The sequence below is a fragment of the Petromyzon marinus genome, chromosome 59 (assembly GCF_048934315.1).
Source record: "Petromyzon marinus isolate PM22_M1 ecotype Great Lakes invasive population chromosome 59, UKy_Petmar_22M1.pri1.0, whole genome shotgun sequence".
Lineage (NCBI taxonomy): Eukaryota > Metazoa > Chordata > Hyperoartia > Petromyzontiformes > Petromyzontidae > Petromyzon > Petromyzon marinus.
Window position 1 is genome coordinate 5,359,225 of NC_133725.1, and position 141,932 is coordinate 5,501,156.

Consider the following 141,932-nt stretch of genomic DNA (forward strand, 5'->3'; position numbering starts at 1 on the left):
GGGGTTAGATGGGGTAAATGTGTCGTCGCTAAACCCGCCACCACCACCACCACCCGACACAGCTCCAATTATTAAGGGTTTGTGCCACGTAAACAAAACGTGCCAATTCGTTACTTGCTCAGCACTAACCGGTTGCGTGTTGGAGAGTCGCTGGGAGCCAGGGAGGTGGAGTGGGGGGGGGGGAGGTAAATCATCATCAGTCGTCCCGCTCCACGTGTTGCGGGTTAGCTCCTGCGCTGTGCACCCAAGCCGCCTGAGTTCAACTCTCAGCCACGGCTGAAGTCAGCGGCGAATTAAAACCGGTCGGGACGTAGGTCTCGGACCCGGCCTTACACGAGCACTTGCCCCAATTGGTCTATGAAGGCTCTACGGGGGATCTTTGTCTGTGTGTGTGTGTGTAGGGCACGCGGCGGGAAGCAACGCGCTGGCCGCGTGCCAAGACCACGGTCGTCACCACCAGGCTGGGCTCCACAACAGCCCGGGCTCAGCGGGGCCCCGCCTGGCCTCTCCGTGCCACCGCCTCGGCGGCTTCCTTTCCCTCCTCTGCTGGCTGCTCCTGGCCTGTCTCTGAACACCACCGGGACGTCTCCGGAGCGCGCTGCAAGCCAACTCCCTCGATAAGCCCGACAGCACGCGCACGTGTGCACACCTCAACGTCCCTCACCCCCCCGCCCCCCCCCCCCGATCGCCAGTCCCTTCTTTTTTGCTTTTCGTGTTGACCCGCCACAATGGATCGCCGAGGGGCCAAGTGGCCCGTCGCTCGGTGACAAGAGGGCGATCCATTTATAGATCATCAGCAGCCGGGGGATCTTTCCACCGCTGGATGAAGGCCGCCGCCACCGCCGCCACTTCTCACGGCTCCGCAATGTCGCGATCCGATGAGCAGCGCCTGCAACGTGGAATTTTCATCGCTCCATCTCCTACCGCCCCCACCCCCCCCCCCCCCCCACGTGATGGGCGTCATCCCGCCCGCCACTCCGCACCAGCCACTCCACACCCGTTATTGAGCATCAGCCCGTTGGCCGTCCTGCCCGATCCGATACTCGCTCGCTCGCTTTCCTTCACACTTTTGAGTGCTGCCATTGAACCTGCGTGTGTGCTCTTAAAATCCGCGTGGCTCCCCATTTGCCGTCTCGCCCAAGCGTAAAACTCGAAAGGCATGCGGCGTCTCTCTCGCTCTCTCTGCAAAACCTTCCAGTTTCATTGTCGTTGGGCGATGACCACGTTTCTGATCCACGTCACCGGCCAAGGATGAATTATAGATATCAAAATTATAGATACCAAAATTATAGATGCCACACGCAAAATGGGTTAAAAAATATAAAAGGTCAGTTGCGATCGAGGGCTATTAACGGGATCACCTGCACACATCTCTCTTCGGTTATTCTCCCCGCAGTCTTCCTTCAAACCCCTTTGAATTTTCCCCAAAATGTAACCGCCACTGCCTCCGTCGCGGCCGCAGCATCACGAGACGGAGAGACCGGAAAATCTCGCTGAGCAGAAGCGGCGACCATCCCCCCCCCCACCCCCCGTGTCATGACGAGACAAACGGCCCGCGGAAGCGGATGTCAAGGAGCTACCTCCCGAGATCCCTTCTTATTCTTGCAGCGAGACTCTGGTCCACGCAGGCAGTCGCGGGCGGAACTTTCCCCGACGCGCTCTGCCACCAGAGTAAAATAAGCAACAGCGTCGACAGCATTTCCAACCCCTCGTAGCCAATTAGCGCGACCGAGATGCGTGCGGCGATCGATGCGATTTGAAAAGGGTTGGACCCCCGTGTGGGTTCATCTGAAACAAAGCAGCGGGTTGCACCGGGCACGTGGGCTGTCCCGTTCCGCCCCCTCGCCACATCGTGACGACGCCGGTGATGATTTTCCAAACATATTCTTGGTTTCTTTCGGTAAAGTCACGTAAATAGAAAACAAAAGATACTAAATAGAAAAATAAAATAAATAGAAAATAATAAAAGCTAAAAAAAACCGTATTCTATTCTTTTTTATTTTCATTTTTTTGTTTGCTATTTACGTTACTTTACTGAAAGAAACCAAGAATATGATTTCCTGCAGCCACAGAAGTTAAGTCAACATTTTCCAACCACTTTAAATCGCGATGCGGCACGCCGCTGCCACCGTCAAGACTCCACCACACACAATATTTAAACATGCGTTTATTTTCCCATTACTGTCCTGCCACTGCTGATTTGTATAAACTCGCTTTTGAAATACACAAATCGCGTTTTTGTGGAATGAATACAAATATTAAACACGACAATAAAGATCCACCCCCCACCCCCCCCCCACCTCCATCATGGCCTGTAACAAACTGTTGGGGCAAGTGCTGTTAGAGAGCAGCAGGACCTATGAAGGCCGGCACAGCACACGAGGGGGTGGGTGGCCAGCACTACGCACGGCCGCCTTTGTCTCCCCCAGTGGCGTTTTTTTTTTTACACCGCACCAGGTGCTCAATTGAGGCCCACGACCGGTTCAGAAAATCGTCACCGGCGGCGTCGGTGGCCGCGAGCGGGAATCGAACTCGCCACCGCTCCCCACAAAACGTGCCAGACACCTACCCCCCTCCCCCCCATCCCTTGCACGGACGTCACGGCTCACGACGCCTCAAACAAGCTCCGCAAGGCGGCGCCGCAGTAACACCGGAGCCTCACAGCAGGAAGCGCCTGGGTTCGAGTTCCCACTCGGGTGCCTGTGGCTGTGTGTGTGGGGAGCGGTGGTGTAGCGGTTAGCGCTACGCTGCGCTACGAACCCGGCGACCCGGGTTCGATTCCCGCTCACGGCCAACACCAGTGACGATTATCTGAACCGGTCCTGGGCCTCCCCTAGGTCGACTCGGCCTCAAATGAGTACCTGGTGCGGTGTGTAAACATCGCCACTGGGGAGACAAAGGCGGTCGGGCGTGGTGCTGGCCACCCACCCCCTCGTGTACTGTTCCGGCCTTCATAGGTGCTCGCTAACAGCACTTGCCCCTACAGTCTGTTAAGGCTTATACGGGGGATCTTTGTCTTTTATCTTTGTGGAGTTTGTATCATCTCAGCCGGATCGAGGGGGCTAAACGAGTGCGGCATGGGCTAGAGAAGAGATGGAGTGATGCGGTATGGGAGGACGTGGAGCTGAGTGGACCTTGCCGATGACTGATACCAGCGGTGTCAAGATCGGCCTCTGTGGAGGAGGCTCGTGAAGGACGCTGCTACTGGGCAGTTGGAGGGAGTCGCCCTCCAACAACAACGGGCGGAGGAGCGACGCTCACAACGAGCGGAGCGCCGGGTGGCTAAAGCACAGTAGGTTGGCACAGTATGGGGGGGGGCACAGGTGGTGCATCGGCCAGTCATCTCAGTCAACGCATGGCACCTGGGTCTTCACCGTGACCTCCTGCGAGCGGGCGTCCGACACTTCACGTGGCCTCAAGGTGCACCTAGCCTGGCACAAGCGTCGTGGCGACGTCACCGCCACTTAGTGGCGAATGGCGGTTGTTGTATCATCTCCCTCTGTTGTTCTGCAGAGTGGGGAGTGGAAGCACAGCGGTTAGCGCACCGCGCTATGAGAATGCGGCCGACCTGAGTTTCATTTGCCGCTCACGGCTGACACCAGGACGAGTCCTGAGCCTCCTCTAGGTCGACTCGGCGTCAAACGAGTAGCTGGTCCGACATAAACATCGCTACGAGGGAGACAAAGGCAGCCTCAACAGTCTGTTACAGGGTGCACTGGAATACTTTGTCTCTGTGTAAATGTGTGTAATTTATACCATCTCCCCCTGTTCTACATAATAATTGTTTTTCTCCCTGGGTTTTCTGGTTCCCTCCCATAAGCTAGAAGAGACACAGTGTGACAGCTATTGGCCAAAGCATCTCAATGCTGAAGAATTACCTTCGAATCACCAAACCAGGATCACGTATACAGCAACATCGCCACACCTCACCGACCCCCAGTTGCGAAAATTTGGCAAGGACCCTCTTGAAAGAGAGCCTTGAGAATGGATGAGGCTTTCCCAGTCTCAAAACCACGGATCGCTCGGTAACACCATCAACCGCCCGCTTTGATCAGTCTCCAGCAGCGTTGCGGATTATTCACCATTGAGCCACTCCTCCAGCCGTCCCGCGGCCCGCCCACCAACCTTCACGTGAGCATAGACACGTGGCCGACCTCAAACTCCCCGGCTAAATACCTAATTAGTCTCCCACGTTCGACGGGATAAGTGGAGATCGTCTCAAAAGATCCCTTGCCTGGTGTAACAAATTAGGCTGCACTGCACAGAGGCGGGCTAACCTTGCAGACGGTGGCTAGGAGATGTTAACTACCTCAACTGGTACACAGGAGGTCGTGGGTTCGATCCCGACCCCGACGCCTGCTGCTGTATATTTGGAGTTTGCGTGTCTCTCTCTCATCATCATCACGGTGGCTAGGAGATGTTAACTCCCTCACCTGGTACACAGGAGGTCGTGGGTTCGATCCCGACCCTGACGCCTGCTGCTGTATATTTGGAGTTTGCGTGTCTCTCTCTCATCATCATCACGGTGGCTAGGAGATGTTAACTACCTCGCTAGGTGTACATGGGGTCGTGGGTTCGACCTCGACCCTGACGCCTGTTGCTGTATATTTGGAGTTTGCGTGTCTCTCTCTCTCTCTCCCCGTGGACTTTTTTCTCCGGTTGTTCCCTCCACATTCAACGTGTCTTTAGGGTATTTGGCTGTGCCAATACATTTCCACATGATTATCAGCTACTCCGTTAAGCTATCAATTGTGGCCAGGTCGCTTCTGAAAAAGAGCTTTATAGCTCAGTGGGCCTTACCTGGTAAAATTAAAAGTCTCCAGGACCCGGGGAAAAAAAAATCCACGCAACCACGGGGAGATCATGCAAACTCCGTATACACAGGCGTCATAAGGGTCGGGATTAAACCCACGACCTCCTGCATACCAGGCAAGGTAGTTAACATCTCGCCAGTCACGTCGCTCTGTTGCACCACATGCCACCCCCCCCCCCATTCCAGCGTGCGGTCACCGGGTTCTGGGCCAGCTGACCGACGCTTCAACGACCGCATGTCGAGCCAGCGGGCGCAAGTGAGAGGATGAGGAGGAGGGGGGTGGAAGTGGGACAGCGTGCCGTCGCGGCGATCGCTCGCGACTATAAACATCTCAGGACTATGGTGGGGATCATCAGACTCCACGCCCATCAAGAGTCGCACGGACACCGGGGATGCCGGGGCCGCGAGGTGACGGCGGCCCGGTGAACTTCGGGTCGCGGAGACAATCGGAGGTGCAGGGGGCGCGACCGGCAGGGACCGCGACGGCGCAACGGGAACGCGCGCAGACACGCGACCCCCGTGCGGACCGGCCACGCCACGGCCGGCAAGGCGCCGGCGAATCACCGCCTCCGCTAGACTATGTCCAGGACGCAGTCGTCGCCGAAGGCGGTCGCGGCGGCGGCGGCGGCGGCGGCGGTCCCCGCGACGGAGCGCCGGCGGCCCGAGCCGTCCGATCCCGCCCCGCCGGCGCCGTCGCCGGCGCCGTCGCCGTCGCCGTCCCTCTCGGGCAGGAGGCCGTGCTCGCCCAGGAAGCCCTCGAGGTCGTCGGCGAAGAAGTCGTCGCCCAGCTGGTCCGAGAGGCGCACGAAGTTGCCCACCAGCTCGCCGCCGCGGTACACCAGCAGCGCCGGCAGCGCGCGGCTCGCGAACGCCGCGCTCAGGCCCGCCACGGCGGCGGCTCGCACGCGGCACACGCGCGCCGACGGGTAGCGCGGCGCCAGGCAGCGCAGGCAGCCGTCGAGGGCGGCGCAGGCGGGCACGGCGCCGTCGTACACGTGCACGAGCACCGGCGTGCGCGGGGGGGACTCGTCGACGGCGCGCAGCAGCGCCTCGCCGCCCGGCAGCTCCGTCACGGCGCCGTAGCGGGGGCCCGACGAGAGGCGCCGGCGGAGCTCGGCCATGCGCCGCTCGCGGTACTCGCTCAGGAAGGCCGCGTCGTCGTCGTCGGCGTCGTCGTCCGCGTCCGCGTCGTCGTCGTCCTTCAGGGTCAGCTGAGGAGGGGAGGGGGTGGGGTGGGCGGCACACACGTCACGTGGGAGTGCCGAGATGTTGACGACCTCGCCTGGTGTGCAGGAGGTCGTGTGTTCGATCCCGACCCTGACGCCTGTTGCTGCTGTATATTTGGAGTTTGCTTCTCTCTCTTACCTGGTAAAGTAACAAGTTTTGAGTGACAAATTACGTCTTTATTTACACGCACAGCGGTGTTAACATGTCCACATGTCCAACATGTCCACATGTCCAACATGTCCACATGTTCAACATGTCCACATGTTAACATGTCCACATGTTCAACATGTCCACATGTCCAACATGTTAACATGTCCACATGTTAACATGTCCACATGTTATACATGTCCACATGTTAACATGTCCACATGTTAACATGTCCACATGTTAACATGTCCACATGTTAACATGTCCACATGTTAACATGTCCACATGTTAACATGTCCACATGTTAACATGTCCACATGTATGTTCCCTTCAGGCAACGCCTCGTCACGAGGACGACGGGCTAGGAGATGTGAACTACCTCGCCGTCTGGAACCCTCTTCCTTCCCATAGTAGGAAGCCACTTGACCTGTTCAAATCATCGTCGAGATTGACAAACTCATTTACTTCAAACTGTTTTGCGTTTAGTTTGTTGTCGTTCCCCCCCGCCCCCCCGCGCACCACCAATTGGTGCGATTGGCTACGTGCGGTGCTAAAGACGTTCAACACACAAAGACAAAAAAGGATCCCCATTTTTAGCCTCAACAGACTGTTGGGACAAGTGCTGTTAGCGAGCGGCACCTGTGAAGGCCGGCACGGCACAGGAGGGGGTGGGTGGCCAGCACCACGCCCGGCCGCCTTTGTCTCCCCGGTGGCGGCGTTTACCCACCGCACACAGGTACTCATTCGAGACCGAGCCAACCCTAGGCGAGGCCCAGGACCCGTTCAGACGATCGTCACCGGCGTTGGCCGCGAGCGGGACTCGAACCCGGGTCGCCGGGTTCAAAGCGCAGCGTAGCGCTCACCGCTACACCCACCACCGCCCCCCACCTCCACACACACACACACACAGCCTCACAGATACGCGCACGCACGCACGCACGCACGCACGCACGCGCACACACACAAACACGTGGCACCACCCTTTCAACACCTTCTTGGCGAAGCGCTCCTGCAGCTGGTGCTCGCGGTCGCGCCGCTCGTCGCCGTACGACTGGCAGGTGAAGGCGAGGGAGCGGTGGAGGCGCTCGCGCTCGCGGCGCGCCTCCTCGCGCCCCTCCGCCTCCAGCTGCTTGTAGCGGCGCCAGTCCGCCAGCACGCCCTTGGGGCCTGCGGGCCGAGGGGGGGAGGTGGTGGTGGAGCCACGTCCACGTCATCCGGACCGAATCGCGGCAAATGCGGACGCCTGACGCACCGGTTGGCTACGTGCGGTGCAAAAGAAGTTCAACATACATACGTACGTACTGCGCAAACACACTTACACACACTTACACACAGCACATACACACTTACACACTAACACTGCACATAGACTAACACTGCACATAGACTCAACACTGCCCGTAAACTCAACACTGCCCATAGACTCAACACTGCCCATAGACTCAACACTGCCCATAGACTCAACACTGCACATAGACTCAACACTGCACATAGACTCAACACTGCCCGTAGACTCAACACTGCCCGTAGACTCAACACTGCCCGTAGACTCAACACTGCCCGTAGACTCAACACTGCCCGTAGACTCAACACTGCCCGTAGACTCAACACTGCCCGTAGACTCAACACTGCCCGTAGACTCAACACTGCCCGTAGACTCAACACTGCCCGTAAACTCAACACTGCCCATAGACTCAACACTGCCCGTAGACTCAACACTGCCCATAGACTCAACACTGCCCGTAAACTCAACACTGCCCATAGACTCAACACTGCCCGTAGACTCAACACTGTCCGTAGACTCAACACTGCCCGTAAACTCAACACACACACTTGCACACACACGTACAACAACAACCGCCTTTCGCCACTAAGTGGCAGTGACGTCACCACGACGCTTGTGCCAGGCCATGTGCACCTTGAGGCCACGTGAAGTGTCAAACGCCCGCTGGCAGGAGGTCAAGGGGCAGACCCAGCAGGTGCCATGGGTCGACTGACTGAGATGACCGAGACGACTGGCTGATGCACCACCTGTGCACCCTACTGTGCCAACTTGCTGTGCTTTAGCCACCCGGCGCTCCGCTCGTTGTTGTGAGCGTCGCTCCTCCGCCCTCCGTTGTTGTTGGCGGGCGACTGCCTCCAACTGCCCAGTAGTAGCGTCCTTCACGAGCCTCCTCCACAGAGGCCGATCTTGACACCGCTGGTACCAGTCATCGGCAAGTCCACTCAGCTCCACGTCCTCCTGTACTGCATCACTCCATCTCTTCTCTAGCCCGTGCCACGCCCGTTTAGCCCCCTCGATCCGGCCGAACAAAAGCTGTTTCGGCATGCGGTGGCTGGGCATGCGGGCTACATGACCCAACCAATGCAGCCTTGCCTGCCGGAGGAGCTCACCGATGGGAACTTGTCCAGATCTTTCGAGGATTTGAGCTCCTCACACAATCCAGCCTGGTTAAACCCAGGATCGATCGTAGGCAGGCCAGCCTAAATGTTTCTAACCGGCGAAGATGTTCCATTAGGGGGGGGGGTCCACGTTTCGCAAGCGTAGAGAAGGGAGGCAATGACTGTGTACACACGTACACACACGCGTGTACACAAGCTCACCAGTGTTGCTTGCGGGACCCTGGCAGGAGACGTTGGGGCCCACGCCCTGGGGCCCGTCAGCCGGCCCGGTCCCCGCACTGTCCTCCTCCTCCTCCTCCCCCTCGCTGCCGCTGCTGCTGCTGCAGTAGTACTGCGTCTTCTCTCCCAGCAGCTTATCGTCCAGTGTCGCCATGGCGCTAGCGCTGTGCACCAAAGAGACGTGGCAACGGGGGGGGGGGGGGGGGGGGGGCAGTGAATTAGTATTGGCGCTATCGCTCTTATAGTGCCACGGTGACTTGGAGATGTTAACTACCTCGCCTGGTATACAGGAGGCCGTGGGTTGGATCCTGACTCTGACACCTGCTGCTGTATATTTGGAGTTTGCGTGTCTCTCTCTCTCTCATCACCATCACGGTGGCTAGGAGATGTTGACTACCTCGCCTGGTATGCAGGAGGTTGCGGGTTCGATCCCAACCCCGACGTCTGATGAATAATTGGAGTGTATACGTCTCTCTGTCTCTCCCCGTGGTGGCGTGGCAAGGACAACCCCGATCTCAGGCTGTCCCGGTCTCTCCCTGAAGCTTTGTGTGATAAATGTAGTTTTTTCCTCTGTTTACAATTTAATTAAACCCGCCCATAAATGTTGTAGCTATACAATAATTCAAATTATAAACTGCTGCCTTAGCAACCGAGTCAGCAATGATTGACACAGAAACACATTCACATTCACGCGACCACTGATAGATACACCCATAGACTTTCACAGATCAATAGACTCATACAGGACTCACGGAGTGGAACTGGCTTAGCTTTAGAGAGTAAGGATCTATTACAATTTCTCAATGTAATTATTTGACTTCTGACATGATGCTAAACGCACAATGAAGCAATGATAAATTAAGGGGCAAAATTATACGGAAATTACATTTTTAATCACGATACATATATTCTTGGTTCTTTCGGTAAAGTTACGTAGAAGGGAAACAATAAAATAATGAAAATAAAACAATAAAATTCTCACGACGTTTCGATTACAACACAAGCAATCATCATCAGATGATGCAGAATATGAATCCCTGCAGTCACGAAAGCTTTAAATGACTATATGTATGTTTAGTCTTTATACCTACACTCTGTATGCATTATAAGGTTGCACTAATTACACACAAAGCACTTGCCACAAATGAACCACAATAGCTTGCTGATCTCGTCAAAGAACATGGGTCCTCCGGTTTTTACCCCCCACATTAAGAATCACCATCACGCGTTCAGAGTATTTGGAGGCTGCGATACATTTCCACGTGATGGTAAGCCACTTCGTTGAGCAATCGTTTGTGACCAGGTCGCTTCTGAAAAAGAGCTACATAGCTCAGTGGGTTGATCAAATAAAAAATTTGTTTTAGTTTAACACATGGCTACCGCCAAAGAAAGCACGTACGTACGTACGTTGAACTTCTTTTGCACCGTACGTAGCCAACCATGCTAATCGGAGGTGCGGGGGAAGGACGACAAACTAAACACGAAAAGCAATGCTAAACGAATGAGCTTTCAATCTAGACCATTTAAAAGTGCATAGTTCCCAGTGGCTTCCTAATATCGGAAGGAAGAGCGTTCCAGACGGCTGTACAAGCGCGTATGAAAGCGCGCGATGAGGTGACCGTCTTTGTTCAACGGCCGAGCCAAAAGTGCGCTGCTACTGCGAGGATGAGCGGAGTTCACGTGACGGTTTATGCTTCTTGATGACCGGAGTAAGACATTGCACACGAGCACACACCAACAACAAACACAAAGATCCCCTCCACTACAGCCTTTAACAGGCTGCTTAGGAGTCGCCCGTGAGCGTTTAACGGACGCAGTCGGCGGTAATCGTCGCGGCGAGGGGGCGATGCTGTTGCTGCTGCTGCTGCTGCCGTACGCCCAGTCGCAACCGAGACATTCGCGGGGGGCGATTTGGACCGTGGCACGCCGTGGCACAACCACCGACTCGTTCCGGGGAGGATCTTGAACGCCCGCCGTGAAGCAGACGCGGCGCCAAGTGTGACGCTTAATCGCAGCCACCGCGGTGGCGATCACGCGGGCCTGCCGGAATCGAACCACGGGCGCCTGCAACAAGCGGCCGAGCGCGCGACCGCAGGGCCAAGAGTGTGACAACGATACCGCACCTCGCGCCCGATACCAGCACACACTCACACGCTCACAACGCTCACAACGCTCACAACGCTCACAACGCTCATACCGCTCACAATGCTCACAACGCTCACACGCTCACGACGCTCACGACGCTCACAACGCTCACAACGCTCACAACGCTCACAACGCTCACAACGCTCACAACGCTCACACCGCTCACACGCTCACAACGCTCACGACGCTCACGACGCTCACACGCTCACACGCTCACACGCTCACACCGCTCACAACGCTCACAACGCTCACAACGCTCACAACGCTCACAACGCTCACAACGCTCACAACGCTCACATGCTCACGACGCTCACACGCTCACGACGCTCACGACGCTCACAACGCTCACACGCTCACACGCTCACACGCTCACAACGCTCACGACGCTCACAACGCTCACAACGCTCACAACGCTCACACGCTCACAACGCTCACACCGCTCACACGCTCACACGCTCATGACCCTCACGACGCTCACAACGCTCACACGCTCACAACGCTCACACGCTCACAACGCTCACAACGCTCACACCGCTCACACGCTCACACGCTCACACCGCTCACACGCTCACACGCTCATGACCCTCACGACGCTCACAACGCTCACAACGCTCACAACGCTCACACGCTCACACGCTCACACGCTCACAACGCTCACACGCTCACAACGCTCACACGCTCACAACGCTCACAACGCTCACACCGCTCACAACGCTCACACCGCTCACACGCTCACACGCTCATGACCCTCACGACGCTCACAACGCTCACACGCTCACAACGCTCACAACGCTCACAACGCTCACACGCTCACACGCTCACAACGCTCACAACGCTCACACCGCTCACACGCTCACACGCTCACGACGCTCACAACGCTCACACGCTCACAACGACGCTCACAACGCTCACAACGCTCACAACGCTCACAACGCTCACAACGCTCACACCGCTCACACGCTCATAACACTCACGACGCTCACGACGCTCACGACGCTCACAACGCTCACAACGCTCACAACTCTCACAACGCTCACAACGCTCACAACGCTCACACGCTCACGACGCTCACAACGCTCACAACGCTCACACGCTCACGACGCTCACGACGCTCACAACGCTCACACGCTCACACGCTCACAACGCTCACACGCTCACAACGCTCACGACGCTCACACGCTCACAACACTCACAACGCTCACAACGCTCACAACGCTCACACGCTCACAACGCTCACAACTCTCACAACGCTCACACCGCTCACACGCTCACAACGCTCACACGCTCACAACGCTCACAACGCTCACACCGCTCACACGCTCACACGCTCACAACGCTCACACCGCTCACAACGCTCACAACGCTCACAACGCTCACAACACTCACACGCTCACAACTCTCACAACGCTCACAACGCTCACAACGCTCACAACTCTCACAACGCTCACAACTCTCACACCGCTCACACGCTCACAACGCTCACAACGACGCTCACACGCTCACGACGCTCACGACGCTCACAACGACGCTCACAACGACGCTCACAACGACGCTCACAACGACGCTCACACGCAGCACGAGGACGACGCAGCACTCGCGTGGGTACGGCGCTGCACAGGCGTGGGTACGGCGCTGCACAGGCGTGGGTACGGCGCTGCACAGGCGTGGGTACGGCGCTGCACAGGCGTGGGTACGGCGCTGCACAGGCGTGGGTACGGCGCTGCACAGGCGTGGGTACGGCGCTGCACAGGCGTGGGTACGGCGCTGCACAGGCGTGGGTACGGCGCTGCACAGGCGTGGGTACGGCGCTGCACAGGCGTGGGTACGGCGCTGCACAGGCGTGGGTACGGCGCTGCACAGGCGTGGGTACGGCGCTGCACAGGCGTGGGTACGGCGCTGCACAGGCGTGGGTACGGCGCTGCACAGGCGTGGGTACGGCGCTGCACAGGCGTGGGTACGGCGCTGCACAGGCGTGGGTACGGCGCTGCACAGGCGTGGGTACGGCGCTGCACAGGCGTGGGTACGGCGCTGCCAAACACTTGCACGGAACGACGAGAGAAGCGCACGTGCACGGTCGCGGTACCGCACGGAGAGAGCACGGCACAGGGCGCGCGTGAACGCAGAATGGCGTGTCAGGGTGCACACGTGGGGCACTGCAGACTATTGCAAACGTACACACGGCACGGTACGCTACACGCACACATGCACGGTGCAACGCAGCGTGGTGCACGCGGTAACACACACAGCAAAAAATAACAGCGCAATGCAGTGCACACACAAACCATACAATAGAGCAATGACAAAGATCCCCCATGTAACCTTAATAGACTGGAGGGGCAAGTGCTCTTCGCGAGCACCTATGAAGGCCGGCACGGCACACGAGGGGGGGGGGGGGGGGGGGTGGGTGGGTGGGTGGCCAGCACCACGCCCGGCCGCCTTCGTCTCCACCCGTTGCACCAGGGCCTCATTTAAGGCCGAGTCGACCTAGGCGAGGCCCATGAACGGGTTTAGATAATCGACACCGGTGTTGGCCGCGAGCGGGAATCGAACCCAGGTCGCTGCGCCACCGCTCCAATATCACCGCGGCTCGAACACAGAGGCCACTCACCAACGCGCACCGTCACACCCACTCTCTCCCGACTCTCTCCCGACTCTCTCCCGACTCTCTCCCGACTCTCTCCCGACTCTCTCCCGACTCTCTCCCGACTCTCTCCCGACACGCTCGTCTCGTTCGACCGACGAGGGCCGTCTCTCACCGTGGCGGCGTCCCACGGTGCTCGCGGTGAACGTGGAGAGGCGGCTCGGAGGGAGCGACGGGGAGAGAGAGAGCGATCGCGCGGAGGCGCCCGCCGCGTCGTCCGTCACGTCGTCCGTCACGTCGTCCCGGACAGCGGCGTCTGCGGCAGATGGCGAGGGATCAACGGTGGCGTTGGCCCCCCGGATTACCGAAGCGCAATCCTGTGGGGGGGGGGGGCGGGGAGAAGGGGAGAGAGGATCCATTAACGTTAAGAGCGGCTGTGTGATCTGTACAGTGCGTGGAGGAGCGGTGGTGTAGCGGATAGCGCGCCGAGCTACAGAGCTGGCGACCCAAATTCAATTCTGTCTGGAACGCTCTTCCTTCCGAGATTAGGACGCCGCTTTTTAAATCTAGACGTACAACACACATACGTACATTCCCACTAAAGACTAACACCAGTGAGGATATCGGAATCGATCCTGGGTCTCCCGCCTAGGTCGACCGGCCCTCAAATGAGCACCTTGTGCGGTGTGCAGAAACATCGCCACCGGGGAGACAAAGGCGGCCGGGCATGGTGCTGCCGACCCACCACCCTCGTGTGCCGTGACGGCCTTCATAGGTGCTCGCTAACAGCCCTAGCAGTCTGTGCAAGGCTATACGGGTTGGTTCTTTGTCTTTGGTGTGTGCTCATTGCACAAGTCTGCTGCCCTAAAGCACAAATTAAAAAAGCAATCGCCACGTTCGTCTTTTTTGCCAATTTTTCCCCCCCCGCCCCCCCAAAGGTCACCGCCGTTGGGGTACCCTGCGTCACGTCACGAGGTGAAGCATCCATTCGAATCCCTCGTACAGCAAGCAGTGCCAGCGAGCCGTAACGTTGCATACAGGCCGCTGATCGTATACCACAGAGCTGCCTCTGAGGTCCCGCGGGTCCAGTGACCCTCTGGTCCACACACCCCGTACGGTGAGTAATGGTCCTCGCATGACAATAAATGCAACACAGTTTGATCGTCGATTATCCGGCACCCCGCGATTATGCGGCTGCTTCCAACATCATTTGGCGGTCCCGGGCCGATCCGGGCAAAACCACTCCAAAGGCTGTAGCCCAGTCCGGCAATCGGCACCGCGCGAGCGACGGAAAAAGTAGCTACGCTTGATTTCAGTGTCAAATATTATATACGGTACATTATACACTGCATACCACGTAGCCAATGAAAATACTGCACGTGTTTACATCACCCCATGGTGCAGAGTATATTTATGTTTGTCCAATAGTGTGCTTATTTATGCCAATCTGACTCCATGAACACATTTCAAACACATATAACAACACCGAAAAACATAACGTCATGCAAGAATGTGCAAAAATAAGCTATTTTAAATCATTAGGATTTGGTGATTATCCGGCGTTTTAAAAAAACCCGGCGCCGCCCCCCGTCTCCCAAAAGCCACGGGATAATCGATGATCTAGGGTTGCTTTCGATCAGAGAACCGCAACCATTTTCATTGTACTTTATGCAGCGAATTGGTAACCAGGGCTGGCCGAGACGGTCAACTCACTTACAATTGAGAACCCGGTTTTCAATCGCAGACGGGCTACCACACGGTCGTCTTTAACAATGCCTCGCGACAGAAACACACGTGGCACCTAACGTTTCGGGGGCGTTCGCCCCTTTTACAGCGGGCCTGGCTCTACCGGCGTTAACGCCTGCACAACAATTTTTCTTATTCATCCACAAGAGCCGGACTGAGTGTTAGGAATCTTTTATTTTTGATAAGTGTCTTGTATTTGGTTATTTTTATATTCCAAGATGTTTTTAATTAGCCAATTTTACGATTAGTGTTCTTATACACCCGGAGCGATCGGAGAATACCCTCGTGTGCAAGGGGGCAATGCTCTATCCCCATATAAATGAAAACAGATGGCGATTATAGTCCACTCAGTGTGTTGCCATCTGGTATACAGTAGGTCATGGGTTCGATCCCGACCCTGACGCCTGTTGTATATTTGGAGTTTGCGTGTCTCTCTCTCATCATCATCACAGTGGCTAGGAGATGTTAACTACCTTGCCTGCTATACAGGAGGTCGTGGGTTCGATCCCGACCCTGACGCCTGCTGTTGTATATTTGGAGTCTGTCTGTTTCTCTCTCTGCGGTCGCGTGGATTTTTCTCCGGGTAACTCCGGTTTCTCCCTCCACATTTAGAGTATTCGTCCGCTATACATTTCCACACGATGGTGATAAGCCACTTCGTTGAGCTATCACTTCTGGTCAGGTGACTTCTGAAAAAGAGCTAGACAGCTCAGGTGGTCCTTACCTGGTTATAAAATATCTTCTTCTTTAAGTGCTGAGTTTAAGTTTCCCATATTGCACCTCCATTTGTACGATCCGCCAATAAAGATTATTCACGATTAGCAGTAATGAGGACAAGATAGCTCACCCACACGAGCACCATCCACAGTACCTCACCCTGCTGTTTGCCCGCTCGCTTTGCCCGACTATTCACGCACCCCACACCTCACCTGTTCACCCAGCTACCTACCAACTCACCCGGCCTGTCTGCTTACCCTTAATTAAAATTGGGAATATCTTATTTTCTTCTCGGGGAGAGTAAATATGAAACTCCGTAAACATTGCTTTGTTTTTACATTCCAGTATATGGCGGCATCCTGGGCAGACCTTAATCCAGCAGTGAATTGACCACGGCACCTCCGATTAGTACGGTTAGCTGCGTACGGTGTGAAAGAAGTTCAACATAATGTACATACATACTGCCCATAGACTCAACACTGCCCATAGACTCAACACTGCCCATGACTCAACACTGCCCATAGACTCAACACTGCCCATAGACACAACACTGCCCATAGACTCAACACTGCCCATAGACTCAGCACTGCCCATAGACTAACACTGCCCATAGACTCAACACTGCCCATAGACTCAACACTACCCATAGACTCAACACTGCACCATAGACTCAACACAGCCCATAGACTCAACACAGCCCATAGACTCAACACTGCACCATAGACTCAGCACTACCCATAGACTCAACACTGCACCATAGACTCAACACTGCACCATAGACTCAACACTGCACCATAGACTCAACACTGCACCATAGACTCAACACAGTCCATAGACTCAACACTACCCATAGACTCAACACTGCACCATAGACTCAACACTGCACCATAGACTCAACACTACCCATAGACTCAGCACTGCCCATAGACTCAACACTGCACCATAGACTCAACACCGCACCTCCGATTAGCACGGTCGGCTACGTGCGGTGCGAAAGAAGTTCAACGTACTGAAACTGCACGTACAGTACTAGAACCATGACATCGTTCGTGACTAAGCCTCTTCTGCTGATGCCGAGCCATGGACGCGAATTCAGTGCAAGGCCGTCAGTCTCTCTCTCTCGTGTGCTCGGCCGCACGTGTCTCTCTCCTCGTGCCTCGTTGTCTCTCGGCCTGCCCTCACCCGTCTCTCGTGTCCACCTCCATGTCTCTCCGCGGTGTTGACACGACCGGGAATATGCAACGAAACTTTTTTTTTTTAAAAGAGCTTTATAGCTCATCGGATTTCTCCGGGCTTAACATTGTTTTGTTGTTGTTAGAATCTCCCGATTCTGTATAAATCTCCCGATTCTGTATAAATCTCTGCCGTCTCTTTGAGTGTGCAGGGCCCGGCCACGCAAATCCGCCCGCCTGGCCACCCTCCAGGTAAGCGCCGGGCACGACGAAGACCTCGCGATGACCGACGGGGGAGCTCCGATCCACGCCGCCGCCGCCGCCGCCGCCCCTCAACACCGGCCCGGCAGGAAGCCGCTAGGAAAATCGGGAGGCTCCGACGGGGTTTAGGCCCAGGCCAGGCCCCCGCGGCCGCCGCGATGGGCGATAATTTATTTTAAAATAAAAATTGTTATTATTATTAGTAACAGAACGAGACACACAACAACACACACAGCAACACAACCAACGGAAGCGTAGAGAGAGAAAAGATAAATTTTAAAAAAAATACCTCCTCACAGTTTGAAGGGCGGATCGATAAGGGTGGAGAGGAAGGAGAGAGGGGCGGGGCTGTGAGGCTCGCGAGGTGGGGGGGAGGGGGGAGGCTGCCGCTCAGCGCCCACGTCAGTGGTGGGGGGGAGGTGGGGGGGGAGGGGGGGTGGGGGGGAGGGGGAGGTGGGGGGGGTAGGTTTGGGGGAGGGAGGGGGTGAGGAGGTGGGGGGAGAGGGGGTGGGCTGACAGGAGATGGTGGGGAGGAGGTGGTGGGGGGAGAGGAGGTGGGCTGAGAGGTGGGGGAGAGGAGGTGGGGCGAGGAGGGGGGAGGAAGAGGTGGGGGGGGGATGAGGTCGGCTGAGAGGAGGTGGGGGGGTAGGTTTGGGGGAGGGAGGGGGTGAGGAAGTGGGGGGGAGGAGGTGGGGGGAGAGGAGGTGGGCTGACAGGAGATGGTGGGGAGGAGGAGGTGGGGGGGGAGGTTTTGGGGAGGGGGGAGGGAGGGATGAGGTGGGGGGAGAGGAGGGAGGGAGGAGGTGGGGGGAGAGGAGGTGGGCTGACAGGAGATGGTGGGGAGGAGGTGGGGGGAGGAGGTGGTGGGGGGGAGAGGAGGTGGGCTGATAGGAGATGGTGGGGAGGAGGAGGTGGGGGGGAGGAGGAGGTGGGGGGAGAGGAGGTGGGCTGATAGGTGGGGGGGAGGAGGGGGGAGGAAGAGGTGGGGGGGGTAGGTTTGGGGAAGGGAGGAGGTGGGGGGGAAGGTTTTGGGGAGGGAGGGAGCAGGTGGGGGGAGAGGAGGTGGGCTGACAGGAGATGGTGGGGAGGTGGGGGGAGGAGGGGGTGGAGAGGTGGAGGAGGTAGCGAGGAGGAGGTGGGGGGAGCCTCTTCCTCCTCGCGGGCAAGCGCGCTGCGCGAGACATGGCGACCGCCAATTCCCATCAACGCGGCCACCGAAATGTTGACAGTCGATCTCCCTGGTCTCCAGGGCAACAACAACAACAACACGAGGGGGCGAGGCACGGTGGCTAGGAGATGTTAACTACCTCGCCTGGTATACAGGAGGTCATGGGATCCACCCCGACCCTGACGATGCCTGTTGTATATTTAGAGTTTGCGTGTCTCTCTCTCATCATCATCACGGTGGCTAGGAGATGTTAACTACCTCGCCTGGTATACAGGAGGTCGTGGGATCCACCCCGACCCTGACGATGCCTGTTGTTTATTTAGAGTTTGCGTGTCTCTCTCTTTCCCCGTGGCCGCGTTGACTTTTTCTCTCTGGGTCCTGCGTTTTTTTCCCCCCTCCACATTTACAATCAATATCACCACGCGTTCAGAGCATTTGGCTGCTGAAAATGTCCCACACGATCATAGGCCACTTCGTTGGGCCATCATTTGTGGCCAGATCGTCCTCGTTACCCGGTGAAAATCTAAGTAATTCGCTGACAGAAGATCCCCCCTGGGTTTGAACTTTCGGGAGGCTGCTCGTTGTCCACCCCCAGAACCGCATCACCCACTGCACAAATCGTGACAACAACAGCAGCAGTAGCAGATGATACCTCGATGCACAAGTTGACAATGCTATGCAACACGATGTTTGTTCCTGGGGTAGTAAGTGTTATTGTCCAATTGCCTATGCGTCAAAAGTACGGAAAATGGCTCTTATTATTCCCCGCAAACTTTGCTTTTGTGACCAGGACTTTACTTGAAGGAATGACACAAATTCGCCCGTTTTCTCATTGACAATAGGTGGATTTCAAAATATCACTGTCCTGGTCACAAAAGCAATATTTGTGGGGAATAATAATAGCAGCCAATTTTCCGTACTTTTGCGGCATGAGCAATTGGGAAAATAACACTTAATACCCAGGAACAAAAAAATAAAAAATATATATAGTTACACAGTGAAATTAAAAAATCTCCATCGTGCGACTGTGGTCATCCAGAACAGAGGCCGAACAACGCGGAACGACGCAGGCCCCGGGTCCACAGACACGAAGGAGGAGACATCGCAGCGACGACGACGACGATGATGATGATGATGATGACACAACAACTCCGCTGTCTCCTGACGCGATTGTCTGCTGGTTTCACCGCCTGAATGTGACTTTGTAAGCTGCTGCCTCTACATCAGCAGTCGTACGACAGAAGAAGAGACTCATAGAGACCCATAGAAATCCAGACTGATAGAGACTCACAGAGACACACAGATACCCATCGAGATCCAGATTCATAGAGACTCACAGAGACTCATAGAGACCCATAGACATCCAGACTCAGAGACTCACAGAAACACACAGATACCCATAGAGATTCAGATTCCTAGAGACTCACAGAGACTCATAGACACCCATAGAGATCCAGACTCAGAGACTCACAGAGACACACAGATACCCATTGAGATCCAGATTCATAGAGACCCACAGAGACTCAGACACCCATAGAGATCCAGACTAATAGAGACCCACAGAGACTCATAGATACCCACAGAGATCCAGACTAATAGAGACCCACAGAGACTCATAAATACCCATAGAGATCCAGACTAATAGAGACTCAGAGAGACACACAGATACCCACAGAGATCCAGATTCATAGAGACTCACAGATACTCATAGAGACCCATAGACATCCAGCCTCAGCGACTCACAGAGACACACAGATACCGATAGAGATCGAGATTCATAGAGACTCACAGAGACTCATAGACACCCATAGAGATCCAGACTCAGAGACTCACAGAGACACACAGATACCCATAGAGATCCAGATTCCTAGAGACTCACAGAGACTCATAGACACCCATAGAGATCCAGACTCAGAGACTCACAGAGACACACAGATACCCATAGAGATACCAGATTCATAGACACTCACAGAGACTCATAGACACCCATAGAGATCCAGACTAATAGAGACTCACAAAGACTCATAGACACCCATATAGATCCAGACCTATAGAGACCCACAGAGACTCATAGATACCCATAGAGATCCAGACTAATAGAGACCCATAGAGACTCATAGACACCCATATAGATCCAGAACTATAGAGACCCACAGAGACTCATAGATACCCATAGAGACCCAGACTTATATAGACTCACATTAGAGACTCATAGATACCCAGAGATCTAGACTAATAGAGACGCACAGAGACTCAAATACCCACAGAGATCCAGACTAATAGAGACCCACAGAGACTCAGAGACCTCCATAGAGATCCAAAGACTCATAGAGACCCATAGAAACACATAGACTAATAAAGACACCACAGCAATGATGATACAAAGGGCCGTCCATAAATGACGTCACGCGATTTTGGACGATTTTTGACCCCCCCCCTCGTCACACGGCGTCACAAAAAGTCAGACCCCCCGCCTCAAATATTACGTCACAAAGCTCTGCCCCCCCCCCAAAAAAAATATATAAAACATGCTTCAAATCGCTTTAAACTATTGTCATTGTAGTGCTTATTTAATGTTGCGCTGCACTCTGATGTTGTAGGAGAAAACATTTATCAAAAAGTATATTTAATTAACTAGAACGTGTTGTCTATGTTTATTTAAAGTTGCGCATTTTGATGTGACGTCACATTTATCACCCCCCCCCCGTCACACATCGTCACAAATGTCTGACCCCCCCCCCCCCGAAGTGCGCGACGTAATTTATGGACGGCCCCAGAGGCTCAGACACCCATAGAGATCCATAGAGATCCAGACTAATAGAGACCCATATAGACTCATAGACACCCATAGAGATTCAGACTCATAGAGACTCACAGAGACTCACAGATACCCATAGAGACCCAGACTTATATAGACTCAGAGAGACTCATAGATACCCAGAGATCCAGACTAATAGAGACGCACAGAGACTCAAAGACACCCATACGGTGAGGGAAAAAAGGATTTGATCCCCTGCTGATTTTGTACGTTTGCCCACTGACAAAGAAATGATCAGTCTATAATTGTAATGGTAGGTGTGGGAGACAGAATACCAACAACAAAATCCAGAAAAACGCATGTCAAACATGTTATAGATTGATTTGCATTTTAATGAGGGAAATAAGTATTTGACCCCCTCTCAATCAGAAAGATTTCTGGCTCCTAGGTGTCTTTTATACAGGTAACGAGCTGAGATTAGGAGCAGACTCTTAAAGGGAGTGCTCCTAATCTCAGTTTGTTACCTGTATAAGCGACACCTGTCCACAGAAGCAATCAATCAATCAGATTCCAAACTCTTCACCATAGCCAAGACCAAAGAGCTCTCCAAGGATGTCAGGGACAAGATTGTAGACCTACACAAGGCTGGAATGGGCTACACGACCATTGCCAAGCAGCTTGGTGAGAAGGTGACAATAGGTGGTGCGATTATTCGCAAATGGAAGAAACACAAAATAACTGTCAATCTCCCTCGGCCTGGGGCTCCATGCAAGATCTCACCTCGTGGAGTTGCAATGATCATGAGAACGGTGAGGAATCAGCCCAGGACTACACGGGAGGATCTTGTCAATGATCTCAAGGCAGCTGGGACCATAGTCACCAAGAAAACAATTGGTAACACTACGCCGTGAAGGACTGAAATCCTGCAGCGCCCGCAAGGTCACCCCTGCTCAAGAAAGCACATATACATGCCCGTCTGAAGTTTGCCAATGAATATCTGAATGATTCAGAGGATAACTGGGTGAAAGTGTTGTGGTCAGATGAGACCAAAATGGAGCTCTTTGGCATCAACTCAACTCGCCGTGTTTGGAGGAGGAATGCTGCCTATGACCCCAAGAACACCATCCCCACCATCAAACATGGAGGTGGAAACATTATGATTTGGGGGTGTTTTTCTGCTAAGGGGACAGGACAACTTCACCGCATCAAAGGGACGATGGACGAGACCATGTACCGTCAAATCTTGGGTGAGAACCTCCTTCCCTCAGCCAGGGCATTGAAAATGGGTCGTGGATGGGTATTCTAGCATGACAATGACCAAAAACACACAGCCAAGGCAACAAAGGAGTGGCTCAAGAAAAAGCACATTAAGGTCCTGGAGTGGCCTAGCCAGTCTCCAGACCTTAATCCCATAGAAAATCTGTGGAGGGAGCTGAAGGTTCAAGTTGCCAAACGTCAGCCTCGAAACCTTAATGACTTGGAGAAGATCTGCAAAGAGGAGTGGGACAAAATCCCTCCTGAGATGTGTGCAAACCTGGTGGCCAACTACAAGAAACGTCTGACCTCTGTGATTGCCAACAAGGGTTTTGCCACCAAGTACTAATTCATGTTTTGCAGAGGGGTCAAATACTTATTTCCCTCATTAAAATGCAAATCAATTTATAACATTTTTGAAATGCGTTTTTCTGGATTTTTGTTGTTGTTATTCTGTCTCTCATTGTTCAAATAATCCTACCATTAAAATTATAGACTGATAATTTCTTTGTCAGTGGGCAAACGTACAAAATCAGCAGGGGATCAAATACTTTTTTCCCTCACTGTAGAGACCTAGACTTATAGAGACTCACAGAGACTAATAGACACCCATAGAGATCCAGACTAATAGAGACACACAGAGACTCATAGAGACCCATAGAGATCCAGACTCATAGAGACCCACAGAGACTCATAGAGACCCATAGAGATTCAGACTAATAGAGACCCATAGAAACGCATAGACTAATAGAGACATCACAGCGATGATGATGATACAACTACTCCGCTGTTTCCTGACGCTAATTCTGCTGGTTTGACCACCTGAAAGCTGCTGGCTCTGCATCAATCTCCACCAGAAGGAAGAATGAGAAGAAGATGAAGAAGACTCGGTAAAATATAAATTATATTCTTGGTTCTTTCGGTAAAGTCACGTAGAAGGGAAATAATCAAATAATAAAAATATCAAACAATACAATTCTCACGACGTTTCGACTGCAACACAAGCAATCATCATCAGGTGTGAAAACCACAGCAAGAAAATTTCACACCTAATGATGATTGCATTGTGTTGCAGTCGTAACGTCGTGAGAATTGTATTGTTTTATATTTTTATTATTTTATTGTTTTCCCTTCTACGCGACTTTACCGAAAGAACCAAGAATATGAATCCCTGCAGTAACGAAAGCTTTAAATCGAAAAATATAAATAGTTTTGTACTGCAGTTGCAGTTTACGATCGGCTCGCTGCGCCGTTTCCCAGCGGCTGATTTTGCCAACTGAGTGCACGCGGCTGAACCCGGCAGTCCTCACCTAACATGGCTCACCGAGAGCAGCGCACAGCGGTGATGACGTTGCTAGGGGGCGTTGCTATGCAACGGTTGCGCGGCAACGGTTGTCTCGGCGATAGTCGCTAGGGGGAGTGGCTGCTAGGCGACGGTTGCCCGGCAACGGTTGCGCCTCGCTCGGGTGCCAGCGTTAATAGTCGATTTAAAAAAAAAAATCGACCGCTGTGGCTGAACGACGACGCTTTCATGCCTTGCGCAGAATTATCGATTGGTTCACAAAGCGTTGGTGATTGGCAACACCGCCTCGTGTCAGAAGGGGCGTGTCAGAAGAATTTTTTTTAATAAAAAATCCTTAACACGCAACTCAACGCATTGCGCGTCAACGCTGCGCCCTTAAAGGGGGTGGGGGGGTGTATATAATAGGCGACGTTTCGGGCAATGGCCCTTCTTCACAGAACAACAGAGAAGCCAGAGCAGTAGCGTTTGCGACTGCTTTTTGATGTTGTTGATGTTGTTGTTGTATTAATCGTCCGCGTGGCTCAGCGATAGAGCAAGCGGCTCACAAGCACAAGGTTGCGAGTTCAACTCCTTGTTCGGGGTTGACTCAGCCCATCATGCCCGCCGTTCCCTCCGGGGTCGATAAAATTGGCACCACTTTGTGGAGAGGGGGGAGGGTGGGGGGGGGCAGACAACAGTGGTTGTCATACGAACTCGAATCGATCCCGCCATGACAACGTGGAATGTCCACGACTGGCACAGGCATAAATTTTGATTCAAAGCTTTCGTGACTGCAGTAATTCATATTCTTAGCTCTTTCGGTAAAGTCACGTTGAAAGGAAACAATAAAATAATAAAATATATTTTTCAATTGTTTATATATATATACTTTTTATTATTTTATTGTTTCCCTTCAACGCGACTTTACCGAAAGAGCTAAGAATACGGCACAGGCATGTTAAAAGGAGATCAATCGCCAGCGCTTCAATGCTCGGCGGAGCAGAAACATCACTTTGGCACTGACCTGATTCTATTAAAGCACGCGTGGTGCTTCCTCGGTGTCACGGCGTTCGTGGACACCGTGACTCCGCCGATCTATAAAACAATCCACACCTGGCAATGGTAAGCAGCAGCTCGTCGCATCGCTCGGCGCTTTCGGATGCGCTTCTGCGCCCGTCTGGAACGCGTCTTTTTTTTTTTTCCTTTCGATATTAGGAAGAAGACACTGGGAGCTTTTGTGCACTTTAAAATCAGCACCTGCACGGGCAAACTCCTTTCTTCAGAAGTGCATTTTTGCGTGCGTTTAGTTTACTGTCCTTCGCAACGCACCTCCTCTGAGCACGGTTGGCTACGTACGTACGGTGCGAAAGAAATTCAACACACGCGGCAGCAACGGCGGCGGCGGTATTGGGAACGTGCCCATCTAATCTGTTGCTGGTGATCATGCCGTGCGAGTCGGGGATTGAACCAACTTGTTTGTTCAGAGAGGCGGTGGGAACAGTTCTTGAGCGAGCGATCGATGGAATGATTCGGCCACTCGGCGGCTGAAGCGCCAAACGGGTCGGACTGAACAGCGCATGGAAGAGGCAGGGCCCGATTAAGATTTTGTAGACCCCTGGGCTACAGGGTACTGTGAGCCCCCCCCCCACCCCTACACCCCCCCCCCAAGTAATATTTTCTAAAAGGAAAACAAAGTTAAAGAAAAATCAAATGTAATTTTTACAAGGCTAACAACAAATAAAATTCACCATTCAAAAATGAAATCACTTTTCACTTCATCTCTGGAAAAGCTGTGCACGCGTGAAATTGGCGGAGGCCCTTGGCCTGCAGCCCCGAAAGCCCCCATGCCTTAATCCTGCCCTGGGTGGAGGTAATCCACATTCTTTGGGTCTTTCGGTAAAGTTTCACGTAGATAGGTTCCAAAAAAATTACAAACCGGTAAAAAAAAATTCGCCTATCTCCGTGACTTTACCGAAAGACCCAAAGAATATGAATTCCTGCAGTCACGAAAGCTTCAAGTCAAGATGAGGTGGAGGTAACAGACTCTCCGCGGGTGGCGTTCACGATGGAACGGAAGCGTTAACTGGCTGGCAAGTATAAACTTTTACACATTTTTTTGTTATTTTTATTTACCAAGCAAGGTCCACTGAGCTGTGTGGGTCTTTTTCAGACGCGACCCGGCAATCACAAACGATAGCTCGGCCAAGTGGATTTTCACGTGGACATTTATGGCAGGCAAATGCTGTGCACGCGTGATGTGAGGAGAGATCGAACCCACGACTTCCTGCATACCAGGCGAGGTAGTTAACATCTCCTTGCCACCATGATGGTGATGAGAGAGAGAGAGACACCGCAAACTCCAAATATACAGCAGCAGGCGTCAGGGTCGGGATCGAACCCACGACCACCTGTACACCAGGCGAGGTAGTTAACATCTCCTAGCCACCGTGATGATGATGAGGGAGAGACACGCAAACTCCAAATATACAGCAGCAGGCGTCAGGGTCGAGATCGAACCCACGACCACCTGTACACCAGGCGAGGTAGTTAACATCTCTTAGCCACCGTGATGATGATGAGAGAGACACGCAAACTCCAAATATACAGCAGCAGACGTCAGGGTCGGGATCGAACCCACGACCTCCTGCACACCAGGCGAGGTAGTTAACATCTCTTAGCCAACGTGATGATGATGAGAGAGAGACACGCAAACTCCAAATATACAGCAGCAGGCGTCAGGGTCGGGATCGAACCCACGACCTCCTGCACACCAGGCGAGGTAGTTAACATCTCTTAGCCACCGTGATGATGATGAGAGAGAGACACGCAAACTCCAAATATACATCAGCAGGTGCCAGGGTCGAGATCGAACCCACGACCACCTGTACACCAGGCGAGGTAGTTAATATCTCTTAGCCACCGTGATGGTGATGAGAGAGAGACACGCAAACTCCAAATATACAGCAGCAGACGTCAGGGTCGGGATCGAACCCACGACCTCCTGCACACCAGGCGAGGTAGTTAACATCTCTTAGCCACCGTGATGATGATGAGAGAGAGACACGCAAACTCCAAATATACAGCAGCAGGCGTCAGGGTCTGGATCGAACCCACGACCTCCTGCACACCAGGCGAGGTAGTCAACATTTCTCCACCGCGGCGTCCGGTACTGGCAAAGTGGGGCCTTTTCTCTGGGTTGAGTGACGTTAAAGACCTCCCCCACCCCACCCCACCCACGATCCCGTGTCGCCCAGGAATTCCGGAGGTGGCATTCGCTCCGAGACCGCCCCTGACTGACGACGTTCCGCGGCCGGTCCCAGGGCGAGGGTTGCGGCGAGCCCCAAGCCCCAGAGTTCTCGAGCCATGCGTGGCGCGTGTCCAACGTTGCTCCGACGTTCCGAGTTTGACTGGGTCTGAAGCGACGCTCGTTGTAGCCGTCTCAGCCCGTCGCTTTTCAAGGCAACGGGGCAGAAATTACGCACGACCGATATATAGTAGTTTGCGTCCTGATGTCGTTGTGTACGTTGAAGTTCTTTCGCACCGTACGTAGCCAACCATGCTCAATGGAGCTGCGGCGGGAAGGGGGGGGGGGTAGAAGGACAACAAACTAAACACACAAAAAAGCAGTTCTAAAGAAATGAGTTTGCCAATATAGACGACGAAGACTTAAAAGTGCGCAGCTCTCAGTGGCGTCCTAACATCGGGGAAGGGAAGAGCGTTCCAGACGGCCGCAGAAGCAGCGCGTCTGTAAGCGCCGCGCGATGCAGCGGTGACCGCCGCCTTTTTTGTTCGATGTCTGAGCAGCTCCAAAAGCCTTCGCCGCCGCCGCCGCTGCTAGGATGAGCGGAGTGCCGCGTGATGATGGCTCACAGCTCCACCTTGCCGAGATATGGATTTGAAGAGCAAGATGACTTCGTCGCCAGTGAACTACGCAAGATCGCACCCTGCATTTGTCGCGTCGCAAACGCGGATGCACACGCCGGCTGTATCCACTTACCTGCAGCTACAGCCAGAGGTACGTAGGGTGTGCCAGCCTGTACAAGGGGATAGAGAGAGAGAGCCGGACCCTAGTGAGACTGGGTTCCCCTCCCCTACCCCAGGTGGGGGGGGCTGGAGGCGAGGGGGGCCCTTCCAGGATCTTCTGGAAGGTTACAGAAAGGAGGCGGTGCCGGGGTCGGAGTGTCCCCTGGAGGTGTATAAAAGGGGAGCCTCAAGCACAGCTCTGGGCAGAGCTACGGAAGACTAAGACCGAAGTCCAGCTAGACTAGGACCCTGGGACCTCGAGCCCGATGTCCTTGTAAGGGCCGGGCCGAGCACGGACCAGTGGTCGGGACCCGTGCCTTGGCTGGGTCGGGCCAGTTAGCCTCCCCTAGGGCACAGATAGCCGGAGGGCTGGGAGCTAGGTTACTGAGTGTGGGGAGCACGCTAGCCCGGAGGCTGTACCTCCCGAGTTAGAGGGCGTTTTGGGGAGTTCTGTAATTAGTTAACAATAAACCGTGTTGCCTCCCTGGGCATCCGATGTCACAAAACACTCCACCCACTCCACTCCCCTGTGAGTGGTGGGGCAGTTGTGGCGGTAAGTGGAGAGGTTTCCATGCTGGGCAGTGTGCTTATGACCGGCTCCGGTTTGGCAACGGAGGTCTCACTCCGAATCAGTCGAGCCGTATTGCCTTTTCGTCGGCTCCATAAGAACTCACTACACATTTAGCCGGCGGTGGCGATGGTAACTACGCACGCAAGGTGGCTGGGGCACAACACCGGAGGCAGCAGCGAGGGTTGATGGATCACCGGACGAACGTCGCGGAAATCCCTTCCACCCGTGGGTGGGCTCCGTTGAGGAGGAGCTGCGCCCTGGCTCTGCCAGGAGAGGGCGGCAGAGCAACAACTTGGACTCCGCCCGTTCCCTCTGCAGGGGATCGAGCGTTGCCCCCTCGCGCAAGCCGTGGGGGGTTTTCTCCGGGCGCGCCGGTTTCCTCCCACCTCGTGCATAAACCACTCCGAAATTATCTGAGCACGTGTTAATATATATAGAGGATCTCAGAGCTCGGTCATTAACGTTGCTCCAGAATGTTGGCGTGAAGCGTACCACGTAGCCTAACCCACCCCTACCCAAAAAACCGGAATATCTAACATTGCGATGGCTACGCAAACCCCACGTTTTGAGTTAACTTCAACTCACTCCAAAGACAAAGATCCCCCGTGTAACCTCCAACAGGCTGTCGGGGCAAGTGCTCTTAGCGAGCAACCGAAGGAGAGAGACCGGCATGGCGCACGAGGGGGGAGGGGGGCAACACTACACCAGGCGGTCTTCGTCTCCTCGTCCTCCTCTTCCTCCTCCTCTTCCTCCTCTTCCTCCTCCTCCTCCCCCTCCTCTCCTTCCCCTTCCTCCTCCTCCCCTAACTTATCATCCTCTTCTTCCCCTTCCTCCTCCTCCCTTTCCTTATCATCCTCCTCTTCCTCCTCCTCATCTTCCTCCTCCTTCTCTTCCTCCTCTTCCTCCTCCTTATCTTCCTCTTCTTCCCCTTTCGCCTCCTCCCCTTCCTTATCATCCTCCTCTTCCTCCTCCTCTTCCTCCTCCTTCTCTTCCTCCTACACACATTTAAGGCTGAGTCGATCTAGGGGAGACGCGAGACCGGCTGAAGTAATCGCCCAACGCGCCTTGCCCGCGAGCAAAAATCAAACGCCGGACTCGCTCCAGGTTCACCGCCCCAGCGCTGCTAACCGCTGCGCCACCGCTCTCCATTACGCAAACACCCGCTCCTCCTCCTCCATACCCCTCACCTCCTCCAAAACCCTCCTCGCTGTATGGGCCACTCCCCCCCCCCCACCTCCTTGTCTCCGCTGCGATGAGCGGAGCCGTCCCGTTAGTTCGGATCGCTTGCGGAGGCTGCAGCAGCAGCAGCAGCAGCGGTAGCACCGGCAGCAGCGAGACGCGTGTCCCGAGCGTGGGACTGCCTGCGCGTGTGCACGGTGAGGAGCCACGGCGAAGAGACACAGTGCTGCTGTCTGCCAGGGTGAGTGAGTGGGTGAGTGAGTGGGTGGGTGGGTGGGTGAGTGGGTGGGTGGGTGAGTGAGTGAGTGTGTGGGTGGGTGGATGAGTGAGTGGGTGGGTGAGTGGGTGAGTGAGTGGGTGAGTGGGTGGGTGAGTGAGTGAGTGGGTGAGTGGGTGGGTGGGTGGGTGAGTGAGTGAGTGGGTGAGTGAGTGAGTGGGTGGGTGAGTGAGTGATTGGGTGGGTGGGTGAGTGAGTGGGTGAGTGGGTGAGTATGTGGGTGGGTGAGCAAGTGGGTGAGCGAGCGTACGAACGTTGAAACTTCTTTAGCGCCGTACGTAGGCAACCGCGCGCTGATCGGAAGTGTACGGGGAGGGGTGGGGGTATCGAACTAAACACAAAAGCCGGTTCTAAACAAATGAGTTTTGTCAATCTAGACGACGATGATTTTAAAAGTGCGTAGCTTCCGGTGGCTTCCTAACATCGGATGGGGAAGAGCCTTCCAGACGGCCGCAGAAGCGGCGCTGACCACCGCTTGCGTTCGATGGTTCGTCAAAAGCCGCTGCGAGGATGAGCGGAGTGTCGCGTGGTTGATGGTTCGTAGCTCCTTGACGACATCAGCAGCGAGGTTGTTGCGGTCCATTTGGTGGGGCGAGCGCTTTGTGTGCAATGAGCGGGACCTGGCAACTGTAAACCAATGCAGGGTGGGTGGGTGAGTGGGTGGGTGGGTGAGTGGCTGAGTGGGTGGCTGGGTGGGTGAGTAGGTGGGTGGGTGAGTGAGTGGATGGGTGAGTGAGTGAGTGGGTGAGTGAGTGGGTGGGTGAGTGGGTGGGTGGGTGAGTGGGTGGGTGGGTGAGTGGGTGGGTGGTTAAGTGGCTGGGTGGGTGAGTAGGTGGGTGGGTGAGTGAGTGGATGGGTGAGTGAGTGAGTGGGTGGGTGAGTGAGTGAGTGGGTGAGTGGGTGGGTGGGTGGGTGAGTGGGTGGGTGGGTGGGTGAGTGAGTAAGTAAGTGGGTGGGTGGGTGAGTGGGTGGGTGGGTGGGTGAATGAATGAGTGAGTGAGTGGGTGGGTGAGTGAGTGGGTGAGTGGGTGGGTGGGTGAGTGAGTGCGTGAGTAAGTGGGTGGGTGGGTGGGTGAGTGAGTGAGTGGGTGGGTGGGTGAGTGAGTAAGTGCGTGGATGAGTGGGTGGGTGGGTGAGTGGGTGGGTGAGTGGGTGAATGGGTAGGTGGGTGGGTGGGTGAGTGAGTGAGTGAGTGGGTGGGTGGGTGAGTGGGTCGGTGGGTGAGTGGGTGAGTGAGTGAGTGAGTGCGTGAGTGGGTGGGTGGGTGAGTGGATGAGTGGGTGGGTGGGTGAGTGAGTGGGTGAGTGGGTGGGTGAGTGAGTGAGTGGGTGGGTGGGTGAGTGAGTGGGTGGGTGGGTGAGTGGGTGAGTGGGTGGGTGGGTGAGTGAATAAGTGGGTGGGTGGGTGAGAGGGTGGGTGGGTGGGTGAGTGAGTAAGTGGGTGGGTGAGTGGGTGGGTGGGTGGGTGAGTGAGTGAGTGAGTGGGTGGGTGGGTGGGTGAGTGAGTGGGTGGGTGAGTGGGTGGGTGGGTGAGTGGGTGAGTGGGTAGGTGGCTGGGTGGGTGAGTGAGTGAGTGGGTGGGTGGGTGAGTGAGTGAGTGGGTGGGTGGGTGGGTGAGTGAGTGAGTGGGTGGGTGAGTGGATGAGTAGGTGGGTGGGTGAGTGAGTGGGTGAGTGGGTGGGTGAGTGAGTGAGTGGGTGGATGGGTGGGTGGGTGGGTGAGTGAGTGAGTGAGTGGGTGGGTGAGTGGGTGGGTGGGTGGGTGAGTGAGTGAGTGGGTGGGTGAGTGGGTGGGTGGGTGAGTGGGTGAGTGGGTGGGTGGGTGAGTAAATAAGTGGGTGGGTGAGTGGGTGGGTGGGTGAGTGAGTGAGTGGGTGGGTGAGTGGGTGGGTAAGTGGGTGGGTGGGTGGGTGAGTGGGTGGGTGGGTGGGTGAGTGAGTGGGTGGGTGGGTGGGTGAGTGAGTGGGTGGGTGGGTGAGTGAGTAAGTAAGTGGGTGGGTGGGTGAGTGGGTGGGTGGGTGAATGAATGAGTGAGTGGGTGGGTGAGTGAGTGGGTGAGTGAGTGGGTGGGTCGGTGAGTGAGTGCGTGAGTAAGTGGGTGGGGTGAGTGAGTGGGTGGGTGGGTGAGTGAGTAAGTGCGTGGATGAGTGGGTGGGTGGGTGCGTGGGTGGGTGGGTGAGTGGGTGAATGGGTAGGTGGGTGGGTGGGTGAGTGGGTGGGTGGGTGGGTGAGTGAGTGGGTGAGTGGGGGGTGAGTGAGTGAGTGAGTGGGTGGGTGGGTGGGTGAGTGAGTGGGTGGGTGGGTGAGTGGGTGAGTGGGTGGGTGGGTGAGTGAATAAGTGGGTGGGTGGGTGAGTGGGTGAGTGAGTAAGTGGGTGGGTGAGTGAGTGGGTGGGTGAGTGAGTGGGTGGGTGGGTGGGTGAGTGAGTGGGTGGGTGAGTGAGTGAGTGGGTGGGTGGGTGAGTGGGTGGGTGGGTGAGTGAGTAAGTAAGTGGGTGGGTGGGTGAGTGGGTGGGTGGGTGGGTGAATGAATGAGTGAGTGGGTGGGTGAGTGAGTGGGTGAGTGAGTGGGTGGGTGGGTGAGTGAGTGCGTGAGTAAGTGGGTGGGTGGGTGAGTGAGTGAGTGGGTGGGTGAGTGAGTAAGTGCGTGGATGAGTGGGTGGGTGGGTGAGTGGGTGGGTGGGTGAGTGGGTGAATGGGTAGGTGGGTGGGGTGGGTGAGTGAGTGAGTGGGTGGGTGGGTGGGTGAGTGGGTGGGTGGGTGAGTGGGTGAGTGAGTGAGTGAGTGCGTGAGTGAGTGAGTGAGTGGGTGGGTGGGTGGGTGAGTGAGTGGGTGGGTGGGTGAGTGGGTGAGTGGGTGGGTGGGTGAGTGAATAAGTGGGTGGGTGGGTGAGTGGGTGGGTGGGTGGGTGAGTGAGTAAGTGGGTGGGTGAGTGAGTGGGTGGGTGGGTGACTGAGTGAGTGGGTGGGTGGGTGGGTGAGTGAGTGGGTGGGTGAGTGGGTGGGTGGATGAGTGGGTGAGTGGGTAGGTGGCTGGGTGGGTGAGTGAGTGAGTGGGTGGGTGAGTGAGTGAGTGGGTGGGTGGGTGAGTGAGTGGGTGGGTGGGTGAGTGGATGAGTGGGTGGGTGGGTGAGTGAGTGCGTGAGTGGGTGGGTGAGTGAGTGAGTGGGTGGATGGGTGGGTGGGTGAGTGAGTGAGTGGGTGGGTGAGTGGGTGGGTGGGTGGGTGAGTGAGTGGGTGGGTGAGTGAGTGGGTGGGTGGGTGAGTGGGTGAGTGGGTGGGTGGGTGAGTAAATAAGTGGGTGGGTGAGTGGGTGGGTGGGTGGGTGAGTGAGTGAGTGGGTGGGTGAGTGGGTGGGTAAGTGGGTGGGTGGGTGGGTGAGTGGGTGGGTGGGTGGGTGAGTGAGTGAGTGGGTGGGTGGGTGGGTGAGTGGATGAGTGGGTGGGTGGGTGAGTGAGTGGGTGAGTGGGTGGGTGAGTGAGTGGGTGAGTGGGTGGGTGGGTGAGTGAATAAGTGGGTGGGTGGGTGAGTGGGTGGGTGGGTGGGTGGGTGAGTGAGTAAGTGGGTGGGTGAGTGAGTGGGTGGGTGGGTGACTGAGTGAGTGGGTGGGTGGGTGGGTGAGTGAGTGGGTGGGTGAGTGGGTGGGTGGATGAGTGGGTGAGTGGGTAGGTGGCTGGGTGGGTGAGTGAGTGAGTGGGTGGGTGAGTGAGTGAGTGGGTGGGTGGGTGGGTGAGTGAGTGGGTGGGTGGATGAGTGGATGAGTGGGTGGGTGGGTGAGTGAGTGCGTGAGTGGGTGGGTGAGTGAGTGAGTGGGTGGATGGGTGGGTGGGTGGGTGAGTGAGTGAGTGGGTGGGTGAGTGGGTGGGTGGGTGGGTGAGTGAGTGAGTGGGTGGGTGAGTGAGTGGGTGGGTGGGTGAGTGGGTGAGTGGGTGGGTGGGTGAGTAAATAAGTGGGTGGGTGAGTGGGTGGGTGGGTGGGTGAGTGAGTGAGTGGGTGGGTGAGTGGGTGGGTAAGTGGGTGGGTGGGTGGGTGAGTGGGTGGGTGGGTGGGTGAGTGAGTGAGTGGGTGGGTGGGTGGGTGAGTGGATGAGTGGGTGGGTGGGTGAGTGAGTGGGTGAGTGGGTGGGTGAGTGAGTGAGTGGGTGGATGGGTGGGTGGGTGAGTGAGTGAGTGGGTGGGTGGGTGAGTGGGTGGGTGGGTGGGTGAGTGAGTGAGTGGGTGGGTGAGTGAGTGGGTGGGTGGGTGAGTGGGTGAGTGGGTGGGTAAATAAGTGGGTGGGTGAGTGGGTGGGTGGGTGGGTGGGTGGGTGAGTGAGTGAGTGAGTGGGTGGGTGAGTGGGTGGGTAAGTGGGTGGGTGGGTGAGTGGGTGGGTGGGTGGGTGAGTGAGTGGGTGGGTGGGTGAGTGAGTGGGTGGGTGGGTGAGTAAGTGGGTGGGTGAGTGGGTGGATGAGTGAGTAAGTGGGTGGGTGGGTGAGTGAGTGGGTGGGTGGGTGGGTGAGCGAGTGCACGAGGAGTGTTCATGTGATGTCTTTACAATGTTGCTGCTGCTCATGGTTGATGCTTGGTGATGTTGACAAATCCGTGTTTTTCTCTAACTGTGGCTTCCTCCTCCTTCTCTTCCTCCTCCTCCCCTTCCTCCTCCTCCTCCCCTTGCTCCTCTTCCTCCTCCTTCTCGTCCTCCTCTTCCTCCTCCTCGTCCTCCTCCTGGTCCTCGTCCTCCTCCTCGTCCTCCTCCTCCACTTCCTCCTCTTCCTCCTCCTCCACCTCCTCCTCCTCCTCCTCTTCCTCGTGTGTTCTCCTTTGTGACGAATGCCCCCCGGGCGACGGTGACGACGACGGCGGTGGCCGTGCCGCGACGGAAGAAGCCAGGAGCCGGCCGCGAGCGCGATGGGTGCCGTGCGGGCGATGGCCGCACTCTGGATTGTGGTCGGAGCGAGCGTCGGCGGTGAGAAGCCGTGTCCGTGTCACGACCCTCACGAGCAATGAGCCTTGAGACTCTACAACGCCTCGGTGCCCCCCCCCCCCCCTATGCCCTAGGACGAAGGTCTTTCTCGCGTGACAATGACATCGAGTCGCTTAGGGGCCGTCCATAAATGACGTCACGCACCTGGGGGGGGGTGGGGTCAGACATTTGTGACGATGTGTGACGAGGGTGGGGGGGGGGTTTAGAAATGTGACGTCAACGCAGCCTTGGCTGCCGGAGGTGCTCACTGATGTGACTGTGTCCAGATCTTGCAAGGATTTGTGAGCTCCTCGCACAATCCAGTCTGGTTAAGCCCAGGATGGATCATAGGCAGGTCAGATGTTCCTTCAAAGGGACCCACGTTTTGCAAGCGTAGAGAAGGGATGGCGTAAGTGTGGCTGAGATGACCCGGATATTAATTTTGAGCGAAATGCCAGGCAGCTTCCACAAAGCGTCGCGCAACCGATGAAGAGGCAATACCGCTCGACTGATTCGGAGTGAGACCTCTGTTGCCAAACCCGGAGCCGGTCATAAGCACACTGCCCAGCATGGAAACCTCTCCACTTATCGCCACAACTGCCCCACCACTCACGGGGAACGGAGTGGGGTGGAGTGTTTTGTGACATCGAATGCCTAGGGAGGTGCTTTGTTTTTGTGGGACTGATGCTGAGGCCCCATCTCTTAGCTACAAGCTCCAAGTTTTGCAGCAGAGCCTCCAACTCCTCCTCAGAGTGAGCAGCAATCACCAGGTTATCACTAGACGTAACATGGCTGACCAATAGTGAGCCATCCCTTGACCACACCTAGGCATCGATCAGCCTCCCATCGTATCTGCTGTACCAGATAGAAATTCGACCGGTGCAGCCATGGAAAGCGTCTGGAACTACGTGGTCAAAAATGATGTTAAATAATGTGGGAGCCAGAGGACATCCCTGTCGCACCCCAAGGTGTACAGGGAATGGCTCTGACTCCCGGCCACGTAGTTTTACCCGGGCCTGCCCACCATCACGAACGTCCTTAATGATTGTGAGCAGAGAGTCAGGGACTCCGAAAGCACGAAGAACAACTCAGAGCCCAGGCCTACTGATGGTATCATAGGCATTGACCAGGTCAATAAAGCAGAGATGTAGGTCTTGTTGGAATTCCCTACACCTCTGCTGTAGCAGACGGACGAAAAATATAGCATTTGTGCAGGACCGCCCTTTCCTGAAACCGCATTGGGGCTCTGCAAGCCTCTCCTCAGCATGCCTGGCAAGGCGATGTTGAATAATCCTTGCCAGGACCTTTCCCAGCACACTGAGGAGGGAGATGCCTGTGTAGTTGTTACAATCTGTGCGGTCCCCCTTCTTAAAGAATGGGACCTCCAGGGCATCCTTCCAGTCCTGCGGAACCCGTCCAGTGGTCCAGACTGTTGTTATGATGTCATATAGGGCAGTCTGCGCGCAAAGCCACCCTCCCTCAGCATTTCGCTTAGGAGATTATCTCTGCCCGGTGCTTTTCCTGGTCTCAGACTCTGGATGGCCTTCTTCACTTTCTCAACAGATGACACCTCAGCCAGCCCACTCACAGGTCAATAAAGCGGGGATGTTAGGTCCTGTTGAAAATTCCCTACACCTGTGCTGTAGCAGGCGGACAGAGAATATGGCGTCTGTGCAGGACTCCCCCAGTCTCTCCTCAGCGCGCTGCCTGGCAATAGCACGATGTTTAATAATAATCCTTGCCAGGCACCTTTCCCGGCCTCACACTGAGGAGGGAAATTCCCCACAGTCAAGGCCGTAGCCATGGAGTCAACATTGGGGGGGACCAAATCTTCCAGGGGGTCTGGGAGTCCCCCCCCCCCCCCCAGAAAAAAATCTGAATTTGAAAACGAATTTCCTGCCTAAGATCTTTAAAAAAATTCACTAACACATAGGAAGGACTTTTTCTTATTTTTTTTTACAACAATGTCTAATAGTGTTATTGTATTACATTGCTTTGTTTTCAATTATTTACGTTTTATTGTTCCATTGTATGTAATGGCAGAGATTAGGGATTTATAAAGAAACAAACCATAACCACAATCATAGAAACAGAAATCTATTTTATCGCCATATATAGGGGGGGGGGACATTTTGAGCATATTTGAATATTGGGGGGGATGTGTCCCCCCCTCAATTTATATTATAATTACGGCCTTGCACCACAGGTACACAAAGAAGCCCCCCCCCCGTATAGCCTTCACAGACTGTTGGGGCAAGTGCTGTTAGCGAGCGCCTATGAAGGCCGGCACGGCGCACGAGGGGGTGGGTGGCCAGCACCACGCCCGGCCGCCTTTGTCTCCCCAGTGGCGATTTTTACACATCGCACCAGGTACTCACTTGAGGCTGGGTCGACCTAGGGGAGGCCCAAGAACGGTTCAGATAATCGCCACTGGTGTTGGCCGTGAGCGGGAATCGAACTCGGGTCGCCGGGTTGACAGCGTAGCGCGCTAACCGCTACACCACCGCTCCTCAGATCGACTCGGCCTCAAACGCGCACACACACGCGCGCACACGTACACGCGCACGCGCGCACACACGAATGCACGCGCAGGCACGTGCGCATGCACGTTAGCATCCGTGGGTTCAGTGGTAGACATCGCATGGGGCCGGTTTCGATTCCCGGGCAACGCACACGCGTGCCCCGCGCGCGTGCACACACACACATGGCAGGTACACGCAGCGCGCGGGTGCACACACACACACGCGGCAGGTACACGCAGTGTGCACACACATACACGCAGCACGGCAGGTGATACACGCAGCTCGTGCACACACACACACGCGCGCAGCAGGTGGTACACACACACACGCAGCACACACACACGCAGCACACACACACGCAGCACACGCAGCAGGTGGTACACACACACACACACACGCGCGCAGCAGGTACACGTGCACACACACACGCAGCACACGCAGCAGGTGGTACACTCACACACACGCACACACACACGCAGCACACACACACGCAGCACACACACACGCAGCAAGTGGTACACACACACACGCAGCACACACACACACACCCAGAAGGTGGTACACACACACACACACGCAGCACACGCAGCAGGTGGTACACACACACAGCACACACACACACGCAGCAAGTGGTACACACACACGCAGCACACACACACGCAGCACACACACACACACACGCAGCACACACACACACGCAGCACACACACACACGCAGCAAGTGGTACACACACACGCAGCACACACACACGCAGCACACACACACGCAGCACACACACACACGCAGCACACACACACGCAGCACACACACACACACAGCACACACACACACGCAGCACACACACACGCAGCACACACACGCAGCACACACACACACGCAGCACACACACACACACGCAGCACACACACACACACGCACACACACGCAGCACACACACACACACGCAGCACACACACACGCAGCACACACACGCAGCACACACACACACGCAGCACACACACACACACGCAGCACACACACACACACGCACACACACGCAGCACACACACACGCAGCACACACACACACGCAGCACACACACACGCAGCACACACACACACGCAACACACACACGCAGCACACACACACACACGCAGCACACACGCACACACGGCACACACACACACGCAGCACACACACACACACAGCACACACACACACGCAGCACACACACCACACACACACACGCAGCACACACACACACACACGCACACACACACACACACGCACACACACACACGCAGCACACACACACACAGCACACACACACACAGCACACACACACACACACGCAGCACACACACAGCACACAGCACACACACACGCAGCACACACACACGCAGCACACACACACACAGCACACACACGCAGCACACACACACACGCAGCACACACACACACACGCAGCACACACACGCAGCACACACACACACGCAGCACACACACACACACGCAGCACACACACACACAGCACACACACAGCACACACACACACACGCAGCACACACACGCAGCACACACACACGCACACGCAGCACACACGCACACACAGCACACACACACACGCAGCACACACACACAGCACACACGCACACACAGCACACACACACACAGCACACACACACACAGCACACACACAGCACACACACACACAGCACACACACACAGCACACACACAGCACACACACACAGCACACGCCGCTATTCATAGCCGCGCTTTGTGTTGCCCGCGCGCGCCAGTGGAGTGGACGGCAGCTGAATGAGGCCGGGACCCCCCCCGCCGCCCGGGACCCCCCCCCGCCGCCCTCCTGCGCGTTCGTCCATTCAGCCGAGGGGAGCCTTTGTTGGGGTGGGCGGTGGGTGGGGTAAGGGGGGGGTGCGTGGGCGGTGGGGGGGGGGTAAGGGGGGGTGGGGTAAGGGGGGGGCGTGGGCGGTGGGTGGGGTAAGGGGGTGGGTGCGTGGGCGGTGGGGGGGGTAAGGGGGGGGTGCGTGGGCGGTGGGGGGGTGCGTGGGCGGTGGGGGGGGTGCGTGGGCGGTGGGGGGGGGGTGCGTGGGCGGTGGGGGGGGGGTGCGTGGGCGGTGGGGGGGGGTGCGTGGGCGGTGGGGTAAGGGTGGAGGTGGGTGGGAGCGGTGGTGCCACGGTTAGCGCGCCGCGCCACGAACCCGCCCGGTCGGGGAGTTCGAGGCCGGCACACGGCCAACGCCGGTGACGATTGTCTTGAACCAGTCACGGGCTTCCCCTAGGTCGACTCGGCCTCAAACGAGTAACCCTGCTTGCGGTGCGTGGTCAACATCGCCACACTCGGGGGAGAGTGGGCGTGAGTCTGCACGCGTGTGTGTGTCACGTGTGTGTGTCCCGTGTGTGTGTGTCACGTGTGTGTGTGTGTCACGTGTGTGTGTCCCGTGTGTGTGTGTCCCGTGTGTGTGTGTGTGTTCCGCGTGTGTGTGTGTCCCGTGTGTCCCGTGTGTGTGTGTGTCCCGTGTGTGTGTCCCGTGTGTGTGTTCCGTGTGTGTGTGTGCGCGCGCGTGCACAAGCGAATGTGGGTGAGTGTGCAAGCGTGAGTTCATGTATAGCCATGTGAATGGGAATGAGTGTGCGCGTGTGTGTGTGTATATATACACGCATGGGTCAGTCTGTGGACGCGTGTGTGGGGGGAGGGAGCGGTGGTGCAGCGGTTAGCGCGCCGCGAACCCCGGCGACCCGAGTTCGATTCCCGCTCACGGCCAAAACCGGTGACGATTATTTGAACCAGTCCTGGGCCTCCCCTAGGTCGACTCAGCCTCAAATTAGCAACCTGGTGCATTGTGCAAAACATCAGCACTGGGGCGAGACAAAGGCGGCCGGGCGTGGTACTGGCGGGAGTGTGTACCCCCTCGTGCGCCGTGCCGGCCTTCGTAGCCTGTTAAAGGCGAGATAGTGGGGGGGGGGGGGGGTGGGAGTGATATGTCGCTGCCGCTGCTGTTGCTGACGATGATAACGAGGATGATGATGTCCCCGTGTGTGCCTGTGCAGCGACTGTGCCCGGCCACGCTGAGGGCCCTGCCCTCGTGGGCCCCGGCCACGTTGAGGGCCCCACCCTCGTGGGCCCCGGCCACTCTGAGGGCCCCGCGCTCGTGGGCCCCGGCCACGCTGAGGGCCCCACCCTCGTGGGCCCCGGCCACTCTGAGGGCCCCGCGCTCGTGGGCCCCGGCCACGCTGAGGGCCCCACCCTCGTGGGCCCCGGCCACGCTGAGGGCCCCGCGCTCGTGGGCCCCGGCCACGCTGAGGTCCCCACCCTCGTGGGCCCCGGCCACGCTGAGGGCCCCGCGCTCGTGGGCCCCGGCCACGTGGACACGGTGCGGCTGCCCTGCCTCTCGGGACGCGTCCACCGCGGCCTCCGGGCCAACATCTCCTGGGAGCGCGACGGGGCCCTCGTGACGGGAGGGCAGCAGACCCAGGTAGGGGTGGGGGTGGGGTGGGGGGCCGCCTGTCGTGGGGGTTTTTGTTCATCTTGAACTTCTTTCGTACGGAGACAATCGCGCGCATCCATGTGAGCCCCCCTCTATCCCCCTCTTCCCTGTTACCCCTCCCCTTACCCCCCCCTTCTCCCCCTCTTCCCCTCACCACCCTCTTCCCCCCCACCCTCTCCCCCCCACCCTCTCCCCCCCCCTCTTCCCCCACCCCCTTCTCGCGCTCCCCACCCTCCCACCGGGCCACGAGTGGCAGGGTTCGTTTGGAGGCCGCGCGGCGCCGACGCAGCTGAGCGTCACCCTCGCGCTGGGGGCGCTGAGCGCAGCGCGCCACGCGGGGCGCTCCACCGCCTGTGTGGGGCGCCAGGAGGGGGGGGAGGAGGGGGGGAGGCGGCGGCGGTGGCGCGCAGCCAGGCGGCCACCCTCACCGTGACGGGTGACGTGACTCACCCCGCGACTCACCCCGCCACTCACCCCGCGACTCACCCCGCGACTCACCCCGTGACTCACACCGCCACTCACCCCGCCACTCACCCCGCGACTCACCCCGCGACTCACCCCACCACTCACCCCACCACTCACCCCACCACTCACCCCACCACTCACCCCACCACTCACCCCACCACTCACCCCGCGACTCACCCCGCGACTCACCCCGCGACTCACCCCGTGACTCACCCCGCGACAGTGGTGGTGCTGGTGGAGATGGTGGTGCTGGTGGAGATGGTGGTGGTGGTAGAGATGGTGGTGGTGGTGGTGATGGTGGTGGTGGAGATGGTGGTGGTGGAGATGGTGATGGAGATGGTGCTGGATGGAGATGGTGGTGGTGGAGGTGGTGGAGATGGTAGTGGAGATGGTGGTGGTGGAGATGGTGGTGATGGAGATGGTGGTGATGGAGATGGTAGTGGAGCTGGGGATGGTGGTGGTGGAGATGGTGGTGGTGGTGGAGATGGTGGTAGTGGTGGTGGTGGAGATGGTGGTGGTGGAGATGGTGGTGGTGGTGGTGGAGATGGTGGTGGTGGAGCTGGGGATGGTGGAGCTGGGGATGGTGGAGCTGGGGATGGTGGTGGTGGAGATGGTGGTGGAGATGGTGATGGTGCTGGTTAGAGATTGTGGTGGTGGTGGAGATGGTGGTGGTGCTGGTTAGAGATTGTGGTGGTGTTTTTTTTTTGTCTTTGGTGTTGGAGATGTCGATGGTGGTGCTGCCACCGTGTCCACCGCCGCCGCCCCCGCCGCCGTCTCCACCGCCACCGCCACCCCCGTCTCGACCGCCGGGCCGTCCATGGGCTGGCGCTTCGAGCGGCACCCGCAGGACGCGACGGTGCCGCTCGGCTCTCCGCTGGCGCTGCGGTGCCGCCCCCCCCAGAGCCGCCCCCCGGCGCTCGTCGACTGGTTCCGTGACGGCGCTCCCCTCGACACGGACGGGGGCGGCGGCGGCGGCGGCGGGGGGGAGCTCCTGATCCCCAGGTGAGGGGGGAGCAAGGTGGAATGAACGACCGTCGGCAGCTGCCGAAACCGCGCCGAACTACGGCGCCCGGCACGGCCACCGGCACGGAACCTTTGCAGTGGAAAAACAAAGTTGCGTGTGACTTCGTTTAAGACGCTGCGCCCCCCCCCCTCCTCCTCCGCCCCCCCCCCTCCTCCTCCGCCCCCCCCCACCTCGCCCTCCCCCTGCCGTCTGCCCCTTGCCCCCCCGCAGCGTCACCGAATCGGACGCGGGCGTCTACTTCTGCCGTGCGGTGAACGCGCTGGCGCAGCGCTCGGTGGCCTCGCGCCGCGCCCGCGTCCGCGTGCTCGGTGAGCGCCCGGCCACCGCTCGCCAATGCCAATCACGTTGAGCTCTCGCGGCATCGGCAGCCAATCACGTTGATCTGTCACGGCATCAGCAGCCAATCGCGTTGATCTGTCGCGGCATCAGCAGCCAATCACGTTGATCTGTCACGGCATCAGCAGCCAATCACGTTGATCTGTCACGGCATCAGCAGCCAATCACGTTGAGCTCTCGCGGCATCAGCAGCCAATCACGTTGATCTGTCACGGCATCAGCAGCCAATCGCGTTGATCTGTCGCGGCATCAGCAGCCAATCACGTTGATCTGTCACGGCATCAGCAGCCAATCACGTTGATCTGTCACGGCATCAGCAGCCAATCACGTTGAGCTCTCGCGGCATCAGCAGCCAATCACGTTGATCTCTCGCGGCATCAGCAGACAATCACGTTGATCTCTCGCGGCATCAGCAGCCAATCACGTTGATCTCTCGCGGCATCAGCAGCCAATCACGTTGATCTCTCGCGGCATCAGCAGCCAATCACGTTGATCTCTCGCGGCATCAGCAGCCAATCACGTTGAGCTCTCGCGCATCAGCAGCCAATCACGTTGATCTCTCGCGGCATCAGCAGCCAATCACTTTGATCTCTTGCGGCATCAGCAGCCAACCACATTGATCTCTCTATCTGCCTGTGGAGGCATCAGCAGCCAATCACATTGATCTCTCTATCTGCTGTGGAGGCATCAGCAGCCAATCACATTGATCTCTCACGGCATCAGCAGCCAATCACATTGATCTCTCACGGCATCAGCAGCCAATCACATTGATCTCTCTATCTGCCTGTGGAGGCATCAGCAGCCAATCACATTGATCTCTCTATCTGCTTGTGGAGGAATCAGCAGCCAATCACATTGATCTCTCACGGCATCAGCAGCCAATCACATTGATCTCTCTATCTGCCTGTGGAGGCATCAGCAGCCAATCACATTGATCTCTCACGGCACCAGCAGCCAATCACATTGATCTCTCTATCTGCCTGTGGAGGCACCAGCAGCCAATCACATTGATCTCTCTATCTGCCTGTGGAGGCATCAGCAGCCAATCACATTGATCTCTCCATCTGCCTGTGGAGGCATCAGCAGACAATCACATTGATCTCTCTATCTCCCTGTGGAGTCACCAGCAGCCAATCACATTGATCTCTCTATCTGCCTGTGGAGGCATCAGCAGCCAATCACATTGATCTCTCTATCTGCCTGTGGAGGCATCAGAAGCCAATCACATTGAACTCTCTATCTGCCTGTGGAGGCACCAGCAGCCAATCACATTGATCTCTCTATCTGCCTGTGGAGGCATCAGCAGCCAATCACATTGATCTCTCTATCTGCCTGTGGAGGCATCAGAAGCCAATCACATTGAACTCTCTATCTCCCTGTGGAGTCACCAGCAGCCAATCACATTGATCTCTCTATCTGCCTGTGGAGGCATCAGCAGCCAATCACATTGATCTCTCTATCTGCCTGCGGAGGCATCAGAAGCCAATCACATTGAACTCTCTATCTGCCTGTGGAGGCACCAGCAGCCAATCACATTGATCTCTCTATCTGCCTGTGGAGGCATCAGTAGCCAATCACATTGATCTCTCTATCTGCCTGTGGAGGCATCAGCAGCCAATCACATTGATCTCTCTATCTGCTTGTGGAGGAATCAGCAGCCAATCACATTGATCTCTCACGGCATCAGCAGCCAATCACATTGATCTCTCTATCTGCCTGTGGAGGCATCAGCAGCCAATCACATTGATCTCTCACGGCACCAGCAGCCAATCACATTGATCTCTCTATCTGCCTGTGGAGGCACCAGCAGCCAATCACATTGATCTCTCTATCTGCCTGTGGAGGCATCAGCAGCCAATCACATTGATCTCTCCATCTGCCTGTGGAGGCATCAGCAGACAATCACATTGATCTCTCTATCTCCCTGTGGAGTCACCAGCAGCCAATCACATTGATCTCTCTATCTGCCTGTGGAGGCATCAGCAGCCAATCACATTGATCTCTCTATCTGCCTGTGGAGGCATCAGAAGCCAATCACATTGAACTCTCTATCTGCCTGTGGAGGCACCAGCAGCCAATCACATTGATCTCTCTATCTGCCTGTGGAGGCATCAGCAGCCAATCACATTGATCTCTCTATCTGCCTGTGGAGGCATCAGAAGCCAATCACATTGAACTCTCTATCTCCCTGTGGAGTCACCAGCAGCCAATCACATTGATCTCTCTATCTGCCTGTGGAGGCATCAGCAGCCAATCACATTGATCTCTCTATCTGCCTGCGGAGGCATCAGAAGCCAATCACATTGAACTCTCTATCTGCCTGTGGAGGCACCAGCAGCCAATCACATTGATCTCTCTATCTGCCTGTGGAGGCATCAGTAGCCAATCACATTGATCTCTCTATCTGCCTGTGGAGGCATCAGCAGCCAATCACATTGATCTCTCACGGCACCAGCAGCCAATCACATTGATCTCTCACAGCATCAGCAGCCAATCACATTGATCTCCTCCCACTCTACCTGCGGAAGCATCAGCAACCAATCATATTGATCTCCCACTCTACCTGTGGAAGCATCAGCAGCCAATCACATTGATCTCTCTATCTGCCTGTGGAGGCATCAGCAGCCAATCACATTGATCTCTCTATCTGCCTGCGGAGGCATCAGAAGCCAATCACATTGAACTCTCTATCTGCCTGTGGAGGCACCAGCAGCCAATCACATTGATCTCTCTATCTGCCTGTGGAGGCATCAGTAGCCAATCACATTGATCTCTCTATCTGCCTGTGGAGGCATCAGCAGCCAATCACATTGATCTCTCACGGCACCAGCAGCCAATCACATTGATCTCTCACAGCATCAGCAGCCAATCACATTGATCTCCCACTCTACCTGCGGAAGCATCAGCAACCAATCATATTGATCTCCCACTCTACCTGTGGAAGCATCAGCAGCCAATCACATTGATCTCTCACGGCATCAGCAGCCCATCACATGGCTCCACCCTTCCGGGTACGGGTGTCAGATGCTGTGTTTTTTGTTGGTATTTAGAATCAACGCCTCACGTGTGGAGTACTTGGCCACTATAAATGTCCGCGTGATAAGCCACTACGCTGAGCTGTCATTTGTGATAGCCAGGTGGTCCCTTCTGAAAAAGAGCTACGTAGCTCACTGGGCCTTACCTGCTAAAGTAAATAGTTGAATAGTTTAGTTTAATAGTTTTGATCCAAAAACGGTTGTCCTATGCTTGTTGAACTTCTTTTGCACCGTACGTAGCCAGCCGCGCGAATAGGTTGGATGAACTAATGGACAAACTCGGCACTGTCATACTAACGTGTGATTTCCACCACAGGCTCAGGCCTGTTGCTCGCTTGTGCAGGGAAATCGCTCGGATTTCAGAATCATCAGAATACTGTGTTCATAACTGGAGGAATCCATAAACGAAACGGGTTGATTTATCTACAAATCTGGTTGTCGCCTGATGAAGCTGGTTGTAATTACTGGCGAAACGTCGTACTTAAGATTGTAAATCTTGACTTAAAGCTTTCGTGACTGCAGGAATCCATACTCTTTGAGTCTTTCGGTAAAGCACATGTAGATAGAATAATAATAGGTTTTTTTACCCGTTTCTGGCAATAAAACTGACACCTTTTTAGGAGGAATCATGTTACTGCATTAACCACAATACCTGCGGTCAGAATGCAAAAAAAAATGCATCCATTATCAGAATTGTTTTTTGTTTGCATTCTGACCGCAGGTTTTGTGGTTAATGCAGTAACATGATTCCTCCTAAAAAGGTGTCAGTTTTGTTACCAGAAAAGGGTTAAAAAAACTATTATTATATTTTGCTACTCCCCTCCCCTCCCTCCCCTCGCCTCCCCCCTCCCCTCGCCTCCCCTCCCCTTCCCTCCCCTCCCACCCCTCCCCTCGCCTCCCCCCTCCCCTCGCTTCCCCCCTCCCCTCGCCTCCCCCCTCCCCCTCGCCTCCCTCCCTCGCTCCCCCTCCCACCCCTCCTCTCGCCCCTCCCACCCCCGCAGTTCCTCCGTCGTTCCCGTCCGCGACCCCCCACGGCACCGTGCGAGTGGCCGTAGGCCGCGGGGTGACGCTCGGCTGCCCGGCGCTGGGCCGCCCGCCCCCGGCCCTGCGCTGGAGCCACGAGGGGAGCCCCGTGGGGAGGGGGCCCCGCTGGGCCCTCGGGTGAGCGGGGGGGGGGTCGTGCGATTGAGGGTGGGGAGGGAGAGCGCGGTGATGATGGTGGTGGTGGTGATGGTGGTGATGATGGTGGTGATGATGATGGTGGTGGTGGTGATGATGGTGGTGATGATGGTGGTGGTGGTGATGATGGTGGTGGTGGTGGTGATGATGGTGGTGGTGGTGATCAAAATCCGAATATTTATTCGTACTGGAGGAATCCGATGAGCTATGAAGCTCTTTTTCACAGATGTCCAGTAGTCATCATCATCACCATTATCATCACCACCACCACCATCATGATGGTGATGATCTAGAGACTGTTGTCAACCCGGTGTACGACCTGCCTTCGCCGTGTGTATGCGTGTGCGTGCGTGCGTGTGACCCCCTGCTCACGATCATGAAGGACCTTCATGATGGTGAGCGGGCCCGGGTAAAACTACGTGGCCGCGAGTCAGAGCCATTCCCTGTACACCTTGGAGTGCGACAGGGATGTCCTCTAGCTCCCACATTATTTCAATCTATTTTGACCACGTAGTTCGTGAAGCCTTCAATAGCTGTACCGGGGGAATCTCCATTTGGTACAGATATAATGGGAGGCTGATCGATGCCCGGGTGTGGTCAAGGGATGGCTCCCTATTGCTCAACCGTTACGTTATGTATGCCGATGATCTGGTAATTGCTGCTCACTCAGAGGAGGAGTTGGAGACGCTGCTGCTGAGACTGGAGCGTGCCACTAAGAAGTGGGGCCTTACCATCAGCCCCACCAAAACTAAGCACCTGCCTGGGTATTTTGTACCATCGGACACTCCACCCCCACAACTCCCAATCGGTGATGGGGCAGTTGTGGAGAGAGTGGAGAGTTTCCCATACCTGGGCAGTGTGCTTATGACCGGCTCCACTTTAACAGCAGAGGTCTCACTCCGAATCAGTCGAGCGGCAATATCTTTTCATCGGTTGCGTAACGCTGTATGGAAGCTACCTGGTCTGTCGCTCCGCACTAAGCTTCAGGTTTTCTTGGCCACGGGCATTCCCTCCCTTCTCTACGCTTGCGAAACGTGGACCCCCTTAATAGAACATCTTTGCCGGTTAAAAACATTTAGGCTAGCCTGCCTACGATCCATCCTGGGTTTAACCAGGCTGGATTGTGTGAGGAGCTCACACATCCTTGAAAGATCTGGGCAAGGTCCCATCGGTGAGCTCCTCCGGCAGGCAAGGCTGCGTTGGCTGGGACATGTAGCCCGCATGCCCAGCCACCGCATGCCGAAACAGCTTTTGTCCGGCCAGATCGAGGGGGCTAAACGGGCGCGGCACGGGCTAGAGAAGAGAGAGAGTGATGTGGTACAGGAGGACGTGGAGCTGAGTGGACTTGCCGATGACTGGTACCAGCGGTGTCAAGATCAGCCTCTGTGGAGGAGGCTCGTGAAGGACGCTACTGGGCAGTTGGAGGCAGTCGCCCTCCAACAACAACAACGGAGGGCAGAGGAGCGACGCTCACAACAACGAGCAGAGCGCCAGGTGGCTAAAGCACAGCAGGTTGGCACAGTAGGGGGCACAGGTGGTGCATCAGCCAGTCATCTCAGTCAGTCGACCCGTGGCACTTGGGTCTGCCCCGTGACCTCCTGCCAGCGGGCGTTCGACACTTCACGTGGCCTCAGGGTGCACATGGCCTGGCACAAGCGTCGTGGTGACGTCACCGCCACTTAGTGGCAAATGGCGGTTGTTGTTGTTGTGTGTGTGCGCGTGTGCGTGGGGAGCCGTGGTGTAGTCGTAAGCGTTGCCGTGCTACGAACCCGGTGATCGGTCCGACGTCCCCTAGGTCGCCTTAGCCTTAACAAACAAAAATAGCAACCCGGTGCGTCATGTAAACATCAGCACTGGGGAGACAGAGGCGGCCGGGCGTGGTTGTAGACCAACACCCAGGTGCTGCTTCCTCGCTAACAGCACTTGCCCCCACGGTCCGTCGAGGGCCTACCCGGGGGACCTTTGTGTGTGTTACCAGGGCGAGGAACGCGTCCCTGCACGTGAGCAACGTGGAGGCGTCTGACCGTGGCCGCTACGCGTGCCACGCCAGCAACGCGGCCGGAGAGGCCACCCTGGTGTTCCACCTGCACGTCGGCGGTGCGGAGGCGGCGAGCCTGCGCCACCACCGCCACCACCGCCGCCGCCGCCGCCAGCAGCAGCAGCAGCAGCTATCACCGCCACCTCCGCAACCAGCACTAACACCGCTTACTCCGGCACTACCACCACCAGCACAACCACCACCTACTCCAGCACTACCACCACCACCAGCACTACTACCACCTACTCCAGCACTACCACCACCAGCACTACCACCACCAGCACTACCATCGCCTACTCCAGCACTACCACCACCACCAGCACTACCACCACCACCAGCACTACTACCACAACCAGCATTACCACCACCAGCACTACCACCAGCACTACCACCACCACCACTACCGTCACCACCACCAGCACTACCATGCACTGGGTACTCTTTTGAGGCTGAGTCGACCTAGGAGAAGCCCAGGACCTTCTCAGACCATCGTCACCAGTGTCAGCAGTAGACAGTGAATGGGAATCGAACTCGGGTCGCCGGGTTCGTAGCGTAGCACGCTAACCGCGGCACCACCGCTCCTCACCACCAACACGACCACCAATCTCTCCACGACCATACCAAAAGTTCAGCCTCTTCTTTCCCATTCTATTTAAACTAAGCTAAAGCTGCAACGCAGCTCTTTTTCAGAAGCGGCCTGGCCACAAATGATTGCTCAACCAAGTTGCTTGCCATCACCACGTCGAAATTTAGAGCAGTCGCCAAATACTCTGAACGCACGCGTGGTGATGTTGATTCTAAATGTGGAGGGAAAAACCGGAGGGACCCGGAGAAAAATCCACGCGGCCACGGAGAGAGAGAGAGACAGGCAGACTCCAAATATACAGCAGCAGCAGGCGTCAGGGTCGGGATCGAACCCACGATCTCCTGTACACCAGGCGAGGTAGTTAACATCTCCTAGCCACCGTGATGATGATGAGAGAGAGAGAGACAGGCAGACTCCAAATATACAGCAGCAGCAGGTGTCAGGGTCGGGATCGAACCCACGACCTCCTGCATACCAGGCGAGGTAGTTAACATCTCATCACAGTCAGAGAGAGCCACACAAACTCCAAATATACAGCAGCAGGCGCCAAGGGTCGGGATCAAACCCACGACCTCCCGCACACCGGACGAGGTAGTCAACATCTCGCCATTCGCGACCCCCCACCCCCCTCTTGGAGTTTCCAATCCCTATCTGCCGGGTCCCCAATTCCCCCATGCCTTGTTCCCCCCCCCCCGGTTCTCTACCCGACCCCCCCTCCACCCCCCAGTGCCCCCCGTCGTGGTGGTGTTCCTGGAGTCGGTGGCCGTGGACGCCGGATCTGCGGCGACGCTGCCGTGCGTGGCCGCGGGCGACGCTCCGCTCCGCTACTCGTGGAGTCGCGACGGCGCGCCGGTGCCGCCGGGCGACGCCAGGGTCCGCCGCGACAGGGGTGAGGCCCCCCTCTCCCCCCCCCCCCCGGGTGCCCCCCTATCTCTGAGATTTGTCGGGCCGGGAGTTCGACGATGGAAGTGCAGCCACCCGCCAGGGTTGACGACATGCGGCCTGGTGGTGGTGATGGTGGTGATGATGATGGTGGTGGTGATGGTCATGGTGGTGGTGGTGATGATGATGATGGTGGTGGTGATAGTCATGGTGGTGATGGTGGTGATGATGGCTGTGGTGGTGATGATGATGATAATGGCGGTGTTGGTGACAATGGAGATGGTGGCGGTGATGATGATGATGGTGATGATGGCGGTGGTGGTGATGATGATGATGGTGGTGGTGGTGGTGATGGTGGTGGTGATGACGGTGATGATGGTAGTGTTTATGGCGGTGATGAATGCGGTGGCGGTGATGATGATGATAATGATGGCGGTGGTGGTAACGATGGAGATGGTGGCGGTGATGATGATGGTGGCGATGGCGGCTGACGATGACGTTTACGACCTCCTGTCCTCAAGCGTCCCAACGTGCCCCAAACAGCCCGCTGAAGGCACCGCGGCGTGGTTGGGTGATCTTTGTCCGCGGCAGGCGGCGCGTCGCTGGAGCTGCGCGCGGTGTCGGCGCGCCACGCGGGCGTCTACGTGTGCACGGTGCTTGGACCCGCCGGCAGCGCCAGCCACCGCGCCAGCCTCCGGGTGCGCGAGCGGCCGCGGAGGAGCTGGGAGGACGACGACGGTGGCGGTGAGGCGACGACGGCGACGACGACGGCGCCGTCGAGGCTCATCACCGCCGCCGGGACAACGTCACCGCGTGCACCGCCGGCGACGACGAAGATGAGGACGACAGCGACCGTGGGGATGCTGCGGTTGTTGTCGCCGCCGCCGCCTCCGCCATCGACGACGACAACAGCGGCAGCTCCGGTGATTAAATCACCGATAGCTCCACCGCCACCGCCAGTCGTGTCAATGGTCAGCTCGTCACCACCACCACCACAAGCACAACCGGAACAGCCAACGGCCGGATTGTCACCACCTGCAGAGGTGGCGACCAAACTCTCATCACTGCTACTCGCTCTCTCGGCGCCGCCGCCGCCGCCGCCGCCGCCACCGCCACCGTCGCGACTAACTCCAGCGGCAACGTCAACCGGACGACCAACATCGCCAACCTCCAGCCTCTCCCGGCCTTCAGCAACATCGCCACCAATCACCAGCCTCTCAGCGCCGACACCGCCACCGCTACCAGCAGCGGCGGCACCGGCGCTAACATCGCAAGCGTCAACGGCTGCACCACCACCACCCCGCCCAACATCACCTCCCGCCCCACCTGGGCCGTCCACTCCGGCTGACCCTGACCATCGCGAGCTGCGACCGCGCCCCACGCCTTCTGCGGTCACTTCGCCGTCGGCGCTGCTGGCGACTCGCGGCGCCGCCGCGGTGACGGGACCAACCGTGCCAGCTCCGCCGGTGAGGGCACCGCCACGGCGCAGACCATGGTGACGGTCAGAATCAGATTATCTATTTATCCTGGAGGAATCCGATGAGCTATGAAGCTTTTTTTCCCCTACTGAGACGGTGATGACGATGGTGATGGTGGTGCTATATTGACCTGGTCAAGGCCTATGATACAATCAGTAGGCCTGGGCTCTGGGTTGTTTTTCGTGCTTTCGGAGTCCCTGACCCTCTGCTCACGATCATTAAGGACCTTCATGATGGTGAGCGGGCACGGGTAAAACAACTTAGCTGGGAGTCGGAGCCATTCCCTGTTCACCTTAGGGTGCGACAGGGATGTCCTCTGGCTCCCACATTATTTAACATATTTTTTAACCACATAGTTCCAGAAGCCTTAAATGGCTGTATAGATACAATGGGAGGCTGATCGATGCCCGGGTGCTGTCAAGGGATGGCTCCCTATTGGTCAACAATGTTACATATGCCGATGATCTTGTAATTGCTGCTCACTCGGAGGAGGGGTTGGAGGCGCTGCTGCTAAACCTGGAGTTTTTAACTAAGAGGTAGGGCCTTACCATCAGCCCCACCAAAATGAAGCACCTGCCTGGGTATTTTGTACCATCAGACACTCCACCCCCACAACTCGCAATTGGTGATGGGGCAATTGTGGAGAGAGTGGAGAGTTTTCCATACCTGGGCAGTGTGCCCATGACCGGCTCCGGTTTAACAGCAGAGGTCTCACTGAATCAGTCGAGCGGCATTATCTTTTCATCGGTTGCGTAACGCTGTGTGGAAGCTACCTGGTCTGTCGCTCCGCACGAAGCTTCGTCTTCTCGGCCACAGTTATTCCCTCCCTTCTCTACGCTTGCGAAACGTGGACCCCCCTAATGGAACATCTTCGCCGGTTAGAAACATTCTGGCTGGCCTGCGTACGACCCATCCTGGGGTTAACCAGGCTGGATTGTGTGAGGAGCTCACAAATCTTCGAAAGATCTGGATAAAGTCCCATTGGTAAGCTCCTCCATCAGGCAAGGCTGTGTTGGCTGGGTCATGTAGCCCGCATGCCCAGCCACCGCATGCCTAAACAGCTTTTGTTCGGCCGGATCGAGGGAGCTAAATGTACTCGGCACGGGCTAGAAAAGATATGGAGTGATGTGGTACAGGAGGATGTGGAGCTGAGTGGATTTGCCAATGACTGGTACCAGCAGTGTCAAGATCGGCCTCTGTGGAGGAGACTCATGAAGGACGGTGCTACTGGGCAGTTGGAGGCAGTCGCCCTCCAGCAACAATGTAGGGCAGAGGAGCGACACGCAACAAAAAGATCTAACAGTTGTGTGAAAACCCGTCTCTACGGGGAGGGTTTTCACACAACTCTTAGATCTTTTAACAGACTGTGAGACAAGAAGGCTCACCTTATCGAGTCGCTCACCTTTCTCTAGCCTCCATCCTCTTGCCCGATGCGGCACCCCCCCCCTCCCCCCCTGTTGGCTCTATATATATGTAGTTGTCGACTTGACACGAACAATTTTCTTGTTTTCTCCGACACCACTTTTATTACAATTCGTCACATTACGTCTGTGACTTCGTCATTCCGCTTAGTCGCAGCTCGCTTGCCGCGCTCCACCCGTCTCGCTCACTCCGCTTCCTCCCCTATCCCTCACTGTCTCTCTCTGTCGCTCGCTGTCTCTGTCTCTCTCCGTCGCTCGCTGTCTCCGTCTCTCTCCATCGCTCGCTGTCTCTCCGTCTCTCTCCCGCTGTTTCTGTCTCGCTCTGTCTCTGTCCCACGCTTTATCTCAGTCTCTCTCCCGCTGTCCCTGTCTCTCTCCGTCTCTGTCTCATGCTGTATCTCTGTCTCTCTCCCGCTGTCTCTGTCCCTCTCTGTCTTTGTCTCATGCTGTACCTCGGTCTCTCTCCCGCTGTCTCTGCCCCTCTCTGTCTCTCTCTGCTTATCTCGGCTGTCTCTGGTTGTCTCTGCTTCTCTCTGCTTGTCTCTGCTCTACTGCTAGCCTGTTCTGTCTCCTATGTCTTTGCTCCGGTTCTCTCCGACCTGCTTCGTTCCAGTCCCAGCGACAACTTAACTCGTTCTTTCCATCTCCCGAATATATCCTTGTTCTCATTACCAACCAATTAATTAGGCCGCGTGCCACCGCTGGGCGTCCACCCGCACCTGTTACTTGCCCCCTCTATCACCAGACATTCCGGCGCCACTCCGCCCTTGTCAACAACCCCAGCCAATCACAGCCGTACATCGCTCTCCAGCTTAATTGGCCCGTCATTACCGCACAGTTTCCCGCCGCCACACCTGGCCGGCCCGACATAACCCAACTGTCCATAACTCGCGCGTCTTTACCATTCCCCCCTGTATGCGCGTGTTAATCCACTACATATACAGTGAGGGAAAAAAGTATTTGATCCCCTGCTGATTTTGTACGTTTGCCCACTGACAAAGATATGATCAGTCTATAATTTTAATGGTAGGTTTATTTGAACAGTGAGAGACAGAATAACAACAACAAAATCCAGAAAAACGCATGTCAAAAATGTTATAAATTGATTTGCATTTTAATGAGGGAAATAAGTATTTGACCCCCTCTCAATCAGAAAGATTTCTGGCTTCCAGGTGTCTTTTATACAGGTACCGAGCTGAGATTAGGAGCACACTCTTAAAGCGAGTGCTCCTAATCTCAGCTTGTTACCTGTATAAAAGACACCTGTCCACAGAAGCAAACAATCAATCAGATTCCAAACTCTCCGCCATGGCCAAGACCAAAGAGCTCTCCAAGGATGTCAGGTACAAGATTCTAGACCTACACAAGGCTGGAATGGGCTACAAGACCATTGCCAAGCAGCTTGGTGAGAAGGTGACAACAGTTGGTGCGATTATTCGCAAATGGAAGAAACACAAAAGAACTGTCAATCTCCCTTGGCCTGGGGCTCCATGCAAGACCTCACCTCGTGGAGTTGCAATGATCATGAGAACGGTGAGAAATCAGCCCAGAACTACACGGGAGGATCTTGTCAATTATCTCAAGGCAGCTGGGACCATAGTCACCAAGAAAACAATTGGTAACACACTACGCCGTGAAGGACTGAAATCCTGCAGCGCCCGCAAGGTCCCCCTGCTCAAGAAAGCACATATACATGCCCGTCTGAAGTTTCCCAATGAACATCTGAATGATTCAGAGGACAACTGGGTGATAGTGTTGTGGTTAGATGAGATCAAAATGGAGCTCTTTGGCATAAACTCAACTCGCCGTTTTGGAGGAGGAGGAATGCTGCCTATGACCCCAAGAACACCATCCCGACCGTCAAACATGGAGGTGGAAACATCATGCTTTGGGGGTGTTTTTCTGCTAAGGGGACAGGACAACTTCACCGCATCAAAGGGACGATGGACGGGGCCATGTACCATCAAATCTTGGGTGAGAACCTCCTTCCCTCAGCCAGGACATTGAAAATGGGCCGTGGATGGGTGTTCCAGCATGACTATGACCCAAAACACACGGCCAAGGCAACAAAGGAGTGGCTCAAGAAGAAGCACATTAAGGTCCTGGAGTGGCCTAGCCAGTCTCCAGACCTTAATCCCATAGAAAATCTGTGGAGGGAGCTGAAGGTTCGAGTTGCCAAACGTCAGCCTCGAAACCTTAATGACTTGGAGAAGATCTGCAAAGAGGAGTGGGACAAAATCCCTCCTGAGATGTGTGCAAACCTGGTGGCCAACTACAAGACACGTCTGACCTCTGTGATTGCCAACAAGGGTTTTGCCACCAAGTACTAAGTCATGTTTTGCAGAGGGGTCAAATACTTATTTCCCTCATTAAAATGCAAATCGATTTATAACATTTTTGACATGCATTTTCCGGATTTTGTTGTTCTTATTCTGTCTCTCACTGTTGAAATAAACCTAACATTAAAATTATAGACTGATCATTTCTTTGTCAGTGGGCAAACGTGCAAAATCAGCAGGGGATCAAAAACTTTTTTTCCCTCACTGTATAAGGACTTGTTTCAGCAGCCTGTTTCTCTCTCCCACCTGAAGACGATTGCTTGTGTGGCGATCGAAACGTCGTGATCTATTATTTTTTCTACCTACGTGACTTGACTGAAAGAACCAAAGAGTATAGATTCCTGCAGTCAAGAAAGCTTCAAATCAAGATTAAACGGGGACGATTTAAAAGTTACACAGCTCACCAGTGGCCTTCATAATATTGGAAGGTTAGAGCGTTCCAGACGGCCGCATTAACCGCGTCTGAATGCGCCACGTGAAGCGGTAACCACACCGGGCATGTGGTTGGGAGGGGGTTGGTGTGTCTGTGGGGCACGTGGTTGGTGTGTCTGTGGGGCACGTGGTTAGAGTGTCGGTGGGGCACGTGGTTGGAGTGTCGGTGGGGCACGTGGTTGGTGTGTCGGTGGGGCACGTGGTTGGAGTGTCGGTGGGGCACGTGGTTGGAGTGTCGGTGGGGCACGTGGTTGCTGTGTCTGTGGGGCACGTGGTTGGAGTGTCGGTGGGGCACGTGGTTGCTGTGTCGGTGGGGCACGTGGTTGGTGTGTCGGTGGGGCACGTGATTGGTGTGTCGGTGGGGCACGTGGTTGGAGTGTCGGTGGGTCACGTGGTTGGTGTGTCGGTGGGGCACGTGGTTGGAGTGTCGGTGGGGCACGTGGTTGCTGTGTCGGTGGGGCACGTGGTTGGTGTGTCGGTGGGGCACGTGATTGGTGTGTCGGTGGGGCACGTGGTTGGTGTGTAGGTGGGGCACGTGGTTGGTGTGCCGGTGGGGCACGTGGTTGGAGTGTCGGTGGGGCACGTGGTTGCTGTGTCGGTGGGGCACGTGGTTGGTGTGTCGGTGGGGCACGTGGTTGGAGTGTCGGTGGGGCACGTGGTGGGTGTGCCGGTGGGGCACGTGGTTGGAGTGTCGGTGGGGCACGTGGTTGGAGTATCGGTGGGGCACCTGGTTGGTGTGTCGGTGGGGCACGTGGTTGGTGTGTCGGTGGGGCACGTGGTTGGAGTGTCGGTGGGGCACGTGGTTGGTGTGTCGGTGGGGCACGTGGTTGGTGTGTCGGTGGGGCACGTGGTTGGAGTGTCGGTGGGGCACGTGGTTGGTGTGTCGGTGGGGCACCTGGTTGGTGTGTCGGTGGGGCACGTGGTTGGTGTGTCGGTGGGGCACGTGATTGGTGTGTCGGTGGGGCACGGGGTTGGAGTGTCGGTGGGGCACGTGGTTGGTGTGTCGGTGGGGCACGTGGTTGGAGTGTCGGTGGGGCACGTGGTTGGAGTGTCGGTGGGGCACGTGGTTGCTGTGTCTGTGGGGCACGTGGTTGGAGTGTCGGTGGGGCACGTGGTTGCTGTGTCGGTGGGGCACGTGGTTGGTGTGTCGGTGGGGCACGTGATTGGTGTGTCGGTGGGGCACGTGGTTGGAGTGTCGGTGGGTCACGTGGTTGGTGTGTCGGTGGGGCACGTGGTTGGAGTGTCGGTGGGGCACGTGGTTGGTGTGTCGGTGGGGCACGTGATTGGTGTGTCGGTGGGGCACGTGGTTGGTGTGTAGGTGGGGCACGTGGTTGGTGTGCCGGTGGGGCACGTGGTTGGAGTGTCGGTGGGGCACGTGGTTGCTGTGTCGGTGGGGCACGTGGTTGGTGTGTCGGTGGGGCACGTGGTTGGAGTGTCGGTGGGGCACGTGGTGGGTGTGCCGGTGGGGCACGTGGTTGGAGTGTCGGTGGGGCACGTGGTTGGAGTATCGGTGGGGCACCTGGTTGGTGTGTCGGTGGGGCACGTGGTTGGTGTGTCGGTGGGGCACGTGGTTGGAGTGTCGGTGGGGCACGTGGTTGGTGTGTCGGTGGGGCACGTGGTTGGTGTGTCGGTGGGGCACGTGGTTGGAGTGTCGGTGGGGCACGTGGTTGGTGTGTCGGTGGGGCACCTGGTTGGTGTGTCGGTGGGGCACGTGGTTGGTGTGTCGGTGGGGCACGTGATTGGTGTGTCGGTGGGGCACGGGGTTGGAGTGTCGGTGGGGCACGTGGTTGGTGTGTCGGTGGGGCACGTGATTGGTGTGTCAGTGGGGCACGTGGTTGGTGTGTCGGTGCGGCACGCAAGCCCCGGGGGGGGGGGGGGGGTGGGGGATCTGCGCGTACGGCGGTAAAAGGCGCCGCTCGTGACGAGGCCCCCACGGCTCTCTCCGTGTGCCCCGGCGATGCCGAGTGAAGCGAGAGCGCGTGTTGCGCAATCCCTCGCGCGTGTTGCGCAATCGCCCGTGCGTGTTGCGCAATCGCTCGCAAGGTACTACCGCCCAACCACCGTGTCAACCCACGCGGTTTATGCCCCGTGTTCTTGTACAGGGAAGTTGGATGTTCAGGTCCACACGGGCGCGGTGCAGCCCTTTCAATACGAACATTTCTCGCCCACCCCACCCCCACCCCCCGCGTCGACGGAATCAAACCAATCCGTCGGAGCATCGTCGAAGTGTCCGTCCGGGGTCTCCCTTTCCTCCGTCCCCACCAGCGGCGCTTGTCCCCACCGGAGGAGCCTGACGACCGTCGTCCGCCACCGGTGCCCTCGTCGACTCCGCCACCGCCGCCGCCGCCGCCGCCACCACCACAACCGTCGTCATCGTCGTCGTCGCCGTCGTCATCATCATCGTCGTCGTCGTCGCCGTCGTCGCCGCCACGGACGACGTCTCCGGTGACCGGCCGCGGTGCCGCCGCGGCCGACGCGGCGGGGCTCCGGACGGGCGGCGAAGCGGAGCGGCGGCCGTCCCCGGCTGCGGCCGTGGGGGGGTGGCGGCTGCTGGAGCCGCATGACGTGCCGGTGGTGGTGGGCTCCTCCGTGTCGCTGCTGCTCATCTTCCTCGTCATGGGATTCTACTCCGTGCGGCAGCGGTGGAGGGAGCGCAAGTGCGCCGCGAGTACGTGGGGCGGGGGGGGGGGCTCACGACTCCATCGGTAACGGCCTCGTGCCTTCTGGGGGCGCCGCGGTGGCTAGGAGATGTTAACTACCTCGCCTTGTGCGCAGGAGGTCGTGGGTTCGATCCCGACCGAGATGCCTGTTGCACGTTTGGAGTTTGCGGTGTCTCTCTCTCTCTCTCTCGCTCTCTCTCCACCCCCCGTGGTCGTCTGGATTTTTTCCTCCAGGTCCTCCGGTTTTTCCCTCCACATTTAGAATCAAGATCACCACGCGTTTAAAGTATTTGGTTGCTGTACATTTCCACGTGATAAGCCACTTCGTTGAGCCATCATTTGCGGCCAGGTCGCCTCTGAAAAGGAAACTAATAGCTCCAGTGGGCTTTAACTGGTAAAAATAAACACGTTCGTTGTTTTACGATTTTGCTTACCTTACCTCTCCTTTGCACTCCGTGTTTTTGTAACCTTTTGTTGTCGCCACTTTCAGACCCCCGCGGTCCCCCTCCTGGACATTTGTGGTGGAAAAAAAAAGAGCTTTACAGCCCGTCGGAATTCCTCCGGCATGAACATTCCTGGTTGACCTTTGACCTCTTCGATCTCTGCTCTGCGCACTCACCCTGCTGCCCCCCCACTCCCCCGGCCGCGCACAACCAGCCCGACCCACATCAAGGGGGGCCCTCGCCCCGTCAGCTGGGACCGACAACAGGTGCGCCACCATTTAACGCAGCTTTCAGTTTAATTTATTTGGTTATAGCCCAGTGAGCCATTCGGCCCTTGAATCGGGTGCAACCGCTACAAGCAAAAAACATGAACAAGAAAAACATCTTACAGTGACTTTGTGTTGACTGTGCAAACAGAAAATCCAGGGGAAAAAAACCAGCAAAAATCTTCCACGAAAAAGCGCCGTACACCAACGCTGTGTGCAAAAATCCTAGTGGGATGCAAGTCAAACAACAACAACAACCACAAGACAACTAAGATTAAGGCCACCAGCATCCGCAGCTCTCGTTCTTCCGAGATTGGCTCATTGGGCTAAAGATGCTGGGGGGGGGGGGGGAGGCTGTGATACTGGGGTACCGGGGGGAAATTATGAGTTTGGTTCGCGGGGCGAAAGACCGTATATTGTCGCTCTTCCGCGCCCACCGCAGGTGCCTCCGAAACATTTCGTGTGCCCATGTTCCACGCCAAAATAACAAAGCGTCGGCTTGTGGCCGACGAGAACACCGCCGGGCGGGAATGCGTGGCAGGCAGGCCGGACGCGGCAGAAGCAGAGGCTCGTTCTCGCAGCCCGCGGTGGCCGCTGCTGTAGGCACGGCAAAATTTGTGGTTGTTTTTATTCATTCGAACTTTTTTCAAAAAGATATTTCAGTCGGACCCAAATGCACCCGTTGCCTCCCCTAAAGCCCCCTGGGGTGTGTGCCGACGCAGGGGCTTTGACTCGAGCGAGGCGGTGGAGGAGGCGACGGAGCACAGCTGCCTGGAGCCGCAGGCAGTGGGAGCGTGGACTCATCGCCAGGTGAGGAACTTACCCCGGCCGACGGGGGCGCGGATGTGGCCAGAGCCAGGTGAGCGTGTGGCCCGGTTTGCCAGGTGAGGGTGGTGGTGATGGTAGCAGTGTGGATCGTGAGGTGTCGTCGGGACACTATCAGAGTCAGATGAAGCTAAGTGCGGTGCCTGTAGCACGATGTTATAAAGGGGCCGTAAATAAAAAAAACACGTAAATATTAAAACACATTTTTTTTTTACTTGCATAGTCAAGTAATTGTATTTTTTCATTCATTTGCGATACAACCAGATAATACGACAAATCGCTAAACTTAAACACCCGGTCGTTCATAAAAGTTGAAGGCATTATAGTACTATAGTAATAGAGCAAGTCCAGAATCACTGAACCGGAATTGATATCTTGAAAGCATTTAACGCGGAGCCCTTGAAAGTGCGGGGCCCGTAGCATGTGTAGCTGCTACTTGTGTAGCTACTACTTGTGTAGCAGCTGCTATATGTGTAGCAGCTACTACATCTGTAGCAGCTACTACATGTGTAGCAGCTACTACTTGTGCAGCTACTACATGTATAGCTACTACATGTGTAGCTTCTACATGTGTAGCAGCTACTACTTGTGCAGCTACTACTTGTGTAGCTACTACTTGTGTAGCAGCTACTACATGTGTAGCAGCTACTACTTGTGTTGCTACTACTTGTGTAGCTACTACATGTGTAGCAGCTACTACTTGTGCAGCTACTACACATGTAGCTACTACTTGTGTAGCTACTTGTGCTACGAGGACACTGGCATCTAAAGGGGGAATGTGCACGTGAAAATAATCTGTTGGAGGATATTATTTTTATTATTATTATTACACGCTTTTTATTAACTCACTCTGTCTGTTGTATCCTCAAATATTATAACTCAATTATCGACTGCAAACTTGGTATACTTATGTCATACTGATGACAATACTATATTCTATCATAAAAAAATATATATTTGAAAACATTCTTTTTTATGTTATATTTCGGCTTGGGCCTAATTGTCCACTGTCAACTGACGTTGGCTGTAATTGACCACAGTCCCCCTTACGTTGTGGCAAACTTCGGGCCCACTTCCTGGAGTCGTGGAGTTCTTCCATTACTAGTACGGTACATTTCATTAAAGCGTGTTTAAAAAAAAGTTTTAAAAAATATTACTTATTACGTGAAGATTTTTCCAAAGGACAAACATTCATTGTACCTATGGGATCCTGTTTATCCGGTGTCAAGATGATGGGAGTTAAGATGCTCAAACGCTGTTAATTTGTCCCAAGTCTGCGTAGGCTACGCGGGGGACATTTGTCTTTGTGAGGTCGATTGACGATGCCGTCCCCTTACAGAGAGACGCACGGTATCTGGGGCAGGAGTCGGACCGAGACCGGACCCCTCAAGGCTCCCCAGAGTGTGAGTGCACAGACGCAGACACACACACAGGTACACACACACACACAGATACACACACACACAAATACCCCCCCATGTAGCCTTAACAGAGTGTTGGGGCAAGTGCTGTTAGCGAGCACCTATGAAGGACGGCACGGCACACGAGGGGGTTGGGTGGCCAACACCACGCCCGGCCGCCTTTGTCTCCCTAGTGACGATGTTTACACATCGCACCAGGTACTTATTTGAGGCTGAGTCGACCTAGGGGAGGCCCAGGACCGGTTCGTCACTGGTGTTGGCCATGAGCGGGAATCGAACCCGAGTCGCCAGGTTCATAGCGCAGCGTGCTAACCGCTACACCACCGCTCCCCACACACACACACACAGGTACACACACTTACACACAACAACAACCGCCATTCGCCACTAAGTGGCGGTGACGTGCCCACGACGCTTGTGCCAGGCCATGTGCACCTTGAGGCCACGTGAAGGTGTCGAACGCCCGCTGGCAGGTCACGGGGCAGACCCAGATGCCACAGGTCGACTGACTGAGACGACTGGCTGATGCACCACCTGTGCCCCCTACTGTGCCAACTTGCTGTGCTTTAGCCACCCGGCGCTCCGCTCGTTGTTGTGAGCGTCGCTCCTCCGCCCTCCGTTGTTGTTGTTGCAGGGCAACTGCCTCCAACTGCTCAGTAGGTTTTTTTTCCGGGTGCTCCGGTTTCCTTCACCCACATAGTAACATCTTCATATACAGAGGACAGCAAATCTTAGGGGGCAAGGTGGAAGTTGGCACCGGCTTACTGCCTGGCTGCTGCCTTTCCGAGTCGTCTGTGGTTCTTAGCACCTCTTTAATTGAAGACTTGCGGCGGCACTGCCGTTATAAGTTCACACGATTACGTGACAAACCTTACTGATCGGCTTTGTCGGGTGGCGATGGGTTTAAAACACACATTTATATTTACGCGTTCTAACCCCCAAAAAAAACCTCCATTATGGAAAATGTTGGTGGCAAAAGCCTACGTGTTAAACTTAAAGTGATTATTATTAGCATCTATGTTCTAACCTCTCTATTTGTGTGGGCGTGTATGTATGTATGTGTACACTCAGTGCCGAGGAGCAACCTGTGAGAATGGGAAGGTTCATGTCGTTCCAAGGTTCAGTCACACCACATGACAGGCGCGTGGACACACACCGGGTTTCCAATTGGACGTAGAACCTCCTCCGCTTATCTACCTTTGTCACAGACTTCAATGTCACAGATATCAGAGTGATTTCCATCGTAAAGGGTCGAGTCAGCGCCTCATTCTGACCGCAAGTAAACATGGGACTGTGGTATTGATGAGCTGTGTATGACCCACGGCCTTTGACCTACAACGGAAAAAAAAGCGTGATCTAAAATTGTGAAACGACGCTAATCGTATATCTTTCTCTAGTATTTCTCCGCATTCCTCTAATTTTGCTGGACAAATACGATGCAATTCGCATTTGCATTGTATTTGAGAGTCAGCAAGAGTTTTGTAAAATTAACAAAAATTCAAATCACATGTAAGAGACAAATGGGGTCTTTAGCTGGGGTGGGCGGTGAGTGGTTAAACTGTGAAATAAAATAGGACATTTTTCGTGTGATAAAAATACTTCTCATTCGATGCATCCCAAATGCATCTTTCATTGTACTACTCCAAGAGGGACTCTGGTCGTCTTCATGAAGCCGCCCCACCGCTACCCACACTTTCCCCACCCGCCCTCGTACCTCTGCTGTGCACGTACTCCACTACTCACCCCCCCCATTTTCTATACAGAAAGGCTTGGGGCCTAAAGAGGAAGGGGCGAGGCCTACACAACAAGGCTTGGGGCCTCTAGAGGAACGGCGAGGCCTACACAACAAGGCTTGGGGCCTCTAGAGGAACGGGCGAGGCCTACACAACAAGGCTTGGGGCCTGTAGAGGAACGGGCGAGGCCTAGAGAGAATGGTGTGGGGTCTGAAGAGGAAGGGGGGGGGGGCAGGGATAAAAACGCAAATCTGCGTAATCCTGAGTAAGCAAATGTTTTAGAATAGTAAATGAAAACAAAAAAAATGCATATCGTTACTGACGCATATATAAACGTCACCAGTGGTATAGAAATGAGTTCAGTGTTCTTGATATTGTTATTTTGCATTATGCGTGTATGATTACCGCACGGTTAGTATTGATACTGGCGTTGTCAGGATGCCTCTGTGTCGCTATCAAGAGGCATCTCGCTTACGTTGTGCCTTTTCTTACCAAACGTGATTTTTGCTAAGGCTAGAAAGTAGACGTGCAACACCGTTTTGTCGGTAAAATACTCCGTAGATAAGGTTTTAATAAAGACAGTCGTAGTTTGGACTTAATAATGCTCTGACAGTGTCCTTTATTTCACCGGGCAAGGCCCTGAAGACCCTTTTCATCAAAGGTCCTGCTTGGGATGTTTGGCCAATGACAAGAGTGTGTGCTTGTGAGAGTGCCCGGAGAAAGCCTTCACATGCGAGGAGATAGGCTTTTGAGCAAATATTTATTTTATCATGGGCCAAAAAAAAGAGATGCATTTTTTTTTTATTTTACTAGGCAAGGCCCACTGAGCTGTACAGCTCTTTTGAAAAATCGACATGGCCATAAATGACAGCTCAACCAGGTGGCTTATCAAGTGGGCATTTATAGCAGCAGTCGAATACTTTAAATGCCTGTTGTTGATTCTAAATGTGGAGGGGAAAACCGGAGGACCCGGAGAAAAATCCACGCGACCACAGGGAAAGAGATACGCAAACTCCAAATATACAGCAGCAGGCGTCAGGATCGAACCCACGACCTCTTGCATACCAGGCGAGGGAGTTAACATCTCACCCCCCGAGTCCCTGATCACCCCCTTCAGCTGATGGCCATCGTCTTTACTTCCCCATCACCGTGTTGGCGAGTCACTGGTCATCCCGTTGAGCAACCTGCCAATCACCCGATCCTCCGGGTCATCCCCATCACTCGCCTACTCTTGACAGCCACGAGTCAATTCTGCAAACTCAGTCGCCCCGATCCCCCCCCGCCCACCCGAGCCGCTAGTTGCCCTCGCGGGGGATGGCGGGCAGGGCATTGACGAGGCGGCTCTCCAAGTGCTCCAGCACGGTGTGGGGGTCTCTGTCGGCGTTGACGAGGACGGCGCGCGGATGCAGGAGCCGAGCGGGTGCCACCAGCGAGCGGAACTCGCGCAGGCGCTCGCGCACCTCGGCCTCCGAGTCGCGCGGGTGCTGGCGGCAGCGGGCCCAGACGGCGCCGTCTGGGGCCGGGCGGAATATCTCGTGGTACCTGCGCGCACGCACCGCGACCGCGGCGGCGGCGGCGGCGGCGATGCACCGCGGTTAAAGGGCACTGCGCCCATTATTATTTTTTTTACCGGATTCAAGGGTGCGGCACAACTACTCGCGTGGTGCGCGGACTACCGCACGTACGAAAGCCGCGCCGCTGTCTACGTACAGTGCGAAAGAAGTTCAACACACATCCTGCCCATAGACTCAGCACTGCCCATAGACTCAACACTGCCCATAGACTCAGCACTGCCCATAGACTCAGCACTGCCCATAGAATCAACACTGCCCATAGACTCAACACTGCCCATAGAATCAACACTGCCCATAGACTCAACACTGCCCATAGACTCAGCCCTGCCCATATAATCAACACTGCCCATACACTAAACACTGCCCATAGACTTACACTATTCATAGACTCAACGCTGTTCATAGACTCAACACTACCCATAGACTCAACACTGTTCATAGACTCAACACTGCCCATAGACTCAACACTGCCCATAGACTCAACACTGCCCATATACTCAGCACTGCCCATAGACTCAGCACTACCCATAGACTCAACGCTACCCACAGACTAAACACTGCCAATAGACTCAACAACACTGCCCATAGACTTCCACTACCCATAGACTCAAAACTGCACCTCCGATTAGCACGGTTGCCTAAGTACGGTGTGAAAGAGGTTCAACACACACACACGTACAGACTACCTCGCGTGCCATAGACCCCGGCGGCGGCCCACGCCCGAAACGTCAGCTCATTTCATGCGACTGGTCAAAACATTCCCAACCCAGCGCCTCTTCCTGAGAGGGAGTCCCAGACTCGGTGAACCTCTCCAAAGGGCAAGAGCGGGAGGCCCGCGGCTGTTCGTTGCGCGGCGCGCGTACCGCTCGCCCGTCACGGGGTCCGTCTTCCGCAGCGACGTGCGCTCCACGGCCGTGTCGTCCGGCACGTCGAGGATGAACACCCTGGGGGGTAGGGCAGGGGAAGTACACGAGCACAAACACAAAGACGCAGATGCAAAGAAACAACACAAAGGTACACGACTCACGATTGTGACTTTTACACAGCGTCTGCATGCGAGCGCGCATCTAAAGGGGCTGCACAGAAGTAGCGGGGCGCAATAGTTTGGTCTCTGGATCACTATGTAAGTCGGTGTTTATCTGAGTGAGGCACTGGGTGTCTGTGAGGCTATGGATCTCGGTGTGAGTCGGTGGGTCTCTTGTGTGGAAAGCCTCGCTGAGTCTGCAGACTCTTTTGCAAGAGGGTCCTGCCAAGTTTTCACACGATTGAGTTTTGTCAACTGAGTAATCGGCGAGTAACGGTTGTGGGCTGCGGGGCTGTTGGCTGTGGGATATAGATGATGGGCTGTGGGTGGTGGGTTGTGGGTTATGGGTGGTGGGCTGTGGAATATGGGTGGTGAGCTGTGGGTTATGGGTTGTGGGTGGTGGGCTGTGGGTTATGGGTGGTGGGCTGTAGGTTATGGGTGGTGGGTTGTGGGTTATGGGTGGTGGGTTATGGGTGGTGGGTTATGGGTGGTGGGCTGTGGGTTATGGGTGGTGGGTTATGGGTGGTGGGCTGTGGGTTATGGGTGGTGGGTTATGGGTGGTGGGTTGTGGGTTATGGGTGGTGGGTTATGGGTGGTGGGTTATGGGTGGTGGGCTGTTGGTTATGGGTGGTGGGTTATGGGTGGTGGGTTGTGGGTTATGGGTGGTGGGTTATGGGCTGTGGGTTATGGGCTGTGGGTTATGGGTTGTGGGTTATGGGTGGTGGGTTATGGGTGGTGGGCTGTTGGCTATGGGCTGCGGGCTGCGGGCGGCAGGCGCTGAGGCCGCACCGGTTGGGGAAGATGCCGTCGGACTGCAGCAGTGCCAGCTGCTCGGCGACGCGCGGCGGCCCGTGCAGCACCCAGCCCCGCGCCGTCGCATCGCGCCTCCTCAGCCGCTCCGCCAGCAGCCGAGCCACCAGCAGGTCCGGCACTGCACGGCGCGGGCACCCCCCGGGGGCACGGAAGGTGATGCCAAGCCGTGGGGGGGGGGGGCAGGGGGGGTTACCGAACTTCCCCTTCCGCGGAGGAGTCGCTGGACGGCGCTCGCTTGTTCTTCTACAAGGACGCTCGATTGAATTTGATAATGTTGAAGTTCTGTGCGAAACCAGCTACCACTGGCCAAGACTGATTAGAGATTTGAAGCTTTCGTGACTGCAGGAATCCACACTCTTTGGTTCTTTCGGTAAGGTCACGTGGGTAGAAAAATAAGGGATCACGACGTTTCGATCGCAACACAAGCGATCGTCATCAGGTGGGACAACCACAGCGAGAAAAAAAATTGCTGAAGCACGGCAGATCTCTCGCCTACGTGACTTTACCGAAAGAACCAAAGAGTACTAATTAGAGAATCTATCGAAATTGAAAGAAGTAAAAAAATGTTTTAACCGTTCGGATAGTTACCGACTTAGTACCACGTGGAAGCCAATCATCAAATAATACAATATTTAAATGCATCCCTGTACAGGCCACCATAATTCAATAGGGATTAACCGTGGGTACGGCTATTTTAATACACACAATGGACAGGAAGGACAAGATCAAAGGGCCCGCATAATGCGCATGCATAATGTGCGTTGATTCAAGAGCGCAGAAGTGTGGCCACCACACCTACGCCTCTATATAAGGAACAAAACAGGTGGACTTCTCCACAAATCTGTCTGTCGCCTGATGAAGCTAGTTGTATTTACTGGCGAAACGTCGTACTCAGATTGTAAATGTTGTGGCTTGGCTCTCCAACACACCGGTGTGCTGTACTAGTACACTATACACTACTATACACTACACTATACACTACACTACTATACACTAATATAGACGACACTATACACGACACTATACACTACACTATACACTACTATACACTACACTACTATACACTACACTACTATACACTACACTATACACTAGTGCTGTACTAGTGACGAATGGGCCACGTTCTGTTTACGTGACAACCCTTACTAGTTGGCTATCGGGTAGTGGTGGGTTTTACGACATATTTATATATTTACGCGATCTAACCCAAAGAAACGCTTATGGATGCTATTGGTCGCGAAAGCCTATGTGTTAAACGAACAAGTTACACTTTTTCACCCACTTAAATCAGAATTGTGTGTCACGCGCCATTTCATGAGATGTATTACACAATCAGTTCTCTCCCAGAGCACTTGCAACCCTTCATACTAGCAGTCCTCTAAAGCCAGGTATCACAGTTTAACTTCTGATGAAACCCTGAAGGTGACCCACTTCACACAGTGGGGGGGAGGTGGGGAGTGGAGAGAAGTCAGAATTTTTAAACTACCTCTGTTGCCAGGAGCAACGTTCATCACGTGATGATCACACTAATGTGTTTTTTATTCTCGGATCTGGAATTTAGCCAAATAATGTGCAAACCGTGTGATTGATGACCAGACTGAGACCATCACACTCGCTACAAATGAGAACCCGGCTTAGGTAGAGGTGGATTCGAACCCAGGATCTCAGCGGTAACAGCTCTGCACTCTGACCTCCAAGCCACCCCGTCACCTCGCCACATGGCTAATAGCGAGGCCATCCGTCTGATGGTCTCAATCAGAATATGTATTTATACTCGAGGAATTCGATGAGCTATAACGCTCTTCTTCACAGATGTCCAGTAGTTGTTCGCAGGTGTCCAGCGTGGTTCACCTTCCTGCCGGTCAGCACTCATCACCTGGTTGGCAAGTGAGGTCACCTGACTGCTGGTCACTGCAGTTACCTGGCTAAACAGATCACCCATTGGCTAGCCGGTTTGGTCAAGCGACCTGGCAGTTATGGTCACCTGGTCGCCGGCTCTCGAGGTGCATCTTAACCGCCTGGCCCGTCGCGCTCTCACCGGCCGCGGCCTCCAACAGCAGCTTCCTGTACGACACTGCGGCAACAGCGGCACCGGCACGCACGGCGACTCCTCGCAACTCACAACAACGATGACGACGACGACCGCCATCCTCCACTGGTATTTGAAAGGCATATTCGGCCCTCGGTAAGGGTAAATGTTCCACACCACGGCTCCCGTACGGAAAGCCCTCATTTAACGCTTTGGTAGGAGATTCGTTTCCCGAAAAGCGCCGCGTGAAGCAAAAAACGCATCGAGCGACAGGAAAGATCCCCCACAAATGATGTAAGGGTAAAGTTTGGCGAGACACGACGCACTACGTACACACGCGGTGAGATAGCGGGACAAATAAGTGAGGGTACACCGCCACTGCGTTTCTGTATCACTGCGTGCTAGTGTATCCACTCCGCTCGGCCGCGCAGCTCAAGAAAGTAGTTCGTCGTCGACCGCTCGGGAAAACCGCGTTGTAACGACGCGGCCGTCCGGATGGTTCACCCACCGTTGAGCAGGCCGTACTTGAGGGCGAGACGCGAGGCCTGGAGGTCTTTGCCGCTGCCGGGGGGCCCCAGGAGGAGCAGGCGGGCCGTGCCGGGCCCCAGAGGCCGCTCGCGCTCCGCCACCAGGGTCAGCACTGACGGGACGAGACGAGAGAAGCACACCGTCAACGTGCACGTTCATCACGGACGTCGTTCTGTCTTCTTTCGCTCAGCGGGCGCCTTCGCAAGTGTTTCTTGCCAAAGCGCAAGCATCTCCAGTTTTGCAGGAGTTATGGACTGCACGGCACCGTTGTGCGAGTGGATGCAAATGGAAAGATATAAATAACATACAGGATGTCGTGGGTTCGATTCTGACCCCGACGCCTGCTGTATATTTAGAGTTTGCGTGTCTCTCTCTCATTATCATCACAGTGGCTAGAAGATGGTAACTACCTCGCCTGGTATACAGAAAGTCATGGATTCGATCCCGACTCTGACGCCTGCTGTATATTTAGAGTTTGCGTGTCTCTCTCTCTCCCCGTGGTCGCGTGGATTTTTCTACGGATCCTCAGGTTTTTCCGTGCACATTTAGAAGCAACATGTGTTTAGTTATTGGCTACTGCTATAAATTTCCACACGATTGTAAGCCACTTTGCTGGGCTATCGTTTGTGATGGCCAGGTCGCTTGTGACAAAAGAGCTATTGCTCAGTGGGCCTTACCTGCTAAAATAAAAATAGTTTATAGTTCATATCTTCATTTGAAGCTTTTGTGACTGCAGGAATCCATACTCTTTGGTTCTTTACCGAAAGAACCCAAGAGTAGTGATTTATTGTATTTTATAGTTCATAGCTTAGTAATTCTCCTGAGCATGTGTGGTGGCGCTTCAGTTTTTTTCAGTTTCAGTTTAATTTATTAGGTATAACCCTGTGAGCCATGCGGCTTTTGACTCGGGTGTAACCGCAACAAACAAAAACACGAACAAGAAACATCTTAAAGTGACTACACGCAACAGAAAAATCCAGGAAAAAAACAGCAAAAGTCTTCCAGAAAAAAACACCGCATATCAACGCCGTGTGCAAAAATCCCAGTGGGATGCAAGTCAAACAATAACAATCAAAACGTCTTCAAAATCAACAAAATAAAGCGATAAAAACAATGTGACACTGATCACAGGAACTGTGATTCAAATTAAACTATAAACGATATACAGTGAGGGAAAAAAGTATTTGATCCCCTGCTGATTTTGTACATTTGCCCACTGACAAAGAAATGATCAGTCTATAATTCTAATGGTAGGTTTATTTGAACAGTGAGAGACAGAATAACAACAAAAATATCCAGAAAAACGCATGTCATAAATGTTATAAATTGATTTGCATTTTAATGAGGGAAATAAGTATTTGACCCCTCTGCAAAACATGACTTACTACTTGGTGGCAAAACCCTTGTTGGCAATCACAGAGGTCAGACGTGTCTTGTAGTTGGCCACCAGGTTTGCACACATCTCAGGAGGGATTTTGTCCCACTCCTCTTTGCTGATCTTCTCCAAGTCATTAAGGTTTCGAGGCTGACGTTTGGCAATCCGAACCTTCAGCTCCCTCCACAGATTTTCTATTGGATTAAGGTCTGGAGACTGGCTAGGCCACTCCAGGACCTTAATGTGCTTCTTCTTGAGCCACTCCTTTGTTGCCTTGGCCGTGTGTTTTGGGTCATTGTCATGCTGGAATACCCATCCACGACCCATTTTCAATGCCCTGGCTGAGGGAAGGAGGTTCTCACCCAAGATTTGACGGTACATGGCCCCGTCCATCGTCCCTTTGATGCGGTGAAGTTGTCCTGTCCCCTTAGCAGAAAAACACCCCCAAAGCATAATGTTTCCACCTCCATGTTTGATGGTGGGGATGGTGTTCTTGGGGTCATAGGCAGCATTCCTCCCCTCCAAACACGGCGAGTTGAGTTGATGCCAAAGAGCTCCATTTTGGTCTCATCTGACCACAACACTTTCACCCAGTTGTCCTCTGAATCATTCAGATGTTCATTGGCAAACTTCAGACGGGCATGTATATGTGCTTTCTTGAGCAGGGGGACCTTGCGGGCGCTGCAGGATTTCAGTACTTCATGGCGTAGTGTGTTACCAATTGTTTTCTTGGTGACTATGGTCCCAGCTGCCTTGAGATCATTGACAACATCCTCCCGTGTAGTTCTGGGATGATTCCTCACCGTTCTCATGATCATTGCAACTCCATGAGGTGAGATCTTGCATGGAGCCCCAGGCCGAGGGAGATTGACAGTTCTTTTGTGTTTCTTCCATTTGCGAATAATCGCACTAACTGTTGTCACCTTCTCACCAAGCTGCTTGGCAATGGTCTTGTAGCCCATTCCAGCCTTGTGTAGGTCTACAATCTTGTCCCTGACATCCTTGGAGAGCTCTTTGGTCTTGGCCATGGTGGAGAGTTTCGAATCTTGATTGATTGCTTCTGTGGACAGGTGTCTTTTATACAGGTAACACGCTGAGATTAGGAGCACTCCCTTTAAGAGTGTGCTCCTAATCTCAGCTCGTTACCTGTATAAAAGACACCTGGGAGCCAGAAATCTTTCTGATTGAGAGGGGGTCAAATACTTATTTCCCTCATTAAAATGCCAATCAATTTATAACATTTTTGACATGCGTTTTTCTGGATTTTGTTGTTGTTATTCTGTCTCTCACTGTTCAAATAAACCTACCATTAAAATTATAGACTGATCATTTATTTGCCAGTGGGCAAACGTACAAAATCAGCAGGGGATCAAATACTTTTTTCCCTCACTGTACATAACATGTACGACCAAACTTTGCAGCCATAGCTGGCTTTGCCTTGTGCCAGCAGGTCGGGCGCCGGCTGGTCGGCGTTGACGCTGCGCAGGCAGCTGGGGTAGCAGGCCTCGACAGCCCACGCGTCCCTGCGGTGGCGCCGCAGCCGCTCCGCCGTGCGCTCCTCGGAGATGCCCGGCGGCGCCAGCAGGCGGGCGCGCACGCTCGGCTCATTGGGCCAGGCGAAGGTGGCATGGTACACGTCTGCCACGGGGACACGCGCGCGCGCAACCCGCGATCGTGAAATGATCTACGTTTGCTCGTCAAATCAAATTATGAGTGCCTTTTGGTTTCCGTGCCACTCTCATTACCCAGGGAACCGTGGCTTATAGACATAATCTGCAATTGTTTTTGCAGTTCGGGGCGATGAATGCTACGTGTTCTCTCAGTTGAGTGACTTGTGCGTAATTTTTTCTAATTTGGCACATTTACTTGGCATGGCTCGAACTAGAACCACACTCATGTGGTTGAAGTCTTAACGGGGAGACGCACGGACACACGCCGGTGAATGCCGGAGTTTGGAAAGAGGAATGATCTTACTTGGGAACAGAAGGAGTTGCACTGTTATGGATTGGAGTGTGCTAACCAACCAGAGCAAAGTATTGGATGTAGCCCTATCCTCAACCCACACTAAGCACAGCAGATTCTAGCCTGAACGAGCTAACACTCTCACAAACCTAGCCATGCAGACCCTAACCCTAACCACACTACACGGCTAGATTCCCAACCTTACCACGCTAGGTAACCAGACCTTAACCCTAACCCAGGGGTCGGCAACCTTTGGCTCCGGAGCCGCATGTGGCTCTTCCAAGGGCTGCTTCGTGACGTCAAGGACCCACCGTCTCATATTCACCACATGCATTGTGTGGCTCTTTAAATATTTTTACCAAATTCGAATAAAATGTGGCTTTTTTTGGTATTTTGGTTTGTGGATCCCCTGCCCTAACCCAATTCCTAACCGCAGCAGCCAATGAGAGGCCCGGCCCTGCACCGAGTAATACACTCGCCGATTATACCACAACCGTACCCCTGGCTTCTAACCACACGAGCCAATTATACCCCAGCCATACCCCTGGCTTCTAACCACACTCGCCGATTATACCCCCTGACTTCTAACCACACTCGCCGATTATAACCCAGCCGTTCCCCTGGATTCTAACCATACAAAGCCAATTATACCCCAGCCGTACCCCTGACTTCTAACCACACTCGCCGATTATACCCCAGCCGTACCCCTGGCTTCTAACCACACAAAGACAATTATACCCCAGCCGTACCCCTGACTTTTAACCACACGCCGATTATAACCCAGCCGTTCCCCTGACTTCTAACCACACTCGCCGATTATACCCCAGCCGTACCCCTGGCTTCTAACCACACAAAGACAATTATACCCCAGCCGAATCCCTGGCTTCTAACCACACTCGCCGATTATACCCCAGCCATACCCCTGGTTTCTAACCACACTCACCAATTATACCCCAGCCATACCCCTGGCTTCTAACCACACTCACCGATTATACCCCAGCCATACCCCTGGCTTCTAATCACACTCACCAATTATACCCCAGCCGTACCCCTGGATTCTACCCACACTCACCGATTATACCCCAGCCATACCTCTGGCTTCTAACCACACTCACCAATTATACCCCAGCCATACCCCTGGCTTCTAACCACACTCACCAATTATACCCCAGCCATACCCCTGGCTTCTAACCACACTACCCAATTATATCCCAGCCGAACCCCTGGCTTCTAACCACACTACCCAATTATACCCCAGCCGTACCCCTGGCTTCTAACCAAACTACCCAATTAAACCCCAGCCGTACCCCTGGCTTCTAACCAAACTACCCAATTAAACCCCAGCCGTACCCCTGGATTCTAACCAAACTACCCAATTAAACCCCGGCCATACCCCTGGATTCTAACCACATTACCCAATTATATCCCAGCCGTACCCCTGTATTCTAACCAAACTGCCCAATTATACCCCAGCCGTACCCCTGGCTTCTAACCAAACTACCCAATTAAACCCCAGCCGTACCCCTGACTTCTAACCAAACTACCCAATTAAACCCCGCCATACCCCTGGATTCTAACCACACTACCCAATTATACCCCAGCCGTACCCCTGGATTCTAACCACACTACCCAATTATACCCCAGCCGTACCCCTGGCTTCTAACCAAACTACCCAATTAAACCCCAGCCGTACCCCTGGCTTCTAACCAAACTACCCATTTAAATCCCAGCCGTACCCCTGGATTCTAACCAAACTACCCAATTAAACCCCGGCCATACCCCTGGATTCTAACCACACTACCCAATTATACCCCAGCCGTACCCCTGGCTTCTAACCAAACTACCCAATTAAACCCCAGCCGTACCCCTGGCTTCTAACCACACTACCCAATTATACCCCAGCCGAACCCCTGGCTTCTAACCAAACTACCCAATTATACCCCAGCCGTACCCCTGGCTTCTAACCAAACTACCCAATTAAACCCCAGCCGTACCCCTGGCTTCTAACCAAACTACCCATTTAAACCCCAGCCGTACCCCTGGATTCTAACCAAACTACCCAATTAAACCCCGGCCATATCCCTGGATTCTAACCACACTACCCAATTACATCCCAGCCATACCCCTGGCTTCTAACCACACTCGCCGATTATACCCCAGCCGAACCCCTGGCTTCTAACAAAACTACCCAATTAAACCCCAGCCGTACCCCTGGATTCTAACCAAACTACCTAATGAAACCCCTGCTGTACCCCTGGATTCTAACCAAACTACCCAATTAAACCCCAGCCGTACCCCTGGATTCTAACCAAACTACCCAATTAAACCCCAGCCGTACCCCTGGCTTCCAACCAAACTACCCAATTATACCCCAGCCATACCCCTGGATTCTAAACAAACTACCCAATTAAACCCCAGCCGCACCCCTGGTTTCTAACCACACTCGCCAATTAGTGTGGTTAAAGGCCAGGGGCACGGCTCTAACCACGCCGACCAACCAGACCCTAACGTGGCGTGACCTAGCCACCCGTCGCCACTCCTTCTTGGCGCGTGTGAGGCGGTGAGGCTGTCGGTGCGGGGGGGGGGGGTCGCCACCGCCGCCTCTCTCACCTCCGGTGAGCGGGTCCACGCGCTTGCCCTGGTTGCGTTCTATGAGCACGGCGTCGGGGGCATCCAGCATGACTGCACACGCGACCACGCACGCGATTTAGCAACTATTTCAAACAGTCCATAATAAAGGTTGTGTTTTTTTTACGGGCTGGATTGTGGAAATATAAACGTGTATCGTTAAACCCGCCACCACCCGACACAGCCAATTAAGTATGGTTGTGTCACGTGAACACAACGTGCCAATTAGTGACGACTTCAGCACACCGGCGTGTTGGAGTTTTTTTTGTTTTGGCCATGTTTTTGTTTATTGTAGTACGGAGTTAGACTGATGGCCTTAATCTTAGTTGTCTTGTGGTTGTTGTTGTTGTTTGACTTGCATCCCACTGGGATTTTTGCACACAGCGTTGGTGTACGGTGCTATTTCAGGAATATTTTGATATTTTTTTCCTGTATTTTCTGTTTGCACAGTCACACATAGTCACTTTAAGATGTTTTCTTGTTCATGTTTTTTGTTTGTTGCGGTTGCACCCGATTCAAGAGCCGAATGGCTCACAGGGCTATACCAAATAAATGAACTATGAACTAACTAACTATGGAGAGTAAACCCATGCGATTTACAATTCGCGTAATGAGACGTTTCGCTGGTGATTACAACAACCGGCCTCATGACGCGATTAGCCAGAATTGTGACGAAGTCCTCCACCTGTTTCGGTCTTTTCAAACAAATTTTCCCAAATGTTCTATCCCGAGCGTTCCTATCGGCGTCACGTTGTCACAAAACGTCCAGTGATTTGTCCTTTTCCAAAACGGAATTACCACCGTGGCCTGCCAGCTTCTGGGACAACTTGTTGTGAAAGGCACTGTTATAAGGTCACGCCTCATTGCACGTTAAGTGCTTGCCGCAAACGAACCACAACACCTCGCTGATCTCGTCAAGGAGCATGAACCACCATCACGTGAACTGCGGTCATCCTCGCAGCAGCTGGCCGTCGAATAAAGACGTTCACCACGTGTGCTTTCATGTGCGCTTCCGTAGCCGTCTGGAACGCTCTTCCTTCTGATATTTAGGAAGCCACGCTTTCAAGTGCGCTTCCGTAGGCCGTCTGGAACGCTGTTCCTTCTGATATTTAAGAAGCCACCAGAGTTAAGCACTTGTAAATCATCTATATTGAAAACTGCTTTTTGTGTTTAGTTTGTTGTCCTTCCCCCGCACCTCCGATTTAGCACGTTCGATTAGATACGGTGCGAAAGAAGTTCAAGATACGTACAAGCAATTGCAGGACAATGCCTTTACCCTAACAGCGTAATTGCCGGTTGCACTGTGAGTGCCGGTGGTGAGGTGTCAGGGCAACGCAGAGCTCACCCACGTGACGAGGGGCGATTCCCTTCTCCTGCAGCAGCAGGGCCTGTGGCCGCGTCTGAGGGAAGTCTTCAATCAGCCAGCCCTGCCGCGCCGCGACATGCAGACAGGGGGAGGCGAGAGGTGAGGGCACCGGGGGGGGAGGGGGGGGCGGGGTGGTGGTGTTAGTGGAGGACCGCGGCGGCGAGATGTTAACTCCCTGTCCTGGTTTACAGAAGATCGTGGGTTGAATTCCGACCTTGACGATATGCCTGTATATTTTGAGTTTGCATGTTCTGCCCGTGGTCTCGTTACTTTTTCTCCGGGTCGTCCGGTTTTTCCCTCCACGTTTATTTATGAATGCGCGGTTGAGAGCATTTAGCTGCTGTAAATTTCCACATGATGACAATCCATTTCATCGAGCTATTATCCGTGGCAAGGTCACTTCTGAAAAAGAGCAGTATAGCTCAGTGGGCCTTTCCTGGTAAAATAAAAATTGCTTAGTAATAGTTTACGTTCTGAAGGCCCTTTTCCATTTGGATTACACCTGACTTGTTGATGTTTCCACGCTGCTCGTCTGGCTGGGACTCTCCATCGATGGTCGCGTGCCCTTCCGTGCGTGTGCGTGTCGATGCTTTGTCCCTGGGTCGGTCACGAGGAAGTGTGTTCGTATGTAAGAAATTAGATTGTCAATCCAGATGATTTTAAAAGTGCATAGCTCCAGTGGCTTCCTAATATCGGAAGACAAAAGAGCATTCCAGACGGCCGCAGAGGCACGGCGAGGAAGGGCGAGGCACAGTGAGGAAGGGCGAGGCACAGTGAGGAAGGGCGAGGCACAGTGAGGAAGGGCGAGGCACAGTGAGGAAGGGTGAGGAAGGGCGATGAAGGGAGAGGCACGGTGAGGAAGGGCGAGGAAGGGCGAGGCACGGCGAGGAAGGGCGAGGCACGGCGAGGAAGGGCGAGGCACGGTGAGGAAGGGTGAGGCACGGTGAGGAAGGGTGAGGCATGGCAAGGAAGGGCGAGGAAGGGAGAGGCACGGTGAGGAAGGGCGAGGCGAGGACGTGGAGCCTCGTGCCCAAGCAGGTGGCACCTGGTTGGTGCAGTCGTTCTCCATGAGCCTGTCCCGCACGAGTCTCACCCACAGGTGGGGCGGCACTTCCTGCGGGAGCCATGCACACACAGGATGCACGCGGCAAGCAGAAGGGTTGACTTAAACGGCAGGTAACAGCTCGGTGGCCTTTTACCAAATTAACTGGAACATGCCCGATCTCTGTCAGAGCTCGGAATCTAAGCAGCATTTGAGCCTGGAGAGTGCTTGGATGGGCAACGACAACGCACAAAGAGGCTGCGTTTAGTTTGTTCTCCTTCCCCCACACCTCCAGTTAGCATGGTTGGCTACATACGGTGGTACAAAAGAAGTTCAATTTACATACGTACACACGTCTATGGGCTACGGGGCCACGTGCTGAGCAAAAGAGAGCAGTGCAGAACATTCCACTGCTGCGCTGAACTTCTATGTTCCCGCGCTTTTAAATAAAGGATGTCAATGGGATAGACAGATGGCGCTTATTTACAGCCGGTTAAGAGCGGCGTCAGAGTGGTGAGCGCGCGCGCGCTGTGAAGCCTCGTACCCGAGTTCAATTTTGGCGTCACGGCTGCCATCGGTGGCGGGCAATGTCTGAACCGCTGCTGAACACCCCCCCTCCCCGCCTCACCAGGCCACGCTGACCAGCATGGTGAGTGGTGAAGCATGGCCAAACAACGCCCATGACCGGCATGGTGTTGGGGGGGTAGGTGGTGGGGGGGCCTTCATCCAGCCGTGGATTGACAAAGGGGCTGTACATCACGACAACTATTTAGTATAAAGAAACCCAATGAGAACAGAAGTGGTGAAATGTTAACTATCTCGCCTGGTGTGTAGGCGGTTGAGTGTTTGATCCTGACCCTGAGGTCTGCTGCTGTATATTTTGAGTTTGCGTGTCTCTCTCACTCATCATCATCACGGTGGCTAGGAGATGTTGACTACTTCGCCTGGTTTGCAGGAGAACATGGGTCTGATCCCGACCCTGACGCCTGTTGATTATTTGGAGTTTGCATGTCTCTCTCTCTCTCATCACCATCACAGTGGCTAGGAGATGTTTGGAGTTTGCGTGTCTCTCAACCCTGTGGTCTTGTAAATTTTTCTCTCCAGGTCCTCCGGTTTTTCCCTCCACATTGAGAATCAACGTCACGCGTTTAGTGTATTTGGCTGCTGCTGTACGTTTTCACGTGGTCACTCACTTTGTTGAGCTATCATTTGTGGCCAGGTCACGTCTGAAAAAGAGCTATATAGCTCAGTGGGCCTTACCTGGTAAAATAATAATAGTTTAGTTTACCGTTTATGTTCCGAAGGCCCTTTTCCATCGGGGTTACACCTGACTTGGAGATTTTTTTTTCACGTTACCCATCAAACACAGCAGATATCGCCCAGAGGCGTTGACTTCCTGCTGTGATCGGCGAACGGAGCCATACTATGACGCAGTCCAGCCGTCCTGAGTAGCAGCACGCGCACGCTTGCGTTTGCGTGCGCGGATGGGGAGCGCTAGTGTAGCGGTTAGCGCACTGCGCTACGAACTCTGCAACCCGGGTTCGATTCCCGCCACCACCGGTGACGATTTCCTGAACCGGTCCTGGGCCTCCCCTAGGTTGAATCAGCCTCAAATGAGCGCCTGGTGCGGTGTGTAAAAACATCGCCACTGGGGAGACAAAGGCGGCCAGGCATAGTGTTGGCCGCCCACCCCCTCGTGTGCCGTGCCAGCTTTCATAGGTGCTGCTCGCACACTGCACTTGCCCCAACAGTCTGTTAAGGCTATATGTCTTTGGAGCGGTAGTGTAGTGGTTAGTGCACCGTGCTATGAACCTGGCGAGCCGAGTTCCGTTAACGCGCTCATGACAAATATCTGAACCGCTCCAGGGCCTCCGCTAGGTCGACTCAGCCTTAAACGAGCGCCTGGCGTATTGCGTAAAATATCAGCACTGGGGAGACAAAAGCGGCAGAGCGTGGTGCTGGCCACCCACCCACCCACCCCTTCACGTGCCGTAACGGCCCCCATATGTGCTTCCTAACAACTTGGGGGCCGTCCATAAATGACGTCACGCGATTTTTGACGATTTTTGACCCCCCCCCCCCCACCTCGTCAAGTTTCAAGCTTTCAAGTTTCATTTATTAGGTACAGCCCTGTGAGCCATGCGGCTCTTCAGTCGGGTGCAACCGCAACAAACTAAATTTGAATACAGAACATCTTAAAGCGACGACGCGCAACAGACGGCGTCCACAAAAAGTCAGCTCCCCCCCCCACCCCTCAAATATGACGTCACAAAGCTCTGCCCCCCCCCCCCAAAAAAAATAAAACATGCTTAAAATCGCTTCAAACTATTGTCATTGTGGTGCGTATTTAATGTGGCGCTGCACTCTGATGTTGTAGGAGAAAATATTTATCAAAAAGTCTATTTAATTAGGTAGAACGTCTTTTTCTATATTGATTTAAAGTTGCGCATTTTGATGTGACGTCACATTTCTCACCCCCCCCCCTCGTCGCACATCGTCACAAATGTCTAACCCCCCCCCCCCCAGGTGCGTGACGTCATTTATGGACGTCCCCTTGCCCCAACAGCCTGTTAAAGGCTACACGGGGGGTCTTTGTGTATGTGTGAGAACGCACACCACCTACCTGGCCGGTTTCCTTCAGCCGTCTCACTTCTGCCGCAAAGTCCGAGCCTGTGTTGGCGACCAGTCTGTCCATGCTCACGTGCACCGCTCCAAGCCTCTCGCACGCAAGCCTTGCCTGGACACACAGAGCCAACAAACCCGCCGTCTCCGATTAGCACGGTTGGCTACGTACGGTGCGAAAGAAGTTCAGCACACTGCCCATTGACTCAACACTGCCCATTGACTCTAAACTGCCCATAGACTCAGCACTGCCCATAGACTCAACACTGCCCGTAGACTCAGCACTATCCATAGACTAAACACTACCCATAGACTCAACACTGTCCATAGACTCAACACTATCCATAGACTCAACACTGCCCATAGACTCAACACTGCCCGTAGACTCAACACTATCCATAGACTCAACACTGCCCATAGACTCAACACTGCCCGTAGACTCAACACTATCCATAGACTCAACACTGCCCATAGACTCAACACTGCCCGTAGACTCAACACTACCCATAGACTCAACACTATCCATAGACTCAGCACTATCCATAGACTCAACACTGCCCATAGACTCAACACTGCCCATAGACTCAACACTGCACCATAGACTCAACACTGCCCATAGACTCCACACTATCCATAGACTCAACACTGCCCATAGACTCAACACTGCCCATATACTCAACACTACCCATAGACTCAACACTGTCCATAGACTCAACACTGCCCATAGACTCAACACTGTCCATAGACTCAACACTGCCCATAGACTCAACACTTCCCATAGACTCAACACTACCCATAGACTCAACACTGTCCATAGACTCAACACTGCCCATAGACTCAACACTACCCATAAACTCAACACTGCCCATAGACTCAACACTGCCCATAGACTCAGCACTATACATAGATTCAACACTTCCCATAGACTCAACACTGCGCCTCCAATTAGCACGGGTGTCTATGTACGGTGCGAAAGAAGTTAAACACACATACGTTACATACAATACCCTGGTTTACACTTTTTCATGTTATCTCTTCCCATAATTGTATGACGATTGCCTATCGGCGTTGTTTCACGAATACGAAAAAAATCGGCAATGCCCTGAAGCGATAGGCCACTGCTGGCCGTGGGCCGTGTGGATCAGAATCAGAATCTTGATTTATCGTTGGAGGAATCCGATGAGCTATGAAGCTCTTTTTTACAAATGTCCAATAGGGGCGGGTCAGAAAGTTACAACAACAACAACCAGTACAAAAACACGATAGAATTGCAAATTTTAAGAAATCTAAGCAATTCACTAAATATAAATAAATAAAAGCATATGAGTACAAATTGCATAAGTACATCAATTCCTGACGATTTTACAACACCAAATGCAATCTTGGGCAAGGCAGCAAAACAAAAAAACAGTCCCAGACCACAGCAAAACGAGTCACACAGTAGCCCCTCAATACATTTTTTTTTAACATTGAACTATTAATACTACACAGGGGTAAGGATCAGATTCCCCCTGGGTTAACCCTTCACAGAGACTCGCTCGACTTACAATCGTGGTCTTGCCAGAGGCAGGAGGCCCCAGTAGTAGGATCCTTGGCACTGCAAACATTCGCCGGCACGCGTGTCGTGTTAATAATCACACAGCACAGTCTATTGTCGGGGCAACACAGTCGGTAGCCGCTAACCCCACTTCTAAACAGAGAGGGGGGACATGCCATATGCTGTGCTCCATTCAGCTAATAGCCTGGCGTGGTGTTGTGGTGGTGTGGTGGCGTGGTGATGTGGTGGTGTGGTGGTGTGGTGGTGGTGTGGTGGCGTGGTGGCGTGGTGGTGTGGTGGCGTGGTGAGGTGGTGGCTTGGTGACGTGGTGGCGTGGTGATGTGGTGGTGTGGTGATGTGGTGGTGTGGTCGTGGTCGTGTGGTGGCATGGTGGTGTGGTGGTGGTGTGGTGGCGTGGTGCTGTGGTGGTGGTGGTGTGGTGCGTGGTGGTGGTATAGTGGCGTGGTGGCGTGGTGGCGATGTGGTGGCGTGGTGGTGATGTGGTGGTGTGGTGATGTGGTGGTGTGGTGGTGGCGTGGTGGCGTGGTGAGGTGGTGGCTTGGTGATGTGGTGGCGTGGTGGTGTGGTGGTGGTGTGGCAGTGTGGTGATGTGGTGGTTGTGAGGTGTGGTGGTATGGTGGTGTGGTACCGTGGTGGTGTTGTGGGTGGCGCATGCCTGTGATCTAGCAATTTGGAGGCGACGGTCGGTGTGAATCTCCTAAACGTTGATGACCTGAGGTGGCCAGGATGCGGCAGCACAGCAAATTGGTTCATGAACCCACCCGTGCAGACCTTCCCGTGTTATCCATTCACAGTATATGCGTGAGTTCTCTCAGTTCTCAGTTTATACGCCCATGCATTGCACCACCCTCCGGGCGTGGTGCTGGCCACCCACCCCCTCGTGTGCCGTGTTGGCCTTCACAGGTGGCCGCTGACAGCACTTGCCCCAAAAGTCTGGTAAGGCTTTATGGGGATTATTTGTCTTTGGTGATAATGGTGATGGCAGTGGTGGCCGCAATGATGGTGATGGTGAAGATGGCCGTGTAGATGGCGGTGATGATGGTCATGATAATACTGGCAATTATGTCGATCATGGTGATGATGATGGTAGTGATGATGACACCAACAGTGATGCCGATTATGGTGGTGATGATGATGGTAGTGATGATTACAGCGACAGTGATACCGATCATGGTGATGATGATGGTAGTATGATTACAGCGACAGTGATACCGATCATGGTGATGATGATAGCGATGATGACACCAACAGTGATGCCGATCATGGTGATGATGATGATAGTAATCATGACATCAACAGTGATGCCGATCATGGTGATGATGGTAGTGATGATGATGGTAGTGATGATAATGGTAGTGATCATGACACCAACAATGATGTCGATCATGGTGATGATGATCATGGCAATGATGATGACAACGACAGTGATGCCGATCATGGTGATGATGATGGCGATGATGATGATGGTAGTGGTGATGACAACGACAGTGATGCCGATCATGGTGATGATGATGACGATGATGATGATGGTAGTGGTGATGACAACGACAGTGATGCCGATCATGGTGATGATGATGGCGATGATGATGATGATGGTGATGGTAGTGGTGATGACAACGACAGTGATGCCGATCATGGTGATGATGATGACGATGATGATGATGGTAGTGGTGATGACAACGACAGTGATGCCGATCATGGTGATGATGATGGCGATGATGATGATGGTGATGGTAGTGGTGATGACAACGACAGTGATGATGACAACGAAAGCGATGCCAATCACACGGTAGCGACGGCCGCGATGGCGATGATGGCTATCATGCCGGTCGTGAGGATGATGCCGGTGGCGGTGAGGGAGGTGATGAGGGCGACGGCAGCGTTGGCGGTGATGGCGATGATGCGGCAACGGTGGTCATGCCGACGGTGGTCATGGCGACGGTGGTCATGGCGACGGTGGTCACGGCGACGGTGGTCATGGCGACGGTGGTCACGGCGACGGTGGTCATGGCGACGGTGGTCATGGCGACGGTGGTCACGGCGACGGTGGTCACGGCGACGGTGGTCACGGTGACGAGGGGTCCTCACCATCCTGGTTATCGCGGTTGATGGCGTCGATGAAAAACTGGATGGGGTCGTCGGGCTTGTGTATAAGCACCTGCTCCAGTAGATTCTGAGACGGAATCGCATCAGAATTCAGAATCTTTATTTATCCTGGAGAAATCCGATAAGTTAAGAAGCTCTTCCCCCCACAGATGTCCAGTAGAGGCGGGTAAGAAGGTTACAGCATTGGGATCACTAGACGAATGAATAGAAATAAATAAGGTGTATATATATAAGAGCAAATTGCATAAGTAGAGGACATCAATTCCCCCCCCCCCCACCTTTTCCTGATGACGACCGCTTGTGTTGCGATCGAAACGTCGTAGTTTTTTGTTATTTTCTTTGAACCTATCTACGTGACTTCACCGAAAGACCCAAAGAATAACAATTCCCAAAACTTTGGGCGGGCAACAAACGCAACTGAAAAAAATAATCGAAGGGGTCACACCAAGACAACAACAACAACGTAAGAGTCATATTCTTAGCTCTTTACTGAAAGAGCTAAGAATATGAATTACTGCAGTCACGAAAGCTTTAAATCAAAATTTAACGTAAGAGTCCCTTCAATAAAATAGGCCCACGAACGTTGGAACTCTCGCTCCTCCTATCGTCACACGGGTCACGCATTGCACGCGGGTGTCTGTTGCCCCGCGGCGTCGTCGTCGTGGTTGTTGTTGTGGAGGTCGTGGCTCCAACTCGCCTTGCAGAGATCGAAGAGGCCATGCGCCTCGGCGTAGACCTCCAGGTCTGTCGGCACCCGCAGCGGCCTCTGAGTGGCGTCCATCGCTGACGGCGGCGTCTCGCGTCTCCATGGCGACTACCGGCAAGGCGGGGGCGCGTCTCCGTGGCGACCGCGGGCGAGGCGGGGCGGGGGCGCGTCTCCCAGGCGACCACCGGAGGGGCGGGGCGTCTCTATGGCGACCGAGGGCGGGGCGTTTCGCGTCTCCACGGCGACAACGGCTCGGGCGGGACAGCGCGGGGGGAGCCGGACGTGACGTTCGGGGGTAGCCATCTTGGTGAGGGGGAGACGGTCCGTTTTGTACTACGAGGTTCAAAGAAGTCCATCTTTGTCAGGGAAGATGTGTAAATGCACTATGTTGAACTTCTTTCGCACCATACGTGGCCAAACCGTGCCGATCGGCGGCGCGATACGAGGATACAACCGACCGGGAAGACCTTTGGGGCCGTCCATAAATGACGTCACGCACCTGGGGGGGGGGGTCAGACATTTGTGACGATGCGTGACGAGGGGGGTTTGAGAAATGTGACGTCACATCAAACTGCGCAACTGTAAATAAATAATGGCAACACGTTCTACTTAATTAAAAATAACTTTTACATATTTTTTTCTCCTACAACATCAGAGTGCAGCGCCACATTAAATACGCACTACAATGACAATAGTTTAAAGCGATTTGAAGCATGTATTATTTTGGGGGGGGGGGGGGGCAGAGCTTTGTGACGTCATATTTGAGGGGGGGGGCAGAGCTTTGTGACGTCATATTTGAGGGGGGGGTCTGACTTTTTGTGACGCCGTGTGACGAAAGGGGGGGGGGGCAAAAATCGTCCAAAATCGCGTGACGTCATTTATGGACAGTGATTTTGGCGTCACCCCCTCTGATGGTGTCACCCGGTGCGGTCCGCACCCCCCACGTGACGTCACTGCCCCTCCCCCCACCCCTCCTCCACCCCCTCCCCCTCCACCCCCGTAGCAAAAGGCGGCAGAGCGCTCTTCGGTGGCGCTGCGGAAATTCTCTCCAATTGAACGGCGTGCTCGGGGCGGTGATGGTGGTGCTGCTGCACACACAGAGAGAGACGAGACACAGAAGAAAGGAGAGAGATCCTTCATTTAAACAAGAGGAGGAGGAGGGGGGGGTCTTACATAAAACAAAACATTGACACAAAAAAAAACCCCGAAATGCTGAACGAAGCAAATTTCCGACGACACCGAGCATCTTCTTGTTTCCTCTGATGGTAAACATCAAAAACCACGAGCGAGAGAGAGAGAGCTGGGTGGGTGGGTAAAGACGGGTTCGTCGCTTTCTCCCGTCGTGTTAAATGGGGGAGAACATCGCGCTGGCAATGTTGCTGTGCGAGTTCGTGGCGGACGACGACCTCACGGCGTGCGCCTTGGTCGAGCTGACGGCGTCGGTCGCCAACGCCGCAGCCGCCGCCGCCGCCGCTCTGACAACAACGACAACACCAACAACGACAACAACAACTACGGCGGTGGTGGAGGTGTTGGAGGCGACGGGAGGCCGAGGAGCTCGCTCCGAAGGGAGCCCTGGCGGAAGGCACTCGTTGTACCCGGGAGCCACCTTCAGAGATTGCTACCGGGTGGAGCGTTCGACGTTCCAGGTCCGGCATCTCACGCGGACGACGACGAACGTTGTTGGTGGTGGTGCTTTCGACGGTCGCGGAAATGCGATCGAAAGCTACGGAAGCTTTCTCCACTCTCTCTCTCTCTTTAGGTTGATTTTTTGTGTTCGTTGTTAAGTTTTTTTGTTGATAGATGTCCTTGGTTAACAAATGAGAACAACCAACAGTACAAGAAACCGACACACCTGATGATGAACGTTTGAGTTATGGTCGAAACGTCGTTAGAATTTTTTATTGATTTATATATATTTTGTTATTTTGTTGTTTCTCTTCAACGTGACTTTACCGAAAAAACTAAGAATATAGTACAAGAAAAGTTATGGATTTTTTTTGTTTAAAGAAAAATATTTTATTTAGGTTGGTTTTTTCGTTACTTTTTTTGTTGACAGATTTCCTGGTTAACAAATGAGAACCAACAGTACAATTAAGAAAAGTTATGTATTTTTTACTGGTAGGAACGAAGTTGTAAACTGAGTGTACCAGCCTGCAATAGATTAATGTGTCCGTCCGTCCCCTTTCAATACTTTAACGAAGTGAAATCTCGTGCTGTTGGGTGTAAAATCAGCAATTGACAGCGCAGAGACTTGTCCTACCAGCCCACCCTGCAGGGACCTGTTTGTTTAAAGAAAAATCTTTTATTTTGTTTTTTTTTGTGTTCGTTGTTAGTTTTTTTGTTGACATGTCTTGGTTAACAAATGAGAACAACCAACAGTACAATTAAGAAGAGATGTATTTTTTGTTGTTTAAAGAAAAATCGTTTTCTAAGTCTCGTCAGCTGCACGCGGATGGCCTCGACGGACGAAAATTTGACGAATGTAAATCATCGAGAATTGTTTTCACGAGTTTAAAAGGGGCCACCCGCCCTGCTTCCTCTTTGTTGTGTGCACATTGTGTGGAACTTCTTTCGCACCGTACGTTTCCATCCGTGCTCATCGGAGGTGCAGTGTTGAGTCTATGGGCAGTGTTGAGTCTGTGGGCAGTGTTGAGTCTCTTAGCAGTGTTGAGTCTATAGGTAGTATTCTTGGTTCTTTCGGTAAAATCACGTAGAAGGGAAGCAATAAAATAATAAAAATATAAAACAATATTTATTTTTATTGTTTTATATTTTTATTACTTTATTGTTTCCTTTCTACGTGACTTTACCGAAAGAAACAAGAATATGAATCCCTGCAAACACGAAAGCTTTAAATCAAACTTCTATGGACAGTGTTGAGTCTGTGGGCAGTGTTGAGTCTGTGGGCAGTGTTGAGTCTCTGGGTAGTGTTGAGCCTCTGGGTAGTGTTAGTCTATGAGTATTTGTCGAGTCAATGGGTAGTTTTTGAGTCTATGGGTAGTTGAATCTATGGGTAGTGTTAGTCTATGTGCTGTGTTTAGGCTATGGGCAGTATGTACGTATGTTAATCGGAGGTGCGAGGCTATGCTTGTATCTGCACCTATGCAACTACATGGTTAGGGTTGAACAGCCTGGCTTAATATTAGAATACTGTAGAGCAATGCGACTGAAAATTCAAGAGTTGGCCGTGAGTGGGAATCAAACTCTGGTCGTAACGCAGCGCAGTAACCGCTATACTACCACACACGTACACAACAAACACAGATCCCCGTATAACCTTAACAGACTCAATCTTGATTTGAAGCTTTCGTGACTGCAGGAATCCATACACTTTGGTTCTTTCGGTAAAGTCACGTAGGTAGAAATAAAATCAATCACGACTTTTCGATCGCAACACAAGCGTCCGTCATCAGGCGGAAAAAAATAGAATCCAGCAGTTCCATAGTTCCACTGCTGGATTATATTTTTTCCACCTGAGGACGACCGCTTGTGTTGCGATCGAAACGTCGTGATTTATTTTATTTTATACCCACGTGACCTTAACAGACTGTTGGGGCAAGTGCTGTTAGCGGGGGGCAAGTGCTGTTAGCGGGCAGCACCTAGGAAAGGCCGGAACGGCACACGAGGGGGTGGGTGGCCAGCACCACGCCCGACCGCCTTTGTCTCCCCATTGGCGATGTTTACACACCGCACCAGGTACTCATTTGAGGCTGAGTCGACCTAGATAATCGTCACTGGTATTGGCCGTGAGCGGGAACTCGGGTCGCCGGGTTCGCAGCGCGCTAACCGCTGCGCCACCGCTCCCCACTCTACAAACACACCCACCCACCTTGAATAGACCTTTGAAATGATCTTGTGTTTTGTAAAGATTTTCCACTCGTATCGCCGTTACGATAACCCAAGGCCGTAGCCATGGGAGTCAACATTGGGGGGGTACCAAATCTTCCAGGGGGTCTAGGGGTCCCCCCCCCCCAGAAAAAAATCTCAATTTGAAAACTAATTTCATGCCATTTCCTGCCTAAAATAAAAAAAATCACTAACACATTGGATGGACTTTTTTTTTTACAATAATGTCTAATAGTGTATTGTATTACATTGCTCTGTTTTTACTTTTTCTTGTTTCATTGTATGTAATGCCAGAGATTAGGGATTAATAAAGTACAACCATAACCACAATCATATCAACAGAAATCTATTTTATAGCAATATATTGGGGGGGACATTTTGAGCATATTTGAATATTGGGGGGTGGGGATACGTCCCCCCCCCCATATATATTATAATTACGGCCTTGCGATAACTCCCATTTGTACTGTTTTCTTCATCGCAGACTCTGTGCGAGCGTCTGGCGCCACAATTCGCGAACAGAAGCGTGGGCATGGAAAAGAAAATCCTGTGCTCCCTTTGGCTGTTGGGCAACCAGGAGTCGTTTCAAGACGTCGCCAACCGGTTCGGGATGGGAAAAGGAACGCTGCACTACGTGTTCCGCAGCGTCGTGCAGGCTCTCTCCAAGTGCCAAGCGGAGGCCATTAAGTGGCCCTCCGTCGACCAGTTGGCCAAAGTCGCTCAAGGATTTCGAGACAAAAGCGGATTTCCCGGCGTCGTCGGAGCTCTGGGCGGAACGCACATCCCCATTCGAGGACCGCCGTCGCGCAGGAACGCGTACGTCAACAGGAGCGGTTTCCCCAGCATTCACCTGCAAGCGGTTTGCGACAGCAGGCTGAGGTTCCTGGACGTCGACACGGGCCGGCCGGGATCCACGGAGGGTGCCGAGGCCCTGAGGAAAAGCCCGCTGTGGAGTCGCCTTGAGGGCCTACGCACGATGGACTACCACCTGCTGGCGGACTCGGCATACCCTCTGGAGACTTTCCTCCTATCGCCGTACGGAGACGACGGACATCTCACCGAGCTTCAGAGGAATTACAACAGGGTCCACGGCTCAACGAGGGCGGACATAGAGAGAGCTTTTGGTCTACTCAGGCGCAAGTGGAGGAGGCTCAAGTACCTCGACATGACGGCGGTCGCTTACATCCCAGCCGTTATCAGTGCCGCGTGCGTACTTCACAATTTCTTGATCGACATCGAGAGGTTGGGCGGGGACGAGACGGACCCGGATACGCACGACGACGACGATGGAAATCCAGGATGTGCTAACCGGGACGTTGAGCTGACTGCTGCGAGTAAAAGAGATGGCATTGCTCGTACGTTGGCCACTACTGGATTCAGAACTTCGAGAACCAGCCCGGAGTAAAATCTTGCCAATGTTATTCTTGGTTCTTTCGGTAAAGTCACGTAGAAGGGAAATAAAAAAATAAATAAAAATTTCATTCTCGCGACGTTTCCATTGCAACACAAGCAATCATCATCAGGTGTGAAAAAACCACAGCAAGAAAATTTTCACACCTGATGTGATGATTGCTTGTGTTGCAATCGAAACGTCGTGAGAATTGTATTGTTTAATTTTTATTATTTTATTATTTCCCTTCTACGTGACTTTACCGAAAGAACCAAGAATATTAATCCCTGCAGTCACGAAAGCTTTAAATTGAAAATTGCAAATGTTGTAAATGTTGGATTTCATTGAAAAGCTGTCGGCGATAGATGAACCAGCACGACACCGATTCGTATGTACGTTGAAATTATTTTGCACCGTACGTAGCCAACCGTGCTAATCGGAGGTGCGGGGGAAGAACGACAAACTAAACACAAACAGCAATCTCTGATGATTCACTCCAATCACTCGCTCGTCGGCGGGTCAGTCGCCTCCTCATTTCCCTTCTATCGCTACTACGTATGTCGCAGCGAGGTTGTCACTCGGACGAGTCAGCGCGGGACAAGAAGTAAACTATAAACTCAACTATACTCTTTGGTTCTTTCGGTAAAGTCACGTATGTAGAAAATTAATAGGTCGCGACGTTTCGATCGCAACACAAGCCACCGTCATCAGGTGACACAAACGCAGCAGGAGAACTGCCGACGTAGGAGAAAGAGCTGCTGCAACAAGAGGTTATATAGGCTTTTGGTGGGCCCAACCCAAGGGTAAGGGGGCCGGAGCTAGAGAAGGAATCTGTACGTAAATGCAAGAGATTAGCATGTTAATGTGAGACGGCTCGCATTAACACTTACCCTTGGATTGGGGCTCTCCTAAAGCCTATATAACCTCTTGTTGCAGCAGCTCTTTCGCCTCCGTCGGCAGTTCTCCTGCTGTGTTTGTTTCACACCTGATGACGGTGGCCTCTGTTGCGATCGAAACGTTGTGACCTATTAACTTTCTAACCTACGTGACTCTACCGAAAGAACCAAAAGAGTATGGATTCCTGCAGTAACGAAAGCTTCAAATCAAGATTATAAACTAAACTATATTCTTGGTTCTTTCGGTAAAGTCACGTAGAAGGGAAACAATAAAATAATAAAAATATAAAACAATCAAATTCACGACTTTTCGACTGCAACACAAGCAATCATCATCAGGTGTGAAAACCACAGCAAGACAATTTGAAAAAAATTATTGCTGTGGCTTACACACCTGATGATGATTGCTTGTGTTGCATTCGAAACATCGTGATAATTTTATTGTTTTATATTTTTATTATTTTATTGTTTCCCTTCTACGTGACTTTACTGAAAGAACCAAGAATATGAATCCCTGCAGTCACGAAAGCTTTAAATCAAAATATAAACTAAACTTTTCGTATTCTTAGCTCTTTCGGTAAAGTCACGTTGAAGGGAAACAATCAAATAAGATATATAAAACAATAAAAATTCTCACGACGTTTCGACCATAACACAAACGGTCGTGTTATGGTCAAAACGTCATGAGAATTTTTATTGTTTTATATATATTTTATTATTTTATTGTTTCCCTTCAACGTGACTTTACCGAAAGAGCTAAGAATATGAATTACTGCAGTCACGAAAGCTTTAAATCAAAATTTAAACTTTTCGTATTTTACGAGGTAAGGGCTCACCGAGCTATATAGCTCTTTTTGAGAAGCGACCTGGCCACAAATGACAGAGCAACGAAGCAGCTTGTCACGTGGAAAAGTGTAGCAGCCAAATAATCTTAAAACACACATTCATTCTAAATTTGGAGGGAAACACCGGAGGACCCATAGAAAAATCCACGGGGAGAGAGAGACACGCAAACTCCAAATATACAGCAGGCTTTGTCAAGGGTCGGGATCGAATGCACAAACTCCTGTACACCAGGTGAGGTAGTTAACATCTCGTCACCATGGCGGTCGGGGTTCTCAACGGTATCGGGAGGCTTTCATACGGCGTTATATTGACAAGGAACCATAGCATATGTAACGAGCGCAGTCCTTCACGTACACAGACCCGAGAGAGGCCACTGACATGAACCCGAGGAGGTATGAAGCCGTGTAGAACACCTGAGCACATTGAGAAACTCTTTACCTTTCACGGTTTTAAAACAGTTCGCGCACCTGAATGTCCGCACGCTGATCCATTCATAGATACCCCACAAGTGATGTCGAACGCCAAATCGGACTGACTGCTTTCGTATGGATGTTGAACTTCTTTTACGCAGTACGTGGCCAACCGTGCTCATCGGAGGTGTGGAGGAAGGACAAAAAAAATACAAAAAGCAGTTAATGTTGGTCAATTAATGTAGGGCAACTTAACAGACTTGGTTGGACACATACGCAGAGCTTTAAATAAAATGCAGTTTGCTCTACAAAGTCTCGTTATTTCAGTGGTGTACCTCAAAATGGATCGCCGTGTATGAATTTGTGATAATGCCCAGGAGTGAAATCCATGCAATGCGAGCGCAGTTACAACCACTTCTTTATTTACCAATTGAAACACATTTGTTCATACGCACTAACTCCGTCAAAATACCAAACACTTATTCATAGTCTTAGCTCTTTCGGTAAAGTCACGTTGAAGGGAAACAATAAAATAATAAAATATATATAAAACAAAAAAATTCTCACGACGTTTCGACCATAACACAAACGGTCGTCATCAGGTGCATCGGTTTGCATTAATTTATTTTTAAACGGTGTATTTTTAATATTTATTTTATTGTTTCCCTTCAACGTGACTTTACCGAAAGAGCTAAGAATATGAATTACTGCAAGTCCCGAAAGCTTTCAATCAAAATACCAAACACTTCACAACAAGGCTCTGTTGCACAGCACGGCGGTGTAGCACTCCTGAGTGTGCAGGCGCTGCAACTGCACCAGGGCCCATAGGGCAACGGTAACCGAGGTCATATGTGCGTTGAACTTCTTTCACGCACCGTACGTAGCCAACCGTGTTAATTGGAGGCGCGGGGGAAGGGACAACAAACTAAAACACAAAAGGCAGTTCTTGATGATGATTTAAAAGGTGCGTGGCTCGGGTGGCTTCCTTTCGGCAGGAAGCGCATCTGAAAGCGCCGCGCAATGCGGTTGTTGACCGTCTTTGTTCGATGGCCGAGCCAAAAGCCGCTGCGAGGATGACCGGAATCTGCGTGGTGATTTTATGCTTCTTCTTTGGTTCTTTCGGTAAAGTCACATAGAATGAGAATAAAATAATAAATTGATCAAATAAAATAACACAATAAAATTCTCACGACGTTTTGGCCACGACACAAGCGGCCTTCATCAGGTGAAGGGACGAGACTGTCTGGAGGACAGCACTGGAGCGCACAAAGCAACGCTCAGATTGCGACCTTTAAACTGTGTGAGAAGAAACAGCACCTTGACAAAGGAATTAGCATAGAATTTAGCATTGAAATATCTGAGTGATTAGCAAGCTAGCTGAGTGATCAGCTAATCACTCAAGCTAATCACTCAGCTATTTCAATGCTAAATTCTATGCTAATTCCTTTGTCAGGGCGCTCTGTTTCTTCTCACACAGCTTAAAGGTCGCGATCTGAGCGTGGCTTTGTGCGCTCCAGCGCTGTCCTCCAGACAGTCTCGTCCCTTCACCTGATGAAGGCCGCTTTTGTCGTGACCGAAACGTCGTGAGAATATTATTGTGTTATTTTATTTTATCAATTTATTATTTTATTCTCCTTCTACGTGACTTTACCGAAAGAACCAAAGAAGATGAATCCCTGCAGTCACGAAAGCTTTAAATCGAAATTTGATTTATGCTTCTTGAGATCAGCAAGGAATTGTGGTTCATTTGCGGCAAGCACTTTCTTGTGCATCGAGTGCAACCTCATGATAACGTATTCGTTCGGCAAACCGGAAGCCAATGCAGCTCAGCGAGCACTGGACGGACCACGGTCGGATCTCGCAGTACCCATCACGTCACGTGCCAAATAATGTTGTGCACGCTGAAGGCTTGGTAACTTGGTAATGTTTTTGATCGTGTGAACTCTGCATTCTCACTGTGCACTTATTCAATCGCAAGTCCTTAGCCTTATGAAATTGGTGCATTGGAAAACGAAATACTTTAGCAAACCCTGAAGGCAGTACACACCTCTGCCGACAACCACCTCTTTGCTGTCTCTTGTTATCGGTCGTGTAACGCGAGCGTGTGTCACACGACACAGCGGACTGCTGCTCACCTGTGTTGTGTACGTCTTGTACATTGAACTCCTTTTCGCACTATGTAGCCAACCGTCCCCATCGGAGGCGCAGTGTTGAGTCTGTGGGCAGTGTTAAGTCAGTGGGAATTGTGTATATTTGTTGAACTTCTTTCGCAACATACGTAGCCAACCGTGCTAATCGGAGGCGCGGATGTGGTTTGACCAACCGTACTTGCGGTTTGAGACATCTTCATGGGCACACCGGTTTAATTACTCGCTCCTCCTCACTCGTCCTGGGTCGGTGACTCGAGTCGCCGCTACTGCGCAAAACCAATTACTTTTAAGAAGCAATAAAAATATATATAGACGAAGGATCCTTGCATCCTCACCTCCATTCTGCGTGGACAATGTACATGTGTGTTGCATAATTGATGTTTTGGTTTTATTCAGGCCCCCCCCCCCTCCACCCCACCGTTACCCCAGATAATTAACCCTTTCCAAATCCGATGACATAGCTGGGCGTCATCGGTTTTTCTTCCGATGACGATATTTAAAATGAAACATCTTCATCGGTACGTCTTCAGGTCCAAAGACGTTCCCCGAGGCTCCCACAAGGCCACACGGGAGGGCGTGCGGCACAGTTTGGCGCCGGCTATCGTAGAGTGGCGGCCGTGCCGCTACGGTTCTCTGCGGCGAGCGCGATGTCTTTAAAAACAGCAGCGCGGCTGCTGCTACGTCGCTATAAATAAAATGAACGCTGAACCGCTAGCGCGGGTTCCGAGATTCGGCGGTGAACGGGAAGACCTCCAACCCCTGCAACTTGCAGACAGACGTCTCGGAACGGGAAAGGGGTTAAACGAGCTGACCGTAGGCGTACACCTTTGTAATGCGCGCGTAAAAAACTGAGAAACCCGTGTAAAGACCTCCGTACTCGTACATATCCGGTTTCCCCCTCGCGGCTTTGCGTCTTTGGGTGGCCATCCTACCACCTTCCCATCACCGCTGCAGCCAGGCAGACCCTGTTACATACGTAGCCGCCCCTAGCGCCCGCCATCGCGACACGAGCCTCCTCCGACCTACTGCTGTCGATGTCTCATGCTTCCGACAGTGGCAACGGACCGTTCTACCGGGCGTCCGCGGCAACGGAACATTCTACCGGGCGTCCGTGCAGCCGCCGCTGCCCGTCCGCGTGGCCCTGGCGGTGATCTTGGGCCTCAGCATCGCCAGGCTGATGAGGATGGCCTCCTGTGAGCGGCACGCGGTCCCACACAAGAAACAGCGTCGGCACGATTAAAAACTATTTTTTTCATAATCTATTACATTGCTTTACCGGGTAAGGCCCACTGAGCTGTATGGATATTTTTCAGAAGCGACCTGGCCCACAAAATGATAGCTCAACGAAATGGCTTCTAACGTGGAAAGGTAGAGCAGCCAAATACTCAAAAATGCGTGATGTCGATTCTAAATGTGATGGGAAAAACCAGAGGACCCGGAAAGAAATCCACGCAACCACAGGGAGAGAGACTACGCAAACTCCAAATATTCAGCAGGCATCAGGGTTGGGATCGAACCCACGACCCCCTGCATACCAGGCGGGGTAGTTAACATCTCTCCACCAATAGCGCTATTTGATGATTTATTTAGCACGCACGCGGTGTTGAGACCACGATTTGCTGAATTCAGTCACCGGTGGTTGCATCATTCGCTTCCCCGGGGGGGAATGGTGACGTCAACGCTGAATCCATTGCCCCCCCATCCACTTGGGCCATACACAAAACATCCACTTTAATTAACTTCAAGTACATTACTGCAGTACAGGGGTATAGATAGGCTACAGAGTTCAAAAGCACGTGCATTCATCATGACCCGTCGACGAATCGAAGTATTTTTGTTCAATTATTATTATGGAGAGCTCCAGCTGTCGTGCAGCTGCGTTGCATGGTTAGCAATGACCCGCGTCACCACCGCCACCGAACACCACCCGGTTGGCGGTGAAAAATTATTGCGTATACGGCTATGCCAGGCCGGCCGTGGCACTGCAGGCCGCGGCGAGGCATCACCTCGGTGCGGATGGTGCGGCTCGCCTGGCCGGGGCAGGTATTGAGGTAGAGGTTGAAGAGGAGGCTCGGCTCGGCGACGCGAAGCCTCCGGTCGCTCGCCAGGCTCGACTCCAGTCCCTGCAGGCCGCCGAACACCAGCAGCAGATGCCTGTGGGGTTATCCGAGACAAAGATCCCCCCCCCCCCAGGTGTAGCCTTTAATAGACTGGCGGGGAGAGTGCTGTTAGCGAGTAGCAGTTATGAAGGCCGGAAGGGCACACGAAAGGGGTGGTTGGCCGGGATTATGCCCGGCCGTAGTTTGTCTCCCCGGTGCTGATGTTCACACACCGCACCAGAAGGCCGAGTCGACCTGTGGCATCGCGCACACGACCGCACACCGCACGCGCGCCATCCGTCGGCGACGCGCGCCACGTCGAGCCTCTTAAGACGAGGTCACGAAAGCGCTCGTGAAGACGGCCCAATGCTCGTGGCGGTTTTGTGCGTACGTACGTCCAACTCCTTTCGCACCGTACGTAGCCAACCGCGCCAATCCGAGGTGCGCGTTGTTACGAGGAGCATAACGCTTAAAAATAAAAACTGGCTGCACGTGTTGTGCGGTAAGACCACGCGGAGACGTGGAATACTATTAAGGGCTGTTGCCGTTCATTAAACACAAGTACATTCGACACTTAAGCTCACACCAGAGGTAGGTGCTCTCTATTCTTGGTCCTTACCCCAGACCCCCGAACACTATGTCGTCCTACCCTCGGCTATCCCTTGGGGTTCTCTCACTCGTCTGGCCGGGGCGGGGGTTCATCCAACACCCCCCGGCGACGAGGAGAGAGAAACTCTCTCTCTCAGGCGATCCTTACTGAATGCTCAGAGCCCTACTCTCGGCTATCCCCTCGGCTCTCCCACTCGTCTGCCCGGGACGGGGGTTCAGCCAACACCACCCAGCGACGAGGAGGGAGAGACCTCTTCCCGCCGATGCTTGCCCTGGCTCCCCACAACGACCACGCCTTCGTCACGGGGTCCCCCTTAAGTACCCCTTTGGCGGCTCCTCCCCCTAGCTCGGACCCGCCTTTGTTCCCGAAGGTACCCACCCCCCCTTACAACACCCGTGACGTGACGTCATCCTCGGCAGTCAGCCCGCTCGCGCCTCCTGTTGGCCCCCTCATTGTTCCTCAATATACTCCTCTACACGCGGATCCAATGGTTACCCAAGACATGGAGACACACGTCCAAGTGAAATATAAAAATGTATTTCGTCCTGACATAGCAGTTACCGGGCCGGCTTTCACACTGCTAATCAAATACTTGATAAAAGCACGCTGGATAGCGCTATGTAATCCACGCACATGCATGACCTTTCCTAACCTGGTTAGTTCATAATATTTATACGTATAAAGCACCTTTCTTGAGGGATCTCAAAGCGCTACAACAGATACTCAGCACAAATCGCGAAGCTAAGCACGAAGACACGGAAAAATAATGTGAATGCGACGAGCCATTTTCTGATTTCGCAAAAAAGCTGAATAATCGGAGGTGTCTAGATATGTTTTAAGATGCCGAGGTTCCTGTGTACGAAGACCGCAGACCATCCACCCACCCACCCCCGCTAACCACCCACCACCACCCATCCACCACCACCCATCCACCACCACAACCCACCACCGCCACCCATCACCCACCGCCACCCATCCATCACCACCACCCATCCACCACCCACCACCACCACACACCACCACCACCCATCACCCACCACAACCACCTACCACCACCACCACCCATCCATCACCACCAATCATCCACCACCACCCATCCACCACCACCCATCCACCACCACCACCCACTACCACCCATCAACCACCATCCATCACCATCCACCACCACCCATCCATCACCATCACCCACCACCACCACCCACCACCACCACCCACCACCACCACCCACCACCCGCAGCAGCAGCAGCAGCATTACCTGAATGGAGGGAGGCTCACGTCGTCCACGCTCGTGCCCCTCTCGGACGTGCCGATGGTCAGGTCGTAGCCGCCCTTGAAAGGACACCCGGTGAACACATCGCCTGCAGGGGAATCCGTTCAAAAACAAAAACGCAGTGACAGCGCTGTTAACGATTTTTATTTTACCGTCTAAAGGGCCACTGAGCTCTTTTTCAGAAGTGACCTGGCCACAAATAATATCTCAACCAAATGGCTTATCACGTATACATTTATAGCAGTAGTCAAATACTCTAAACGCGCGTTGTATGTATGTACGTTGAACTTCTCTTTCCCACCGCACAAAGCCAACCGTCTAAGTATATGGGTCAGCGTTAAGTCTATGGGTAGTGTTCAGTCTATGGGTAGTGTTCAGTCTATGGGTAGTGTTGAGTCTATGGGCAGTGTTGAGTCTATGGGCAGTGTTGAGTCTATAGGCCGTGTTGAGTCTATGGGCAGTGTTGAGTCTATGGGCAGTGTTGAGTCTATGGGCAGTGTTGAGTCTATGGGCAGTGTTGAGTCTATGGGCAGTGTTGAGTCTATGGGCAGTGTTGAGTCTATGGGCAGTGTTCATCTATGCGCAGGGGTGGGGAACCTTTTTTCTGCCAAGGGCCATTTGGACATTAATAACATCATTTGCGGGCCATACAAAAGTATCAACTTAAAGATTAGCCTGTTATATTTGGTCAAACATTTAATTAACTCACCCCTAATGTGATGACTGGAACTGACAAATGATTTCGCAAGCCTTATATGGCCCGTGGGCTGGATGTTCCCCACCCCTGATCTATGGGCAGTGTTTAGTCTATGGGTAGTGTTAAGTCTATGGGTAGTGTTAAGTCTATGGGTAGTGTTGAGTCTATGGGCAGTGTTGAGTCTATGGGTAGTGTTAGTCTATGGGCAGTGTTGAGTCTATGGGCAGTGTTGAGTCTATGGGCAGTGTTGAGTCTATAGGCAGTGTTGAGTCTAATGATGAAGATGCTCACCCCGAGCCCTCATTACTTTGATAGTGCATTGTCTTTGAGCTGTACGCCTTTTGGCGTCATCTGGTCGAGCACCAATTGGCTCGAGGCTCAAAAGAAAGCTGTCCCTTGGTGTGGACCAATCAGTTTCAAGGACAATGCCATATATCATCATAGTATGTTTTTTGTTTGCATTTTGACTGCAGGTATTGTGGTTAATGCAGTAAACATGAATCCTTGTAAAAAGGTTTCAGTTTTGTTGCCAGAAAAAAGGGAAAAAAACCCCTATTATTACATTTTGGTACTGGCAAAGGAGGTCTAATGATCTATGGGGTAGTGTTGAGTCTATGGGCATCAATGTGTCCAACCGCGCTAACCGGCGGTGCGGCTAGCGCCCGCGCGCGCACTCACCGAGGCCCGACGCCAGCCGCACCGTGTAGCCCCAGTAGATACCCGCCCGCGTGCGCGGAACGTGCGGCGCCACCACCCTCCCTGCCGATGTTCACACACGGAACAAATCGTAAGCGCGGGGGTGGGTGGCGGGGGGGTGGCGATCCGCGCGCAGCTCTGTGACGTGCTCGGGGGAAGCGTGCGGCGCGTCGTTCGCCGCGATGTCCGACGTTCCGCTCCGCGAGCCGAAATGAATTCAGTTCCCGAAGACGCTTTTGAACCGCCTTTTGCATTTCTTTATCTAAACGCTTTTTGCGTTTGGCTTGTCGTCCTTCCGCCGCCGCACCTCCGATTAGCACGGTTGGCTACATATGCGTGGTGGTGGGTGGCGAGTGGGGGTGGGTGGGTGGTGGTGGGTGTTGGTGGTGGATGGGTGGTGGTGATGGGTGGTGGTGGGTGATGAGTGGTGGTGGATGGTTTGTGGTGATGGATGGGTGGTGCTGGGTGATGGGTGGTGGTGGTAGGTGGTGGTGGATGGATGGTGGTGATGGATGGGTGGTTGTCAACCAACCCGCGCTGTTGCCCTCCATCTGCACGGTGACTCTCGTGCCGGGCTGCAGCTTCCTGTCGATCGTCACCTCCTACCGGGACGCAACACAATTTACCGACACAATCCACCGACACATTTTACCGACACAATCCACCGACACAATCCACTGACACAATCCACCGGCTAAAGCCACTGACAAAATCCACCAACACCATCCGAGACAATCCACCAACACAATCCGACACAATCCACCGACACAATCCACCGACACAATCCACCGACACATTCCAACTGTGTGTTTTATGTAACCTCCAACTGGGACTGCATCTAAAGACTGTGCAGTACAACACATTGCGTAGTTTTACAGAGCGTTTACGTGTGACCAAATGTCATGTTGCCGTACAGAAACCGTGACCAATTTTAAGTGTGTGTGTGTGTGCACGTGCGAGTGTGTGAGTCTGTCTGTGAGTGCTGGGGAGCGGTGGCACAGTGGTTAGTCCATTGCGCTATGAACTTGGCTACCCGAGTTACATTCCCTTTCTCAGCCAGCACTGGTGGCGAATATCTGAACTGGTCTGGAGACTCTCCTAGGTTCACTAAGCCTTAGATAATTACTCGGTGCAGTGAATGAACATCACCCATGAGGAGACAAAGGTGTTGTGTTGTCCAGGGCTTTGAAGGTGGTCGCGAGCAGGACTTGTTCATGGCTTTGTCTGTGAATGTATGTTAAACTTCTTTCGCACCATACGTAGCCAACCGTGCTAATCGGAAGGCGCGCTTGGGGGGAGGACAACAAAATAATGGCACAAAGTTTTCGATCCAGGTGGCTCCAGTGGCTTCCCGTAGCTACCTAGGGTGGGTGCGAGTGGCGGGAGCTATGGATGGACGAGCGGGGACCACCCCCACCCCCTCACCCCCCCTCCCCCCCCCTTGCCTTGTAGAGGCCGCAGTTGGCGCTGGCGCTGGCGCTGGCCCCGGGCGCTCCGTGCTGCTCGAGCACGACACCCTCACGGTAGGGGCTCTCCTCGTCACGCCGCATGTGGTGAGGGCTGTCGACGGGGTTCAGCAGCCCTAGGCAGCCACGGGCAGTCACAGGCAGCGGCGGCCGCGGTGCGGCACAAGGGCAGGCATTAGCCGGGCGGCGGCGGCGGCGTCGGTAGGGCAGCCAAGCGAGCGGCGTGGCCTGTAAGCCAGCGCCGCGCGCAGGCAGCGGCGGCAGCAGCGAGAGGCTCGTGGGCCACCGCACAGATGTTGGGAAACTCCCTCTCTACCCGTGGGTGGGCGTCGAGGAGGAGTCCGCACCCCTGGCTCCGCCGGAAGGCGGCACTCGGCAAAAACCTGGGCCCCACCTGTTCCGTCTGTACGGGGATCGAACGTTTCCCCCTCACTCGCGTGGGTTTCCTCCCACACGTGTAATCACCCGTTAGACGACGATGCCTTCGTACAGAGAGGACCGTGGAGCTTGGGCAATTGTTGACGCCGGCTCATGGCGTGGCCGCTCTCTCCCCAACTCGTCTTTGCTTCCTCCTCGTGCCCAAGAACGCTCTCTGTCCGCGAGAGCGAACGAACACCGTGTGGTGGTGGCGGCGGCGGCGGTGACATTGTTATCATTGCTATCACCGTGTCTCTTTTGCCACTGGGGGGGGGGGAAAGAATGGGCGTCGCGTGGCGTGCAGTCCGGAGGGTACCTCCCCCCCCCCCCAATACTGTTGTCTCACGCCACCGCCACACGGCGATCTCGCGGTACGGGCAACAGAGTTGCTTCCAGAGGCGGCATGCCACACCAGCACCAGCCGCCTGTTAAGGGCTATACGGGGGGGGGGGTGGAATCTTTGTGTGTGTTGAGAGTGCTCGAGCCATAGGAGACCATGAACCCTGCCTTGTAGAGGAACCTGTTGGCTTCGGCGCAAACCAACGAAATCATTTCTCCGGCTACCTCCGTTTTCTTTTCCTTCCGCATTTAGAATCAACGTACGTTTAGAGCAGTGGTTCTTAACCTGGGGTGCACGCACCCCCTGGGGGGTACAAGATTACAAGATGCCCTTTCTGGGGGTGCGAGACGTGGCCAGATTGTTTCAGAAGGTAAATCATTGAAAACGCAAATTAAGCATGGGCATGTAAGCACAACTACTTTGTTTCATCAAACCCTATGTAGTTATTAACATGGAACATGTTGCAGCAAAGGTTAAGAACCGTTGGTTTAGAGTATTTGGCTGCTACTCTTTGGTTTTTTCGGTAAAGTCACGTATAAAGAAGAAATAATAAAATAACATAATAGCGTACGACGTTTCGGTTGCAACACAAGCAGCCATCATCAGGTACAGAAGAGCTGAATTTACGAGAGAGGGGAAACACATAACCTCAGATGTATATACAGACACCCAAGTAGGGGGAACTACCACAGATACAACAGGGGACACAGAGAGAGAAGCATACCAGACAAACAGGGTTTAGCAAAATTTGGAAACTATATAAAGCAACACAGACGGTCGGTCAAAACACAATTAACGCATAGTCCGGTTGATCACGCTATATCAAAGATTGCTAAATTGCAAGTTAAGTATGAAACTCAAAATACAGACCGCACACACACACATCCACATGATGGTAAGCCACTTAGTTGAGCAATCATTGGTGGCCAGGTCGCTTCTGAAAAAGAGCTAGATTAGCTCAGCGGGCCTTACCTGGTAAAATAAAAAAAATAAAAAAATTAGTTATCTTTCTGCTGTCACCAACGTAAAGGTACCGTGTTGTCTATAGCCAAAGATCCCCCTTATAGCCTTAACAGACTGCGAGGGCAAGTGCTGTTAGCGAGCACCTATGAAGGCTGGCACGGCACACGAGGGGGTGGGTGGCCACAGCCACGCTCGGCCTTCCTTTGTCTCCCGAGTGGCGATGTTTATCACACACCGCACCAAGTACTCGTTTGAGGCCGAGTCGACCAAGAGTAGCCGCAGGGCCGGGTCAGATAATCGTCACCAGTGTTGACTGCGAGCCTGGAATCGAATTCGGCCGGTCGGGTTCGTAGCGCAGCGCGCTAACCGCCACGCTATCCCTCCCCGTCGAGAGCTCCCAGTGTCTATAGCTCCCAATGTCCCACCTGCGTACTGGAGGTCCTTGTGCTTTGGGAAGAAAGCTTTCCGAAGGTACCTGCAGAACACAGCACGACGTGACATTAATTCACCGCACGTGTACGGAGTTTGTGAAGGTACGGGAACACACGGATAATGAGCACGTGGCAAATATCTTGGGATGTGAATGGTCACGTAAACACAGAAGTGGTGTTAACATATAATACCTAGTTATTCACGAACTTGGCTATCCGCTATTTTGGCTATCCGCAAATCGTATCTGGAACTAGCACGGGGACGCATAGAGAAAGTAAGTGGTCAGGTAAAGTGATGAGAGAGAATTTGATGCAATAAAGCAATGAGTTAAAGTCAAGAGATTTAGTGATCATCCTAATTAAGGTACAGTAAGTTCATTCATACACTTTTACTTAATGTCAGGGTCTCGACGAATGACAATGGAGACCGGCGCACACATCATGTGTGGGTGAGTGGGTGGGTGAGTGGGTAGGCGAGTGGGTGGGTGAGTAGGTGGGTGGGTGGACAAGTGGGTAGGTGGGTGGGTGGATGAGTGGGTGGGTGAAAGGATGCATGGATGAGTGAGTGGGTGAATGGGTGGGCGAGTAGGTGGCTGGATGGATGAGTGGGTGGGTGGACGAGTGGGTGGGTGGATGAGTGAGTGGGTGGGCGAGGTGAGTGGGTGGGTGAGTGGATGGGTGGATGAGTGGCTGGGTGGATGAGTGGGAGAGTGCATAAGTAGCTGGGTGAGTGGGTGAGTGAGTTGTTGGGTCCATCAGATAGCGTGGAGTCGATTTGTGCGGACAGTTAAATGCGAATGGTGCACAGCTTGCAGAAGTAGCAGTGGCAGCGGCAAGTGAGTGGTGACGTACTGTGGGCACTCGAGGTACTGCAGGATCCGCGCGAGCTGCACGCTGCCGTGACCGTGCTTCCCGGCGCCGGGAGACTCGCCCTCGGCGCCCCTGCGACGCAGCGCAGCGGCACGGAGAGGAAGACGGGCGACGTTGGCGAGACACGGACAACCGGTCTCGGCGAGGCGTCACGTTGCGTCGCAAAAACCAGAGTCGATCGATCGATCGATTGATCAGTATCGTTATTTAAAAGCAGGTTCGATGCTGGTCGAGACTAAAAGTCTGTGTTTAAAGGGAGACGCGGTTATCGAAGCAATGCAGGGCACCCCCGTGTGCTGAAAGGTCAAAAAATCTCATTGTAAAGGGTAAACACATGAACCAATACAGAAAAATAGCCCTTAAGTTTTGCATTACTTTGGGTGATGTAAAACAGAAAAAGCCATTGTTTTACTGTTCGTCTAAGCCGGTGTTTTTCGTTGCAAGTTTCCCGCGGGCCACTGGCAGCCCCTGGTGGCACTTTAGTGCGGCCCCTGACGTGGGGCACCCCGGCAATACACAACAAGTTAAAACACACCCCATCGTCATCATCATCATCGTGCTGCTGTCAAACCCAACAATGGTTTCAAATCTGTGGCGGCCCTCACACCGATGATGTCTTATCGGCGAAAGTGACCCCCCCCCACCGCCCTCCGAGAATTAGTGAAGAAGCGCTGTCGTAGAGGATTAAAAAAAAATCAACGAATACAGAAAACAAACGGTTAACTTCCGCATCACTTTGAGCGATGCATAAAAACTGAGAAATCCATTATATTACTCTTCACCTGCGCACGCCTCGCCTTCACCCATCTGTACTGACCAGCGTGGTGAAGCAAGGTCAGAATAACCCCCCCCCCCACTCCCAACCTCAACCAGCCACAACCCGCACAGCGTAGGGAAGCCCTCATCCAGCGGCTGATCGGCTCGAGGCCTGTGCATGCGTGCGCTCTAGGATTCAGAGTAAAGCAGCCAAACTGACGGATGGTCGATCGAGCGCCGGACCGTACTCCGTTGCTCGGTCGCTTCCTGGCGAGTCTTCCATCGCCGCTACTACTACTGCTGCTACTACCACGGTTACCGTTTGCCGTGAGCTTCACTCGCCGATTCCTCCACCCGCGTTTGGAGTTTGCGTCTCTCTCTCTCTCCTCCCGTGGTCGCGTGGATTTATTTTTTTCTCCGGCTCCTCCGGTTTGTCCCGCCACATTTCGAAACACACATTGAGCTTATTTAGATTACATTTGCTGCTATAAAGCTCCACATGATAAGCCACTTTGTTGAGCTGTCATTTGTGGCCAGGTCGCTTCTGAAAAATAAGTCAATACCTCAGTCGGCTTTACCTGGCAAGATAAACAATTACAGTAAAACCTTGGATTGCGAGCATAATTCGTTCCGGAAACGTGTTTGTAATCCAAAGCACTTGTATATCAAAGCACTCATATATATTAGTTGTGATCACGTGATGCTCGGCAGACAAAGCGTCTATACGTACTGCTACTCGTATTGCAAAACCCTCGCTCGTTTATCAAATTAATATTTATTTAAAAAATGTTGCTCGTCTTGCAAAACACTCGCAGACCAAGTTACTCGCAATCCAAGGTTTTACCGTATTTAGCTTTATTTGTAAGTGATGTCTCTACCTTTCCTATACACTCCTATCGTATTTTTGTACTGTTTGTTGTTGTTGTAACCTTCTGATTGGCCCCTCCTGGACATCTGTGGAAAAAAGAGCTTCATAGCTCCATCGGATTACTCTTCCAGTATTAATAAATATTCTGATCCTAACATCGAACACTTGGGTCTACCAGACTGTCCTTTTCGTCTCACGCATACTGTGTGCAACCACTACTGGCAGCAGGCGAATACCCCAGGTCTACTCTTGCATCGTCGTCACGATCCATGGGGCAGACATCCCCCTAAGTGTCCACTGCACATGATTAGCACGGTTTGGCTACGTGCGGTGTGCGAAAAAAGTTCAACACACACGTACATAACTTTCTGACCCGCCCCTTCTGGACCTCTGCGAAAAAGAGCTTCACAGCTCCCTCCCATCTCTCCAGGACAGTTAAAAATGATTCCGATGGAGCGCGACCACGCTTCCTACTTGCGGTCGGCGCCCTGCTCGTCGAACACCACCACCTCGTCGACGGCGAAGATGGTGAGGGCGCGCGCCACCTGCCCCGCCAGGTACGAGCGCAGCTCGGCCGACTGCGCGTTCTCCAGGATGGAGCCGGGCAGGGCGAGGCTCACCGTATAGGCCCGCCCTGGACGCCACAGGCAGTCACGGGGGGCGGGGGGGGCAAGGGTGGACGTCAGTGGGGGAGCGAGGGGATTTCTTTAACACCTTCGGAAGGGGGTCTCTCCGCGCATTAATGACGCAAGCACACCGCTCGTAGAGCAAACGATGACGCAAGCGTGGACGTGGGTATTACGACTGAACCTATTTTGTATTTTACACGCTTTCTTTTAACTCGCTCTGTCTGTTGTTGTCGATGCTGTTGTATCCTCAAATCTTGTAACTCAATTTTAACCCACTTCCCAATGTGGTATCGACTGCAAACTTGGTTATACTTACGTCACACTGATGACAATACTATATTATATCATTAAAAATATATTTTTTTAAACATTCTTTTTTATATGTTATGTTTCGGCTTGGGTCTAATTGTCCACGCTCAGCTGACGTTGGCTGTAATTGGCCACGGTCCCCTTACGTTGTGGCAAGCTTCGCGGCCACTTCCTGGAGTCGTGGAGTTCTGCCATTACTCGCACATTTCATAAAAGTGTGTTTTTTTTAAAGTTTTTTTTTTAATATGACTTATTTGTCTCATTTGTATTCTTTTCTAATGTGTTTTGTCTCAATGTTTCTGTCTCAAGTTATACTTTCTTCGGATGTTTTTAGGTCTCGCGTGTAATACCATCAGTTATGTCCCTTGTTGTACTGTCTTTTTACCAGGTAAGGCCCCACTGAGATACACGTAGCTCTTTTTCAGAAGCGACCTGGCCATCACAAATGATGGCTCAACGAAGTGGCACTATCACGTGAAAATGCATCATTCACACACGTTCACTTAGTCGTTGACTCACTCGCTCACTCACCCATTCACTCGCTCGCCCGCTCACTCACCCGTTCATTTGCTCACAGACTCGCTCACTCATTCACTCACTAGTTTACTCATTCACTCACTCGCTCACTCACTCACTCACTCGCAGGCACTGCTAACAACACTTTCCCCAAACAGTCTGTTACAGGCTACACGGGGGATCTTTGTCCGTCTCTGAAAGGGTGAGAGGTTGCGGGGTCGTGATGTAGAGGTCACCTGCATCCCCCGGATTCACGGTTGCCCTCGTCTCTCCGTTCTGGCGAGTTTCCGTCTCCTCCGCTTTGTCTTTATTCCGCTTCTTCTCTTTGCCATCTCTCTTCTTCTTCTTCTGTGGATCTATTTATCGCAGGCAAATGCTCCAATAACACACATTGATTCTAAACTGGAGGACCCGGAGGAAAATCCACGCGACCACGGGGAAAACATGCAAACTCCAAATATACAGACATTAGGGTCGGGATCGAACCCACGACATCCTGCATACCAGGCGAGGGAGTTAACATCTCGCCACCGTGGCACCCATGACGGAAGTGACCAGGCGCGCTAAAAATATCAAACAAGTCTTGCCATCCGATTGATATCACACCATCCCCTCTAGTACCCGATCAGTGGGGCAAAGATGCCGGCAGTGAGGGATGAACATTATTTGCGGGCCGTTTTGAAGTAGTCGGCCTTGTGTGGCTGTGCGCCATAAGGCGATGGGCCGTAGGCGTTGCCACCCCTGACATAGGCCCGAGCTGCGTCGAGAGATTCAACGACAGCAACGATCCTCATCTCAACGCACGCACCCCGAACGGCGCTTCGTAAGAATCAATCAAATTTTGATTTAAAGCTTTCGTGACTGCAGTAATTCATATTCTTAGTTTTTTCGGTAAAGTCACGTTGAAGAGAAACAACAAAATAACAAAATATATATAAAACAATAAAAAATTCTCACGACGTTTCGACCATAACTCAAACGGTCATCATCAGGTGTGTCGGTTTGCATAAATTTATTTTGAAAACGGCATATTTATTTATATATATAAAAATAACGTTTGCGTCACGCGCAACGATGGCAGTTTGCAAGGACTAGTCCATCTATTTTTTTTTTTTGAAAAGAGGAGGGGGGAGACGAAATTTGTTTTTATGTATGCTGTCTGAAAGGCACTGTAAGCGTGAACAATCAATCAAGAACTGAAATGATTTATCAAATCTTTCCAATGATTGCTAAGATAGAATCCATCTTCTCGGTTGAAATTGTCTCTGTGTTTGTATATGTGGATAGCCTCATGAACGAATCTCTCATGGAAGCCAGATGGCTTACAAAGAACCTCCGTCTTGGAAAAGTCAATGGCATGTGAGCCTACTGAATTAGAACAATGATCTGCTACGGCCGAGGTGTTGGTCCTACCGTGTTTAAGGTCTGCTTTATGTTCACGAATGCGGTCCGAGATATGGCGTTTGGTTTCTCCAATGTAACTACTACCACAGAGGCAACTTAGTTTGTAGACACCAGGGTATTGTATGTCCGGAATCACATCTTTTACAGACGGAACCAGATCACGGATTTTATGTAATGTGTTGAAACGGACCTGGATCTTGTGTTTATTCAAGATTTTGGAGATCTTTTTTGTGATCCCAGCAATGTAGGGTAAAGTGATGGTTTTGAAAGGCTCCTCAAGAGGGTTCTTCTTCATGGTTTGAGTGATAGCTTTGCGGATTGTATAGTCGGAGTAACCATTAGCCCTAAGAGCTTGGTGTACGTGCTTGAGTTCACTGCTTATGTGTTCCTGGTCGGATATGCATTGGGCTCTATGATACAGAGTCTTGATGAGAGAATTCTTCTGTGATGGATGGTGGTGGGAATCCGGTTTCAGATAAGCATCCGTATGGGTAGCTTTCCTGTAGACAGAGTGGCTCATTGAACCATCAGGTCTCTTTTTAATTAGGACATCCAAAAAAGGTATCTTGCCATCTATTTCGACTTCCATGGTAAATCTGATGGCTGGGTGTATGGAATTGATGTGGTCGAAGAATTTGTCTAGAGCAGGCCGGCCATGTGGCCAGATGACAAAAGTGTCATCCACGTACCTCTTCCATAAGGTTGGGCGCAGAGTGGCAGTCTGGATGGCGTCAGTCTCAAATTTCTCCATGAAAATGTTAGCTATAACTGGAGAAAGGGGGGAGCCCATTGGGGTGCCCTCAGTTTGTTTGTAGAAAGTTCCATTCCAAGTGAAGTATGTATTGGTTAAACAGTGTCTCACCAGGGGGGGTACCTCAGTGTTTAGTCCTTGATGAACCAAGTCTTCAATGATTGCAATGGTGTCAGGTACAGGAACCTTGGTGAATAAGGAAACTACATCAAAACTGACAAGCAGGTCGTCTGGGGACAGGGAAATACCCTTGATTGTTGATACCAGGTGAGTAGAATTTTGTACCGCAGAGGTGGTCTTTCCAGTGAAAGGACGCAGGATTTCAGACAAAAAACGAGCTAGTTTGTAGGTGGGGGAGCTGATAGTAGAGACTATGGGACGAAGAGGTGTATCAACTTTATGTATTTTTGGTAAGCCGTATAATCTTGGTGGCCTGGCAGCAGAAGGTTTCAACAAAAACTGTTTAGATTGATCAATTAATGCGGTTGAATCAGAAATTATTTTGTTGGTTTGTGTGACGAGGCTGTTGGTGGGATCTCTTTTTATTTTTGTATAACTACCATCGTCGAGTAATTCTTTAATTTTGTTGTTGTATTCTATTTTATCCATGATAACAGTAGCATTGCCTTTGTCAGCTGAGAGAACTACAATATCATTCCTCTTTTTTAATTTATATAATTCAAAACGCTCATCTTTGCTGAGGTTGCTAGCTGGCATCTTAGCGTTTTTGAGGGTTGCAGCGATTTCAGATCTTGCTACGTCTGCAGCGATGTGACCCAGGCCCCTGAGAGCAACGTCTACTTGGGCAATTATATCATTAACTGGTATGTGTTTAGGTGTGACTGCAAAGTTTAGACCTTTAGCTAAAACGGATTTCAGACCATCGGAAATAGAACTGTTACTGCGATTAATTACGACTTTATTAACGTCTAACTTTTTGGTGTGTGGGTCCGGTCTTTTGTTTAAGAGGAGGTTAAATTTGGAAATCAGGTTTTCCTTACATTTGGTCGACATAGTAGCAGCTGAAGAGGCAGTCATATTGTCTACATGTTCCCAATCCGATGTGGACATTATTGCCGTCAATGATAAGTGTGATTTGTAGAGTGTCTTGTCTAACTGATCTAGTTCTGTGCGTATAAGTCTGATTTTTTCTGAGATAAGAGCTAAGCTAGTTTTGAAAAGAATTCGTTTCGCATTAGAAGAAGTTACAGTAGTTACAGTTTTTATTGTTTTATATATATTTTGTTATTTTGTTGTTTCTCTTCAACGTGACTTTACCGAAAAAACTAAGAATAAGAATCAATCAGTCGTGAAATTCTCTACGGACGAGGAGCCGCCGCCGCCGCCGACGTTACATTCAGGCTGACGGGGCCAATAAAAAAAACTGTACACACAAGACGGGGAAATAAAATAAGCGATGCAAACGAAACGGTACAAGCGAGGTGATAAATTAGATTATTTATAAATTACAATATTGCCTCGTTATTTACGAACTTACTACCCGCGATTTTGGCTATCCGCGAATCGCATCTGGAAATCTACAGGCCTACTCCATCGAGAGAGAGTGATGATGAGATAAAGTGATGAAAAAAAGTAATGAGCGAGAAAGATTATTTAGTATTTAAGGTAATTCATTCAAACATCATTATCCGCGAAATTTGCTACACACGAGCGTCTCCGGAATGTATCCCTCGGGAATAACGAGGGAATGCCGTAATATTAAACCAATTCGCAACCCCCCGAGGCGCGATACGTCATTTGATCAGCATTGGGGAGGTTCATCATCCTATGCCTCGACTCTGAGGTCTTCTTAGTTCCTCGGCCCTTAGGACAATCGGCGCACTGTCCAATTGCTTCACCGCTCCCTCCGCGCCGTGGACGTGCCCAGTCGGCAAGTGTGGCGAGGAGTGCGGAGAGGTGGGGAGCCGGTGGCGCAGTGGTTGGTGCACTGCTCTACGAACCCAGCGACCCGAGTTCGATTCCTGCTCACGGCCAACAAATACCGCCGACGATAATCTCAACCGGTCCTGAGCCTCACCTCGGTTGACCGAGCCTCAAAAGAGTACCTGGTGCGATGTGTAAACATCGCCACTAGGGAGGCAAAGGTTGCCGGGTGCGGTCCTGGGCACCCACCCGCTCGCGTGCCGTGCCTGCCTGAATAGGCGCTGCTACTCGCTAACAGCACTTGCCCCAAACTTTCTGTTACAGGCTACACGGGGGATCTTTGTCCGTCTCTGGAGGGGTGAGAGGTTACGGCAGGGGTGGGCAAATTTTCTGACTCGTGGGCCACAATGGGTTCTAAAATTTGACAGAGGGGCCGGGCCAGGAACAGATGGATGGAGTGTTTGTGTGAACTAATATAAATGGCGTGTAAAAATCATTACATGAAAGGATTTGGCCTTTAACAGGGAGCAAAGCATTTATTTGCAAGGCAATTTAACAAATTGCACGAACATGAACAATACAAAAACATTTTGATTTAAAGCTTTCGTGACTGCAGTAATTCATATTCTTAGCTCTTTCGGTTATTTTATTGTTTCCCTTTAACGTGACTTTACCGAAAGAGCTAAGGATACAAAAACATGTCGTAACTCCCGGTCAAAGTGCGCCATCTAATGGGGAAATGGGGGCATTACAGGAGAAAGGTAAAATTTAATTTAATAATATTTGGACAAGTTCGGCGGGCCGGATTAAAAAGCCCAACGGGCCGTACTTTGCCCATGTCTGGGTTACAGGGTAGTGATGTAGAGGTCACCTGCATCCCCCGGATTCACGGTTGCCCTCGTGTCTCCGTTCTGGCGAGTTTCCGTCTCCTCCGCTTTGTCTTTCTTCCGCTTCTTCTCTTTGCCATCTCTCTTCTTCTTCTTCTTTGGATCTCCCTCTGAGCAGGAATAAAAAAAAAATACACGATCGTAATTTTGCCCCCGTGCTATTATAATTTTCCCTGAAGAATCATCACCGCTCACGACTCGGTGGGCAGCAACACCTCGCAGCAACACCCGTTATCACACTACACTTGGTTACACCCCCACCTTCGGAATGCGGTAATGTACTGGCTTTAAACGCACGTGCGGTCAACAATAGAAAGGGAAGCATTGTTATAATTCATGAATAATAAATATTGTACATTTGCACGTGCCACTGTAAATAGTTCCTCGGTACAGTTCGCAAGTGCGAGTTCACGTTCGCAGGTCGAATGGTTGAAAGAAGAAATATGTTATGGAAGCTCGTTCATAAGCACGGACGTTCGTAAGTGTGGACGTCCGTAAGTGCAGATAACGTTCGTAAGTACAGACGTTCATAAGCGCGGACGTTCGTTAAGTGCGGATGTCCACAAGTGTGCATGTCCGTAAGTCGGGAGACTGCCTGTATTATAATAATATAAAGTCCCCGATGGTGTTTTGTCGTGTGCTGTGTAAAAAGCATGAGCGGCGTGCCGAATGGACTGCCCTGGCAGGAGCTCACCCACAGCAGCCCTCCTCTTTCTGCTGCCCTCCATCACTCAACTCCTGCAACAGCGAGAGAGTTACACAGTTACAGCAGCAGTAGCAGCAACAAATAACAACCGCCGTTCACCACTAAGTGGCGGTGACGTCACCACGGCGCTTGTGCCATGCTAGGTGCACTTTGAGGCCATCACGTGTCGAAGGCCCGCTGGCAAGTTACGGAACAGACCAAGGTGCCATGAGTTGACTGACCGAGATGACTGGCCCAATGCACCACCTGTGCTCCCCACTGTGCCAACTTTCTGTGTTTAGACATCCCGGCGCTCTGCTCGTTGTTGTGAGCGTCGCTCCACCTGCCCAGTAGCAGCGTCCTTCACGAGCCTCCTCCACAGAGACCGATCTTGACACCGCCGGTACCAGTCATCGGTAAGTCCACTCAGCGCACCCACACGCATTAAACGTGCAAGGATCTCGCGATCAACATGACGATTCGTTTTTTTTAATTTCTGGGCAGATCCCAATGTCTGATAGTGTATTGTATTACATTGCTCTGTTTTTTAGTTTTTTTACCTTTTCTTGTTTCATTATATGTAATGGCAGAGATTAGGGATTTATAAAGTACAACCATAAGCACAATCGTATAAAGATAAATATATTTTATAGCAATATATTGGGGGGGGACATTTTGAGCATATTTTAATATTGGGGGGGGGGATGTGCCCCCCCCCCCCAATATAAATTATAATTACGGCCTTGGTTAAAACCCGCCACCACCCGCCACAGACAACTAACAAAGTTGTCACGTAAACAAATCTGGCTGCCGCCTGATGAAGCTGGCTGTAATTACTGGCGAAACGTCGTACTCGGATTATAAATGTTGTGGCTTGGCTCTCCAACACACCGGAGTGCTGTACTAGTACACTAAACACTGTATACTACACTATACACAACACTATTACACTACTATACACTACACTATACACTACTGTACACCACACTATACTACTATACACTACACTATACTACTGTACACTACACGACTATACTATACACTACACTACTACAGTATACACTAGTGCTGTACTAGTACACTAGACACTACTATACACAATACACTACACTATACACTACACGACCATATACTACACTACTACACTAGTGCTGTACTAGTACACTATACACTACTATACACTACACTATACACTATAGTACTATACACTACACGACTATACACTACACTATACACTACTACAGTATACACGAGTGCTGTACTAGTATACTACACTATACACTACTACACTACACACTTGTGCTGTAATAGCAACGAATTGGCCACGTTCTGTTGACGTGACAACCCCTTACTAGTCGGCTGTGGTGTCGGGTGGTGGCGGGTTTTAACGACACAACATTTATATATTCACGCGACCTAATCCCAAACAAAAAGAACCCCGTCTACTATGCTTTAACAGCCTTGTTGTTGCAGACGCTGTTGGCGAGCAGCACCTATAAAGGCCGGGTGCGGCGCACACCGCACCCGGCCGCCTTTGTCTCCCCAGTGGCGATGTTTTAACTACACACAGCACCGGTAAACCCGTGTTACCCCCCCCGCGTTAACTTCGCTACACAATCAACACAAAAACGCACGAGTCTTGTACGCACACGCACGCGCACGCAAAGATGCATTCCCGCGTGTAAGCAAATCACCAAGGGGAAGTTTGGTTTGGTGGTGGGGGGGTGGTGGTGGTGGTGGGGTGGTGGTGGTGGGGTGGTGGTGGTGGGGTGGTGGTGGGGGGGTGGTGGTGGGGGGGGTGGTGGTGGGGGGGTGGTGGTGGGGGGGTGGTGGTGGGGGGGTGGTGGTGGGGGGGTGGTGGTGGGGGGGTGGTGGTGGGGGGGTGGTGGTGGGGGGGTGGTGGTGGGGGGGGAGCGCACGCGGGAGAGATTCAGTGAGCAGCGGGTCTCCACTATGCAAGGCCTGGGCATGGCACACAACGAAGGGGTGGTGGGTTGGTGGTGCTAAGCGCCACGAACCGGAGGGCCGCCTTTGTCTCCCTAGAAGCGGGGAGTCGGGACAACTGGCGGGGAGGCTTGCGGGCAGCCGCGCAGAGGACTCGCGGTTCGATCCGGCGGAGAAGAGTGAGAGGGAGAGAGAGAAAGAGGTGGTGGGGGGAATTACAAACCTCATCACCCACGCCGCCTTCTTCACCACCACCACGCGCAGTGATCTCTCACCGCTGCGCGCGGTGTGACGTCATTCATTACGCAGTCAGCTGACGGCGGCCATCTTAGTGAGGGTCGGGGCCCGTAAAAAGTCAACATCTGATCGGTTACCGCCAGTGGTGCACAAACAACGACGATGACAACAACACGTTCATCAACAACACCGTATGTGTGGCCTTACAAGAGGAGGGGGGGGGGGGATAACAGGTAACGTTTCGGACAACGACCCTCCACTCATTGAGTGGAGCCGTGGTCCGCCATCTTACGTCGGGGAGGCACTCCACGTTGAGTCAATTGCAGAGTGTGAGAAGGTGAGTGGGGTCAGCGAATAGGTCGCCAAGTGACCATACCTTGTCAACCCACAGAGGGAAATTGAGTTTTCAGGGCCATATGGCGTGATACAGCCGTTTCAATACGGGGCAAATTTTTGTTGTATATTTGATCGTGTTTTCTCCCGTGTGATGGGACTTTGTAGGGTGAACGTTCAGATTTATGACGGCACGGGGTGACCAATAAGTTCTGAATTGGTCTGTGATAAGGTAGGCACTGGTGAGACACTGCCTCACCAATACATACTTCACCTGGAATGGAACATTCTACAAACTGAAGGCACCTCAATGGGCTATCCCTTATCTCCGGTTGTAGCCAATGTTTTCATGGAAACAATTTTCAGACGGACGCCATCCAGGCATCCAGTCTACGCCCGCCCTTGTGGAAGAGATGCGCGGATGACACGTTTGTCATCTGGCCACATGGCCGACCGGCTCTGAGACAATTCTTCAACCACATCAATTCCATTAACCCAGCTATAAAATTCACCATGGGGGTAGAAAAGGATGGCAAGCTACCCTTCTTGGATGTCTTAATTAAAAAGAGACCAGATGGCTCAATGAGCCATTCTGTCTACAGGAAAGCAACCCATAATGATGTCAACCTAAAACCTGACTCCCACCACTATCCATCGCAGAATTCCCTCATCAAAACTACACCATAGAGCTCAATGTATCTCCAACCATGAACACCTGACCAGTGAACTAAAACACGTACACCAAGCTCTCAAAGCAAATGGATACTCTGACTACACAATCCGCAAAGCCATCACCCCAATCGTGAGGAAGGAGCCATCTGAGGATCCAATAAAAAACCATCACCTTGCCATGCATAGCAGGGGTAACCAAAAATATTTCCAAAATCTTGAACAAACACAAGATCCAGGTCCGATTTAACACAGTGCATAAAATTCGTGATGTGATCCCATCTGTGAAGGACAAGATCCCTGACATGCAATATCCCGGCGTCTACAAACTAAGCTGTATCTGTGGCAGCAGTTACACTGGGGAAACTAAGCGACATGTCTCGGACCATGTTCGTGAGCATAAGGCAAATTTGAAACACGGTAGGACCAATACTTCTGCCGTGGCTGATCATTATTTTAATGCGGCTGGCTCACACGAAATTGATTTCTCTAAGACGAAGGTACTTTGCAAACCCACTGGTTATCAACAAATATTCGTTCATGAAGCCATCCATATAAACAGACACAGACACAATTTCAACCGAGAAGATGGGTACAAACTCAGCGATCACTGGAAGGACGTTATCAGCCAGTTCAAGTCATAACTGGCTGTTATGTTTCCATTTTAGACCTGGCAGCCCTTTAATTGGTGAAAGCCCACCACCAGGACCATCACTGCCCACCACTACCATCACCACTAGCAGTAGCCCTTTATTGGTGGAAGCCCACCACGTGTAGCATCACTACCCACTACTACCATCACCTCTAGCAGCAACCTCCACCGTCAACAGTGTGAGTTTATAAAGCGAAGTGCAATGATTACTTGGCAGCCCTTTGATTGGTGGAAACCCACCACCAGCACCGTCGTTGCCCATCACTCACATTAACATCAGCTGCTCCGCCCATGCTGCTGACACTTGGGCTACTCTCATTTTAAACCTTTATAAACAGTTTGCCTTTAGAGGCCAACCCCCTTTTCCTGATGACGACCGCTTGTGGTGCGATGGAAACGTCGTGGTTTTTAATTTTATTATTTTTATTCACTTCATTATAATTTTTCTATCTACGTGACTTTTCCGAAAGAACCAAAGAATAAGGTATCGCTGATAAGGGGTTGACAGGTGTGCTGAGTGGGCGAGTCTCACCTCCATCCTCTTGTCTCGTGGTCTTTTGAAGTTACTTTAATGGGGCTCTATAAGCAGCCGCAGTAGAAGGCAAGGCTAATGATGCTTTCGTTGTTCCATCAGCATCATCATCAGCTTCGAGAAATCATGATGCGCTGATTCTGTATCAGCGCATGATGATTCATCAGCAGCGCCGCTCTATAGAGCCCATTTAAAGTGGCTTCAACAGACCACGAGACAAGAGGATGCAGGTGAGACTCACCTACCCTCTCACTCATCCATTCACCCACCCCCCACTCGCCCTCTTGCTCTGTGCCAGCTAAATGAACCAACCAACATGGACGCCCGCTCAAATGAACTAATCAACATGGGCGCCCGCGAAATGATGACGCTTCCATCATCAGTTTTAAGCAATGATGATGATACAGAATCATTAGCAGCACATGACGATGCATCATCAGAATATAATGATGCTTCTGCTGTTTTGTCAGCAGCAGAACCAGTAATAGCATCATCTGCAATAGCAAGCGATGGCAATGCTGATTCTTCATCATCATCAGCAGCAGCGTACTTTAGTCCCCACTAAAAGACCATGATGCACCTACCCACTCACCTATCATCCCACTCACCCACTGACTCACCCACCCACTCACCTATCATCCCACTCACTCACCCACCCACTCACCTATCATCCCACTCACTCACCCACTGACTCACCCACCCACTCACCTATCATCCCACTCACTCACCCACTGACTCACCCACCCACTCACCTATCATACCACTCACCCACTGATTCACCCACCCACTCACCTATCATTCCACTCACCCACTGACTTCACCCACCCACTCACCTATCATCCCACCCACTCACCTATCATCCCACTCACCCACTGACTCACCCACCACTCACCTATCATCCCACTCACTCACCCACTGACTCACCTACCCACTCACCTATCATCCCACTCGCTCACCCACTGACTCACCCACCCACTCACCTATCATCCCACTCACCCACTGACTCACCTACCCACTCACCTATCATCCCACTCACTCACCCACCCACTCACCTATCATCCCACTCACTCACCCACTGACTCACCTACCCACTCACCTATCATCCCACTCACTCACCCACTGACTCACCAACCCACTCACCTATCATCCCACTCACTCACCCACCCACTCACCTATCATCCCACTCACTCACCCACTGACTCACCAACCCACTCACCTATCATCCCACTGACTCACCTACCCACTCACCTATCATCCCACTCACCCACTGACTCACCCACCCACTCACCTATCATACCACTCACCCACTGATTCACCCACCCACTCACCTATCATCCCACTCACTCACCCACTGACTCACCCACCCACTCACCTTGTCTCTGCGTCTCTGTCAATCGCTCTGTGCCCGCTAAATGAACTAACCATCATCAGTAGCTAATGCTACTGATGATGATTCTGCTGTTCCATCATCAGGAGTAGCAGTATCATAATCATCAGCAGTCGGTGCATCATTATCAACAGCGGTAGCAGTACAAAGCAATGCTGATGATGTTGCTGCTGCTACATCAGGAGCAGCAGCATCATCATGAGCTTCAAGCAATGAACACCCTACTCGTTTCACAACGAACACCCTACTCGCTGCACCATGAACATCCTACTCGCTACATCATGAACATCCTACTCGCTGCACCATGAACACCCAACAGCTACACCATAAGCACCCTACTAGCTGCATAATTAATACCCTACTGCTGCACAGTGAACATCCTACTCGCTGCACCATGAACAGCCTACTCTCTGCAGAAAACCGGACTGAGAATCCTGATACTCGAACTACGAATCCACAAACCTGATTTAGCAACCCATCAAACCGAGACCACGAGACCACAAAGGCAGACGAGGAACCCAGAACATGGATCGTGAACAGTTCGCTCCTCGTACGAAAGCAAGTTCCACGCACACACCGACCAGGGAGCCGCGGTGGCTAGGAGATGTTAACTACCTCGCCTGGTATACACTAGTTCGTGGGTTCGATCCCGACCCTGACACCTGGATATTTGGAGTCTGCATGTCTCTCTCTCTCATCATCATCACGGTGGCTAGATGTTAACTCCCTCGCCTGGTATGAAGGAAGTCGTGGGTTCGATCCCGACCCTGACACCTGGATATTTGGAGTTTTCATGTCTCTCTCTCTCATCATCATCACGGTGGCTAGATGTTAACTCCCTCGCCTGGTATACAGGAAGTCGTAGGTTCGATTCCGACCCTGACACCTGGATATTTGGAGTTTTCATGTCTCTCTCTCATCATCATCACGGTGGCTAGATGTTAACTCCCTCGCCTGGTATGAAGGAAGTCGTGGGTTTGATCCCGACCCTGACGCCTGCTACTGTATATTTGGAGTTTGCGGTGTCTCTCTCTCATCATCATCATCATCACGGTGGCTAGATGTTAACTTCCGCGCCTGGTATGAAGGAAGTCGTGGGTTTGATCCCGACCCTGACGCCTGCTGCTGTATATTTGGAGTTTGCGGTGTCTCTCTCTCATCATCATCATCACGGTGGCTAGATGTTAACTCCCTCGCCTGGTATGAAGGAAGTCGTGGGTTTGATCCCGACCCTGACGCCTGCTGCTGTATATTTGGAGTTTGCGGTGTCTCTCTCTCATCATCATCATCACGGTGGCTAGATGTTAACTCCCTCGCCTGGTATAAAGGAAGTCGTGGGTTCGATCCCGACCCTGACACCTGGATATTTGGAGTTTTCATGTCTCTCTCTCTCATCATCATCACGGTGGCTAGATGTTAACTCCCTCGCCTGGTATGCAGGAGGTCGTGGGTTTGATCCCGACCCTGACGCCTGCTGCTGTATATTTGGAGTTTGCGGTGTCTCTCTCTCATCATCATCACGGTGGCTAGATGTTAACTCCCTCGCCTGGTATGAAGGAAGTTGTGGGTTCGATCCCGACCCTGACACCTGGATATTTGGAGTTTTCATGTCTCTCTCTCTCTCATCATCATCACGGTGGCTAGATGTTAACTCCCTCGCCTGGTATGCAGGAGGTCGTGGGTTTGATCCCGACCCTGACGCCTGCTGCTGTATATTTGGAGTTTGCGGTGTCTCTCTCTCATCATCATCATCACGGTGGCTAGATGTTAACTCCCTCGCCTGGTACACAGGAGGTCGTGGGTTTGATCCCGACCCTGACGTCTGCTGCTGTATATTTGGAGTTTGCATGTGCTCCCCTGTGGTCGCGTGGATTTTTCTCCGGTTTAAAAACATGCGTTTAGAGTATTCGGATGCTATAAATTAACACATTATCAGCCACTTCGTTGAGCAATCATCTGTGGCCAGGTCGCTTATGAAAAAAATAGACTTTATATAGCTCAGTGGGCCTTACCTGGTAAAATAAAAAGTTTATATTTATCAACCACTGATGCCGAGCTGTCGGACAGATCATCACCCCATGGGGGAATTTTGTGTAGGCCTCAAAGAGATGGGTCTTCAGCAGTATTTCTTTTATTTGACTAAACTCCCAGCTTCTCTGATGTCAATTGGTAAGGTGATTCCACAACGTGGGAACCAAACAATGGAATGAGGACCGTCCCAAAGTAACAGCACTCTTGAAGCACAAGGGATGCATTCTTCTGACTTTTTTTTTACGGAGGAAAGTCAAAATGAGTTCTTCCAGGAGGTGTCCTGCAGAATTGGGATCGAGACTTGGCCCAACACCAATGACGTTCTTGTGTGTTCGGCTTTGGGAGGAAACTAAACTATAACTTGTTTTTATTTTACCATGTAAGGCCCCACTGAGCTATATGGCCCTGCTTATAAGAAGCGACCTGGCCATCACAAATGATAGCTCAACGAAGGTGGCTTATCATAATTACGTAGAAATGTATAGCAGCCGCCAAAAACGCGTGATGTGAATTCTAAACGTGGATGGAAAAACCGGCGGACCTGGAGAAAAATCCACGCGACCACGGGGAAAGAAAAAGACACCGCAAACTCCAAATATACAGCAGCAAGCATCAGGGTTTGGTTCGAACCAACGACCTCCTGTATACCAGGCGTGGTAGTTAACATCTCCTAGCCACCGTGATGATGATGATGAGAGAGAGACACGCAAACTCCAAATATACAGCAGCAGGCATCAGGGTCTGTATCGAACCAACGACCTCCTGTATACCAGGCGTGGTAGTTAACATCTCCTAGCCACCGTGATGATGATGATGAGAGAGAGACACGCAAATTCCAAATATACAGCAGCAGGCATCAGGGTCTGGATCGAACCAACGACCTCCTGTATACCCAGTGAGGTAGTTAACATCTTCTAACCACAGTGATGATGATGAGTGAGAGAGGCACGCAAACTCCAAATACACACCAGGCATCAGGGTCTGGATCGAACCAACGACCTCCTGTAAACCAGGCGAGGTAGTTAACATCTCCTAGCCACCGTGGCACCCGATAGGAGAATCCACGGAAAGCCCAGCATCTCTCTGAGACCAACGACAAACTGTCATGGGGGATGACGAGAGGGAGTATTATTCTGGCTCCATGAGCCTTAAGCATTAACGGGGAGAACCCCAAAAGTCCCCCGATCCCCCACTGCCCCCTCACCTATCCCCCACTGCCCCCTCCCCTATCCCCCACTGCCCCCTCACCTGTCCCCCACTGCCCCCTCACCTATCCCTCACTGCCCCCTCACCTATCCCCCACTGCCCCCTCACCTATCCCTCACTGCCCCCTCACCTATCCCTCACTGCCCCCTCACCTATCCCCCACTGCCCCCTCACCTATCCCCCATTGCCCCCTCACCTATCCCCCACTGCCCCCTCACCTATCCCTCACTGCCCCCTCACCTATCCCCCACTGTCCCCTCACCTATCCCCCACTGCCCCCTCACCTATCCCCCACTGCCCCCTCACCTATCCCTCACTGCCCCCTCACCTATCCCCCACTGCCCCCTCACCTATCCCCCACTGCCCCCTCACCTATCCCCCACTGCCCCCTCACCTATCCCCCACTACCCCCTCACCTATCCCGCACTGCCCCCTCACCTATCCCCCACTGCCCCCTCACCTATCCCTCACTGCCCCCTCACCTATCCCCCACTGCCCCCTCACCTATCCCCTACTGCCCCCTCACCTATCCCCCACTGCCCCCTCACCTATCCCGCACTGCCCCCTCACCTATCCCCCACTGCCCCCTCACCTATCCCCCACTGCCCCCTCACCTATCCCGCACTGCCCCCTCACCTATCCCCCACTGCCCCCTCACCTATCCTCCACTGCCCCTTCACCTATCCTCCACTGCCCCCTCACCTATCCCCCACTGCCCCCTCACCTATCCCGCACTGCCCCCTCACCTATCCCCCACTGCCCCCTCACCTGTCCCCCACTGCCCCCTCACCTATCCCCCACTGCCCCCTCACCTACCCCCCACTGCCCCCTCACCTATCCCCCACTGCCCCCTCACCTGTCCCCCACTGCCCCCTCACCTATCCCCCACTACCCCCTCACCTATCCCCCACTGCCCCTCACCTGTCCCCCACTGCCCCCTCACCTATCCCCCACTACCCCCTCACCTATCCCGCACTGCCCCCTCACCTATCCCCCACTGCCCCCTCACCTATCCCCCACTGCCCCCTCACCTATCCCCCACTGTCCCCTCACCTATCCCCCACTGCCCCCTCACCTATCCCGCACTGTCCCCTCACCTATCCCCCACTGCCCCCTCACCTATCCCCCACTGCCCCCTCACCTATCCCCCACTGCCCCCTCACCTATCCCCCACTGCCCCCTCACCTATCCCCCACTGCCCCCTCACCTATCCCCCACCGCCCCCTCACCTATCCCCCACTGCCCCCTCACCTATCCCGCACTGCCCCCTCACCTATCCCCCACTGCCCCCTCACCTATCCCCCACCGCCCCCTCACCTATCCCCCACTGCCCCCTCACCTACCCCCCACTGCCCCCTCACCTATCCCCCACTGCCCCCTCACCTACCCCCCACTGCCCCCTCACCTACCCCCCACTGCCCCCTCACCTACCCCCCACTGCCCCCTCACCTATCCCCCACTGCCCCCTCACCTATCCCCCACCGCCCCCTCACCTATCCCCCACTGCCTCCTCACCTATCCCGCACTGTCCCCTCACCTATCCCCCACTGCCCCCTCACCTATCCCCCACCGCCCCCTCACCTATCCCCCACTGCCCCCTCACCTATCCCCCACTGCCCCCTCACCTATCCCGCACTGTCCCCTCACCTATCCCCCACTGCCCCCTCACCTATCCCCCACTACCCCCTCACCTATCCCCCACTGCCCCCTCACCTATCCCCCACTGTCCCCTCACCTATCCCCCACTGCCCCCTCACCTATCCCCCACCGCCCCCTCACCTATCCCCCACTGCCCCCTCACCTATCCCCCACTGCCCCCTCACCTATCCCCCACTGCCCCCTCACCTACCCCCCACTGCCCCCTCACCTACCCCCCACTGCCCCCTCACCTACCCCCCACTGCCCCCTCACCTACCCCCCACTGCCCCCTCACCTATCCCCCACTGCCCCCTCACCTACCCCCCACTGCCCCCTCACCTACCCCCCACTGACCCCTCACCTACCCCCCACTGCCCCCTCACCTACCCCCCACTGCCCCCTCACCTACCCCCCACTGCCCCCTCACCTACCCCCCACTGCCCCCTCACCTACCCCCCACTGCCCCCTCACCTATCCCCCACTACCCCCTCACCTATCCCCCACTGCCCCCTCACCTGTCCCCCACTGCCCCCTCACCTATCCCCCACTGCCCCCTCACCTATCCCCCACTACCCCCTCACCTATCCCCCACTGCCCCCTCACCTATCCCGCACTGCCCCCTCACCTATCCCCCACTGTCCCCTCACCTATCCCCCACTACCCCCTCACCTATCCCCCACTGCCCCCTCACCTGTCCCCCACTGCCCCCTCACCTATCCCCCACTGCCCCCTCACCTACCCCCCACTGCCCCCTCACCTATCCCCCACTGCCCCCTCACCTGTCCCCCACTGCCCCCTCACCTATCCCCCACTACCCCCTCACCTATCCCCCACTGCCCCTCACCTGTCCCCCACTGCCCCCTCACCTATCCCCCACTGCCCCCTCACCTATCCCCTACTACCCCCTCACCTATCCCCCACTGCCCCCTCACCTATCCCGCACTGTCCCCTCACCTATCCCCCACTGCCCCCTCACCTATCCCCCACTGCCCCCTCACCTATCCCCCACTGTCCCCTCACCTATCCCCCACTGCCCCCTCACCTATCCCGCACTGTCCCCTCACCTATCCCCCACTGCCCCCTCACCTATCCCGCACTGTCCCCTCACCTATCCCCTACTGCCCCCTCACCTATCCCGCACTGCCCCCTCACCTATCCTCCACTGCCCCCTCACCTATCCCCCACCGCCCCCTCACCTATCCCGCACTGTCCCCTCACCTATCCCCCACTGCCCCCTCACCTATCCCCTACTGCCCCCTCACCTATCCCCCACTGCCCCCTCACCTATCCCCCACTGCCCCCTCACCTATCCCCCACTGCCCCCTCACCTATCCCGCACTGTCCCCTCACCTATCCCCCACTGCCCCCTCACCTATCCCCCACTACCCCCTCACCTATCCCCCACTGCCCCCTCACCTATCCCCCACTGTCCCCTCACCTATCCCCCACTGCCCCCTCACCTATCCCCCACTGCCCCCTCACCTATCCCCCACTGCCCCCTCACCTATCCCCCACTGCCCCCTCACCTATCCCCCACTGCCCCCTCACCTATCCCCCACCGCCCCCTCACCTATCCCCCACTGCCCCCTCACCTATCCCCCACCGCCCCCTCACCTATCCCCCACTGCCCCCTCACCTATCCCCCACTGCCCCCTCACCTATCCCCCACTGCCCCCTCACCTACCCCCCACTGCCCCCTCACCTACCCCCCACTGCCCCCTCACCTACCCCCCACTGCCCCCTCACCTATCCCCCACTGCCCCCTCACCTACCCCCCACTGCCCCCTCACCTACCCCCCACTGCCCCCTCACCTACCCCCCACTGCCCCCTCACCTATCCCCCACTGCCCCCTCACCTACCCCCCACTGCCCCCTCACCTACCCCCCACTGCCCCCTCACCTACCCCCCACTGCCCCCTCACCTACCCCCCACTGCCCCCTCACCTACCCCCCACTGCCCCCTCACCTACCCCCCACTGCCCCCTCACCTACCCCCCACTGCCCCCTCACCTATCCCCCACCGCCCCCTCACCTACCCCCCACCGCCCCCTCACCTACCCCCCACTGCCCCCTCACCTATCCCCCACTGCCCCCTCACCTACCCCCCACTGCCCCCTCACCTATCCCCCACCGCCCCCTCACCTATCCCCCACTGCCCCCTCACCTATCCCCCACCACCCCCTCACCTACCCCCCACTGCCCCCTCACCTACCCCCACTGCCCCCTCACCTACCCCCCACTGCCCCCTCACCTACCCCCCACTGCCCCCTCACCTACCCCCCACTGCCCCCTCACCTACCCCCCACTGCCCCCTCACCTACCCCCCACTGCCCCCTCACCTACCCCCCACTGCCCCCTCACCTATCCCTCACTACCCCCTCACCTATCCCTCACTACCCCCTCACCTATCCCCCACTGCCCCCTCACCTACCCCCCACTGCCCCCTCACCTACCCCCCACTGCCCCCTCACCTGTCCCCCACTGCCCCCTCACCTATCCCCCACTGCCCCCTCACCTATCCCCCACTGCCCCCTCACCTACCCCCCACTGCCCCCTCACCTACCCCCACTGCCCCCTCACCTACCCCCCACTGCCCCCTCACCTACCCCCCACTGCCCCCTCACCTACCCCCCACTGCCCCCTCACCTACCCCCCACTGCCCAACCCCCCCGCCCCCCGATTTGAATTTCCCGCGCGTGCGCGTGCTGGCCGCGTCACGTGGACGACGCCAGCCAATGGGCGCGTGGCAGGGAGGAGGAGGCGGCTCACAATGGCGCGGCGGCTCTAGCCCCGCTCCTCGCGACTCCCGCCGATCGGACACCGCCGCTCCCTCCCTACCCGCGCCGCCGCGCTCAGCACCCCCTGTGCCGATCGCCCCGCAAGCCCCGTCTCCCCCCCCCCCCAACCCCGTCGCCGCCGCCGCCGCCGTCGTCGTTGTCACCCCTCACCCCCCCGCAGGTTCGCTTCGCCCCCCTCGTCCTACCCCCGCGCCGCGCGCCTTGCCGCCATTTCGTCTCTTCCCCAACTCGGCGTCGCCTCCTGCCTCGTCCCCTCGTCTCCTCCTCCTCCTGGCGTCCTTGGTCTCCTCCTCCTCATCAGCGCCGCCTTTGCTCCCCGCGCGGCGAACGCGCTCGGCGGACGAGGTGCGCGGCGCCGCGAGGCCCAGCGGTGGGACGTGTGGGGGGGGGGGTGGTGGTGCAGGCAGGCTGTCCTCGGCTAGTTTCTTTGCCGGGATCGCGCGACTCGATCCCGCGGGAACCGCCGCGCTGGTCCCGTCTAGGCCGCGCCGGGGTCACGGGCCCCGCGTCTTTCCCGCCCGCAACGCGTCTCGGGCTCCCGGGTCGCGAGGCGCCCGCGAGCCGCTTGCGGTGAAGCGGCTGATGTTGTGGGTTTGTGTGTGCGCTCTACTCCTGACCACACAACCCCTACCTCCTGAACCCCCCCCCCCCCCCCCGGGGTCCTGCTCTTTACCCCCAGGCGCTGTTGCTACTGATGGCGGGACAGTGAGGCGGTAAAGCCGCTGCCTCCACGGCCTCGCCTCTTTCCCCTCTCCCTCCGGCCCGTCTCCCTCTTTTTTTCATCCGTCCCTTCGCCTTGCACCGATTCCCCTTCCTCTGCTTCCCACTCCCGTCCCCTTAAACTCCCCCGCTCCCCTCTCTCCCGTCGTTGCCTCTTCCCCGCTACGCCCCCCTCCCCGCTCATCTCCCCTCAACTCTTCTTCTCCCTCCCGTCCACCGTTCCCCTCCCCAGCTTGTCCCTCTCCTCTCTCTCTTCCCGCCTCCGCTCCGCAGCTCTCCCCTCTCCTGGCCTCTCCTTCCTCGAGACCATGGAGCAGCCCGCGCCGCCGCAGCCCGCGCCCAAGGCCGGCGGCCCGAACCCGCCGCCTCCCGAGACGAGCAACCCGGCAAAGCCGGGCCGACTCACCAACCAGCTGCAGTACCTGGCCAAGGTGGTGCTCAAGGCCCTGTGGAAACACCAATTCGCGTGGCCCTTCCACACGCCCGTGGACACAGTCAAGCTCAATCTTCCGGTAGGGATTGGGATTCCTCTGTGGGTCAGAGCTCGCCCGCCCGCCCCCCCCAACCCCAACCCCAACTTTCACTCGGATCATCTCATGCTGGGATGGGGTTTAGTTTTTGTTTGCACGCTTGCTAGCAAGAGCAAAGGACCAAAAAAACGTCAAGCAACCAACAGAACGATGGAAGTTGTAACTGGCCGGAGTTAACGAGTTTGCTGAATTGAGCAGCGATGGTGAGAGGTGGGCAACTTTTTCCAGGGGCCGCGACGCATTTGACAGCATTGATGGGGTGTTTTCACATTTGTGTATTGTCAGGAGCTGCGCTAAAGGCCGCCAGGGGCCGCTAGGGGCTCGCGGACCTTGCAACGAAGAACACTGATTCAGACGATGGGAAGGAATTCCAAAGTGGAGTCGTGTGATGGACAAAGTGTTGTGACCTCTGCAATTGCAGTGGTTTTAAACACGATGTGCTGTGGGATGAGATGAAGCGATCGGTGCCCAGTCGACTCGATTCCTCAATATGGGTACAGCAATCGACGGGCGAAGTTCCACAGGAACAGTAACCATGGTGGTGGAACGACCTCCACTCGAGGGTGCTCTAGAGATCCACGGTTACGAGGTGTTAACTACCTCACCTGGTATGCAGGAGGTCGTGGGTTCGATCCCGACCCTGGTGCCTGCTGCTGTATATTTGAAGTTTGCGTGTTTCTCCCGGTGGTCGCGTGGATTTTTCTCCGGATCTTCAGTTTTCTCCTCCGCATTTAGAATCCACGTGTGTGTAAAGTATTTGGCTGCAATACATTTCCACGTGATAAGCCACTTGTTTGAGCTATCATTTGTGATAGCAAGGTCGCTTCTGAAAAAGAGCTATATAGCTCAGTGGGCCTTACCTGGTAAAATAAAAAAATATATATTTTTAGTTTAATAACTTTGGCCTACCTTTTCCGCACCGGCCAGATGTATTTCAAAGCACAGCTTGAGTAGTGGCAACATTTAAAAGTTGGCATACGATGCACCGGGTTCACCGCGTTTTGTCATCATCTCTGTTTTTCAGCAGAAACAAAATGTGCAAGTGGGCCGACGTTTCACTTTGCTCTGCTATGCAGAAGGGCCTTTTCCCCGAAACGTCAGCCTTTTGTATAAGTTTGTGTCGTACGGCATTTGCTCTTGTGGAATGTGGTGAGCAGTTGAAGAGGTGAGGGGGGGTGGGTGCAGTCTGTTCCTGAAGAGTCGCAACGATTCCACTCCCCGGCACCGAGTCGATGCAGTTCGTTATCGACAAGTGGATGCCGATTCCAATCTCTTGTTGTGATGTAAATAGGAGCGATTAAAAAAATCTTACAATGTAGTTAATGACGAGAGTAAATAATCCACTTTAAACTCTGTTCCCCCTGAGGTGTGTCCCACGAGAATAATTTTATTTCCCCACCCCCGTCTGCATCCACCTCTCGCTCGGAGAGAAGTGTAAACCTCTCGTGTCCATACTGTGGTTTCTGTCTTGTATGCTGATTTTTTTTTTAATACAAGCATAGTTGCTGAGCACAGGCCGAATACGTCAAACAGCCAGCAACAAACAGCACTGTTGTTGTCAGAGGTGTAACGCGTTTCTTGGATCGAGCGAGGTTATTGTAAGAACTTGGGGGATGAGAGATGATGAGAGGGCATTGCAAAAGTTGAGCATTGCTAGGGAATAAGCAGGTGGAAAAGTGAAGTGGCCTGGTGAATGAGTGTTCATGGGTGGTGGTTGAACATTGTGGATCAGATGAATCAGTCTGCTAGACAGAATCCTCAACATGGGTGGAGATATCCACGAGTGGATTTCATGGGATCAGTAAATCACGGTTGTAGCAATAGAAGACGGTCATAAGGAGGCGACTGACCGCCAGCGAGCGAGTGACTGGTGTGAATAGGTGAGAGTGCTGGATCATCAATCACCCTGACTGCTGCTTTAATCTCAATTCTGCAATGAGGTAGCACTTACCGATATGTCTGTTGGATTCCAAATTGGGCTGAATTTGTGCTCTGTATAGCGTTAATAATTGTGTGCATTTGTACTCCCCCTGGAAGTGCGTTATACTCTCTCCTGTCTTTGTGTACTGGCTCATGTGTTGCGTATTTAGTAGTCCGCTGCATTATTGTCCGGTTCTGTCCATCTCGTTTTTGTCTCGGTTGTTCGTCTCTCTGCCGCGTTGTTCCAAGCAGTAACGTAACGTTCCCATATTCAAGATTTGAAGCTTTCGTGACTGCAAGGATCCATACTCTTTGGTTCTATTCGGTAAAGTCACGTAGGTAAAAGATAAATACCTACGTGACTTTACCGAATAGAACCAAAGAGTACGTTCCCATATTGTCTGCGTAAGCGGTGGGCTTTATAATATGGGATTGGGTCGCGCGGCCTCAGCAGTTGCACGGCCACCGCTTGTTGCAGAGGTTCGCCGTTCGAATCCAGCGGGCTGCCTTGGTCAATACTGCAATGCGTATTAACCGTAAACAAAAAAAACCTACGCTGCGTCCACATGTCACGTTGGGCGTTTCAAGATCCCATGGCGTCATTTGAAAAAGACTCTGAGGGCATTGTGCACGCCGGCGTGACGGTCCAAATTTTCGAAATGTGAAAAAATTTACCTGCAAATTACCTACCTGTAAAACCACATCACAACATCGCTCCCGACTGGCAGACTGTCCCCGTCTGTGAAACACAGCGCCTTTTGTGATCGCCTTCCGCAATAAGAATATTGTGAATACCACGTGCAGGAGCCCTCTTGGAAATTTCGTGAGATTAATTCAGGAATTTCCTGGATGAATAACAGGCATTATTTTTTATGTCATACAGGGTGGCCCAAAAGTCAGGATCATACAGGGAAATTACATTTATATTAACAAGTGACAAATGGTTATTTCATTTATTTTAACGACTGCCTTTGACATTCACGCACGTATGAATTGTCTTTTGAAATAAATTAAGGACTTTTTTAAAGTTTACAGGTGTAATCTTTGAACATTCATTGCTTATGCTTCATCTCAATTCTCGAGTTTTCTAAATACCATCTAAAAAATTAAGAAGAAAAAATAGACATTAATAACGGATAAAATATTAAAGAATTAACAATTAAAATGTTTTAATGCCAGTGTTCAAATAAATTAAATAACCTCACGTATCCTGACTTTTGGGCCACCCTGTATATTAGCGAATTAAGAAGAAGACCATTGGCCAGATGGTGGGAGACTGCGAGGCCAGAACCTGGAGTTCCCCTGCGTGTCGCAACTGTGCAGCATCTGTGGTGTCTGGCGGGAGGGTAGAGAGCTTTGGTAGCAATGAGATGCGGAGTCATCAACAGCTTTGGCCGTGGTGGCTTCTTGATCTTTGAGATTTATTGTCCTTCCATACCTCTAGTTCAGCGAAGTGGCTTATCACATGGAAATGCATAACAGCCAAATTACTCTAAGCGCACAACATTAATTCTAAATGTGGAGGGAAAAACGAGAGAACCCGGAGAAAAATCCACGCCACCACAGGGAGAACACGCAAACTCCGAATATATAGGCGTCAGGGTCGGGATCGAACCCACGACCTCCTGCTGCATACCAGACGAGGCAGATAACATCTCGCCATCGTGGCGCCCCAATTTAGTGACCGTTACCAACCCTATCATTGCCGCACATCCACGGGTCCAAAAACCCATCGTGAGTGGCGGCAGCAGTCTGTTTAAATTGTGTAAAACTTACGAAATGCAACCCTGGGGAGGGGGCGGGGGGGGGTTAAGATAACGGATGAATGTGAATAAGCAGACAAGAGCCTGAACACGTGAAAATAACTTGTAGATCTGTCTCCCTATGCAACGTGCCACAAGGCATCAATCAATGCATCGTTTTCATACTATATTGTAAAACAAAGTTTTGCTGGCTGATGCACGGGTGGGCAAGTGCGCTGTGGTAACACCACCGCGCAGGGTTCCCGAGTCGCGCTGATGTCATCTCGCCTCCCCACCCTCCACCGTGTATCCCGCGCAAATGCTCGGGCAGTGCCAGTCTAACCCTTGAAATAACCTGTAGATCCATCTCCCTGTTGAACGTTCCACAAGGCGTCCAGCGATGCATGGATTTGACAATTAAATTAGATTGTTTTTTTCTTCCTCTTAACAACGCATGCATCGGACGCTGATGGAACAACGGAGATGAGCGATGCAAAATGAGAGGGACAAGAAGACAAAGCGCAAAACATAGAGGGTCGGACAATACAAGTGATGCGGGGCAAACGAGATCGGCAGCACATATGAGAGAATATAACATGTTGTACCCACTGTGTGTGCCACCCTACGGGAAGGGAAGTAAAGTCAAGGATGTCATGCAGATGGCGGGGATGAGAGGGTGATAATGAGCGGGGGGTGGGGAAGAGAGGAGGATGAAGCAAGCAGTGGTGAGCTCGCGTCTGCTTTTGCAGGGGCGAGGCAGGGAGAGGCGAAGGGACCTCAGGGTTGGGGGGTGGCCACAAAAGCCACGTGATTTACGGGAGGCTTGGGCCGATTGAGATGAGATAGAGATGTATAGATGAGAGGAGAGGGTCTCGGGAGTGGCTGGGGGGGGGAGGGGCACACAGAAGTTGCGTGATTTACGGGAGGCTTGCGCTGCTTTAGATGGAGAGATATTGATTCGATTCTTGGGTATGGCAATATGTTCAGGCGCTGAATGCCATTGTTGAGGTCTGCCAGCCACGAGAGGGTTTCAGGAGAGAGTTTATAGTTTTGCTGTTCATCTGTTAAGGGAGAACTAGAGTGGTTTACGACGTGGTCCATAGTTTGGGTCATGAGTTTTTACATTCGTGAAGGAGATATGCGCATCGTCCTGTCGATCTTGTGATGCGGTTGATGGTTACACCACCGGTGTCTTCCCGGGTGGACTGTTAAAGCTAGGAGGTGGGTGATGTTTGGGTGATGTTTGGGGTCTCGAATGGGGAGGTGTTTATTTTGGACATCCACGTTCCATTTCGTTCGCCAGTGTTCTTCCAGATCCGAGTGAGATTCTAGATATGTGCATGAGAGGGTAGGGATTCGGAGTGGGGTTGGCCACACGGAAGGTGCGTGATTTACAGGAGGCTCGAGCTGATTGAGATACAGAAAATATCGGACAGATAATACGAATGAGACGTGTGCTGGTGATGGACTGTACAAATGACGCGGAATAGTCCAACTGGGCTTGCGAGTTCATTTTTCTGGGTGAACGGAGGCAGTGGCAGTGGTGTTGGGGATTTAAGAAACCTGCCCCCATCGTTTCAACTGCGCGCGCCGGGAGATTGAACCGGACCGGCGAGTTGTTAGGTTGCACTTCCGGTCGTGTGCTGCTCACCGTGGCACCACTGTGGCAGCTCCCAATTGACTTCCAAGTTCGAACGGTAAACGCGGTGTGTTTTCTGCTCGATATTTCAATAGGCGCGGGTCCTCTCAATCCGATACGTTGGCTTTCACGGCCGGTGTCACGATTCATAATTCGTTTCTTTTGGGTTAGGTCGTGAAGGTATATAATGCCAATATTTTAATTATAATTACGTGTAAAACTTGGCATTATAGCTACACGATCTAGCCCCGAAAGTAACCAAATGCTGCGGGCCACATGTTTAATGGTTGTTTTGTGCGGTTATCAGTAACGGAACTTAAAAAGATTTGTAACAGCCCCGATGAACGGGAGGCGAGGGGAATCGTTTTCAGACGAGGCCCGCGTTTGCGTACGAGACGGACCGCCCGCACGCATCATGCAGCAATCGGTATGACAGTAAAAACGTTCAGTTGAGTGATACGTGACCCCTGAATCGGGGACCGTTCACCATGGAGGGGGGGGGGGTATAGGGCCCGGTCGTCAGGCGAGCTCCTCCGCCGTGCAAGGATTTGTACGAACGAGTTGCGGTGTTTGTGTGCGCGCAGGATTATTACGAGATCATCAAGAACCCCATGGACATGGGGACCATCAAGAAGCGGCTGGAGTCCAACTACTACTGGACGGCAGTGGAGTGCATCCAGGACTTCAGCACCATGTTTACAAACTGCTACATCTACAACAGGGTGAGCGCCGCACACTCGCCCACCCCGCGCAGGCCACAACTCTAGCCGTCGAGGTAAACGGGCGCGGTGCACGAGCAGCGTGCGCACGATCGGTGCAAGAGTGCCGTGCACACGATCAGTGCACGCACTATCGGTGCAAGAGTGCCGTGTACACAATGGATGCACGCACGATCGGTGCACGATCGCCGTGCACGAGCGCCGAGCACATGATCGTTGCAAGAGTCCCGTGTGCACGATCGGCGCACGAGTGCGGGGGCGTACGTGTCGCGTTTGTGAGAACAGCCAGAGCGATTTCCCGCTCGAATGAGCGTCGAGGCCGCACGCTCGTCTTCTGATTACAGCCCTGAGTCGGTGATGGTAATTCTACATTCCTATGGCGGAGACAAACTATAATACTCACTTGCAAGGTCGGTGCTGCATTGCCTTGTGCCACACGGGGACAGCTGTCATTGCTTGGGGGGGGGGGGATCCCTTGGCTAAGCAAGAGGGACCGCAGCAGCACATTTAGAATAATGGACGTGTGATGCTAAGTGCTTTGAGATTGCAGGGCCATTGAAGTGCCCTTTGCAAATCTATATTCCTTATGAGGGTGCATACGCTGTGTGTGGATGAGTTGCTACCCTGGCACCACCCTTTACAAACGAGATGAATTCCATCTCAAAGGATTTTCAAGATGAAATGTTTTTGATAAAAAAAAAAAAATCAAATTCGTTGGAGCTCGCTCCGCTTGTGCTGGCCTTGTGGTTGTATCGCTGGCGTCTCACTTCACCGCCCCCTCCCCCTCCTCCGCCGCACCACCTCCCCACTCGCCACCAGCCGAGCGACGACATCGTGCTGATGGCGCAAAGCCTGGAGAAGTTCTTCCTGCAGAAGGTGGCAGAGATGCCCCAGGATGAAATTGAGCTGCAGCAGCCGGCGCCCAAGGCAGCCAAGGGCCGCGGCCGCAAGAATACCAGTGAGTGCGGCGGGCCGGTAGGCCGCGGAGAAACCGGCGCTCTGGCCGTCCAGTCGCGTTTCGGCTGCTCTGCTCGCTACGCATGCGTTGCACCGCCTCTTAAGCGCCGTTGCGTTTCGGTTCCTGCGCGTTTCAAAATATAGGTGCTTTTTGTTATTATATGTAATCGCTTTTTTATTAAACCAATGCCCAATACAGAATGCAAACGACGGGGAGGGAGGGGGGGGGGGGGGGCGGTACAGACACCTCGCGAGCGACAAACTGTTGCGAGATATAAACTACTTCGCCTGGTATACAGGAGGGTTATGGGTTCGATCCCTACGCTGACACCTGCTGTATATCTGGAGTTTGCGTGTCTCCATCTCTCCGTGGTCGCTTGGATATTTCTCCGGGTCCTTCAGTTTTTCCCTCCGCGTTTAGAAACATGCGTTTAGAGCACAGTCGATCATGGATTATCTGGCGTGCGATTATCTGGTTACCAACATTATCCGGCGATCCCGAGCTGATCCGGCAGAACCGCCAAAACCGCTCCAAAGGCTGTAACAAGTCCGACGATCGGCACCATTTGCGTGACAAAAAAGGTAGCTAAGCTTTATTTCAGTGTCAAATATTATATACAGTAGATGATACACTACATACAGCAACTTAAACAATGAAAATACTGCACTGTATGCGTTTTTCATAACTAATAACTACAGTAGTAAAAACAGAAAGTATGCACGGTGCGATCCGGCGAAAAGTGCGTTGTGTAATTCGGCATTCCCTGGAGCACCAGTCTAAAGGCTGCATCAGTCCTGCGATCGTGAAACACATAGTTGTTGAAACAAGAGCGTAGTACGTACCATCACCCCATGTAAACAGTAGGATATTTATTTTTATCTATTTCTATGTTTATGCCAATTTCATATAGTTAACAAATTTAAAACACCTAAAAACACAACGTCTTTCAAGAATGTGCAAAAATAACTATTTTAAATAATGATGCGATTATCTCGGATAAGCGATGATCGACTGCATTTGGCTGCTAAAACTTTCCATGCGATAAACTACTTTGTTGAGCTATCATTTTGTGGTCGCCTCTGAAAAAGAGCTACGTAGCTCGGCGGGCCTTGCCTGGTAAAATAAAAAATAGTTTAGTTTTAGTTTGAACCCGAGGCCAGGTGCCCTCGGGGTAGGGATCGGGAAAGGTGGCTGGGCTCGCTGCCCTATTTGTGTATGGGCGACGATTGGCAGCCTGGTATTTTTGAGGGGAGGGGGAAAGGGGAGTTTTAAAATAATTGATCGCGCTCTGCGTAGTGTGAATTGCTCTCCGAGACAGGGCGACAAGAGTTGCAGAGGCTCGAGAGGCCACAGACAAGCAGCTCCCAACAATCGACCACGCTGTGTGGTCCTATATTGGGATGTTTGGCCAACTTCATTAAAGAGTGGGAGGAAACTGGAGCACTCTGAGAAAACTCGTGTGAGGGCGAACTGCGTGAAACTGGAGCGCCCAGAGAGAAACCTTGCGCGCGAGGGGCGTAACGTTCGATCCCCAGATGAATATTAACCACTTGCTGTGCTGCCATCACCCTGGAGATAGGCGACCTCGACACCCCCCGTGGTAGGGAGGGACTGGCCAGTCTTTGAGGGACCCACCAACGCTCGTAATCTGAGGCCGGGATTCGAACATGCATTATTGGTTCTTCGTTAACCTAAGCCGCCCTAACTGCACGCAGTTAAAACTAAGCCTCCTCAAGTTATGCATGTATGAATATTAAACTTTCGCACCGCGCTAATCAGAGGTGTCGTGTTGAATCTCTGGGCAGTGTTGAGCCTGTGGGCAGTGTTGAGTCTTGGGTAGTGTTAGTCTATGGGCAGTATGTACGCATGTATGTTGAACTTCTTTCGGACCGTACGTAGCCAACCGTGCTAAATCAGTTTGAAAGAAACGAGTTTTCAATATAGATTTAAAAGTGCATAGCTCCAGTGGCTTCCTCCTTGCACACCGTTAAACTAAGCCCCATCGTGTCCTATCCCCTCGGCTACAGCAGCTCCACAGGAAACTTGGGCGCCCCTTGCCACCCCTTGTCCTATCCCCTTCAGCTACAGCTCCTCCCCACAGCAGCTGCTGATTTATTTGCCCCCTGAAGAGGCCTTAACCAGGCCTCACTCGCTCACCCCCCCCCCACTCTCCTCGCGCCAAACATCACGACGGCCTATCCCTGCAACCTACGATCCTTGACGTGCATCGATAAAACGGAGACTGAAAATAGATTATGGCACGGTTGCAACGCATTGCATCCTGGGTTCTGGTAGAGAAGCCAGGGCGGCGGGTCGCGCTCTGGACGTTGGTGAATCCCGTCTCGGAGCGACATTCTTCTGCATTGCCAGTGAACTTCATCTCGCCGTCTCTTTGAGTCGGCCAGTGGCGATTGAGGAGTCTCGGGGGTGAGTGGGCGAGTGGAGAACGGAGCCTAAAGAGCTTTTCTTTGTTTCTTACACATCCCCATCAGCCAAACGACGTTCCTTGCCGAAGCGCATTTGTTTGGCATTGTTGGTTAAATACGAGACAAACTGGTGAACCAATCAATGCAGGTGAACTGTTGGATTTTTATAAGCAAGGATTGGTTTTGAAATTCAGCGTCTCGTCAGCAGAGCCAGGCTCGCTTAAATGAATGCTGGTGAACTGCCAAATGTTTATAGACAAGGACCCTCCTCTTGAATGTGGGATCTTGTTTGACGCAGAACTTGATAATATGCAACACAGCGTCGCCATCGGCGACCTCGTGGACGATGTAAGACACCTGCTTCCTTCACGTGTCTAACCCCTCGTGGGAGAGAGTCTTGAGACTCGACGATAATTACAGTCGTGACTGCTGCTCACCGGGTCTAACACCGACCTGCCGCCGTTGCCTTGCGTCACCGAGCAAGCTGTGACCGCGATCGCTGTGCCCTGTGCCGTGTTTCAGCAACCAGCGTGGAGTCACAGAGCCCGGAGGAGGAGGCCCAGGGGGGCCCATCCGCCCCGCAAAGGGGGGCCGCCCCTACGTCCACCCGGCCGCCCCGCGCCGCCTCCTCCGCCGCCGCCGCGGCTGCCTCCGCCGCCTCCTCGGGGGGGTCCACCCCCACGTCGGTAGCGCCCGCCCAGACGCCCGCCCCCCAGCCCAACCACGCGTCGCCCGCCTCGCCCCCCGGCGCCCCCGCCCACGCCCCGGCCGCCCCCGCGCCCGCCCCCCAAGTCCCAAAAGCCGCCGCCCCGCAGCCCGCCCGGGCGGGCCCCCAGCAGAGCCCCAGGGGGGGAGGCCCTCAGGGCGCCAGGGGCGGGGGCCCTCAGGGAGCGAGGGGTGGGGGCCCTCAGGGAGCGAGGGGCGGGGGCCCGCAGGGAGCGAGGGGCGGGGGCCCTCAGGGAGCGAGGGGCGGGGGCCCTCAGGGAGCGAGGGGCGGGGGCCCTCAGGGAGCGAGGGGCGGGGGCCCTCAGGGAGCGAGGGGCGGGGGCCCTCAGGGAGCGAGGGGCGGCGGCCCTCCGGGTCCGAGGGGCGGAACCCCGCAGGGTCCCAGGGCGGCAGCCCAGCCGACGCCGCAGGCCGGGCCCCAGGCGGCGCAGCGAGTGGTGTCGACGCGGCCCCCCTTGCCCCGCCCGGCACCCCCTCCCAGCTCGGCGCCACCCCCCGCGCAGCAGCTGAGGCCCGTGGCCGGTGCGGGGACGTCGGCGCCAGCGGGGCCGGCGGTGACGTCGACGTCCGTGCCCACGCTGGGACAGGTGCCGGCGCAACCCGTGTCAAAGGTGCCAGCCCCACGCACGCCACCCTCGACAGACGGCGTCGCCTACGATGCCGCTTGCGTCGAACTGCACTCGCGGACGGAGCCGCACTGTGACACGCTCGCTGCCCGCGATCCGCCGCACTGCTCTAAACCCGTCACCCTCCATCCCACACTCAAGCATGCTCGCCACCCATGAGCCAACCACGTTCTCGCCACCCACAATTCCACCGCACCGTCTGTGCACGTAACGTACCGTGCATGCCGCGCGCACGGGAGGCATTAAAATTAGCACGGTTGGCTACGCACACGCATGTGTACGGGTGGATGCACACCGCCGCGCGTGACCTCTCTTCGTCGGCGGCCGCTGGAAGCTCCCCGAGTGATCCCACCAGCATCCCCTGTGTGCGTCCCCTCGCCTCCCTTGTCGCAGGTGAAGAAGGGCGTGAAGCGGAAAGCTGACACCACCACGCCCATGCCGAGCACCACGCCTCCCGAGAGCGGCGAGGCCTCCCCTCCTGCCGCCGCCGACTTCAAACCGACCAAGGCGCCCGCCCGCAAGGAGGGCGGTCGCGGCAAGGCCCGCAAGGAGATGCCCGACTCGCAGCAGGCAGCTGCCGCCGCCGCCGCGGCGGCAGCGGCAGCCGTGGCGGCCGCGGCAGCCGCGGCCGTGGCGGCTTCCGTCCCGTCCCCGCCCGCCAGCAAGAAGAGCAAACTGCCTGCGCCGGAGCAGCTGAAGCACTGCAGCTCCATCCTGAAGGAGATGTTCGCCAAGAAGCACGCGGCCTACGCATGGCCCTTCTACAAGCCTGTGGACGCGGACGCGCTGGGCCTGCACGACTACCACGACATCATCAAGCACCCCATGGACCTCAGCACCATCAAGGTGAGACGCTCGCGTCGCCCTCGCCCTTTCCCTGGCGCCCGCTCGCTCGTTCGACGTGCGAGTTTGCTCGGCGCAAGCGTTCCATATTGAGTGTTGGCTCTGGTGGCTATGCACGGCAAACCAAAATCGCAAGAAGAGCCATTTTTTTTTATTTGGTAAAAAAAACTATTTCGAGAGCTGCCAATGCACATGAGAATACGAGAGGCGGTGGCCCTCAATAAATAACATCACGAAGCGCTCGTCGAAGAGCCAAAAGTTGCCGACACCAGGGCTGGGCCCAGGCTGCCAAGTGGAGTTCGGCACAAACCGGAGCGAACGCAGAAAGTCGCCGCGTTGCAGCGCATTAGCCCGATAAGTGGAGGCGCCAGTCGGGAGAGAGAGAGAGAGAGACGCGACAGAGTGGCGTTGGAGCCAGCGGGCAGCTGTTGTAACACGGACCGCGGGGCTCAAAGTTCGATGAAACGAAAGAGGTAGATGAGAGCAAGGTGGCGGGGGAGCGGTTGCGGGATGCTCGGCTTCCAACGTGTGGGATGTATTATACCCTAGCGATGCGGCCTGCGGGGCATTCCTCGCCTGGTATGCAGGTGGTCGTGGGTTCGATCCCGACCCTGATGCCTGTTGTATATTTGGAGTTTGCGTGTCTCTTTCCGCGTGGTTGTGTGGATTTTTCTCTCCGGGTCCTCCGTGGTTTTTTTTCTCCCCACATTTAGAATTGACGTGCGTTTAGAGTATTTGGCTGCTGCTATAAATTTGCACCCGATGATGAGCCACTTTTTGTTGAGCTTTCATTTGTGGCCAGGTCGCTTCTGAAAAAGAGCAATGTAGCTCGGTGGATAAAATAAAAACAGTTTAAATAGTTTATAGGTCGTGTTGAGTCAGTAGGCGTACGGCAGCCTGCCGTGAAGCTTGGTTCAGAAAGATCGCGGTCGTTCGCCAAGCGTAACGAACAGAAGGTGAACTATGCGCAGCGACACGCGGAGAGACGCATGCTGGCAATTAGACTGAAACAGAGGCACACGCTGATTGGGGAACACACACTGGTGAATGGCACGATAATGATCTTCATCCAGAAGTGGATGGACCATGACGATGATGATGAAGCATGCGTGGCATTACACCGAGAGACGAAAAGAAGAACACGCACGGATTCAGAGAAGGCACGCAGGTTAAATGACGCCTTGCAAAGTGTGAACAAAAGTCGACAGGGCTCGGTTCAGGATGCGTCCACGGCCAGAAGGGACGATGGCCGACGGTCGAAAGTAATAACGGAGCGGCAACCACGGAACAGAACGTGTCCGAGAGAGATCGTCCACCTGAGGGAGATGGAACGGTGAAATCAACTCGTGTGCCCAGGTAGGTGCTGGGCGTGCGGCGACGCCATTGGGTGTACTTCATCCAACAGTGGATTGACCGTGGCCGATGATGATGATGATGACGACGACGATTTCCCGCTCTGCGCAGCACAAGATGGACGGGCGCGAGTACCAGGACGCGCAGGAGTTTGCGAGCGACGTGCGTCTCATGTTCTCCAACTGCTACAAGTACAACCCGCCCGACCACGAGGTGGTGGCCATGGCGCGCAAGCTGCAGGTACACAGCCAGCCACTGGGAGCCACACAGGTGCCACTGCATGCCATACACTGCAGGTCACCTCCCTTGTCGACCTGCTTCTTCCCTCTCACCGCTCCATTTTGGAATTCCCTCCTATAGTCCATTTCCCCCCCCCCCCCCCCCCCGTCGCTCGTAAAAACGTTGCTCAATTTATGGCCCTTGCCACACTTTTATATACTACTGCTCTCAATATCCCTTTTGTTGTTCGCCACGTGATGTTGTGGGCTTTTTGGGCCTGTGCTCAATATTATAAATAGAAAAAACAAAAGAATAAGTGCCACCTGCTCCCATTTACTCCACCGTCATCTCAGTGGTGTGATGGTGGTGGCGGCGGTGGTGGTGCCGTGTGTGAGTAGCGGCAGCACACAGTGGTTAGCACACTGCTTCGATCTCAGCGACCCGAGTTAAATTCCCGCTCGCCGTGCTTGGCCGCCTCCCCTAGGTCGAGTTAGTCGTTAATGATGACCTGGTGCTACATGTCAACGGAAACGGAATAAGAATATTTATTTACACTGCAGGAGGAGGAGTGCGATGACCTATGAAGCCCTTTTTCACAGATGTCCAGTCAGGGCGGGTAAGAACGTAACAACAAACAATACAAAAACTTGATAGTAGTGTAAAGTACAAGGAAAGGTAAACAAATCTTCCAAACACGTACAAATCAAACTAAACCATCCTACCAGGCAAAAACCCACTGAGGTATTAACTTATTTTTCATAAGTGACCTGGCCATCGCAAATGATGGCTGAACAGAGTGGCGTATCACAAAGGCTCCCGGGACGTGGTGCTGCTGCTGGCCACCCACCCCTTTGCGAGCCGTGGCCCGGTCCTCCGTCGGCGCTGCTCGCGAGCGCACGCTTGCCCCAGCGGGCCCGTTCAAGCGCACGCGGGGTGGTGGGGGGGATCTGTCTTTTTGCCCAGGACATGTTCGAAATGCGCTTCGCCAAGATGCCCGACGAGGCCGGGGGTGGCGCCAGCCCAGCCCAGCCCCCCGCGGCGCCACCCCCTCCCCCCGAGCCGGTGTTGCCGACCTCGGAGAGCGAGAGCACCGAGGAGAGCAGCGCGGAGAGCGAGAGCTCGGACGAGAGCGAGAAGGAGCGAGCGAACCGCCTCGCCGAGCTACAGGAGCAGGTGTCTTGTGTGCGTGTACGTGCACGTGTGTCCA

At 53.7% G+C, this 141,932-nt stretch overlaps 6 protein-coding genes across 24 annotated transcripts in view; 3 read left to right on the forward strand and 3 right to left on the reverse strand.

Moving 5' to 3' along the window:
- Positions 1-2,154: 2,154 nt before the first annotated feature.
- On the reverse strand, positions 2,155-24,536 carry LOC116955317 (phosducin-like protein). Of its 5 annotated transcripts, XM_032976336.2 has the most exons (5): positions 23,434-24,535; positions 13,711-13,912; positions 8,792-8,973; positions 7,179-7,354; positions 5,255-6,024 (listed from the first exon to the last, which is right to left on the reverse strand). In XM_032976336.2, the coding sequence occupies exons 3-5, from the start codon at positions 8,961-8,963 to the stop codon at positions 5,386-5,388; spliced, it is 987 nt and encodes a 328-aa protein (XP_032832227.1). In that variant the 5' UTR covers positions 8,964-8,973; positions 13,711-13,912; positions 23,434-24,535; the 3' UTR covers positions 5,255-5,385. The 5 variants fall into 5 exon arrangements, with proteins under 5 accessions (XP_032832224.1, XP_032832225.1, XP_032832226.1 ...); XM_032976333.2 differs by lacking the exon at positions 7,179-7,354 and having other exon boundaries at positions 2,155-6,024; positions 23,434-24,536; XM_032976334.2 differs by lacking the exons at positions 7,179-7,354; positions 23,434-24,535 and adding an exon at positions 17,721-17,801 and having other exon boundaries at positions 2,155-6,024; positions 13,711-13,851.
- Positions 24,537-28,219: 3,683 nt separating this feature from the next.
- LOC142905832 (uncharacterized) lies at positions 28,220-42,185 on the forward strand. Of its 5 annotated transcripts, none has more exons than XM_076053045.1 (5): positions 28,220-29,907; positions 34,808-34,883; positions 40,456-40,880; positions 41,143-41,328; positions 42,080-42,185. In XM_076053045.1, exons 1-4 carry the CDS (start codon positions 29,740-29,742, stop codon positions 41,323-41,325), a joined length of 852 nt encoding a protein of 283 aa, XP_075909160.1. In that variant the 5' UTR covers positions 28,220-29,739; the 3' UTR covers positions 41,326-41,328; positions 42,080-42,185. The 5 variants fall into 5 exon arrangements, with proteins under 5 accessions (XP_075909160.1, XP_075909163.1, XP_075909162.1 ...); XM_076053048.1 differs by having other exon boundaries at positions 28,222-29,907; positions 34,804-34,883; XM_076053047.1 differs by having other exon boundaries at positions 28,225-29,907; positions 34,801-34,883.
- On the forward strand, positions 42,170-64,057 carry LOC116955307 (uncharacterized). 2 transcript variants are annotated; one of them, XM_076053043.1, is made up of 11 exons: positions 42,170-42,359; positions 42,592-42,689; positions 46,754-46,913; positions 48,910-49,028; positions 50,283-50,444; positions 51,029-51,903; positions 58,373-58,775; positions 59,425-59,476; positions 60,199-60,286; positions 61,641-61,734; positions 62,794-64,057. In XM_076053043.1, the coding sequence occupies exons 1-11, from the start codon at positions 42,175-42,177 to the stop codon at positions 62,811-62,813; spliced, it is 2,256 nt and encodes a 751-aa protein (XP_075909158.1). In that variant the 5' UTR covers positions 42,170-42,174; the 3' UTR covers positions 62,814-64,057. The 2 variants fall into 2 exon arrangements, with proteins under 2 accessions (XP_075909158.1, XP_075909159.1); XM_076053044.1 differs by having other exon boundaries at positions 61,641-61,704.
- AK8 (adenylate kinase 8) lies at positions 64,055-84,936 on the reverse strand. Its single transcript, XM_032976401.2, has 13 exons — positions 84,780-84,936; positions 84,065-84,149; positions 81,966-82,015; positions 80,420-80,533; positions 77,800-77,868; positions 76,734-76,815; positions 75,371-75,442; positions 72,236-72,436; positions 69,404-69,535; positions 68,851-68,940; positions 66,843-66,984; positions 65,893-65,973; positions 64,055-64,997 (listed from the first exon to the last, which is right to left on the reverse strand). The coding sequence occupies exons 1-13, from the start codon at positions 84,861-84,863 to the stop codon at positions 64,751-64,753; spliced, it is 1,449 nt and encodes a 482-aa protein (XP_032832292.1). The 5' UTR covers positions 84,864-84,936; the 3' UTR covers positions 64,055-64,750.
- A 7,643-nt stretch (positions 84,937-92,579) lies between these two features.
- Positions 92,580-126,575, reverse strand: SPOUT1 (SPOUT domain containing methyltransferase 1). 5 transcript variants are annotated; one of them, XM_032976438.2, is made up of 13 exons: positions 126,490-126,575; positions 112,887-112,930; positions 112,177-112,302; positions 107,503-107,622; positions 106,287-106,446; positions 104,171-104,260; positions 103,313-103,362; positions 101,147-101,283; positions 100,234-100,303; positions 99,684-99,764; positions 98,294-98,396; positions 96,336-96,483; positions 92,580-95,520 (listed from the first exon to the last, which is right to left on the reverse strand). In XM_032976438.2, exons 2-13 carry the CDS (start codon positions 112,918-112,920, stop codon positions 95,428-95,430), a joined length of 1,212 nt encoding a protein of 403 aa, XP_032832329.1. In that variant the 5' UTR covers positions 112,921-112,930; positions 126,490-126,575; the 3' UTR covers positions 92,580-95,427. The 5 variants fall into 5 exon arrangements, with proteins under 5 accessions (XP_032832329.1, XP_032832328.1, XP_075909312.1 ...); XM_032976437.2 differs by lacking the exon at positions 126,490-126,575 and adding an exon at positions 115,045-115,166; XM_076053197.1 differs by lacking the exon at positions 126,490-126,575 and adding an exon at positions 115,041-115,103.
- LOC116955345 (bromodomain-containing protein 3-like) overlaps positions 126,220-141,932 on the forward strand; it is a 24,953-nt gene continuing 9,240 nt past the window's right edge. Inside the window, exons 1-8 of one of the 6 annotated variants that reach the window (XM_076053188.1) lie at positions 126,220-126,464; positions 127,298-127,536; positions 133,440-133,577; positions 134,394-134,532; positions 137,481-138,295; positions 138,704-139,156; positions 140,618-140,746; positions 141,689-141,913. In XM_076053188.1, the coding sequence (XP_075909303.1) occupies positions 126,242-126,464; positions 127,298-127,536; positions 133,440-133,577; positions 134,394-134,532; positions 137,481-138,295; positions 138,704-139,156; positions 140,618-140,746; positions 141,689-141,913 (2,361 nt within the window). In that variant the 5' untranslated portion in view covers positions 126,220-126,241. Of the gene's footprint in view, positions 126,465-126,532; positions 126,650-127,256; positions 127,537-133,439; positions 133,578-134,393; positions 134,533-137,480; positions 138,296-138,703; positions 139,157-140,617; positions 140,747-141,688; positions 141,914-141,932 lie in introns of those variants that run through there. The other 5 variants (XM_076053189.1, XM_032976368.2, XM_076053192.1 and 2 more) reach the window with 5 other exon arrangements.

What these genes read in the sequence shown, in the direction of transcription:
- LOC116955317 (XM_032976333.2), bottom strand. Translation starts at nt 8,963, where the DNA reads ATGGCGACACTGGACGATAAGCTGCTGGGAGAGAAGACGCAGTACTAC. An exon ending in GGGTCCCGCAAGCAACACTG is followed by an intron (nt 6,025 to 8,791) that starts GTGAGCTTGTGT and finishes TCCCCTCCTCAG; the next exon opens with CTGACCCTGAAGGACGACGA.
- LOC142905832 (XM_076053045.1), top strand. Translation starts at nt 29,740, where the DNA reads ATGAGCGGAGCCGTCCCGTTAGTTCGGATCGCTTGCGGAGGCTGCAGC. An exon ending in CAGTGCTGCTGTCTGCCAGG is followed by an intron (nt 29,908 to 34,807) that starts GTGAGTGAGTGG and finishes GGAAGAAGCCAG; the next exon opens with GAGCCGGCCGCGAGCGCGAT. An exon ending in CGGGAGGGCAGCAGACCCAG is followed by an intron (nt 40,881 to 41,142) that starts GTAGGGGTGGGG and finishes CCGGGCCACGAG; the next exon opens with TGGCAGGGTTCGTTTGGAGG.
- LOC116955307 (XM_076053043.1), top strand. Translation starts at nt 42,175, where the DNA reads ATGGGCTGGCGCTTCGAGCGGCACCCGCAGGACGCGACGGTGCCGCTC. An exon ending in CAGGGTCCGCCGCGACAGGG is followed by an intron (nt 50,445 to 51,028) that starts GTGAGGCCCCCC and finishes TGTCCGCGGCAG; the next exon opens with GCGGCGCGTCGCTGGAGCTG. An exon ending in GAGCGTGGACTCATCGCCAG is followed by an intron (nt 60,287 to 61,640) that starts GTGAGGAACTTA and finishes GTCCCCTTACAG; the next exon opens with AGAGACGCACGGTATCTGGG.
- AK8 (XM_032976401.2), bottom strand. Translation starts at nt 84,863, where the DNA reads ATGGACGCCACTCAGAGGCCGCTGCGGGTGCCGACAGACCTGGAGGTC. An exon ending in CAAGTACGGCCTGCTCAACG is followed by an intron (nt 68,941 to 69,403) that starts GTGGGTGAACCA and finishes CTGTTGCCGCAG; the next exon opens with TGTCGTACAGGAAGCTGCTG. An exon ending in CCTCGAGAGCCGGCGACCAG is followed by an intron (nt 66,985 to 68,850) that starts GTGACCATAACT and finishes CGCGCCGTGCAG; the next exon opens with TGCCGGACCTGCTGGTGGCT.
- SPOUT1 (XM_032976438.2), bottom strand. Translation starts at nt 112,920, where the DNA reads ATGGAGGGCAGCAGAAAGAGGAGGGCTGCTGTGG. An exon ending in GAGCAGGGCGCCGACCGCAA is followed by an intron (nt 104,261 to 106,286) that starts GTAGGAAGCGTG and finishes GCTGCGTCGCAG; the next exon opens with GGGCGCCGAGGGCGAGTCTC. An exon ending in GATGGAGGGCAACAGCGCGG is followed by an intron (nt 99,765 to 100,233) that starts GTTGGTTGACAA and finishes GAACATCGGCAG; the next exon opens with GGAGGGTGGTGGCGCCGCAC.